This window comes from Mobula hypostoma, chromosome 11, assembly GCF_963921235.1.
Source record: "Mobula hypostoma chromosome 11, sMobHyp1.1, whole genome shotgun sequence".
In the NCBI taxonomy this organism is placed as follows: domain Eukaryota; kingdom Metazoa; phylum Chordata; class Chondrichthyes; order Myliobatiformes; family Myliobatidae; genus Mobula; species Mobula hypostoma.
The window spans coordinates 83,560,007-83,692,786 of NC_086107.1; the positions used below are offsets into that span (position 1 = coordinate 83,560,007).

Below are 132,780 nucleotides of genomic sequence, written 5' to 3' on the forward strand. Positions count from 1 at the left end.
CTACTGTGCTCAGTTCTGGTCACCTCACTACAGGAAGGATGTGGAAACCATAGAAAGAGGGCAGAGGAGATTTACAAGGATGTTGCCTGGATTGGGGAGAATGCCTTATGAGAATAGGTTGAGTGAACTCGGCCTTTTCTCCTTGGAGCGATGGAGGATGAGAGGTGACCTGAAAAAGGTGAACAAGATAATGAGAGGCATTGATTGTGTGGATAGTCAGAGGCTTTTTCCCAGGGCTGAAATGGCTAGCACGAGAGGGCACAGTTTTAAGGTGCTTGGAAGTAGGTACAGAGGAGATGTCAGGGGTAAGTTTTTTTACACAGAGAGTGGTGAGTGTGTGGAATGGACTACCGGCAGCAGTGGTGGAGGCAGATACAATAGGGTTTTTTAAGAGACTCCTGGACAGGTACATGGAGCTTAGAGAAATAGAGGGCTATGGGTAACCTTAGGTAATTTCTAAGGTTAGGACGTGTTCAGCAGAGCTCTGTGAGCCAAAGGGCCTGTATCGTACTGTAGGTTTTCTATGTTTCTACCACAACCTGTGTGGATTGGTATGAATAACTCCACCTCACTGACGATCAACACTGGCAGCTCAGGGGTGTGTGCTTAGCCCACTGCTCTACTCTCTGTACACCCATGACTGTGTGGCTAGGCACAGTTCAAATGCCATCTATAAATTTGCTGATGTTACAAACATTGTTGGCAGAATCTCAGATGGTGACGAGAGGGCGTACAGGAGTGAGATATACCAGCTAGTTGAGTGGTGTCGCAGCAACAACCTTGACCTCAACATCAGTGAGACCAAAAGATGATTGTGGACTTCAGGAAGGTAGGACGAGGGAACCAGTCCTCATAGAAGGATCAGAAGTGGAGAGAGTGAGCAATTTCTGAGTATCTAACCTTGACCCAACATATCGATGCAGTCATAGAGAAGGCAAGACAGTGGCTATATTTCATTAGGAGTTTGAGGACATTTGGTTTGTCACCAAAAGCATTCAAAAACTCTACAAATGTACCATGGAGAGCATCACTGTCTGGTATGGGGGGCTGGGCGGGGGGGCGGGGGGCTACTGCACAGGATTGAAAATAACTACAGAAAGTTGTAAAATTAGTCAGCTCCATCTTGGGTACTAGTCTCCCAAGTATCCAAGACACCTTCAGGGAGCAATGTCTCAGAAAGGCAGCGTCTATCATTAAAGATCCCCACCACCCAGGAAGTGCCCTCTTCTCACTGTTACCATCAAGAAGGAGGTGCAGAAGCCTGAAGACACACACTCAGTGATTCAGGAACAGTTTCTTCCCCTCTGCCATCTGGTTTCTGAATGGACATTGAACCCATGAACACTATCTCACTTTTATTGTTTCTGTTTTTACACTATTTTTAATTTAACAATTTAATATACATATATATTCACTGAAATTGATGTACTTATTTTTTCCCTATATTACCATGTATCATATTGTCCTGCTGCTGCAAAGTTAACAAATTTCATGACATATGCTGGTGATTTTAAACCTGATTCAGATGTCTGATGAGCACACAGTCCATTGAGGGCAGAGCAAGCGCCAACACACGTATTCCAGCACCAACCTGGCATGCCCACCATGTCTAGCTGAGCAATATCGACATTATTCCAGTGATAACAATGGCAAAACAAACCCCTTTCCTCTCCCCCTACCACACACCCACACGAGTCGACTTCAGGGCTTGGACGCCAGGACTCAGATCAGGGGCTGTGCTGTGGTGCTCCGTGTCTCCCTCCTGATCACAGGCACTGGGGGAGAGGCAGAGCCTCACCCATCATTTACTACCTCTCTCTCCGGGAAGAAGCAGAGGCGAAACACACTGGGCCATTGAGACAACGTAACCCTTGGACTTTTCCAGGAATCAGAAGGTGCTTATCTGAGGAGGGCTGGGTGTGAGGACAGGTCCCACCTCCCTCTCTGCCAGCACCATCCTGCTGAGAGCAATAAACGCAGGTACTTGTGGAGTCCCCGGTTGTTCAGATCTCTCCTGCCCAGTCTATCCGTGCTGACCCAGACGCAATACAGCAACACAGCGGTTAGTGCAATCAATTTACAGCACCGGCACTCGGGATTCGAATCCTGTTGCTGCCTGTGAGGGGTTTGTCTGCTCCTCTCCTCCTCTCACCATACGGCTTTCCTCCCCGTGCTCCATGTACGTCCCACATTCCAAAGCTGTACGCATCAGGGTTAGTGAGTTGTGGGCATGCCATGTTTGTGCCAGAAGTGTGCCGACACTTACAGACTGCCCCCCATCCTTGCAATGTGTTGCTTATTGATGCAAACGATGCAGTTAACTCTATGTTTTGATGTACACGTGACAAATAAAGCAAATCTAATCCGATCTCAGATTGTTCCATTTGCCCCTGTTTGACCGCACCTCTCTGAGACTTTCCGAGTGTCTTAATGCCTTTAAGATGTTGTTAATGTCACTGCCTCAACCACTCAACCACAAGAGTGGGAATAAAGGGGGTCTTTTCTGGTTGGTTAGTGGTATCCCATAGGGTCAGTGTTGGGTCTGCTGTTTCTCAGTCATCCAGATGATGAAATTGATGGCTTTGTGGCCAAGTTTGTGGACGATACAAAGATAGGTGGAGAGACAGATAGTGTTGAGGAAGCAAGGAGCATCATTAGTCACCAGCAGCCAATCCAAAAGGGCCTCCTGACAATCAGCCAATGCTCTATCCATGCCAGTATCTGCCCTGTAATACCATGGGCTCTTACCTTGTTTAGCAGCCTCATGTGTGGCACCTTGTCAAAGGCCTTCTGAAAATCCAAGTAACAACACCCACCAATTCTCCTTTGTCTATCCTGATTGTTAGTTCTTCAAAGAATTGCAACAAATCTGTCAGACAAGATTTTCCTTTGAGGAAGCCATGCTGACTTCGACCTATTTTATCATGTGCCTCCAAGTACCCCAAAACCACATCTTAAACAATCATCAATATCTTCCCAACCACTGAGGTTGGGCTAATAGGCCTATAATTCCCTTTCTTCTGCCTTCCTCCCTTCTTGAAGAGTGGAGTGACATTTGCAATTCTCCAGCCCTCTGGAACCATTCCAGAATCTAGTAATTCTTGAAAGATCATTATTAATGTTTCCACAGTCTCTTCAGCCACCTCTTTCAGAACCCTGGGGTTGAGTCTAGCTGGACCAGGTGACTTACCTACCTTCAGACCTTTCAGTTTCCCCAAACATCATCTCTGTAGTAATAGCAAACATACTCACTTCTGCCCCTTGACACTCTTGAAAATAATAGGGTTGTTGTCATGGGGGATCTCAACTTTCCTAATATAAAACAGGGACCTTATTAGTTCAAGAGGCTTAGATGGGACAGAATTTGTTCAGCGTATCCACAAAGGTTTCTTAAATCAATATGTGGCTGGTCCAACAAGAGGAGGGTCCATACTAGACCTGGTGTTGGGTAATGAGCCTGGCCATGTGACTGATATTTCAGTGGGTTAGAAGTTAGGGAACAGTGATCACAACTCCTTAACTTTCAGGACAGCTGTAGATATTTGAATATTTGCTTGGATGTAGAGGATGTGAGTGAGGTACTTACTGCGTACTTTGCTTCAGTATTTACTAAGGAAAAGGATAGGAAAGACCGGAGGACCAGTGCTGAGTGTATAAATACACTCAGAGCATTTAGAGGTCAAGGATGAGGAAGAGCTGAGCCTCCTAATGAGTATTAGTGGATAAATCCCCAGGGCCTGATGGGCTTTACCCCAGGCTATTGAAGGAAGCAAGAGATTGCTGGTTCCTTGACCAGTATCTTTGCGTCCTCCCTACCCACAGGCGAGGTCTCAGAGGACCAGAGAGTGGCTAATGTTGAATCTCTGTTTAAGAAGGGAACAAGGGAAATTCCTGGGAATGATAGAATGGTGAGTCTCACATCAGTTGTAGGGAAACTGCTGGAGAAAATTCTTAGGGATAGGATATACAAGTATTTGGAAACCTATGGCATAATTAGGGAGAGCAAGCATGGCTTTGTGCAGACAAGTCGTGTCTTACCAACTTGATTGAGTTTTTTGACAAGGTGACAAGAGGGACTGATGAGGGTAGGACAGTTTTCAACATGGATTTTAATAAGGCATTTGACAAAGTCCCTCCTGAGAAGCTCATACAGAAGATTAAGATGTATGGGATAAGTAGCAAATTGGCTGTTTGGATCCAGAACTGGCTTGACCATGGAAGACAGAGTGTCGTGGCTGAAGGAACTTATTCAAGCTGGTGGTCTGTAATTAGTGGTCTTCTGCCGGGTTCTGCACTGGGACCTCTGCTGTTTGTAATGTATATAAATGACCTGGATGAAAATATAGATGGGTGGGTTAGTAAATTTGTGGATGATACCGAGATTGGTAGAGTTGTGGATGGTGTAGGAGTCTGGCAAAGAAAAAAGTACAATATAGATCATTTGCAGAAATGGGCAGAGAGATGGCAGATGGAGTTTAACCTAGAAAAATGTGAGGTGCTTCACCTTGGTAGGGCAAATGCAAGGAGACAGTACACTGTAAAGGGCAAAGGGCGAGATCCTTAACAGAGTTGCTGAGCGGAGAGATGTTGGGATCCAAGTTCATAACTTCTTCAAAGTGGCTACAAGGATCGATAGGGAGGTTCAGAAAGCTTATGGAATGCTTGCTTTTATTAGTCAAGGCATTGAGTTCAAAAATCAGGAGGTATATTTGCAAGTTTATATAACTTTTCTTAGGCTACATCTGGAGTACTGCGTACAGTTCTGGCTGCCCCTCTATAGGAAGGAAGTTGAGTCTTTGGAGAAGGTGCAGAAGTGGTTCACCGGGATACTGTCTGGTTTAGAGGGCTCATGGTATCACGCAAGGCTGGATAAACTTGGGTTGTTTTCTCTGGAGCGCCAGAGGCTGAGGGGAGATCTGATAGAGGTTTATAAGATTATGAGAGGAGTAGATGGAATAGACAAGGAGTATCTGTTTCCCAGGGATGAAATGTCTAATACCAGAGAGCATGCATTGAAGGTGAGAGGGTAGGTTCAAAGGGGATGTGAGGGGTAAGTTTTTTACTCAAAGTGTGGTAGATGCCTGGAATGTGCTGCCTGGTATGGTGGTAGAGGCAAATGCATTTAAAATACATTTAGATAGGCACATGCATGTAAGGAAGATGGAGGGATATGGACATGTGTAGGTAGGAGAGATTAGTGTTTGGGTGTTTTTGATTTGCTTTTTTATCTGGTTCAGCACAAAATTGTTGGCTGAATGGCCTGATCTGTGCTGTACTGTTCTATGGCCTAAACATGGACCATACTCTCAGTGATGATGTTGCCCCTCAGGTTCAATGGCACCACCTCTTGAAGATGCCCTCAATGGTGGGGAGGGATGGAACTGGCTGAATCTACAACCTTCTGAAGTCTCTTCTAATTCTGTGCATTGCAGCCTCCATACCAGACAGTGGTGCAGCCATTCAGAAAACTGCCCACCATGCATCTGTGGAAATCCGCCAGAGTTTGGTAATGTACCAAACTTGCTGTAACCCCCAATGAAGTAGAGCCACTGGCATGTCTCCTTCTCGATTGCATCAACGTGTTGGGTGCAGGATGGATCTTCTGAGATGTTGACACCCAGGAACTTGAAGCTGCTCACCCTTTGCACCAGTGGCCCCTCAGTGAGGATTGGTGTGTATTCTCCTGACTTCCCCGTTCTGAAAGACTTGCCCACATTTGGCCTCTATTCCTCTAAACCTTTCCAATTGAAGTAATTGAAATAGCTTTGTAGAGGTTAGCGCAATGCTTTTACACTTTGGGGCGTTCCGGAGGTCGGGGTTCAATTCCAGTACCGTTATGTAGAAACACCAATGCCTAGAAGCAGAAAAAAAGCTACAGAAGGGGTGGACATGGCCCAGTCAATCACGGGCAAAGCTCTCCCCATCACTGAGCACATATACATGGAGCACTGCCACAAGAAAACAGCATCCATCGTCAGGGACCCCTACCATCCAGGCCAAGCTCTCTTCTTGCTAGTACCATCAGGCAGTAGGCACCAAAGCCTTAAGTCCCACACCAGCAGGTTTGGGCACAGTTATAATACAACTGTTAGGCTCCTGAGCCGGTGTGATTAACTACATTCACCTCAACTCTGAACTGATTCCATGATCTACAGACTCACTTTCAAGGAGTTTTTACAATTCGTTCTCAGTGTTATATTTTTATTTGCAAGGTTTGTCGTCTTTTGCACATTGGTTGTTTTTCAGTCTTTGAGTGTAGTTTTTGTTGTTTCCATTGTATTTCTTTGTTCTACTGTGAATGCCTACAAGAAAATTAATCTCAGGGTAGTATATGGTAACATATGTCATTGTCATCATGTGCCATGTCATATGACATGGGTGGGCATTGTCTTTGACCATGTTTATTCTTGGTAAATTTTCTACTAAAGTGGTTTGCCATTTCCTTCTTCTGGACAGTGTCTTTACAAGATGGGTGACCCCAGCCATTGCCAATATTCTTCAGAGATTGTCTGCCTGGCATCAGTGGTCACCTAACCAGAACTTGCGATATGCACCAACTGCTCATATGACCATCCACCACCTGCCCCATAGCTTCACATGACCGTGATCGGAGGGTTAAGCAGGTGCTACACCTTGACCAAGGGTGACCTGCAGCCTGGCAGAGGGAATGTGTGCCTTACACCTCCTATGGTAGAGATGTACTTCCACCCTGCCACCCGAACTTATATGTACTTTGATAATAAATATACTTTGAACTTTGAACTTAATGCTCCAACTTCTGTACTCAGTGCCCTGACTGATGAAGACTAGTGTGCCAAACAACTTCTTCACCACCCTGTCTATTTGTGTCTCTACTTTCAGGGAACAATTGCCATGTACCACTGGGTCCCCAACACTCCCAAAGATTCTAACATTTACTCAGCAAGGGAGAACTGTCATGCAAGTAGAGAGCTGGAAAAGAAGGAATCTAGTTGAAGATTGTGGATCTTGGGAGAAAGGGACAGAGGAGGGGAAACAAAGGGAGGTGTTGGGCAGGAGAGGAAAAGAGAAGAGGTGGGAGGGTAACTAGAATGAAGAATGGAAAAAGAGAGAAGCAAGGAAGGTGCAATATTTACCAGAAACTAGAGAAATTGATGTTAAGGTTGGACGAGCAACACCTCATATTTGGTCTGGGTAGCCTCCAAACTGAGTTTGGCCACATCACGGCAGTAGAAGAAGCTGTGGACAGAGATGTCGGAATGGGCATGGGAAGTCAGACTGAAATAGGTATCCACCAGGAGAGCCTTACTTCTGTGGCAGATGGAGTGAAGGTGCTTGACAAAGTGATTCTCTAAACTGTGTTGGAGTTCACCAGCACTATGTACAATAGATGACCCTGACAGACTAACTGGTGGAGAATTGCCTCACATGGAAGGTGTGTGAGGAAGGAAGTGTTGGGGTAGGTGTAGCACTTGTTATGGTTACAGGGTTAAGTGCTAGGAGGGATATCAGTGGTGAGGGACGAGTGGACAAGGGAGTGACATAGAGAGTGATCCTAGGGGAAAGCAGAGAGTGGGGAAGAAGGAAATGTGTGCTTGGTGGTGGAATCTCATTGGAGGAGGCAGAGTTTATGGAGAGCGATGGGCCCTTTTGTTTCTGCTACCTGCTGGGAGAAGATATTGAAGTGCAGAATACAGAACAGAACAGCACAGGGACAGGCCATTCGGCCCACAATGTTGTGCCAAACCACCTACGCCATGTCCATATCCCTCCAACTTCCTCACATCCATGTGCCTGTCCAGCTCTCTGAAAAGCCTCTAGTGTATTTGCCTCTGTCACCATACCAGGCAGAACATTCCAGGCATCCACCACTCTCTGAGTAAAAAGTTTACCTCCACACATCCCCCTTGCCCCCTTCTCACCTTCAATGCATGCCCTTTGGTATTAGACATTTCCACCCTGAGAAACAGATATTCCCCATCCACTCTATCTCTGCCTCTCATAATCTTGTAAACCTGAATCAGATCTCCCATCAGCCTCCGAAGCTCCAGAGAAAACAGCCCACGTTTACCCAGCCTCTCCTGATAGCACATGTCCTCTAAACCAAGTAGCGCCCTGGTACCTCTTCTGCACTCTTGTCGTGTGCTTTGTTAGACTCTGACTTTCAAAGCTTTACATACTTGTTCTTTTTCTTCTGACTAAATCCATCGCCTCTCTGGACATCCAAGGTTCTCTTACCTTTCCATCCCCGTCCTTCCTTCTGACGGGAACACACTGTAAATTTCCTGTAATCTGTGCAATTGATCTTTAAGCACCCTTACATGTCTGATGTGGACTTGCCAGAGGAGAAGTTTTCCCAATGAACTCTTCTTAGTTTCTGCCAAATGCTCTCGTAATTTGCCGTATTCCAATTTGAAACTCTTCCGCCAGGACCATATCTAACCTTATCGACAACTATCCTGAATGTTAAGGAGTTCTGGTCACTTCTCCTTAACTGCTCACCCACTGAAAGGTCGGTCGCCTGGTCAGGCTCGTTACCCAGCATCAGGTCCAATATAGCCTCTCCTCCCGTTGGATCGTCCGCATAGTGATTTAAGAAACCTTCTAGGATACACTTAACAAATTCTACCTCATCTTAACCCCTTTCACGAAGAAGGTGCCAATTTATACTTTGTATTAGGGAAGCTGAAATCCCCCATGACAACAACCCCAATCCCACACCCTCTTCCTTCCGGGAGTTTCACATTCCCCCTATCCCCAATCCCATATACTACTCCACCCAGGAGTTTCATATTCCCCCTATCGCTGAACCTACATCACTCCTCCTCCCGGGAGTTTCACACTGGGCGGAATGTGTGACGGAGTTGAGGCATCTCCTCCTCCTTCGAACTATCTTCCCGCCCTTCCCTCTTGCTTTTGCACTTGGGATCAGGACCGCGGAGATGCCCCGAACAGTGCGCCAGTGCATTGTCGAGGCGCTGGAGAACCTGGGCAAGTCGCAGCTGCGGCGCTTTAAGGAGGACTTGTCCGAGGCGCAATACAGGCCCGGCTTCAGTGCCATCCCCCGGGGCCGGCTGGAGGACGCCGATGCCCAGGACCTTGGGCGCCTCTTGGTCAGCACCTACCGGGATGATTACGCGGCCGAGTTGACGCTGGAGGTGCTGGAGGGGCTGCCGGAGCGGGAGGTGGCCGACTCGCTGCGTCGCAATCTGCCGGCCGGTGAGTATGCCCGGGACTGCGTGGATTTGTTTCAGGGGTCCTGCGCGCTCAGTTTGCTGAGGGCAAGGGCGCCCGTGAGCCGTGAGAGAGACTGTAATTGTGTGTGTAAATGTGGCTGAAATTGAGAGCCTTTGATCGTGTGAAACAGTGGGAGTGCTAAAGTTAGTGTCTGAATGTGTAAGAGAGTTGGTGTGGGAGAGAGAGAGCGAGTGAGAGTGTAAGTGGACGAGCGAGAGAGTGGGATTGTGAGAGAAAGCGTTAGAATGGGAGTGCAAATGTGAGACTGAGAATGAGCGTGGTAGTGCGTGTGAAAGTGTGAGAGAATGCGAGTGAGAATGGGAATGAGTGTAAAATATGAGGGGAAGTGTAAGATTGGAAGCGAGTGTGTATTTGAGTCTGGGCGTGTCGGTGTGGGTGTGGAAGTGAGTGGGCAGTGCGCTGTGTGCACCTGTTCGCGCTTCAGTCCGTAATATCCTAAATGTTTCCAGCGTCAGGACTCAAACAAGCCTTACTCTGTGTGTGTGTGTATGTGTGTGTGTGTGTGTGTGTGTGTGTGTGTGTGTGTGTGTGTGTGTGTGTGTGTGTGTGTGAGAGAGAGAGAGAGAGAGAGAGAGAGAGATGCGCACACACACTCCAGGGAGTGAAAACAGTGACTGGACGGCAGCGTCTGTGACCAGGGAGAGTCTGGGGTTCGGCAACGCCTCACGCCCGCACTAGAGGGGAGAGGATTTGCGTCCTGTCTTCACCAGAGCTGGTTACACCGCAACAGCGGGAGATGTGAAGAAGTCGGGTTGGGGAATTAGGGGAAAGCCCTCTGCGAGTGAGCCAGATATAGCGGCAACCCCTCCTTAACGCTGACCGCTCTTGTTCGCAGGCGGACAGGCCCCGAAAACTGGATCCAGCGGGAGTGCCGGTGAGTATGGAAGGGTCTCCTGGCGGGCGGAGTAGGGGAAGGAAAGAGAGGGGAGGAGGGAGGGAGAGAGAAGGAGTAGAATGAGAGAGGAGGAGTGAGAAGAGGAAGAGAGGGGAGAGAGGGGAAGGAGGGGGAGAAAAAGGTTGACTCCAGGTGGCTGATCCTCTCCAACAACCTCCTCGCCCCCCCCACCCCACACACAGTCCCCTCCCTCCAGGAGCCCACTTCTTCAGCCGACCCTTAGCCTCCGACCGGGCTTTTGTATTTTCAGCAAGACTCTGTGTGTGTGTGTGTGTGTGTGTGTGTGTGTGTGTGTGTGTGTGTGTTCTGTGTGTCATTCATATCCTGGACACTGTCTCTGTCCGTCGTCAGATTTCTGAATGGTCCATGAGCCCATGAACACGCCCTCGCTACTCCTCTTCAGTCCTATTTATTGTAATTTATAGTAATTTGGGATCTTGCAATGTACTGCCACTAAACCACAGATCTCACGGCGTATATCGGTGATAATAAAGCTGATTTTGATTTGTGTCGTAAGATCATTGAATAGTTGGATAAGATAGACTTTTCACCTCGCAGTGACCTTGCACCGTATGGTCTGCCTGAACTGTACCTGCGCTGTAGCTGTTTTTGCGTTCTGTTCTACCTCAGTGAACTGTGTAATGATTCGACCATATGAGCAGTAGGCAAGGCGAGCTTTTCAATGCATTTCGGTACAACGGGTACAATAAACCAATTCCAATATAGCCTATCAGGCCAGTCCTCAATCTCATACAGTGTAGGGAATAAAGTTCGAAAACTACACAGCCTCTCCTCGTCACTCAAGTCCAGGCAACACCCCAGTAAATATTTCTTGCACTCTTTCTAGTGTAATGGTATCTTTCTTATCATCTAGTGACCTAAGCTGAACCCAATACTCCAAATGCAGGTTCACATGCCCTCTTCTCCATCAGGGAGGAGCTACAGGAGTCTGAAGGCCCACGCAAGAGTCCGGAACATCTTTTCTTAATTATCAAAACTACAAAAGTTTACTGACACAACAATACACAAAATACAAATATCAAGTATTTACAAGACAGTGAATAAACTCAAATTAAATGATCGTTACTGTCTATAAAACAGTCAATTCCACCGCTCCCGGAAATCCCATACTGTACCCATGCTCCCTCTCCAAAGACAGCCGCGCACGAACGTATTCTCGAAAAGGGGCAGGCAGACGGGCCTGGCAGTCTCTGGGCCGGTGAATGGCCATCTTGGCCGGGCCCAGGGGCAAGCCCACCAGTAAATCCTCCGAGCGACCGGCCCCTTCCTTACGGGGTGACCCGCCCGTATATAGGGAGCGCGGGGTGAAGTGCGAGCGAAACCCGTGGAGGAGACGCCCCTTCAGAGGACTGCAACCCTCTCACCCTTCGCGTCAGATTTCTGGACTGTCCACAAACATGACCTCAATATTCCCTTTTGCATTATTTATTTATTGACCTTTTTTGTAATCATAGCAAATCTTATGTTTTGCACTGGGGTGCTGTCAAAAAACATCTGTTAGTGATAATAAACCTGACTGACTCATTCTGCTCGTCCTGTGGGGTTGCTGCGGGCTCTCCCTCTGTCTCAGGCTCACCGACCTCTGCGGGCTCTCCGTGTCCCCGTATCTCACCGATCTCCACGGGTTCTCCCTCTGTCTCAGGCTCACCGACCTCTGCGGGTTCTCCGTCCGTCCCCGTATCTCACCGATCTCCACGGCTTCTCCCTCTGTCTCAGGCTCACCGACCTCTGCGGGTTCTCCGTCCGTCCCCGTATCTCACCGATCTCCACGGCTTCTCCCTCTGTCTCAGGCTCACCGACCTCTGCGGGCTCTCCGTCCGTCCCCGTATCTCACCGATCTCCACGGGTTCTCCCTCTGTCTCAGGCTCACCGACCTCTGCGGGCTCTCCTTCTGTCCTTGTATCTCTGCGGCCTCTCCCTCTGTCTCAGTATCTTAGCCGACCTCTGCGGGCTCTCTTTCTGTCCCTGTATATTTCTCGACCTCTGCGGGCTCTCCGTCCGTCCCCGTATCTCACCGATCTCCACGGCTTCTCCCTCTGTCTCAGGCTCACCGACCTCTGCGGGTTCTCCGTCCGTCCCCGTATCTCACCGATCTCCACGGGTTCTCCCTCTGTCTCAGGCTCACCGACCTCTGCGGGCTCTCCGTCCGTCCCCGTATCTCACCGATCTCCACGGCTTCTCCCTCTGTCTCAGGCTCACCGACCTCTGCGGGCTCTCCGTCCGTCCCCGTATCTCACCGATCTCCACGGGTTCTCCCTCTGTCTCAGGCTCACCGACCTCTGCGGGCTCTCCGTCCGTCCCCGTATCTCACCGATCTCCACGGGTTCTCCCTCTGTCTCAGGCTCACCGACCTCTGCGGGCTCTCCGTCTGTCCCCGTATCTCACCGATCTCCACGGGTTCTCCCTCTGTCTCAGGCTCACCGACCTCTGCGGGCTCTCCGTCTGTCCCCGTATCTCACCGATCTCCACGGGTTCTCCCTCTGTCTCAGGCTCACCGACCTCTGCGGGCTCTCCTTCTGTCCTTGTATCTCTGCGGCCTCTCCCTCTGTCTCAGTATCTTAGCCGACCTCTGCGGGCTCTCTTTCTGTCCCTGTATATTTCTCGACCTCTGCGGGCTCTCCGTCCGTCCCCGTATCTCACCGATCTCCACGGCTTCTCCCTCTGTCTCAGGCTCACCGACCTCTGCGGGTTCTCCGTCCGTCCCCGTATCTCACCGATCTCCACGGGTTCTCCCTCTGTCTCAGGCTCACCGACCTCTGCGGGCTCTCCGTCCGTCCCCGTATCTCACCGATCTCCACGGCTTCTCCCTCTGTCTCAGGCTCACCGACCTCTGCGGGCTCTCCGTCCGTCCCCGTATCTCACCGATCTCCACGGGTTCTCCCTCTGTCTCAGGCTCACCGACCTCTGCGGGCTCTCCGTCCGTCCCCGTATCTCACCGATCTCCACGGGTTCTCCCTCTGTCTCAGGCTCACCGACCTCTGCGGGCTCTCCGTCTGTCCCCGTATCTCACCGATCTCCACGGGTTCTCCCTCTGTCTCAGGCTCACCGACCTCTGCGGGCTCTCCGTCTGTCCCCGTATCTCACCGATCTCCACGGGTTCTCCCTCTGTCTCAGGCTCACCGACCTCTGCGGGCTCTCCGTCTGTCCCTGTATCTCTGCGGCCTCTCCCTCTGTCTCAGTATCTTAGCCGACCTCTGCGGACCCTCCCTCTGTCCCTGTATATTTCTCGACCTCTGCGGGCTCTCCGTCCATCCCCGTATCTCACCGACCTCTGCAGCCTCTCCCTCTGCCTCAGTATCTTAGCCGACCTCTGCGGACCCTCCCTCTGTCCCTGTATCTCACCGACTTCTGCCCGAGTCAGTGAAATCCACTTCACTCACCGGGGGTATGTGGGGTAGTGGGGCGCCTTCTCTGATGGAGCCCAGGTACAAGGGACGGGGTTTGTAACCCCTCCCGCCGCTGGGTTCATGCCGACCTCTTCAATTTCCTTTGTTTCGACAGGGGGACGGGCCGCGGCAACCGGACCCTGCGGGAGTGGTGGTGAGTATGGCGGGGTTCACAGGTGGGAGGGTGGAAAGAAGGCGCCAGTGAAGGGAAGGCGAGAGACAAGGAGTATGGGGAGACAAGGGAAGAGATCTGGGAGGGGAGAAGGGGAGGGGGTAATAGGTGGAATAAGGGGCAACAGACGGGGAGGGGAAGGGGAAGAAGTGGAGGGGAGTTGGAGAAGGAGAGGAGGGGAAGTGTGGGGAGGGAATGATGGGGAGGGGAGGGGGTGGAGGGAGGAGGATTCCATTTTGTCCAGATCTCTCCAACAATCTCATCCCCTCCGATATTCATTCCCATCTACTGCCCCTTTCCTACTCCTGGCTCATTTCTCCTCCCTCCCCTCTCTCACCCCCACCCTTCTATCTCTTGCCTCTCCTTCGCTATCTCCTTTCTCCATAGGACTATAAGAAATAGTAACAGAATAAGGCCATTTGGCCCATCGAGTCTACTCCACCATTTCATCATGGCCGCCCCAATTCTCCTGCCTTCTCCCCGCAACCTTTCATGCCCCGACTACTCAAGGTCCCATCAACGCCCGGCTGACGTACACCTGGCGACCTGGCCTCCACAGCCGCTCGAGGCAACGAATTCCACGGATTCACCGCGCTCTGGCTAAAGAAATTCCTCCTCATCCCCGTTCTAAGCAGACGCCCCATTTCTGAGGCTGTGTCCTCTAGTCTTCTACTCCCTCGCCATAGGAAACGTCTCAGCTACCTCTGCAGGCTCTCCCCCTGCTCCTGCATCTGACAGATCTCTGCTTCTGTCAAGGCCTTTCAACATTCGATAGCTTTAGGTCACCCGTCATTCTTCCGAACTCCAGGCCCAGAGCCACCAAATGCTCCTTATAAATCTCGCAATCACTTTCGGGAACCTCCTTTGAAAGCTCTCCAAAATCCGCACATCCTTTATTAGATAAGTGAGGCCTCACCAGTGCTTTATACACCCTCATCGTTGCAACATTGTTTTCATATTCTAGTCCTCTCTAAATGAATGCTAACATTATATTTGCCTTCCTCACCACTGACTCAACCTGCAAATTAACCTTCAGGGACTCCCACTCGAGGACCCTCATTCATCCCTTCTCCCTCCTTCCCCTCCAACATCCCCTTCACACCTCTTCCACTCATTCCCCCTCTCCCTAGTAATCCCCATCTCTTCATTCTCTCCCCTCCTCTCTTTCACTCTCCTCCCTCCCTCATTCACTATCCCCCTCTCGGCCTGCAGGCAACCCTATCAAACGTCACTCCCTCATCCCACTCCCTCCCTCCTTCATCTTAGAGAGCATCCCATCGACTGTCACTCCCCTTTCCCTCACTCTGCCCTGCGCTACACACTCCTGCCTTCCTTCTCTCTGCTCCAGTTCCCACACTCCCACCCTCTCTCTCTTCCTTACTCACTCACTCACCCCTCGCCCTTCCTCCCTCCTCTCTCACTCTCCCTTCACCCGCCTTTTCTGCCCTGCTCTCCCTGACTCAGAGCGACACGCTTCTCTTCCCTGGCTCTCGCCCCGCAGGTGCCCACCCGGTGGATCGCTACTTCGCGCAGATTGTGCAGCAGTTTCACTCCACGGACATGGTGTTGGACGAGCTGCTGGGCAAAGGCGTTCTCACCGCTGAACACTACGACCGGCTCCGCGTCAAGGCCCCGCGGCAGGAGAAGAACCGGGAGCTACTGCTCTTCATCCGGGGGCAGGGGCTCGAAGCTAAGGAGCAGCTCTGGAGCGCCATGAGTGAGGCCGACCCGTACTTCGTCGGAAACGTGACCCGGCAGTGAGAACGTCCCGGGTTCCAGCAAGAGCGGATTCGGGGCTTAAATCCCACCCGACGTCCGCGGGAGATTCCCGTTCTACTACGTGATGCCTCTCGACAATAAAATAAGGAATTTATAGTCAGACGTCTGAGTTATTGAATGCAGTAACGGCTGTAATCGATTCGCACAACCCGACACACACTTCCTAGCCAAAGATCATAAAACTTGGGAGCAGGACTGGCCGTTCGGCCCATCTAGTCTGTCCCACCATTTCATCGTGGTTGATTTACTATCTCTCTCAAGCATATTCTCCTAACTTCTCCCTGTAACCTTTGACGTGCTGACTAATCAAGAATTTATCGATCTTTGCTTTAAATATACCCAATAATTTGGCCGCCTGTGTCTGTGGCAATGAATTCAACCGATTCACCACCTCTGGCTGAAGAAATTGCTCCTCATCGCCGTTCTAAATGGACGTCCCTCTATTCGGAGGCTGTGTCCTCTCCCACTCTATCTAGGCCTTTCAATATTCGGTAAGTTTCATTGATACCTACCTCCCTCGTCCTTCTAAACTACAGAGAGTACAGGCGCAGAGCTATCAAACGTTAACCTTTTCATTCCCGGAATCGTTCTTGTGAATCTTCTCGGACTCTTTCCAATGCCACTACTTACTTTCGTAGCTAAGGGGCCCAAAACAGCCCACAGTACTCCAACCAGAAACAAGACAAAATCTGCAGATGCTTGAAATCCGAGCAACACACACAGAATCCTGGAGGAGCTTTATACCTTCTGACAGAGTGCATGACCATACACTTCCAGGAAAAGGAGAGCGAGGAGTCGGGAATGGGGTAATGTGAAACTCTTGGGGGACGGATGGGAAAGTGGGAAACTCCCGGGGGCAGTGGGGAGTGTGCAGAGTCAGGGATGGGAGGATTGGGGACTGTGCGGCACTTCCTGGGCGGGCCGAACCGAGGGGACTTCCTCCTGCCTTTACATCTGTGCTCAGGACCGCGGCGATGCCCCGAACAGTGCGCCAGTGCATTGTCGAGGCGCTGGAGAACCTGGGCAAGTCGCAGCTGCGGCGCTTTAAGGAGGACTTGTCCGAGGCGCAATGCAGGCCCGGCTTCAGTGCCATCCCCCGGGGCCGGCTGGAGGACGCCGATGCCCTGGACCTCGGCCGCCTCCTGGTCGGCACCTACCGGGATGATTACGCGGCCGAGTTGACGCTGCAGGTGCTGGAGGCGCTGCCGGAGCGGTACGTGGCCGACTCGCTGCGCCGCTCGCTTTTCGTCCCGGACGGTGAGTTGTTCTTGGCAGCCCCGGCAAAGCAGCGCACCCTTGTGTGCCGTGCCTGCAGATCCGTGTTGCGAGAAGCGTGGAAAGTGTATCTGAAGGTTTGCAGCAAGAGGGGCTGGTGTGCAGGGTGTGGGATGCCTGTGCAGTTGGCGGGTGTGTGTGTGTGTGTGTGTGAGAGAGAGAGAGAGTGTGTGTGTGCGTGTATAGACTTGCAGACAGAGAGGGCTGGTATGCAAATTTAGGGCGAATGTACAAACTGTGTGTGAAGGCTTTCAGCGAGAGGCTGCTGGTGTGCAAGTGACGGAATCGACCCGTGAAAAGTGGGGGTGAAAATTCCAGGTGTGTGTTTGTGTGAACGCTTTCAGAGAACGATTGTTGTGCAAGACAGGGAGAGTGTTCAACAGTAGTGTGCAAAGGCTTGCAGAGACATGTCTGATCTGTGATTGGATCTGAGTGTGCGAGGTATTTGTGTGAAGGTTTACAGAGGCTGGCAGGCACGTCGTGGATGGGTGTGCAAAGTGCACACTTGTGGAGGGTTGCAGACAGCGTGGAGTCCAACGCATATGTTGTGTGGGCAAAGTGTGAAAGGCCATGTTAGTGTAACAGGTGAGGCTGAGTGTGCAAGATTACTGAGCATGTAACGGTGAGAATGCAAGGTGTAGACTAGTGAACAAGGGTATAGTGTACACAAAGGTAAGAGTGAGTGTGTATGCAAAAACAGGACGTGCAAATGTGGGAGGATTATAAGGGGTGTTTCTGTATATGGTGGGGTGCATGGTAAGGGTTGGTGTGCAAAATGAGGCCAAGTGTACAAGGCAAGTGAGATGTGTGTGCAACTGCACGGGCAGAGTCACTGTGCAACATGAGCCTGTGTGGGTGTGCAAAGGTGCGCAGAATCAGCTCAGAGCGCATGGATTGCAGAACAAGATGGCAATGCTGCCAAGGTGGTGGGTGACTTTGCAAAGTGAGTGTGATAGTGCAAAGCCTGTCCAGTGAGTGTACAAGGCAAAGGTGGTACTACACTGCAAGCCAGTCATGGAATGAATATGCAAAGATATCTTAAAGTGAGTTTGCAAAATAGTCACAGCAGTGGCAAGTGTAGACAGCAGGCAGAGAGGGTTTGATTGCTGTGAGTCTGCAAGCAGGTATGTGTGCATGGAAGTGCAAGTCAGGCAGAATTAAGCATGAACAATGAGTGGTTAGAAAGATTTAGCACACACCTTGTGGTGTGCTTGCAAGGAATGGTGTGCATCTGACAAAGATGATGTACACATGAGAGTGTGGAGAAAGAATGCATGTTGTGTGAGTGTGTGAATGAGAGTGTGACACAAAGTGGTGTGTGTCAGAAAGATTGTGAGTGGCAGAGAGATATTGTGTGCATGTAGGAGAGAGATTGTCTTTGTGAGAAAGAGATTGTGTGCATGGAAGAGAGAGGTTGTGTGTGCGGGAGAGAGAGATTGTGCGTGCGGGAGAGAGATTGTGCGTGTGGGAGGGAGAGATTGAGTTTGTGAGGAAGAGATAAGTATGTGTGGGAGAGAGATTGCGTGTGCGTGGGAGAGAGATTATGTGTGCGTGGGAGAGAGGTTGTGTGTGTGGGAGAGAGGTTGTGTATGCATGGGAGAGAGGTTGTGTGTGTGTGGGAGAGAGGTTGTGTGTGTGGGAGAGAGGTTGTGTGTGTGGGAGAGAGGTTGTGTGTGTGTGTGGGAGAGAGGTTGTGTGTGTGGGAGAGAGGTTGTGTGTGTGTGTGGGAGAGAGGTTGTGTGTGTGTGTGGGAGAGAGGTTGTGTGTGTGGGAGAGAGGTTGTGTGTGTGTGTGGGAGAGAGGTTGTGTGTGTGGGAGAGAGGTTGTGTGTGTGTGTGGGAGAGAGGTTGTGTGTGTGGGAGAGAGGTTGTGTGTGTGTGGGAGAGAGATTGTGTATGCGTGGGAGAGAGATTGTGTATGCATGGGAGACAGGTTGTGTGTGTGTGGGAGAGAGATTGTGTATGCATGGGAGAGAGGTTGTGTGTGTGTGGGAGAGAGGTTGTGCGTATGGGAGAGAGGTTGTGCGTGTGTGGGAGAGAGGTTGTGCGTATGGGAGAGAGGTTGTGTGTGTGTGGGAGAGAGATTGTGCGTATGGGAGAGAGGTTGTGTGTGTGTGGGAGAGAGGTTGTGCGTATGGGAGAGAGGTTGTGTGTGTGTGGGAGAGAGGTTGTGTGTGTGTGGGAGAGAGGTTGTGTGTGTGTGTGGGAGAGAGGTTGTGTGTGTGGGAGAGAGGTTGTGTATGAATGGGAGAGAGGTTGTGTGTGTGTGGGAGAGAGGTTGTGCGTATGGGAGAGAGGTTGTGTGTGTGTGAGAGAGAGGTTGTGTGTGTGGGAGAGAGGTTGTGTGTGTGTGGGAGAGAGGTTGTGTGTGTGGGAGAGAGGTTGTGTGTGTGTGGGAGAGAGGTTGTGTGTGTGGGAGAGAGGTTGTGTGTGTGTGGGAGAGAGGTTGTGTGTGTGGGAGAGAGGTTGTGTGTGTGTGTGGGAGAGAAGTGTGTGTGTGGGAGAGAGGTTGTGTGTGTGGGAGAGAGATTGTGTATGCGTGGGAGAGAGATTGTGTATGCATGGGAGACAGGTTGTGTGTGTGTGGGAGAGAGATTGTGTATGCATGGGAGAGAGGTTGTGCGTATGGGAGAGAGGTTGTGTGTGTGTGGGAGAGAGGTTGTGTATGCATGGGAGAGAGGTTGTGTGTGTGGGAGAGAGGTTGTGTGTGTGGGAGAGAGATTGTGTATGCATGGGAGAGAGGTTGTGTGTGTGTGAGAGAGGTTGTGTGTGTGTGGGAGAGAGGTTGTGTGTGTGGGAGAGAGGTTGTGTATGAATGGGAGAGAGGTTGTGTGTGTGTGGGAGAGAGGTTGTGTGTGTGGGAGAGAGGTTGTGTGTGTGTGAGAGAGAGGTTGTGTGTGTGGGAGAGAGGTTGTGTGTGTGTGGGAGAGAGGTTGTGTGTGTGGGAGAGAGGTTGTGTGTGTGTGGGAGAGAGGTTGTGTGTGTGGGAGAGAGGTTGTGTGTGTGTGTGGGAGAGAAGTGTGTGTGTGGGAGAGAGGTTGTGTGTGTGGGAGAGAGATTGTGTATGCGTGGGAGAGAGATTGTGTATGCATGGGAGACAGGTTGTGTGTGTGTGGGAGAGAGATTGTGTATGCATGGGAGAGAGGTTGTGCGTATGGGAGAGAGGTTGTGTGTGTGTGGGAGAGAGGTTGTGTATGCATGGGAGAGAGGTTGTGTGTGTGGGAGAGAGGTTGTGTGTGTGGGAGAGAGATTGTGTATGCATGGGAGAGAGGTTGTGTGTGTGGGAGAGAGGTTGTGTGTGTGTGGGAGAGAGGTTGTGTGTGTGGGAGAGAGGTTGTGTATGAATGGGAGAGAGGTTGTGTGTGTGTGGGAGAGAGGTTGTGTGTGTGGGAGAGAGGTTGTGTGTGTGTGAGAGAGAGGTTGTGTGTGTGGGAGAGAGGTTGTGTGTGTGTGGGAGAGAGTTTGTGTGTGTGGGAGAGAGGTTGTGTGTGTGTGGGAGAGAGGTTGTGTGTGTGGGAGAGAGGTTGTGTGTGTGTGGGAGAGAGGTTGTGTGTGTGGGAGAGAGGTTGTGTGTGTGTGGGAGAGAGGTTGTGTGTGTGGGAGAGAGGTTGTGTGTGTGTGTGGGAGAGAAGTGTGTGTGTGGGAGAGAGGTTGTGTGTGTGGGAGAGAGGTTGTGTGTGTGTGTGTGGGAGAGAGGTTGTGTGTGTGTGGGAGAGAGGTTGTGTGTGTTGGAGAGGTTGTGTGTGTGGGAGAGAGGTTGTGTGTGTGGGAGAGAGATTGTGTATGCGTGGGAGAGAGATTGTGTATGCATGGGAGACAGGTTGTGTGTGTGTGGGAGAGAGATTGTGTATGCATGGGAGAGAGGTTGTGTGTGTGTGGGAGAGAGATTGTGCGTATGGGAGAGAGGTTGTGTGTGTGTGGGAGAGAGGTTGTGCGTATGGGAGAGAGGTTGTGTGTGTGTGAGAGAGAGGTTGTGTGTGTGGGAGAGAGGTTGTGTGTGTGTGGGAGAGAGGTTGTGTGTGTGGGAGAGAGGTTGTGTGTGTGTGGGAGAGAGGTTGTGTGTGTGGGAGAGAGGTTGTGTGTGTGTGGGAGAGAGGTTGTGTGTGTGGGAGAGAGGTTGTGTGTGTGTGTGGGAGAGAAGTGTGTGTGTGGGAGAGAGGTTGTGTGTGTGGGAGAGAGATTGTGTATGCGTGGGAGAGAGATTGTGTATGCATGGGAGACAGGTTGTGTGTGTGTGGGAGAGAGATTGTGTATGCATGGGAGAGAGGTTGTGCGTATGGGAGAGAGGTTGTGTGTGTGTGGGAGAGAGGTTGTGTATGCATGGGAGAGAGGTTGTGTGTGTGTGGGAGAGAGGTTGTGTGTGTGGGAGAGAGATTGTGTATGCATGGGAGAGAGGTTGTGTGTGTGGGAGAGAGGTTGTGTGTGTGTGGGAGAGAGGTTGTGTGTGTGGGAGAGAGGTTGTGTATGAATGGGAGAGAGGTTGTGTGTGTGTGGGAGAGAGGTTGTGTGTGTGGGAGAGAGGTTGTGTGTGTGTGAGAGAGAGGTTGTGTGTGTGGGAGAGAGGTTGTGTGTGTGTGGGAGAGAGGTTGTGTGTGTGGGAGAGAGGTTGTGTGTGTGTGGGAGAGAGGTTGTGTGTGTGGGAGAGAGGTTGTGTGTGTGTGGGAGAGAGGTTGTGTGTGTGGGAGAGAGGTTGTGTGTGTGGGAGAGAAGTGTGTGTGTGGGAGAGAGGTTGTGTGTGTGGGAGAGAGATTGTGTATGCGTGGGAGAGAGATTGTGTATGCATGGGAGACAGGTTGTGTGTGTGTGGGAGAGAGATTGTGTATGCATGGGAGAGAGGTTGTGCGTATGGGAGAGAGGTTGTGTGTGTGTGGGAGAGAGGTTGTGTATGCATGGGAGAGAGGTTGTGTGTGTGGGAGAGAGGTTGTGTGTGTGGGAGAGAGATTGTGTATGCATGGGAGAGAGGTTGTGTGTGTGGGAGAGAGGTTGTGTGTGTGTGGGAGAGAGGTTGTGTGTGTGGGAGAGAGGTTGTGTATGAATGGGAGAGAGGTTGTGTGTGTGTGGGAGAGAGGTTGTGTGTGTGGGAGAGAGGTTGTGTGTGTGTGGGAGAGAGGTGTGTGTGGGAGAGAGGTTGTGTGTGTGTGTGGGAGAGAAGTGTGTGTGTGGGAGAGAGGTTGTGTGTGTGGGAGAGAGGTTGTGTGTGTGTGTGTGGGAGAGAGGTTGTGTGTGTGTGGGAGAGAGGTTGTGTGTGTGGGAGAGAGGTTGTGTGTGTGCGTGTGGGAGAGAGGTTGTGTGTGTGTGGGAGGGAGGTTGTGTGTGTTGGAGAGGTTGTGTGTGTGTGGGAGAGAAGTTGTGTGTGTGTGGGAGAGAGGTTGTGTGTGTGTGGGAGAGAAGTTGTGTGTGTGGGAGAGAGGTTGTGTGTGTGTGGGAGAGAGGTTGTGTGTGTGGGAGAGAGGTTGTGTGTGTGTGTGGGAGAGAAGTTGTGTGTGTGTGGGAGAGAGGTTGTGTGTGTGTGTGGGAGAGAGGTTGTGTGTGTGTGGGAGAGAGGTTGTGTGTGTGGGAGAGAGGTTGTGTGTGTGTGGGAGAGAGGTTGTGTGTGTGGGAGAGAGGTTGTGTGTGTGTGTGGGAGAGAGGTTGTGTGTGTGGGAGAGAGGTTGTGTGTGTGTGTGGGAGAGAGGTTGTGTGTGTGGGAGAGAGGTTGTGTGTGTGTGTGGGAGAGAGATTGTGTGTGTGGGAGAGAGGTTGTGTGTGTGTGTGGGAGAGAGGTTGTGTGTGTGGGAGAGAGGTTGTGTGTGTGTGTGGGAGAGAGGTTGTGTGTGTGGGAGAGAGGTTGTGTGTGTGTGTGGGAGAGAGGTTGTGTGTGTGTGGGAGAGAGGTTGTGTGTGTGGGAGAGAGATTGTGTGTGTGTGTGGGAGAGAGGTTGTGTGTGTGTGGGAGAGAGGTTTTGTATCTGTAAGAGAGAGGCTGTGTGCCTACAGGAACATATTGAACATACCCAAATGAAAAGCATGGATGGACCAGGATGTTTGAAGTCTGCCCAGGGCTGGATTTGTGGCATTCTAGTGACTCAGGTCTGCACAAGGAAACCAGGTATGACTTGTGGAGGGCCATCTCAAAAGCAAGGGAACAATTCTGAATGAGGTTGGAGGCGGAATCGGAATTGCTTCCTATAAAAGCTAACATCATGACTGGCAGTAATGCGTCACTACCAGATGAGCTCAATGCCGTTTACGTACATGTTGGAAGGGAGGATAAAACTACAGGTATGAGGATCCCTGCAAGACCTGGTGACCTTGTGATCTGTCTTGGAGGCCAATGTCAGGCTATCTTTCAAGAGGGTGAAAACCAACAGGCCCCGATGCTATAGCTGGTTGGTCCAACCAACTGGCAAGGGTGTTCAAAGACATTTTCAATCTCTCATTGCCACAGTCAGAACCCAACCTGCTTCAAAAGGACGACAATTACACCAGTGCCCAAGAATAGCAGGGTGAGCTGCCTTAATGACTATTGCCCATTAGCCTTCACATCTGTGGTGATGAAATGCTTTGAGAGCTTGGTTATGGTTAGGGTTAACTCCTGCCTCAGCAAGGACCCAGTCCCACTGCAATCTGCTATAGCAACAATAGGTCTATGGAGGATGTGATCTCATTGGCTCTTCACGTGACCATACATCACCTGGACAATATAAATATCTATGTCAGGATGCTGTTTATTGACTGTAGCTCAGCATTTAACACAATTACTCCTACAGTTCTTACTGAATAGCTCCACAACCTTGGCCTTCTATACCTCCCTCTACAACTGGATTCTTGCCTTCTTAACCAGAAGACCGTGGTCTGTGCTGTTTGGAAATAACATCTCCACCTCTCTGACATGTAACACTGGCGCATCTCAGGGATGTGTGCTTAGCCCACTGCTCTACTCTCTCTACGTCCATGACTGTTTGGCGAGGCACAGCTCAAATGCCATCTATAAATTTGCGGATGATACAACCATTTTTGGCAGAATTTCAGATGGTGATGACAGGGTGTCGAGGAGCAAGATATAACAGCTAGTTGAGTGGAGCCGCTGTAACAACCTTGCACTCACTATCAGTAAGACCAAAGAACTGAATGGGGACTTCAGAAAGAGTAAAACAAGGGAACACACACCAGTCCTCATCAAGAGGTCAAAAGTGGAAAGAGTGAGCAATTTCAAGTTCCATAGTGTCAGTATCTCTGGGGATCTAACCTGGATCCAACATATTGATGCAGCTACAATGAAGGCACGACAGCAGCTCTATTTCATAAGGACTTTGAGAAGATTTGGTATGTCACCAAAGACTCCTGAAAATTTCTACTGGTATACCATGGAGAGCATTCTAACTGGCTGCATCATTATCAGGTATGGCGGTGGTGGTGGAGGGGTGCTACTGCACAGGATCGAAATAACCTGCAGATAGTTGTAAGGTTGGTCAGCTTCTTCATGGGCACTAGCCTCTGCAGTATCCAGGACATCTTCAAGAAACAATGACTGAAAAAGGTGATGTCCACCATTAAGGACCTCCATTACCCAGGTCATGCTTTGTTCTCATTGCTACCATCAGGAAGGAGGTGCAGAAGCTTGAAGGAACACACTGAATGATTCAGGAACAGCTTCTTCCCCTCTGTCATGCAAATTCTGAATGGACATTGAAACCATGAACATGACCTCACTACGTTTTTATTTGTATTTTTGGACTACTTATATACACCCTTATCGTAATTCTCTGTTTTCTCTCTATTATGTATTGCAATGTGCTGCTGCCACAAAGACAACCAATTTCACATGTGACAATGATATTAAACCTGATTCTGAGAGATTGTGAGAGTGAGTGATTGTGTGTAAGAGAGAAAGATTGTGCGAGACAGCCAGTGGTCAGACTGTACCTGAAACATTGTGAGCATTTTTGGCCTGCTCTCTAAGAAAGGATATGCTGCATTGAAGAGGGTCCAAATGTTTTTTGTGAAAATTATCCCAGGAAAACATTAATGTATGCGTTAATGTATGAGGAGCAATGATGGCTGTGGGCCTGTCCTCGCTGGAGTTTAGAAAAATTAGGGTGGGATCTCAGTAAAACCTAACAAATATTGAAAGACCTAAATAGAGTGCATGTGTTTCAGATAGTGTGGGTGGGGTGGGGTGGTGAGAGCAGAGCCTCAGAATATAAAGATATCGCTTTAGAACAGAGATGAGGAGGAATTTCTTTAGTCAGAGGGCAGCAAATTGCCACAGATGGTTGTGGAGGCTAAGACATAAAGTAGAAACATAGAAAACATACAGCACAATACAAGCCCTTCGGCCCACAAAGCTGTGCCGAACATGTCCTTACCTTAGAACTAACTAGGCTTTACCCATAGCCCTCTATTTTTCTAAGCTCCATGTAGCCATCCAGGAGTCTCTTAAAAGACCCTATCGTTTCTGCTTCCACCACCGCCGCCAGCAGCCCATTCCATGCACTCACCGTTGTCTGTGTAAAAAATTTACCCCTGAAACCTGCTCTGTATCTACTTCTAAGCACCTTAAAACTATGCCCTCTTGTGCTAGCCATTTGAGCCCTGGGAAAAAGCCTCTGACTATCCACACAATCAATACCTCTTATCATCTTGTACACCTCTATCAGGTCACCTCTCATCCTCTGTCACTCCAAGGAGAAAAGGCCGAGTTCACTCAACCTATTCTGGATCATTGGGACCTCCTCTGGGGCAGGTGTGACCTGTACAAAAAGGATGGGTTGCACTTGAATCCGAGGGGGACCAATATGCTGGCAGGAAGGTTTGCTAAGGCTACTGGGGAGAGTTTAAACTAGAATTGCTGGGGGGCTGGGAACCAAACTGAAGTGACGGAGGAAAGGGAGTATGACTCACAAATAGAGAAAGTTTGGAGATAGTGCAAAAGAGAGGATAGGCAGGTGATAGAGAAAGGTTGCGCTCAGTCCGATGGTTTGAGATGTGTCTATTTTAATGCGAGGAGTATTATGAATAAAGCGGATGAGCTTAGAGCGTAGATCAGCACCTGGAGCTATGAAGCTGTGGCCACTACAGAGACTTGGATGGTGCAGGGGCAGGAATGGCTACTTCAAGTGCCAGGCTTTACATGTTTCAGAAAGGACAGGGAGGGAGGCAAAAGAGGTGGGGGCGTGGCACTATTGATCAGAGATAGTGTCACGGCTGCAGAAAAGGAGGAAGTCATGGAGGGGTTGTTTACTGAGTCAGTGTGGGTGGAAGTCAGATACAGGAAGGAGCAATAACTCTACTGGGTGTTTTTTATAGACCACCCAACAGTAACAGGGACATCGAGGAGCAGATAGGGAGACAGATTCGGGAAAGGAGTAATAATAACAGGGTTGTTGTGGTGGGAGATTTTAATTTCCCAAATATTGATTGGCATCTCCCGAGAGTGAGGGGTTTAGATGGGGTAGAGTTTGTTAGGTGTGTTCAGGAAGGTTTCTTGACACAATATGTAGATAAGCCTACAAGAGGAGAGGCTGTACTTGATCTGGTATTGGGAAATGAACCTGGTCAGGTGTCAGGTCTCTCAGTGGGAGAGCATTTTAGAGATAGTGATCACAATTCTATCTCCCTCACCATAGCACTGGAGAGGGATAGGAACAGACAAGTTAGGGAAATGTTTAAGTGGAATAAGGGGAAATATGAGGCTATCAGGCAGGAACTTGGAAGCATAAATTGGAAACAGATGTTCTCAGGGAAACACAAACACGAGGAATTCTGCAGATGCTGGAAATTCAAGCAACACACATCAAAGTTGCTGGTGAACACAGCAGGCCAGGCAGCATCTCTAGGAAGAGGTACAGTCGACGTTTCTGTAGTCCTGACGAAGGGTCTTGGCCCGGAACATTGACTGTACTGCTTCCTAGAGATGCTGCCTGGCCTGCTGCGTTCACCGGCAACTTTGATGTGTGTTGCTTCTCAGGGAAATGTACGGAAGAAATGTGGCAAATGTTCAGGGGATATTTGCGTGGGGTTCTGAGTAGGTATGTTCCAATGAGACATGGAAAGGATGGTAGGGTACAAGATCTGTGGTGTACAAAGGCTGTTGTAAATCTAGTCAAGAAGAAAAGAAGAGCTTACGAAAGGTTCAAAAAACTGGGTAATGATATGAATCTAGAAGATTATAAGGCTAGCAGGATGGAGCTTAAGAATGAAATCAGGAGAGCCAGAAGGGGTCATGAGAAGGCCTTGGCGGACAGGATTAAGGAAAACCCCAAGGCATTCTACAAGTACGTGAAGAGCAAGATGATACGACGTGAGAGAATAGGACCAATCAAGTGTGACAATGGAAAAGTGTGTATGGAACTGGAGGAAATAGTGGAGGTACTTAATGACTATTTTGCTTCAGTATTCACTATGGAAAAGGATCTTGGCGATTGTAGGGATGAACTACAGTGGACTGAAAAGCTTGAGAATGTAGATATTAAGAAAGAGGATGAGATGGAGCTTTTGGAAAGCATCAAGCTGGATAAGTCACTGGGACCAGACGGGATGTACCCCAGGCTACTGTGGGAAGTGAGGGAGGAGATTGCTGAGCCTTTGCATCATCAATGAGGACGGGAGAGGTTCCGGAGGATTAGAGGGTTACGGATGTTGTTCCCTTATTCAAGAAAGGGACTAGGGATAGCCCAGGAAATTATAGGTCAGAGAGTCTTACTTCAGTGGTTGGTAAGTTGCTGGAGAAGTTCCTGAGAGGCAGGATTTGTGAATATTTGGAGAGGCATAATATGATTAGGAATAGTCAGCATGGCTTTGTCAAAGGCAGGTCGTGTCTTACGAGCCTGAATGAATTTTTTGAGGATGTGACTAAGCACATTGACGAAGGTGGAGCCATAGATGTAGTGTATATGGATTTTAGCAAGGCATTTGATAAGGTACCCCATGCAATGCTTATTGAGAAAGTAAGGAGACATGGGATCTAAGGGGACAGAACTGGCTTGCCCACAGAAGGCAAAGAGTGGTTGTAGATGGGTTATATCCTGCGTTGAGGTTGGTGACCAGTGGTGTGCCTCAGGGATCTGTCTGGGACCCCTAATCTTTGTGATTTTTATAAATGACCCGGATGAGGAAGTGGAGGGATGGGTTAGTAAATTTGCTGATGACACAAAGGTTGGGGGTGTTATGGATAGTGTAGAAGGCTGTCAGAGGTTACAACTGTTACACTGGCGTTGGAAGCGAACCCAAGTGCAGGACACTGACACATAAGTAGCCTTAACAGAAGTGTGTTTATTGATAGTTACAAGGAAGTCCAGGGAGCGAGGATTAGGCCAAGGGGCGCCAGGGAGTGAGCAAAGCTGGACCGGGAATCGAACTTGGGTCACTACAGCAAGACCCTGGCATTTAGTGGCGAGACTTAGATGGAGCAGGGATGTGGACCAGGGGATGAGTGTGGCTGGGAAAGATCAGAGAGCAGAATGCCCTGCTCCTATTAACACGGGGGGAAATTAACACAGGCAACTGGCGCAGGAATGGAACTTAGAATATAGAACACTGAGCGGTCAAGAGACGGCGTAAACACAGGCAAACAGCGCGGGTGGACAGAGGAGGAGTAGGCAGACCAAACTCTTCTTGATCCCGGGCATTGGTGGAGCTGGACTTCTAACTGGAGACAGACAGCAGGCAACACTCCTCTGCCATGGAGCATTAACTGGAAAGGTAAATGGCTGGCAATCCTTATCTCGACACAGAATAGTGCAGACAAACAGCAGGCAAGTCGTATCTTGACTCGGAGTAGCACATGAAGTGGCAAACAGCCGGCAATCACTTAGCTGGACATGAAGAGACAGAATTCCCGAAGCAACTTAGCATCCACCATTCTCGGCGGCCCGGAACGTGCATTGCTGCACTGACTGAGGTGATGGTCCAGCCCTGAATAGTCATAGTCATAGTCATACTTTACTAATCCCGGGGGAACTTGGTTTTCGTTACAGTTGCTCCATAAATAATAAATAGTAATAGAACCATAAATAGTTAAATAGTAATATGTAAATTATGCCAGTAAATTATGAAATAAGTCCAGAACCAGCCTATTGGCTCAGGATGTCTGACCCTCCAAGGGAGGAGTTGTAAAGTTTGATGGCCACAGGCAGGAATGACTTCCTATGACGCTCTGTGCTGCATCTCAGTGGAATGAGTCTCTGGCTGAATGTACTCCTGTGCCCACCCAGTACATTATGTAGTGGATGGGAGACATTGACCAAGATGGCATGCAACTTAGTCAGCATCCTCTTTTCAGACACCACCATGAGAGAGTCCAGTTCCATCCCCACAACATCACTGGCCTTACGAATGAAGTAGATGTAAGATTGAGTTTTTATGCTGCCAGTTCAGATGAGAATCAGGTGCCTTAATCAAGGAGCCCAGTAGAACACGGGGACAAGGTAATTAAAAGAAAATGAGGAGTCAACGGACCAGACTGTGACAACAACGGGACAATGATAGGATGCAAAACTGGGCTGAGAAGTGGCAGATGGAGTTCAACCCAGATAAGTGTGAGGTGGTTCATTTTGGTAGGTCAAATATGATGGCAGAATACAGCATTAATAGTAAGACTCTTGGCAGTGTGAAGGATCAGAGGGATCTTGGGGTCTGAGTCCATAGGCCACTCATAGCTGCTACGCAGGTTGACTCTGTGGTTATGGAGGCATGTGGTGCATTGGCCTTCATCAATCGTGGGACTGAGTTTAGAAGCCGAGAGGTAATGATGCAGCTATATAGGACCCTGGTCAGACACCACTTGGAGTACTGTGCTCAATTTTGGTCGCTTCACTATAGGAAGGATGTGGAAACCACAGAAAGGGTGCAGAGGAGATTTACAAGGATGTTGCCTGGATTGGGGAACATGCCTTATGAGAATAGGTTGAGTGAACTCAGCCTTTTCTCCTTGGAGCCACGGAGGATGAGAGGTGACCTGATAGAGGTGTACAAGATAATGAGAGGCATTGATCATGTGGATAGTCAGAGGTTTTTTCCCAGGGCTGAAACGGCTAGCTTGAGAGGGCATAGTTTTAAGGTGCTTGGAAGTAGGTACAGAGGAGATGTCAGGGGTAAGTTTTTTTATGCAGAGAGTAGTGAGTGCATGGAATGGGCTGCCGACGGTGGTGGTGGAGGCAGAAATGATAGGGTCTTTTAAGAGACTCCTGGATGGCTACATGGAGTTTAGAAAAATAGAGGGCTATGGGTAAAGCCTAGGTAGTTTTAAGGTAGGGACATGTTCGGCACAGCTTTGTGGGCGAAAGGGCCTGTATTGTGCTGTATGTTTCCTCTTTCTGTGTATTCTCATAAGGCATGCTCCCCATTCCAGGCAACATCCTTGTAAATCTCCTCTGCACCCTTCAAAAGGTTCTTGATTAGTAAGGGCATCAAAGGTTATGGCAGGAAGACAAGGCGAATAGGGTTGAGAGGAATAATAAATTAACCATGATGGAATGGCCGAGCAGATTCCGTAAAACCATTAGACATAGGAGCAGAATTAGTCCATCTGGCCCATCAAGTCTGCTCTGCCATTCAGTCATGGCTGATCCTTTTTTTTATCTCCTCCTCAATGCCAGTTCCCGGCCTTCTCCCCGTAACCTTTGATGATTCATTGGGTTGAATGACCTAATTCTGCTCCTATGTCTTGTGGACAGATAGTGTGTGCGTAAGGGAATGATTCTGTGTGTGAGTATGTGGAGAGAGATTGCAGAAGATGCAAAAATTGGTGGTTTTGTGGGTGGGTTAGAAGAGAGCCAAAAGATATAATGGGACTGATTATTTGCAGATATGGCGGAGAAATGGCAGATGGAGTTTAATTCAGCAAGTGTGAGGTGTTGCAGTTTGGGAGTTCAAAGGACAGGACACAGTTCATGGCAGAGTACTTAACAGTGCTGATGTGCAGAGGGATCTTGGGGTCCAAGTCCACAGTTGTGTAAAAATGGCAATACAGTAAATAGGGTGGTAAAAAGGCATATGACACACTTGTCTTCATCATTCAGGCTTTGTGGGTAAGAATCAGGAAGCCAGGTTGAAACTTTATAAAACTTTGGCCCGGCTGCACTTGGGGGATTGTTTGTAGTTATAGATATAGTCACAGGAAGGATGTAGAGGCTTTAGAAAAAACAGAGAGGAGTTTAAACAGGATGCAGCCTAGTACAGGGATAATCGGTTAGAAGCAGGGTCAGATAAACGTGGGTTGTTTTTTTTCTGGAGTAGCAGAGAATGAGGTTTATAAAATGATCAGAGGCGGAGTCAGAGTCTTTCTCCCACTCCCGCACAGAAATCTCAAATACAGTACTAGACGGCAGAGGAGTAAAGTTTTAAGGAGATGCGTGGGACACACGGAGTGGCGGGTTCTTGGAATGGGTTGCCAGGGGTCGTGTTGGGGGCAGATACGATAGAGGAAGTCACGTGAACAGGCAGGGAATGGAGGAACGCGAATCATTGTTCCACAATGGTCAGCATAGCTATGGTGGGCCGAAAGGCCAGTTCCGGTTGTGCCTGTGTGCGTGAGGGAGAAAAGGAGAATGTTTGTGTGTCAGAGACTGAGACTGTAATCTCGGTTGTATGAAATTGTCTATGTGAGATATTGCGTCGCGGATATGAGAGAGGGGGATTTTGAGTGTGTGGAAGAAAAGAAAAACCGCGCGGAGGAGAGTGAGGGAGGGACAGAGAGATAGAACGTGCGGGGGGAGGGGTGAGAGAGCGGCAGAGAGATGATGTTTATATGGGTGCGCAGTCGTGTACACGCACAGTGCGTGTGCACTTGGGACGCATATGTAGGTCGCGGGTGTATGAGTGTCGTGCGATGGCAAACTACTGGGCTAATTTGCAGGGGTACAATGATTCTCACCCTGCAAAGGGAGGGTTGCAGGAGTGGGGGGGGGGAATGGGAGGTTTCAGAGGGATAACTTTTGTCGGGTAGGGAATGATTTTGCTAAAGGATTAGAATTTGATCTAAGGATAAATTCGTCAGTAGTTTATCCGGTTGTAGCTAGATTTATACGGATGGTGCTAAGGAACCTGAAACAGGAGTGACAGGGTTTAGGGTGGCTATACCAGCAAAAGAAATTGGAATCCGCAGAAGAACATCTAATAAGTTAGGGGTGTATACAGTCGAGATGCTGGCAGTGTTGGTTGCGTTGTGGAGATGGGTGGAGAAAGCTAGACAAGTCAAAGTGTTGATATGCTCAGATTCATCCTCAGTTCTAGTGAGTTTAAGGTCTTTTCACTCAAACAGTCGGCAAGATGTACTTTATGAAGTCCTTCAGTCAGTCACAAGAATTGCAAATCAGGGAGGTCAGGTAAAATTTCTATGGGTTCCAGCACATGTACGGGTGAACATATAGGGGTGTGAGAGGGTGGATGAGTTGGCAAAGAGGGCGTTAAAGAAAGAAAATGTAGAAATGCACGTTAGTATTAGTAAAGCAGAGGTTAAGTGTGTAATCTGGGGGAAAAAAATCAACCAAATGTGGCAAGAAAGATGGGACAGGGAGGGGAAAGGGAGGCATTTATATCAAAAGAGTGTTGCAGGTACTAGAGTAGGTAGTGGATTCAGAAGAGAGGAGATTGTGTGGACTAGGTTAATGCTGGGGCACTGTGCATTAAACAAAACATTGAAAATGATAGGGAAACACCAGACAGGATTGTGTGAGGAATGTCAGGAAGAGGAGTCAGTAGAACATGTAGATTTAAGTTGTAGGAAGTATGGGATACAGAGGAGGGAGGGAGGGAGGGAGGGAGAGAGAGAGAGAGAGACAGAGAGAGAGAGAGAGAGAGAGAGAGAGAGAGAGAGAGAGAGAGATGATGAAAATTAATCTAAGGGAACTGGGGGTGCAGGAATTCACATGAAAAGGATTGCTGGGCATGGGTGAGAAAGCACAAGAGGGTATTTTTAGCTTTCTTAAGGGGTACAGGGTTTTTTTATAGGATATGATGGATAAGCAGGAACAGGGTACTAGGATGGCCAAAGATGGGAGGATAAAGGGTATGTGTGTGTGTGATTGGGTGAAGGGATTTAGAATGTAAGTCTATTACACTCCGGAGCAGAAGGTGGCGGTAATGCACCATTAAACTGGTTGCCAACCGCCGTAAAACAAGACGGAGAAGAGGAGGAGTGGTGTGCGTGAGTGTGTAATGTGCGCGTGTGTGTGTGTGTGAGTGAGTGAGTGAGAAAGAAAGAGAGAGAGATGATTTATGTGCATCAGACGTTAGGATAACCTGTGGTGGGTGAAGAACAGAGTGGTGGTAGGTCCTGTGAGAGCCTGTTACTGGGCCTGGGGAGTTGGGAGTGACTGGGGGAGCCCAGGTATAGAAACCACGGTGTGTAGCCTCCCACCGCTGGGTTAACACTAACGCCTCTCATTTCCTATGTATTTGGCAGAGCGACAGGCAACAGGAAGCGGACCCCGCGGCAGTACTGGTGAGTAATTATGGAGGGGTGGGAGAAGGGATTTGGACAGTGGAGGAAGAGGATGAGGATGGCGGAGAGAGGGGTTGAGAGAGTCGGGGAAAGAGTGGGGGGAGGGAGGGAGGGTAGAGAGGGGGAAAGGAGGACGGAGCAGTTTCAAGGGAGAGTGTGGGGGAAAGGGAGAGGAGGGGGAGCAGTCTGAGAGAAGGGGGAGATCAGAGCGGTGGGAAGGGGAGAGCAGTCTCAGAGAGTGCCGAGGGGATCAGAGCGGTGGGAAGGGGAGAGCAGTCTCACAGAGAGAGTGGGAAGGGGACCAGAGCGGTGGGAAGGGGAGAGCAGTCTCACAGAGAGAGTGAGGAGGGGACCAGAGCGGTGGGTAGGGGGAGAGGAGGCACAGTCTCTCAGAGAGAGAGAGTGAGTGGGGAGGGGACCAGAGCGGTGGGAAGGGGAGAACAGTCTCACAGAGAGAGTGGGGGGATCAGAGCGGTGGGAAGGGGAGAGCAGTCTCACAGAGAGAGTGGGGGGATCAGAGCGGTGGGAAGGGGAGAGCAGTCTCACAGAGAGAGTGAGGAGGGGATCAGAGCGGTGGGAAGGGGGAGAGGAGGCACAGTCTCACAGAGAGAGTGGGGGGACCAGAGCGGTGGGAAGAGGAGAACAGTCTCACAGAGAGAGTCGGGGGATTAGAGTGGTGGGAAGGGGAGAGCAGTCTCAGAGAGAGTGCGGAGGGGATCAGAGCGGTGGGAAGGGGAGAGCAGTCTCACAGAGAGAGTGGGGGGATCAGAGCGGTGGGAAGGGGAGAGCAGTCTCACAGAGAGAGTGGGGGGATCAGAGCGGTGGGAAGGGGAGAACAGTCTCACAGAGAGTGCGGAGGGGATCAGAGCGGGGAAGGGGAGAGCAGTCTCACAGAGAGTGCGGAGGGGATCAGAGCGGGGAAGGGGAGAGCAGTCTCACAGAGAGTGCGGAGGGGATCAGAGCGGGGAAGGGGAGAGCAGTCTCACAGAGAGTGCGGAGGGGATCAGAGCGGGGAAGGGGAGAGCAGTCTCACAGAGAGTGCGGAGGGGATCAGAGCGGGGAAGGGGAGAATAGTCTCACAGGGACAGGTCCACGGTGCTTTCTAACCACAGTCACGTTGCTGGCCCTCCTCCTCCCCGTTCAGCCTTCCCCTCCCTAAGCTCACTCACTCTCCTACATCCTTCTCATCCAACCCTACTTCTCACCCTCGCCTCCCAATTTGCAGCATTACTCCTCTAACCCCTCATCACCCCTCCCTCACCTCTCTCCTTTCACTCCACTAGCCCCTCGTTCATCGACTCTCCCCTCTCTTCTCAGCACACCCCGTGGACCTCTACCACTACGAGATTGTGCAGCGTTTCCACTCGGCGGACAGCGTGCTAGACCGGCTGCTCAGCAGCGGAACGCTCACGGCCGAGCAGTACGATCTCGCCCGGGCACAGCCCACTCGGACGGAGAAAAACCGGGCGCTGCTCCGCATTGTGGGGGACAAGGGGAGGGAAGCGAAGGAACAGCTATGGCGGGACATGGAATCAGAGGACGCGATGTTCACCCAAAGTCTGACCGGGCAGTGACGCTCTGCCCCCGTGAATCTTCACCTCTCCGTGAGTCTCCAGGCGGGACTGTGAGGAACATGCTCACCTCTAGGACTCTGGGTCACGTCTCATCCCACACTAGCACCAACTGCTCCCGGAAGATTTTTTAAAAATCATATTTTTTTAAACCAATTAAAAACTTTTATACTTATTGCATGTATTATTTGACTAGTGTGTGCCCAATGCTCAGATGGGGGAAGAGACGACTATGTATCTGATACTTGGTTCCCCGGCCGGGGTGGGTGGGGGGGAGGGGGGTAGAGAGGACGGTGTGTCCGGCGCCGGGTCTCGGATGGGAAGGACGGTACGTCAGACTCTCCTAATGAAAACATCCACTCGGATCCGGCCTTTCAATTACTGGAGCTTTTAATGAGATCTTTCTCCTCCTGAACTCCAAGTACAAGCTCCTCGTCGGTTAACCTCTTCATTGCCGGCAGTTCGCCTAAACCTCCTTTGGACCCCCTCTCCAGCGACGGCACATACTTCCTTCGATCTGCGGCCCAGATCTCCTGATACTCCAAATGCGATGTGGACAATGCCCTGTGGCGCCCCACAGTGCATGCTGTGTCCGGAGAGAGGATGGGAAGAGGGAAGGGGTTAATGAGGACGGCGCGACCGATGCACTGGGACACAAAACCACTGAGTTCAAGTGTCAAAAAACTGGATGATGTTAGCGGAGAAACTGGCAAATAATAAACAGATGCAAATGCAAATTTATGCCTTATGTACATGGGATTTTTTTCGGTAATATACAGCAAAGTTAGAGAAGAGTGTCAAGTGCATAAGGTAGGTTCAACACCAATACATATCCCGATACAAACACAACGTACCTCTCCCGTTACCGAGAGAGATTTACACTTCAGAGCACCTTGGCGGGAGGGGAGCTGCCACCGTAATGTACCCCGCTGAGTGTCAGAACCTGTCAGCAGCCCGTCCTACATACCAACGGGGGGGGGGGGCGGTGTAGAGAGTTTAGGCGGGAGGGCCGAGACGGGTATATGAGTGTGAGGGAAATGAAGGGGAATGGGTGACAAGTGCACAAAAGGAGAGAGATGAGGGGGACTGAGAGGTGGAAATAGTCGATAGGGGTGCGGGAGGAGGGGAGAGGGCTCTACGGGGAGAGCGGTTTGCAAAAGACAGGGAGAAAGAGGGAGGAGAGAGATGGGGACAGGGCAGTGAGGGGAGCAGGAGAGGGGACTTCGGGCAGAGAGAGCCAGAAAGGAGACAAGGTGGGGGGGGGTACTGTGGGGAGAGAGCAGAGTGCAGACAAGGTGACAGAAAGGGAGGGGGTACTGTGGGGAGAGAGCAGAGTGGAGACAAGGTAAGAGAGAGAGGGGGTACTGTGGGGAGAGAGCAGAATGGAGACAAGGTAAGAGAGAGAGGGGGTACTGTGGGGAGAGACAGAGTGGAGACAAGGTAAGAGAGAGAGGGGGTACTGTGGGGAGAGAGCAGAATGGAGACAAGGTAAGAGAGAGAGGGGGTACTGTGGGGAGAGAGCAGAGTGGAGACAAGGTAAGAGAGAGAGGGGGTACTGTGGGGAGAGAGCAGAATGGAGACAAGGTAAGAGAGAGAGGGGGTACTGTGGGGAGAGAGCAGAGTGGAGACAAGGTAAGAGAGAGAGGGGGTACTGTGGGGAGAGAGCAGAGTGGAGACAAGGTGAGGGTGGCACTGTGGGGAGAGAGCAGAGTGGAGACAAGATGAGAGTGAGGGGGGGTACTGTGGGGAGAGAGCGGAGTGGAGACAAGGTAAGAGAGAGAGGGGGTACTGTGGGGAGAGAGCAGAGTGGAGACAAGGTGAGGGTGGCACTGTGGGGAGAGAGCAGAGTGGAGACAAGGTGAGGGTGGCACTGTGGGGAGAGAGCGGAGTGGAGACAAGATGAGAGTGAGGGGGGGTACTGTGGGGAGAGAGCGGAGTGGAGACAAGATGAGAGTGAGGGGGGGTACTGTGGGGAGAGAGCGGAGTGGAGACAAGATGAGAGTGAGGGGGGGTACTGTGGGGAGAGAGCGGAGTGGAGACAAGGTGACAAAAAGAAAGGGGGTGCTGTGGGGAGAGAGCAGAGTGGAGACAAGATGAGAGAGAGAGGGGTTACTGTAGGGAGAGAGAGGGGGTACTTTGGGGAGAGAGCGGAGTGGAGACAAGGTGAGGGAGAGAGAGGGGGTACTGTGGGGAGAGAGCAGAGGCCAGAGGGACAACTGGATGAATTGATGACAAGAGGCTCCTCCTCCTACACACCCCCCTCAGGTTCAACATCCCTCCCCCTGAAATCCAGCCCCAGCTGGCAGCTGGACCTTCGCCTCTTCCCCCTCCTCCTCTGGCCAGTGCCCCCTCTCGCCCTGCTCCTCCTCTTCTTCCTTGACCCGAGGGGAGACAGTAGCCCCCTCCTCCACCTCCTGGCACACCTGCTGTGGAACATCACTCTCTGCCTCCTCTCCCCCCTCTCCTCCTCTCTGCATCTCCCTCTCACCCTCCGTCCCGGCATGGGCCCGCTGGTGTCGGTGCAGGCCCGAGCGCCTGGTGAATTCCTTGCCGCAGAGGAGGCAGGGGAAGCGCCAGGGAGCCGCGGTGCTGGAGGGGGAAGAGGCAGAGGGCAGGGGGGCCGGCGTCCCATCTGAGGGTGGGGGAGGCGGGTGCTCCCGCTGGTGGCGGCGGAGAGCGGCCCGGCCTTCCAGCACAGCGGGGCAAATGGGGCAGGGCTCCTGGGCGTGGGAGCGCAGGTGTTTACGCAGGCCCGAAGAGACACCAAAAGCCTTGTCACAGCGGCCACAGCGGTAGGGCCTCTCACCAGTGTGGGTGCGCCGGTGCTTGGTGAGGCCAGCCCGCTCGGCGAAGGCTTTGCCGCAGTCAGGGCAGGCATGGGGCCGTAGGCCGCTGTGGGCCAGCCGGTGCCGCTTCAGGTCCCAGGAGGCTGCGAAGGCCTTGCCGCAGTCGGGACAGGGATGCGGCCGCTCGCCGGTGTGCACGCGGCGGTGCAAGGCCAGGTCGGCAGGCTGGCGGAAGCGCTTTGGGCAGCGGTCGCAGGCGTGGGGCCTCAGGCCGGCGTGGGCCCGCTGGTGACGCCGGAAGGAGGAGGGATCGGCAAAGAGGCGGCCACAGGCGGGGCAGAGAAAAGGCCTCTCGCCAGAGTGGGTGCGGCGATGGTTGCGCCAGGAGGAGCGCTGGGTGAAGGACTTACCGCAGTCGGCACAGCGGTGGGGTTTGTCGGCGGCGTGAATGCGTTGGTGACAGGTAAGCGAGGAGAGACGGCCGAAGGCCTTGCCGCAGGCGGCGCAGAGGAAGGGTCGCTCACCCGTATGCCGGCGCTGATGATTGCGCAGGTCCTTGAGCTCGGCGTAGCGCTGGCCACAGGCGGGGCAGACGTGGGGCCTCAGGCCAGCGTGTGCCCGCCGGTGCTTGCGGCACACTGACGGGTCAGCGAAGGCCTTGCCGCAATCAGGACAGGCGTAGGGCCGCTCTCCAGTGTGCAGGCGTTCGTGAACCCGCAGCTTGGCCGGGCTAGCGCAGGCTTTGCCACAGTGGGCGCAGAGGCAGGCCCGGCCGGGACCGGGGCCGTGGGCCTGGGCAGCATGGACCCGAAGGCAGACGGGCCGAGCAAAAGCCTTGCCACACTCGCCGCAGGGGAAGGGCTTCTCACCCGTGTGCGAACGACCGTGGGCCCGCAGCTCTGACGCAGTCCGGTACGCCTTGGGGCACAGCGGACAGGAAAAGCGACGGACTGTCCTGTCAGCACCAGCAACCATCCTGTTGTCCCCAGCAACAGACTCGCCACCCATCTCGTCACTCCTGGCAGCTGTTTCGTCACCCCCAGCGACTGGCTCATCACCGACGGCAGCCATCCCATCACCCCCGGTGACTAGCCGGTCGGCCCCTACCACCATCCTGGTGCCCATGGCGACCATCTTGCTACCCATTTCAGCCACTTCATCACCCCCGGCGAGGCAGGCGGCCACCCTGTCACCCATGGCCACCATCTTGTTGCCCATGGCCACCATCTTGAGGCCCATTGCAGCCATCTCCTCGCCCCCGGCAATTGCTGCCACATCCTCAGCCCCAGCATCGACAGTGACAATGGCAATCTTGTCACTCATGGCGAGAGTCTCATCACCCCCAGTGACTGTCCTGTTGCCCACAGTGATGATCTTGTCACTCACAGTGACCGTCCTGTTTTCCCTCGCCTGGCCCTCACTATTGGCCTCTGCTTGGGAGCTCAGTGCGGCCACCTTCCTGGGTCGGCCCCTGGAGGCTCGCTTTGCCACTGCTGGTCCTCTTTCCACACTGCGCTCGATTGCCGCTGGCTCGCCGTCTCCCCTGGCATTTTCCTCGGCCTCTGTCTTGGTGATTTCTGCAGCGATTCCCTCAGCTTTTGCCCTGATGCCGCGCTTGGCCACCACCCGACCTCCTCCCCGCAGCAGTGGCTTGGCGGGGGGTCCCGGGGGCCGGTGGGCGCTGCGTGTGTGCGAACGGAGGCGGGCCAGCGAGGAGGAGACCTCACCGCACTCGGGGCAGGCATAGGGGCCGCGCCTCCGGTTCCTCCTCCCGGGCTCCTGGCTTGCAGCAGCCTCCTGCCCATCCAAGGCCATGGCTTTGGCTGGTGGGGGGAGGGACAGGGGCGACGGGAAACCTGTAGGGGGTTGGAAAGAGAAAGGTCAGCTGGTCAGCAAAATAGGGCGGGGAGTGAGGATGGGGGAAGAACGGGAAGAGGGGAAGGGAGGATGTAGTGTGGGAGAAGCAGAGTGGAGAGTGGCAAGAAAGGTGGGAGGGAGAACATGGCAAGGTAGATAGATGGGGAACGGGAAGAGATTGAGGAGAGGGGAGGGTGATGGAAAGGGAGGTTATATGCGTAGGAGGAAAGTTGGAGGGGCAAACAGGGAGGAGGGATTGGGCAGGTGGGTTGAGGTGAATGGAGTAAGGGACAACGGAAGGGCCTGGGCTTTGTAGGGCACGGGGACAGGGCGGTGGGACATGAAGGGGTGTAGTGAATCAGGGTGGAGTGGCTAGGGAGACGGGGAGGAGGGAATGTGTCAGGGGAGGAGGAGACAGCCAGGGGGAGGGGAAGGGAAGAGAGAGGGAATGGGTAGACTAACAAAAACGTGAACAATCCACTTCTCTCGCGATATCCCCAGCATCACACAGTGACAATGTGTGCACGCACTCACACTCAGACACACCACAAGGCCCCAGAATCACTGCCTGACACCCATCACCAAACACTGACAGATGTACTATCCTGACTGGCTGCATCATGGTCCAGTACAGCAATCCCAACGTGCCGGAACGCTAGCTCAGCACACCACGGAAATCAGCCTACCCTCCATGGACTCTGCCCTATACTTCCCACTGCCTCTGTAAAGCAGCCATCGTAACTTGGGGCACTATACACCATGCCGCTGGCTGTAAGGAGTTTGCACATCCTCCCCACTACCACGTTGGTTTCCTCTCACTGTCCAAAGACGTAGGATAAACTGTCCTGTGATTAGGCTAGGATTAAATCAGGGGTTGCTGGGCAGCATGGCTCGAAGGACCAGAATGGCCTATTCCACGCTTCCTCAATAAGTAAATAATCAAAGACCCCACCCACCTTAGATACTGTCCCTTTCCCACTCTCCCTTTGGGCAGAATATACAATAGCCTGATAGCACATACATACCCTATGAAAAGTATACCCCCCCACCCCCGGAAGTTATCATGTTTTATTGTTTTATTAAGTGGACTTAATTTGGCATTTATGACACTAATCAACAAAAAAATACTCTTTCATGTCAAAGTGAAAACAAACCTCTACAAAGTGATCTAAATTAATTACAAATATAAAACACAAAATAATTGATTGTGTAAGAATTCATCCCCTGTAATATGATATACCAAATCATATCTGGTGAGGTCAATTGGTTTTAGAAGTCACATAATTAGTTAAATGGAGATCTGTGTTTGGAGACCTGTGGGCAGTCAAGGTGTTTCAATTGATTATTGTAAAAATGCACCTGTATCTGGAAGGCCCAGCTACTGATGAGTCAGTATTCTGGCAAAAACTACACCAAGACAAAAGAACACCCCAAGCAACTCCACTAAAAGGTTATTGAAAAGTACAAGTCAAGAGATGAATACAAAAAAAATTTCCAAGTCACTGCATATCCCTTGGAGTACAGGTAAGTCAATCACCAAGAAATGGAAAGAATATGGTACAGCTGTAAATCTGCCTAGAGCAAGCTGTCAAGTCAAATTTATTTATTTAAAAACAACCCACATTGACCAAAATGCTGTACAGATCACAGCAGAATAGCTAAAATTACAAATACGAGAAACACAGACATAACCAACAAGGCAAACAGCTTATAGGCACAAAAGAAACAACACAAGGGCCTAGGCACAAGCCAAAAATCAGCCACATCAGGAGGATTCAAACACTAGTGAATAAAAGTAAGATTTGAGCCTGGATTTAAAAGAGTCGATGGAGGGGGCAGATCTGATAGGGAGGGGAATGCTGTTCCACGGTCTAGGGGCAAAGATAGCAAAAGCGCGGTCACCCCTGAGCTTCAGTTTAAATTGCAGGACAGTCAGCCGACCAGAGGGACCTGGAAGTAGAATAAGGGGTTAGAAGGTCTGTGATATAAGGGGGAGCCAGCCCATTTAGGGCTTTAAAAACAAACAGGAGAATCTTAAAATCAATTCTAAACCGTACTGGCAGCCAGTGGAGGGAGGCCAGGATAGGAGTAATATGGTCCCCCTTCCGGGCACCTGTCAGGAGCCTGGCTGCGGCATTCTGGACCAGTTGCAGACGGGACAGGGATGACTGACTAATCCCAGTATACAGGGAGTTGGAGTAGTCCAAGCGGGAGGATATAAGGGTGTGGATGACTTTCTCGAGATCTTTGAAAGAGAGAAACTGCTTGATTTTGGCAATAATACGAAGCTGGAAAAAACTGGCTTTTAGTACTGCATTACCTTGCTTGTCAAACTTAAAGGTGGAATCAAATATCACACCAAGGGATTTACAAGGGTGGACAGGTTACCAAGACTGTTGGTAATCACTTTGATGGAGTCAGGGGAGCCAAATAGGACAACTTCAGACTTGTCTTCATTCAGCTGTAAAAAGTTTTGTGCCATACACTTTATGTCCTCAAGTCAGTTCATGAGGCTGACTAGATTTGACTAGTCGTTTGGTTTGAGGAGAAGATAAAGCTGTGTGTCATCAGCACAACAGTGGAAAGAAATGTAGTTTTGAATGATTTGGCTGAAGGGGAAGTATATAAAATATTATATATATATATATAGGGGAGGGGGAGGGCAGAGGAGAGGAGAGGAGAGGAAAAAAAGAACGGGACCTAGGATGGAAGCTTGTGGGACCCCCCAGGAGAGACGAGCTGGGGGAGAAGAAAATTTGCCGATGTTGACGGAGGAGCTTCTATTTTTGAGGTAGGATATAAATCAGTTCAAGGCAGTGCCATCAACACCAACCCCGTACTGGAGACAGTCTATTAAAATGGTGTGATCCACAGTATCGAATCCTGCGCTGAGGTCAAGAAGAATTAGGATGGCAGAGACCCCCAAAACTGAGTGAGCGTGCAAGAAAGGGACTAATGAGGGAGGCCAAGACAACTCTGGTGGAGTTACAAGCTTCAGTGGTTGAGAAGGGAGAGAATGCACATGCAACAACAGAAAGCACGTGGGAGACTCTGAAGTCAGATGGAAACCAAAACTAAGTATTTTGGCCATCAGACTAAACGCTATATTTGACATAAATGAAAATTTGGCACATCATCAAAAAGACCTCTTGTACAGTGAAACATGGTGGTGGCTACCGCAGGCCCCGGAAGGCTTGTGAGGGTAGAGGGTAAAATGAATGCAGCAAAATACAGGGAAATCCTGGAGGAAAACCCGATGCAGTCTGCAAGAGAACTGTGACTTGGGAGAAGATCTGTTTTCCAGCAAAACAATGACCTCAAGCATAAAGCCAAAACTACACAAGAAATAGCTTAAAAACAACAATGTCTTGGAGACGCCAAATCAGAGTCCAGATCTCAATCCAAATGAAATTTTGTGGCTAGACTTGAAAAGGCCTGTTCACTCACAATCCCCATGCAATCTGACAGAGCTGCAAAGCTTAAGCAGTTTTAGAAAGAAGAATGGGGGGAAAATTGGAGCATCCAGATGTGCAAAGCTGAGAAGCTTATCCATACAGACTCAAGGCTGTAATTGCTGTTAAAGGTAATCTACTAAATACTGACTTAAAGGGGGTGAATACTTATCCAAGTGTTTCAAATTTGTAATTAATTTAGACCACTTTGTAAGATCTGTTTTCACTTTGACACAAAAGTCGTTTTCTGTCGATCAATGTAAAAAAAAAAGCCAAATTAAATCCACTGTGATTCAATGTTGTAAAACAATAAAAGATGAACACTTCCAAGAGGGGTGAATACTTTTTGTTGGCACTGTAACTCCAGGCACAAGGACAGCCACTATTATCAGATTCTTGAACTGACGTTGCGTACAATAATATGGACTTTAGGCCTCAGAATCCAACTCGTTATAATCTTACATTTTTATCTTTTACATCCACTGTATGTACCTTTCGGTACCTTTTACATTCTGCATTGTTATTTTACCTTGTTCTACCTCAATACACTGTGTAATGCTTTGATCTGTATGACAATATGCAAGACAAGCTTTTCACTGTATCATGATACATGTGACAGAAGTAAACCAATACCACTGTCTGAGTCCAGGTCACTACACTGCAGGAAGCAGGCTCTTCGGCCCAACACAACTGTGCTGACCAGGAGATCCAAACTGGTACCATTTGCCTGTGAGAAGGAATTGGGTGTCATGACACTAGGAATGAAAGTGTTAACGTATGAGGAAGAATGAGGGGGAATCTTACTGAAACACACCGTATATTGACCTAGATAGAATTGACATGGAGAGGATGTTTCCTATAGCTCCAGTGGGAGAATCTAGGACCTGAGGGCACAGCTACAGAATAGAAGAACGTCCCTTTAGAACACCACAGATTGTGTACTGGGGGCAAGATTTGAAAAGAGGAGTGCTGCCTTTCGAGACATTCTGCAGGTCGCAGATCCTGGGTTAAATCAGCACATGGCAAAGGCCAATAAAAGTTAAGTTTAGTGGACCGGCCATTGTGTGAGTGGGCCAGTGTTAGAGCTTTGGCGAGGAGATGCAGAGGCTCTCGGTAGATTGTCCAGGTAGCTTAACTTCTTTCTCATTGCACAGTGAGAACATTCGGGATGCCAGGCAGGATAGTTCAACGCTCCTCTTATGCGATGTGTGAAGCCAGAGACCATTCACCGCAGCTTCTTACACACCATGTAAGGGTACTGAAGCTGGAGTTGCATGAACTTCAGATCATTCGGGAGGCTGTGGGCTTGATTAACAAATGCACACCTAAGAGATGCACAACCATGGGTGACCACCAGAAGGGGGGAAAGGGGGATTGGCAGTCAGTGCAGGGTAACCATTCCCTGTGCCATTCCGCTCAATAACAAGCATATCGCTTTGGATACTAATGGGGAGGTGACCTAGTAGAGGAAAGCCACAGTGGTCAAGTTCCTGGCACTGAGTCAGGGGATTCATTGATTAGGGGAGCAGAAAGGATGTTCTGTGGACAAGAACAAGATTCCTGGATGGTATGTTGTTTTCCAGGTGCCAGGGTCATCTCAGGTCAAGTCCACAGCATTCTTGAGCACCCAGAGGTCATGGTCTGGATCAGTACCAAAGACATGAGCAGGAAGGGTGACGAGGTTCTGCAGTGAGTTCAGGGGGTTAGATGCTAAGTTAAAGGACAGGACCTCCAGGGTTGTGATCTCAGAAATGTTACCTGTGCAACGTGCAAGTGAGGTCAGAAATGGGAAGATCATACAGTTTAACACGTGGCTAAGGAGATGGTGCAGGAGGGAGGGCTTCAGATTTTTGGATCATTGGGCTCTCTTCCAGGGAAGGGGGGGCCTGCACAGATGGGATGGCTTGCAAATGAGCTGGAGGGGGACTAATACCTTATCGGGAAGGTTTGCTTAGTGCTGCATGGGCAGGGAGGGTTAAACTAGAGTCGCAAGGGGATGGGAATCAGAGCGACAGGGCAAATAGTGAGATTGTGGGGAAAGATGTTAAGCCTACATACAAAGACAGGAGTGGATAGGTTGAGCACAGTGGGAATAATGTTCTGAGCTGTCTAGTTCAGTACAATGAGTATTATAGGAAAGGCAAACGAGCTTAGGGCATTGATTAGCACATGGAATTATGACATTATAGCCATTAGTAAGATTTGGTTGCCGGGGGGGGGGGGGGGCAGGACTGGCAGATCAACGTTCGAAGGTTCCATTGTTTTAGATTGAGTGGGAGGAATTAAAGGGGCAAAGGTGGCATTCCTCATCAGGTAGTCATTACTTGTCATGGTAGTGCTCAGGCAGGACAGACTGGAGAGCTCATCTAGTGTGGCTATATAGGTGGAACTGAGGAATAAGAAAGGTATGACCACGTTAATGGGATTATGTTATAGACCACCCAACAGTCTGTAGGATCTAGAGGAACAAATTTGGAGAGAGATCGCAGACTGTTGTAAGAAACAGAAGGTTGTGATAGTAGGTAATTTTAATTTTCCACATATTGTCTGGGACTCCCATACTATAAAAGGACTAGATGGGGAAGAGTTTGTCAAATGTATTCAGGAAAGTTTCCTTAATCAATATACAAGAGGTCCCAATGACAGAAAGTACAATACTGAATCTCCTAGTTGAAAACAAGACAGATCAAGACTGTGTGGGGGATCACTTTGGATCCGGTGATCATAATTCAATTCCATTAGTTCCAAGATAACTAAGGAAAAGGATAGGTCTGGTCCATGGGTTGAGATTCTAAATTGGAGAAAGGCTAATTTTAATAGTTTCAGAAAGAATCTGGCAAGTGTGGATTGGGATGGTTTGTCTTTTGGCAAAAGTATGCCTGATAAGTGGAACATCCTCAAAAGTGAAATTTTGAGAGTACAGAGTTTATATGTTCCTGTCAAAATAAAAGGCCAGGCTAACATGTTCAGGGAACCCTGGTTCCAGTGAGATATTAAAGCCCTGGTTAAGAAGGAAGAGGTGCATAGCAGGTACAGGCAGGTAGGAACAAATGAGGTGCTTGAGGAGTATAAGAAATGCAAGAAAACACCTGAGGGAAACACACAGTAAATGCTGGAGGAACTCAGTACGCCAGGCAGCAGCTATGGGAAAAAAGTACAATTGATATTTTGGGCCGAAACCCTTTAGCAGGACTCAGAGGGTGCTCCTAAGAGGGAAATCAGAAGGGCAAAAAGCAGACATGAGGTTTCTCTAGCAGACAAGATGAATGAAAATCCTAAGGGCTCCTACAGATATGTTAAAAGCAAAAGGATAGAAAAGGACAAAATTGGTGCTCTTGAAGATCAGCGTGGTCATCTACAGATTTAACCAAAAGAGATGGGGGAGATATTAAAAGTAATTTTTGCATCTGTATTTATTCAGTAGACGGACTCGAATTCTATAGAAGTGAGGCAAAAGAGCAGTGAAGTCATAGACAGTATACAGTTTGCGGAGGAGTAGGTGTTTGCTGTCCCCAGGGCCTGAGAAGGTGTTCCCTTGGACCTTTGGAAGGCTAATGCAGAGACAGCAGGGGCCCTAGCAGAGGTATTTAGAAAGTCCTTAGCCACAGGTGAGGTGACAGACGATTGGAGGATGGTTAATGTTGTTCTGTTGTTTAAGAAAGGCTCTAAGAATAAGCTGAGAAATTATAGGCCGCTGAGCCTGGAGGACATTCTAAAGGAAGATATACAGGATGTAAGTATTCAAATAGACAGAGACGTAGGTCAAGTCAAACCAATCTTATAGAGCTTTTTTGAGGAGGTTACCCTGAAAGTTGATGAAGGAAAGGCAATGGATATTGTCTATTGTATACGTGGACTTTAGCAAGGTCTTTAACAAGGTGCTGCATGGGAGCTTGGTCAAGAAGGTATAGTCACTTGTAAGTTATATTCAACATTAGCTTTGTGGGAGAAGCCAGAGATTGGTATTGGATGGTTGCCTCTCTAAATGGAGGCTGTGATTAGTGGTGTGCTGCATGGATTGATGCTGGGTCCACTGATGTTCGTCATCTACATCAAATATCTGATTCCAGGATTGGGGGTGCAGTGGACAGCAGGATCTGGACCAGCTGGAACACTGGCCTGAAAAATGGCAGATGAAATTTCATGCAGACAAGTTTGAGGTATTACACTTTGGGAGGACTTGAAATGTTTAAGGGAAGTTCTTTACTCAGAGGATGGTGAGAGTGTGAAAGGAGCTGCCAGTACAAATGGTGGATGCAATTCACTTTCAACATTTAAGGAAAGTTTGGATAAGTATATGGCTGGGAGGGTTATGAAAGGCTATGGTCCAGTGCAGGTCGATGGGACTAATGGATTAATGGTTTGCAAAGACTAGACGCACCAAAGGGCCTGTTTCTGTGCAGTGTTGTTTCTATGACAGTACAACTCACACTGAGATGAGGAGGAATTTCCTTAGTCAGAGGGTGCTGAATCTATGGAATTCATTGCCACTGACGGCTCTGGAGGCCAAGTTATTGGGTATATTTAAAGTGGAATGTGACAGGTTGATTAGTCAGGGCGTCAAAGGTTATGGGGAGACAGCAGGAAAAAGCAATTGAGAGTAAAAATAAATCAGGCAGAGGAGACTTGATGGCCTAATTCTGCTGCTATGCCTCTGTTTATTAGTTCAGCAGGTCATGGTGGGCCGAAGGGCATGTCCTGGTGCTGTACTGCAATGTCTTCACTTCCTTCTCAAAATCTGTAGAGATGCCAAAAGAAAAGCTGGAGTCCCAGAGTCCTGGACTAACCACATAATCCTCAAAGGTGTACTGTAACAGTTTACAGAGCAATGTTGGGCAGTATAGCTCCCCGATGAGCTTAATGCATTCTGTACTTCTCAGTGGGATGACACAGCCAAGTCATGTGCCTATCTACGAGTGTTTTAAATGTCCCTAATGTATCTGCCTCTGTCATCACCCTCGGTAGCCTGTTCCATGCAGTCACAGATCTAAATATAAAAAAACTACCTCTGACATCACCTATATTTTCCTCCAATCACTTTAAAATCATGCCCTCTTGTATTAGCCATTGCCACCCTGTAGAAAAAGCTACTGGCTATCCACTCTATCTATGCCTCCTATCAGCTTACACACTTCTATCAGGTTACCTCTCAGTCTCCTTCACTTAAAAGAGAAAAACCCTAGCTTGCTCAGTCAGCATTGCATATGGAAGATTAGTGTTCCGGAGAGTGAACCCATGGAAGAGGGGCAGTTGGTATACAAAGAGATGCAGAGTGTACTGAGACTGTCAGTAAGGATAGGCAGCCAGTGGGATGGGTTGAAGTGTGCGTTTGGAAATTTGAGGATACAGTGAAAAGGAAGGAGAGTGCTGGAGAGATTACAAAGTCTCCAGAATGGAAAATCCCACAAGTTTAGAAATGTATAAGAATTAAACTTTCGGTAACATGGGGGCAAAATTTTTAAAAAAAGTGATGAACACAGAACTGAAGATGTTATATTTGAATGCACACAGTATACAGAATAAAGTAGATTATCTTGTAGCGCAGTTAGAGTTCGGCAGGTACAACATTGTGGGCATTTCTGAGTCATGACTGAAAGGAGATCATACTCAGGAACTTAACATCCACATTTTTACTGAAAGGCAAGTAGTCGGGGGGGGAGAGGTGGGGCGCTCTGTTGGTAAAAAAAAAGTCATATCCTTAGAAAAGGAGATAGGATCAGAATCCTTGTGGTGAGTTAAAAAACTGCAAGGGTAAAAAGACCCTTATGGGAGTTATATATAGGCATCCCAACAGAAGCCATTGTGATAGTCATGGGGATTTCAATATGTGAGCAGATCGGGAAAATCAGGCTGGTGCTGGATCCCAAGAAGAAATTTGTAGAATGCCTACAACAGAGCAGCTTGTGGCTGAATCCACCAGGGGATCAGGTGCTGTGAACCAGATTTGATTAAGGAGCTTAAGGTAAAGAAACCTTCAGGAGACAGTGATAATAATATGATAGAAATCCCCCTGCAGCTTGAGAGAGAGAGAGGCTAAAATCAGATGTATCAGTACTATAGTGGAGCAAATGGAATTCGAGGCATGAGAGAGGAGCTGGTCAAAGTTGATTGGAAGGGGACACTATCAGAGATGACAGCAGAACAGCAATGGCTGGAGTTTCTGGGAACAATTCTGGGAAGTTGCAGGACAGATTCATCCCGAAGATGAACTAGTATTCAAAAGGGAGGATGAGGCAACCATAGCTGACAAAGGAGGTCAAAGACAGCATAAAAGTAAAAGATATATATGCCACAATGTTCACCAGAACAACATGCAGCCAGCAACAACATATAATATAGCAAAAATTAGTGGGAAGCTTTTAAAAACCAGTAGAAGGCAATGGAAAACACAATGAGAGAAAGGATTAAATATGAAGGCAAACTAACCAATAATATAAAAGAGGATACCACAATATTTTTCAGATTTATAAAGAGTAAAAGGGAGGCAAGAGTGGATATTGGACAGTTATGGTGGCAGGAGGATGTCTGGGAAATGCGGAGATGCGGGTGAAGGCAGAGGAGCCAGCAATCCCATCCTTTGAAGAAAGAGGACATCTCAGATATTCAAGCACGGTAAGATTCATCCTGAGAACAGATGCGGCAAAGAGGAAGAACTGAGAAAAAGGAGTAGCATTTTTACAAGTAACAGGGTGGGAAGAGGTACAGTCAGTTGGCTTATAAAAGACATCAGTAGACAGACTACAGAGAGATAGGGATAGGGGAGACAGGTGTCGGAGATGGACCAAGTAAATTCGAGGGCAGGGTGGATGTTAGAGGCAAAGTTGACGAAATTGATGAGCTCGGCACAGGTGCATGAAGCAGCACCAATGCAGTTGTCAATGTAGCGGATTGGGCAGCATTACCAGTCCATTAAGTATAGGAGTTGGGACATTATGTTACAGTTGTATAAACTGTTGGTGTGGCCACACTTGGAGAATTGCATAGTTTTACTCTAATAGGAAACACATGGCAAAACTGGAAAGAGGGCACACAAGATATAGGGGGATGTTGCCAGGTCTAGAGATCCTGAGTTATGGCCAGACTGGGTCTTTATACCTAAGAGCGTAGGAGGATGGGAGACAACCTTACCAAAATGTTTAAAGTTAGAAGAGGCACAGTTAAGGTGAATGGTAACAGTCTTCTCCTCAGAGTAGGGATTCCAAAACTCTAGTGCATGGATTTAGAGTGAAAGGGGAAAGATTTAGAAGGAGCCTGAGGGGCAAACTTTTCATGCGGAGGGTGTAAAGTATATATGAGGGGAAGTACTCAAGGCAGGTACAATAGGGTAATTTATGAAATACTTGGACGGGTGGGGCCTAGGACAATATGGGCTGAACACACAAAATTGGGACTGAGTGGTTAGCAGGGACTGGTTGGGCGGAAGGGCGTATACCCATGCTGTGTAGTTCTGTATCTCTGAAGAAACTGCAGGGAGTTGTGGACACAGATGTCCACCACCCCTCCCTCAACTCCATCTACAATTAAAATTGCCTTGGGAAAGCAGCCGGCGTGATCAAGGCCCTCTCCTACCTCTCGGGCAGAAGGTACAAAAGCAAGTACCACCAGGCTCAAGTTCAGCTTCTGCTCGGCTGTTATCAGACTCCTGAATGGATCCCTCAGATGTGATCTTCCAATCACCTCACTGTGGCCCCGGCACCTTATTTTTCAACCTGCAATTTCTTTGCAGCGGTAACACTAGATTTGAATTCTGTTTTGCTTCAGTCATCCAGCATGAAAACAGGCTCGTCGTCCCACCATCTATAATGACCACTTGTACGTGGCCAATGGTTCTTTGCATCAGCAGGTTCTGCAGGACCCTGGTCTCACATCAGTACAGTGTGATTATTCTGAATGAGGCTCTCAGCCCTGTGAGGTAACAACAACATTCTTGTAAAGTTTGTCTGTTTGGCTAATGCCATCCAAGTACTGGGTTGGAGATCTGTCTGTGTGGGTGGGAGGGAAAGGGGCTTGCTTTGTTGTTCTTGTCATTGCTGTTGTACTTAACTTGCTCTCTGGTCAAGTACTGGAATCAGCCTGTCCTGGGGTTGGGGGTCTGTCTGTCTGTGTGGGTGGCTGGGTGAGTCAGTGGGTGGGAAAGGGGCTTGCTTTGCTGCTGTTGTTGCTGGCTGCATGTTGTTCTGCTGAACATTGTGGCCATGCTATCTTGACACCAGAATCTGTGGTGACTCCTGTGGGCCACCCCAGCACATCTTTGGGTGTGTTGGTTGTTAATACGAACAATGCATTTCACTGGATGTTTCTGTACATTTGATAAATGAATGTCAATTTGAAATTGGCACTCATTCCAAGATGATGTCCATCATCACCCACACACTTTTCCTATCTCCACCAACCCCTCGTATCTGGTTCCATTAGCCACTGTCCTTACCAGACCCCAGAACCTGCACCTCATCTCTCAACCACTGACTCCTTCTGTCATTTTTTCCTTAATCCTTTCTCTCCTTCCTTCTTGGCTTCCACCTATCACCCACAACGTGTCTCAAACTCCACTCTCCCCCACTCGAGCTCCTTCCATTGGTCCACCACCCTTCACTCCAGCTAGGCCACTACCTCAGTATGGAGGGAGCTGCCTGGATGGCAGGCAGACAGAAGTTTTCCACAGTACAGAGGACAATGAAAAATCAGTGATGGTAGCTTCCTGTCCCAGAGTGGCACCCTACCCTGCCACTGAGCGCACACACACACACATCCCATTCTCGTCACAATTTCATGGAAATCCCCCTTATCAAACACTGACCCCCTCACCAACAAACTCACTCCACTTCCCTCTCACCCTCCACTGTCTCTCATTCATCTGTTCCCCATTCCTCCATTCTCCACATCTCACACTCCTCTCCTCATTTCCACCCCACACCCCTCAATCCCCCTCACCCCAAAATCACCTTTCTTTCATCTCCACTCCCTATTCCTTTCCCTTCTGCTCTCCCCTTCCTCATCAGGTCCCACCCCCTACAATCCCTCATTCAGTCCCACCCCCCCACAATCCCTTTCAGTCCCACCCCTACAATCCCTCATTCATTGCCTCCGCAACTTCGCTCACTGTATGCACCTGCCCACCTTCCTTCCCTCCCTCCCACTCACATCCACCCCACACCCTCCTTCATCACCTTTACTACTTCCACATGTCCATCACTCCCTCCTCTCTCCTCTCCCCCGCCTCTTTCCCCTTCTCCCCCCTCCCCAACCCCATCTCCCCCTCCCACCCCTCCTCTTCTTCCACCCACTCCTCTCCCACCCCTTCATACCTCCCACCCCACCCCCTCCCTTCCTCCCTCCACCTCCTCCCCTCACCCCTCCCCTAATTCCTTTCCCTTCCCCACCCCCTGCCCTTCGTACCCCTCCCCCTTCCTCCTACTTCCGCCTCCCCCACCGCTGCCCTCCCTCCCCCTACACTCTCTTCCACCTCATCCCCTATTTCCCTTCCTGCTCTCTCCTGACCACCCCATCCCTCCCCTTCCCGCTCCCCCTTTCCTCTCTTTCTCTCTACACCACCCCTCCCTACCCAACTCCTACGTCACCCCACTCCCTCATAACACTTTCCCTCCCTCCCTCCTTCCTTCCTTCCGCTTTCATTTCTCGAAACCCCCACCACCACCGTTCTCCTTCATCTCCTCCGTGCCCTCTTTATCCACTCCACCCCCTGCTTCCCTCTACTCCACTCCCTGCCTCCTCCCCCTCACTCACCGTTCTCTCCCTCCACCGCCTCCTTAGCCGCAAACCGGATGTTCCCGGCAATTCATCGCCGCAGCACGAAAGTTCCACGAAGCAACGTTCCGGGGAGGAGATCATCGGCACAAAGACACAGGGACCCAATCGATTTGGGACAGAACTCTGTATATTGGGGGGGTAAAATCCTGTGGATTGGGGGAAAAACACTGTAAATTGGGTTAAAAAACTGTGGACTGCGGTAAAGAATTTCAGTTGGGATAAAACTCTGTGGATTGCGGTTAAAACTGTGGATCGGGGTAAAATCCTGTGGGTAGGGGTAAACCCCTGTAGATTGCGGTAAAGCCCCGTGGATTTGGATAAAACTCTGTGGATTGGGGTAAAACTTAGGATTTGAGGTAAAAATCCAGTGGAATGTGTGTAAAACACTGTAGATTGGGGTAAAACGATGTAGATTTTGGGGGAGGTAAAACCCTATAGGGGAAACCGGGAAATCTGTGGATTAGCAGGAACCCTGTAGATCGAGGGAAACTAGGAAACCCTATAGATTGTCGGGGGGAGGGGGGAAGCACTGTAGATTGGTGGTAAAACCATGTAGGCTTGGGGGTAAAACCCTGTGGATTGGGGTAAAACACTTGATTTTAGGGATAAAACCCCGTGGATTGGGGTAAAACACTGTTGATTTTAGGGATAAAACCCTGTGTTTTAAAAGCCCCATGGATTGGGCGTAACTTCTTGTAGATTTTAGGTACAATCCTGAAGATTGATGTAAAATCCCGTGTATTGGGGTAGAATCCTGTGGATTGGTGATAAGTTTGTATTTAGGGGTAAAATCCTGTAGTTTTAGGATAAGACCTTGTAGTTTTGGGGTAAAACGCTGTAGAGTGGTGGTTAAAACCCTGTGGGTTGAGGGTAAAGCTCTGACAGTTGGAAGTAAACCTCTGTGTATTGGTGTAAATCCATGTAAATTGGGAGTAAATCTTCTACATTGGGGTAAAAACCTCTTTAGATGGGTAAACCTTGTGGATAGGTTGGGTAAAGCCTGTAGATTAAGGTAGAACCCAGTCAATTGGGAGAAACCAGGAAACCCCGTAGATTGTGGTGTATATGGATTTCACTCAGGCATTTGATAAGGTTCCCCATGCAAAGCTCATTCAGGAAGTAAGGAGGCATGGTATCCAAGGAGACCTTGATTTGTCGATCCAGTATTGGCTTGCTCACAGAAGGCAAAGAGTGGTTGTAGACGGGTTATATTCTGCATAGAGGTCGGTGACCAGTGGTGTGCCACAGGGATCTGTTCTGGGACCCCTCCTCTTTATGATTTTTATAAATGACCTGGATGAAGAACTAGAAGGATGGGTTAGTAAGTTTGCTGATGACACAAAGGTTGAGAGTTTTGTGGATAGTGTGGAGGGCTGTCAGAGGTTACAGTGGGACAGCAATAGGATGCAAAACTGGGCTGAGAAGAGGCAGATTGACTTCAACCCAGGTAAGTGTGAAGTAGTTCATTTTGGTAGGTCGAATTTGAAGACAGCATATAGTATTAATGGTAGGACTCTTGGCAGTGTGCAGGATCAGAGAGATCTTGGGGTCCATGTCAATAGGATATGCAAAGCTGCTGTGCAGGTTTACAGTGTTGTTAAGAAGGTGTTTGGTATGTTGGCCTTCATCAGCTGTGGGATTGAGTTCAAGAGCCATGAGGTAATGTTACGGCTATACAAGACCTTAGTTAGACCCCACTTGGAGTACTGTGTTCCGTTCTGGTCACCTCTCTACAGGAGGGATGTGGATACTATAGAGAGAGTGCAGAGGAGATTTACAAGGATGTTGCCTGGATTGGAGAGTGTACCTTATGAGAAAAGGTAGAGTTAATTTGGCCTTTTCTCCTTGGAGCAATAGAGGATGAGAGGTGACCTGATAGAAGTGTATAAGATGATGAGAGGCTTTGATTGTGTGAATAGCCAGAGGTTTTTTTCCCAGGGCTGAAATGGCTAACATGAGGGGGCACAGTTTTAAGGTGCTTGGAAGAAGGTACAGAGGGGATGTCAGGGTAAGTTTTTCACACAGAGAGTGGTGGGTGCATGGAATGCACTGCCAGTGACGGTGGTGGAAGCAGATACAATAGGGTCTTTTAAGAGCCTCTTAGATAGGTACATGGAATTTAGGAAAATAGAGGGCTATGTGGTAGGGAAATTCTAGGCAGTTTCTAGAGTAGGTTACATGGTCAAGACAACATTGTGGGCTGAAGGGCCTGTAACATGCTGTAGATTTCTATGTTCTATTGGGGGAAATCCCTGTAGATTGGTGGTACAACCCCGTGGTACCTGGAGTAAAACTTTGTCAACTAAAACAATCATTAGGAGGGAAAAGATGAAATATGAAAGCAAGCTAGCAAACAATATCAGTGGGTAGTAAAAACTTCTTCAAGTATGTAAAAAATAAAATAAAGATGATGTGGATACAGGACTGCTAGAAAATGAGTCTTCACTGTGGAAGACACTAGCAGTGTGCCAGTTGTTGAAGAGTGCCAGGGAAGAGAAGTGAGTGCAGTTACTATTACAAGGGAGAAGGTGCTCAAAAATCTGAAAGACCTAAGGGTACATAAGTCACCTGGACCAGATGAACTGCCCCCTAGGATTCTGAAAGAGGTAGTGGTAGAGATTGTGGAGGCATTGGTAATGATCTTTCAAAATTCATTGGACTCTGGCATGGTGCTAGAGGACTGGAAAATTGCAAATGTCATTCCACTCCTTAAGAACGGAGGAAGGCAATAGAAAGGAAATTGTAGACCAGTTAGCCTGCCCTCAGTGGTTGGGAAGATATTGGAGACAATTGTTAAGGATGAGGTGATGGAGTACTTGATGACACAGGACAAGGTAGAACAAAGTCAACATGGTTTCCTTCAGGGAAAATCCTGTCTATTGGAATCCTTTGAGGAGATTACAAGTAGGATAGATAAAGGGGATGCAGTGGATGTTGTATATTTGGACTTTCAAAAGGTCTTTGACAAGGTGCCACACATGAGGATGCTTACCAAGTTAAGAGCCCATAGTATTATAGGAAAGTTACTGGCATGGTTAGAGCATTGGCTGATTTGTAGGAGGCAGCGAGTGAGAATAAAAGGATCCTTTTGGCTGCCAGTGACTAGTGTTGTTCCGCAGGGATTGGTGTTGGGACCACTTCTTTTTATGCTGTATATTAATGATTTAGATGATGGAATAGATGGTTTTGTTGCCAAGTTTGCAGATGATACAAAAATTGATGGAGAGGCAGGTAGTGTTGAGGAAACAGGTAGGATGCAGAAGGACTTGGACAGATAGGAGAATGGGTAAGAAAGTGGCAAATGAAATATAATGTTGGAAAATACATGATCATTTGCTTTGGTAGTAGAAATAAATGTGCAGACTATTTTCTAAATGGACAGAAGATCCAAAGATCTGAGATGCAAAGGGACTTGGGAGTCCTCGTGCAGACCACCCTAAAGGTTAACTTGTAGGTAGAGTTGTTGGTGAAGAAGGCAAATGCAATGTTAGTATTCATTTTAAAAGGTCTAGAATACAAGAGCAGGGATGTGATGCTGAGGCTTTATAAGGCAATGGTGAGGCCTCACCTTGAGTATTGTGAACAGTTTTGGGCCCCTCATCTAAGAAAAGATGTGCTGGCATTGGAGAGGGTTCAGAGGAGGTTCACAAGGATGATTCTGTGAATGAAAGGGTTATATGAGGAACATTTGATGGCTCTGGGTCTGTACTTGCTGGAATTTAGTATGATTGGGGGGGGATCTCATTGAAACCTTTCACATGTTGAAAGGACTTGACAGAGTAGATGTGGAAAGGATGTTTCCCATGTGGGGGAGTCTAGGACAAGAGGGCACAGCCTCAGAATAGAGGGACATCCATTTAAACCAGCTGTGGAGAAATTTCTTTAGCCAGAGGGTAGTGAATTTGTGGAATTTATTACCACAGGCAGCAGTGGTGGCCTGGTCGTTGGGTGTATTTAAGGCAAAGCTTGATAGGTTCTTGATTGGACAGGTATCAAATGTTATGGGAAGAAAGCCGGGGAGTGGTGCTGAGGAGGGGAAAATAAGGATCAGCCACGATTAAATAGCAGAGCAGACACAATGGGCCAAATGGCCTAATTCTACTCCTATGTCTTAAGGTCTTTTTAGGGATATATAGGCATCCGTTAGTCTCGTGAGACCATGGGTTTGTGCGTTGGAAGGTTTCCAGGGCGCAGGCCTGGGCAAAGTTGTATGGAAGACCAACTGCAAGTCTCCCCTCTCCACGCGATCAATGTTGTCCAAGGGAAGGGCATTAGGACCCATACAGCTTGGCACCAGTATCGTCGCAAAGCAATGTGTGGTTAAGTGCCTTGCTCAAGGACACACACGCTGCCTCAGCCATGGCTCGAACTAGCGACCTTCAAATCATTAGACGAACGCTTTAACCACTTGGCCACGTGCCAGCACATTCCTTTTTAGCGATAAGCCCCTGTACGTTGGAGGGAACTCTGTGGAATAGGGGTAAAGACCTGTGGTTTAGGGGAAAGACCACGTGAATTGGTCAAAAACCCTGTAGATTGGGTGGTATCCCTGTAGGTTCAGAGTAAAACCATGTAGATTACGGGTAAATTCCTATAGATGGAGGGTAAAACCCTGTGGATTGGGGTAACACCCTGTAGTTTTGGTTAAACCTCTGTAGTTTTAGGGTAAAGCTCTGTGGATTGGCAGTAAACCTCAGTGGATTGGGGAAAATGATGGTAGATTGTGAGTAAAACCATGTAGATTAGATTAAAACCCTCTGATTTGGGCTAAAACGTAGATTGGGGTAAAGTCCTGTGGATTGGGGTAAGGTCCTATGGATTTGGGTTAAAACTGTAGTTTTGGGATAAAGATGTGGATTGGGGTAAACCCTGTAGATTGGCTATAAAGCCATGTAGATTGAGGTAAAGCCCTTGGATTTGGGGTGCAACACTGGATTGGGGTAATGCTCTGTGGATTGGGGTACAACACTATAGATTGGGGTAAATCACTATAGATTTGGGGTAAAACCTTTTGGATTGGGATAAAACCCTGTGGATTTGTGGGGCTGGAAATGGCACATTGTCTCCCAGGCAATCTTGACCCACTGCAATTTGCCTACTTCTGGAGCAGGTGAAATGCAGGCACCACCTCCCTGGCCCTACACTCATCTATGGAGCATCTGGATAGTAAAGACACCTATGTTAGACTACAAGCTTTGCTTCAATACTTTAATTCCAAACAAACTCCCTCTACAACTCCTGACCAGCAGACACAAAGATTGAGGACAAGCAGCAACACCTCCTCCATGATGACGACCACGCTTAGCGCTCTACTCTAACTCTGTCTACATGGTTGCAGATGACTCCAACCCCTCCCACAGAATGTCACTCCCTTCTCACCACACCTCTATCATATTAGCACAGTCCAGGCACCCTCCACTTTCTGTGCAAAAGCTTGCCTCTCATGGCTCCTTTGAACTTAACTCTCTCATCTTAAGTGCTTCCCTCAGATTCACTGATGTTCCCTGATACCTTGAACCTCTGGCTTTGGCAGTGTGTGCTACCCACCTGCTTCAATCATACCAGTGCCCAGGAAAAGTGTGGGGAGCTGCCTCAGTGACTAATGCCCAGTTGCACTTATCTCCACAGTGAGGAAGTGTTTTGGGAGGTTGGTGATGAAACTTATCAGCTACTGCCTGAGAGGCAACTTGGATCCTCTCCAATTTGCCAACTGGAGCAACAGATCCACGGCAGATGCCATCTCATTGGCTTTTCACGCAACTCTGCAACATCTGGACAGAAAAGATGCATACATCAGGATGCTTTTTATCGGTTACAGCTCAACATTTAATACCATGATCACCTCAAAACTAAACAAAAAACTCCAGGACCTTGGTCTTAATACCTCCTTGTGCAATTGGATCCTAGTTTTTCTCCCTTGTTTTCCCCGGTCAGTTCAGCTCCTCCATGATCTGCAGTAGCGCAGTTCACCACAAGTTTCTATGCGTAGCCCCCTGCTCTACTCGCTTTACACCTATGACTGTGTGGCTAAGCACAGCAGCAACACCATATTCAAATTTACTGATGACACCATTGTTGTGGGCTGCACCAAAGATGGTAATGACTCAGTTTTTAGGAGGAAGATTAAAAAATGTGGTGTCACAGCAACAGTCTCTCGCTCAATATCAGCAAGACCAAGGAACTGATTGTAGACTTCAGGAGGGGGAAACCAGAGGTTTATGAGCCTGTCCTCATTAGAGGTGGAGAGGATCAGTAACTAAATTCCTGGGTGTTACTATCTCAGAGGACCTGTCCTGGATCCATCATATAAATATATTTGCGATGAGAGCACGAGAGCACCTCTGCTTCCTCAGAACTCTGCAGAGGTTCGGCATGTCATCAAAAATCTTGGCAAATGTCTATACCTGTGTAGTGCAGGGTGTACTGACTGGCTGCATCATAGTTTGGTATGGAAACACCAATGCCTTTGAACAGAAAATCCTACAGAAGTTAGTGGATTCTGCCCAGTACATCACGGGGAAAACCCAACCATTGAGCACCTCTACTTGAAATGCTGTCATAGGAAAGCAACATCCATCATCAGAGATTCACACCATCCAGGCCGTGCTCTTTTATCACTGCTGCCATCAGGTAGAGGGTACATGAGCCTCAGGACTCACACTACCAGGTTCAAGAACAGTTACTACCCCTCAACCATCAGGCCCTTGAACAAAATGGGGTAACTACATTCACTTGCCCATCCACTGGGATGTTCCCATAACCAATGATCTCACTTTAAGGACACTTTATCTTGCTATTTCATGTTCTTGTTATTTATTACTATTTATTTATATTTGCATTTGCATAGTTTGTTGTTTTCTGCACTCTGGTTGATCTTTCATTGATCCCGTTTTAGTTACTATTTTGTAGATTTGCTGGGTATGCCCTCGGGAAGAAGAATCTCAGGGTTGTATGTGGTGACATAAATGGTCTCTGATAATAAAATTTACTTTGAAATTTAAACATTTCATTCCTGGGTAAAAGGTACTGGCTGTCTAATCTATCTGTACCTCTCATAATCTTATAAACCTCCATCATTTCCCCCCTTAGTGTCTGCCGTTCCAGAGAAACCAACCTACATATGTCCAATCTCTCCTTATAGCTCATGCCCTCTGTCCAGGTGGCATACCGGTGAACTTCTTCTACACCCTCTCCAAAACCCCCTCACCCTTCCTGTAATGGGTCGACCAGAACTAAATGCAGTTCTCCAGATGGGCCTGATCAGGGTTCTATAAAGCTGCAAGATAACTTCATGACTCTTGTACTCAATGTCCTGACAAATAGGGTAAGTGTTCTTTAATCTTCTCTACTACCCCATTACATTACAGCAGTACATGACGAATATTAACTACCTCAACATAAATTATGCAATAAAGTCAAGCATATTGACGTTTGTATATGTTGAGGGAAACATTGTCTGAGGTGGAATTATGGATTTTCAAGTTGGTTTAAGGCCTGTAGGCACTGGGAAAGAAGCAGTTATTGAAATCTGAAGTGTGGGTCTTCATCTCCTGCTGGTAGCATTGAAAAGAGTGCAGGGCCCAGTTGGTGGAGGTCCCTGATCATTGATGTTGCCTTCCTGGGATATCACCTTATATAGATGTTCCTGGAGGGTAGGGAGAGCTCTATCCCTTATGGAGCTGGCTGCAGAGTTCCACCACTTGCTGTACCCTCATGCATTCCTGTCGGTTGGAGTTCCCATATCATGCCGGGATGCAACTGGTCAGAATGCTCTCCACCGTCTGAGATGTAGAGCACTACAGCAGAGAAATAGGCCCTACAGCCCATAAAATCCATGCCAGCTTGATCTACCCAGACCGTATCCCTCCATACCCCTCCCGTCCATGTCCTGTCCAAGTTACAAGTGAACTGCATTCACCATCCACCACTCCCATCAGCAGGTCATTCCGCACTGGCGCCACTCGCTGCATGAAGAATTTCCTCCTCAGGTTCCCTTTAAATACTTCAACGTTCACCCTAAACCTTTGGCCTCGAGTTCTAGTCTCCGCCAACCTCAGAAGGAGAAGCCCTGCATGTACTTACTCTCCCTATTTATAATATTGTATACCTCATTAAGATCTCTCCTCATTCAAACTTTCCTTACAACTCAGGAACTCAAGTCTCAGCAACATATGTGTAAATTTTGTCTGCACTCTTCCGAGCTTATTGATATTGTTTCTGTAGGTAGGTGACCAGAAATGCACACAATACTCTGAATTGGGCCTCATCAATGTCTTATACGGTTTGAACATGACATCCCGTTTCCTGTACTCAACACTTTGATAAAGGCCTATGTGCCAAAAGACCCTTTTATGACACCATCCACAGAGGTGCCACTTTCAAGGTATGATGTGTCTCTATCCTAGATCACTTTGCGCTACCGCACTCCTCAGTGCTCTACCATTCACTGTGTAACTTCTACCATGGTGTGTCCTGTCAGTGTACATGTTTTGTCAGACACTGGACATGGTGCAGGCTGGGGCTTTCACTGAATGACCTCGGCTTGGTGTCCATCTATCTTAGCAGAGGGAGCAAGAGATGTGTTCAGGTAATAGGTCAAACTTAGAACATGAAGGGGTTGAACTGGGAGACTAAGAAGAGATGTTTAGATGGGGTGTGGGAGTTAGAAATGCTTGCATTAATTTTTCTTTTCGTATAGTGGATGAAGTTTAATCAATTGGAGTAGGGGTCCAAGTTCACAGCTCCCTGAGTGTGACTGTGCAGTTTAATAGGGCTGATTCAGAAGGCGTGTAGCATGCTTAGCCTCTTTGGCCAAGTAAGCAAGTTTAAGAGTTGAGAGATGACTTGCAGCTTCATATAGCTCTGGTCAGGTTGCCCCCGGAGTACTGCATTCAGTTCTGGCCATCCTGTTACAGGCGTGGGGGCTTTGGAACGGGTGCAGGATGCTGCCTGCTTTACGGGGGAGGGGGCATGAGCTATCAGGAGAGGTTGGACAAACCTGGGTTGTTTTCTCTGGATGGGAGGAGGCTGCGCGGAGATGCATGTTTGTAAGATTATGGGAGGAACAGATAGAGTAGGCAGGCAGTATCCCTTCCCCTACGGTTGAAATTTCTATTCCTAAAATTGGGATAGTTTTATCATGTGTGCTGAGCTGCAGTGAAATGGATGAGGTCAAATCATTTCACAGTGTATTGAGCTAAAACAATAACAATGCAGAATTAAGTGTAACAGCTGCAGAGAAAGAGCGGTACAGGTAAACGATAAGGCGCAAGATCATAACGTGGTAGATTGTGAGGTCGAATGTCCATTTTACAATCTAGGGGACATTCAAACAGCGGGGTAGAAGGTGGGACGTGTTTTTAGGCTCGATGGAAGGGGGAGGGGGGGAGGAGAGAGAAGGTCCGGGGTCGGCGAGGTCTTTGATTCTGCTGGCTGCTTTGCCGGGGCAGCAGGAAGTGCGGACGGGTTGGTTTCCGTGAATGTGCTGAGCCGTGTCCACAACTCTGTACGTGGTACGCATTTGAGATGGGAAATGGAAACCTCAGAGGAGATGTTTTACACCGATGGTGATGGGTGCCTGGAATGTGGAGGAGGGGGCAGATATGATAGAAGTGTTCAAGAGGCTCGTGGGCACCTGGATGTGCAGAGAATGCAGGGCAATGGACTGTGTAAGCAGAAAAGATTTGTTTAACTGTGTAGAGCGAGTGGGTACATTTGACTGGCAATTTAGTTTGGTACAACACGCTGGACCGTACTTGTAGATGTAGAGGGAGGTGTAGGGTTTCGTTGTCGTCAGGGGTAGTTCGGGGCTGAAGCCGGGATGTGATGCGGCGCAGGAGTCAGCTTTGAGTCAGCCGGATTTCACACCCGCTCTGAGTCAGAGCCCAAAGTCACCGGCTCAGCCAGGTTTCCGAGACCAAGGCCGGGGACAGATCTCACTCTTCACCGCTTCGAGTTTCCTGGGCGGGAACAACGTACGAGAGTGTGGGTACATCTGACCCCTGACTCTCGCCGGAACCTCGCCATAATGTGTATTTTTCACGTGAAGCCCTGTGCCTATGAGGCTGACGCAGGACTTCCATTACGCGTCATGTACATACATAACAGTTCACCTGAAAGTGAGCACAACTTTGAAACGTCCCCTCCATAGACGCTGCCTGACCTGCTGTGTTCATCCAGAATTTTGTTATTAGATTTCCAACAAATGCAGAACCTCGTGATCAGATCTAATCCCATTTATCTTCCCCTTATTCCTCCAAACATCTGCCCCCCCTCAGATTGTACCCCCACCCATACACAGGAGAGATTGACAGCGAGTGATTACCCCACTGTCCCCTCACGTTATGATGTGGGAAGGAACCGGGGGGAACCCCCCACGGTCACAGGGAGAGCGTCTGAACTACGCAGACACACACACACACACACACACACACACACACACACACACACACACACACACATAGACACACACATACAGACAGACACATACATACACTGACACACACACATAGACACACACTCACATACAGTCACACATACACACACACATAGACACACACATACACACATACACGGAAACACACACACACTCACAGACACACATAGACACACAATCACATACAGACACACACACTCACTCACAGACACACATAACTGATACACTCACAGACACAGACACACACACTCACATACAGATACACACACATACACTGACACACACACATAGACACACACTTACATACACACATACACCGAAACACACACACACTTACAGACACACATAGACACACAATCACATACAGACACACACACTCACTCACTCACAGACACACATAACTGATACACTCACAGACACAGACACACACTCACATACAGATACACACACATACACTGACACACACACTCACTCAGACACACATAGACACACACTCACATACAGATACACACACACTCACATACACAAATATATCGACACACACACCGACACACATAGACACACACTCACACACATATACACTGACACAGACACACACTAACAGACATACTCTCACATACAGACACACACACAGACACACACTCACATACACACACTCACATACACACATACACCGACACACATACACTCACATACAGACACACAAACATATACATTGACACACGTACACACACAGACAGACACACACACACTCACTCACAGACACACATACACCGATACACACACACACACCCACTCTCATAGACACACACTCACATACAGACACACACACACACACACACTCACATACACACACACACATACACACACACACACAGACACACACACACTCATAGATACACCTCACATAGAGACACACACACACACACACACACTCAGAGAGAGAGACACACACACACTCACAGACACACATAGACACACACTCACATACAGACACACATACACTCATACACAGACACACTAACATACAGACACACACTTACACATTCACATACACACATACACTGACACACACACACAGACACATAGAAACACACTCACATACAGACACACAGACACACTCACATACACACATACACTGACACACACATAGACACACTCACATACAGACACACACCAACACACTCACAGACACACACTCACAGACACACTCACATACACAGACACACATAGACACACACTCGCATACAGACACACACACATACACTGACACACACACACGCAAATAGACACACACACACTCACTCACTCACTCACAGACACACATAGACACACACTCACATACACACACACTCAGAGATACAGACACACACACATACACTGACACACACAGACAGACACACATACACTCACATACAGACCATAGAAAACCATAGAACCATAGAAACTGCAGCACAGAAACAGGCCCTTTGGCCCTTCTTGGCTGTGCCGAACCATTTTCTGCCTAGTCCCACTGACCTGCACACAGACCATATCCCTCCATACACCTCCCATCCATGTATCTGTCCAATGTATTTTTAAATGTTAAAAAAAACCCACATTTACCACCTCTTCTGGCAGCTCATTCCATACTCCCACCACTCTCTGTGTGAAGAAGCCCCCCCTAATGTTCCCTTTAAACTTTTCCCCCCTCACCCTTAACCCATGTCCTCTGGTTTTTTTCTCCCCTAGCCTCAGTGGAAAAAGCCTGCTTGCATTCACTCTATCTATACCCATCATAATTTTATATACCTCTATCAAATCTCCCCTCATTCTTCTACGCTCCAGGGAATAAAGTCCTAACCTATTCAACCTTTCTCTGTAACTGAGTTTCTCAAGTCCTGGCAACATCCTTGTAAACCTTCTCTGCACTCTTTCAACCTTATTTATATCCATCCTGTAATTTGGTGACCAAAACTGAACACAATACTCCAGATTCAGCCTCACCAATGCCTTATACAACCTCATCATAATATTCCAGCTCTTATACTCAATACTTCGATTAATAAAGGCCAATGTACCAAAAGCTCTCTTTACGACCCTATCTACCTGTGATAACACTTTTAGGGAATTTTGTATCTGTATTCCCAGATCCCTCTGTTCCACTGCATTCCTCAGTGCCTTACCATTAACCCTGTATGTTCTACGTTGGTTTGTCCTTCCAACGTGCAATACCTCACACTTGTCAGTATTAAACTCCATCTGCCATTTTTCAGCCCATTTTTCCAGCTGGTCCAAGTCCCTCTGCAGGCTCTGAAAACCTTCCTCACTGTCTACTACACCTCCAATCTTTGTATCATCAGCAAACTTGCTGATCCAATTTACCACATTATCATCTAGATCATTAATATAGATGACAAATAACAATGCACCCAGCACTGATCCCTGTGGCACACCACTAGTCACAGGCCTCCACTCAGAGAAACAATTCTCTACCACCACTCTCTGGCTTCTTCCATCGAGCCAATGTCTAATCCAATTTACCACCTCTCCATGTATACATAGTGACTGAATTTTCCTAACTAACCTCCCATGCGGGACCTTGTCAAAGGCCTTACTGAAGTCCATGTAGACAATATCCACTGCCTTCCCTTCATCCACTTTCCTGGTAACCTCCTAGACAAACTCCAACAGATTGGTCAAACATGACCTACCACGCACAAAGCCATGTTGACTCTCCCTAATAAGCCCCTGTCTATCCAAATGCTTGTAGATTCTGTCTCTTAGTACTCCCTCCAATAACTTACCTACTACTGACGTTAAACTCACCGGCCTATAATTTCCCGGATTACTTTTTGATCCTTTTTTAAATAACAGAACAACATGAGCCACTCTCCAATCCTCCGGCACTTCACCCGTAGACAGCGACACTTTAAATATTTCTGCCAGGGCCCCTGCAATTTCAACACTAGTCTCCTTCAAGGTCCGAGGGAACACCCTGTCAGGTCCCAGGGATTTATCCACTTTAATTTTCCTCAAGGCAGCAAGCACCTCCTCCTTTTCAATCTGTACAGTTTCCATGGTCTCACTACTTGATTCTCTCAATTCCATAGATTTCATGCCAGCTTCCTTAGTAAATACAGACGCAAAAAACCTATTTAAGATCTCCCCCATTTCCTTTGGTTCCGCACAAAGCCGACCACTCTGATCTTCATGAGGACCAATTTTATCCCTTACAATCCTTTTGCTCTTAATATACTTGTAAAAGCTCTTTGGATTATCCTTCACTTTGACTGCCAAGGCAACCTCATGTCTTCTTTTAGCCCTCCTGATTTCCTTCTTAAGTATTTTCTTGCACTTCTTATACTCCTCAAGCACCTGATTTACCCCCTGTTTCCTATACATTTCATACAACTCCCTCTTCTTTTTTATCAGAGTTGCAATATCCCTTGAGAACCAAGGTTCCTTATTCCTATTCAATTTGCCTTTAATCCTGACAGGAACATACAAACTCTGCACTCTCAAAATTTCCCCTTTGAAGGCTTCCCACCTACCAATCACATCTTTGCCAGAGAACAACCTGTCCCAATCCACGCTTTTTAGATCCTTTCTCATTTCTTCAAATTTGGCCTTCTTCCAGTTCAGAACCTCAACCCTAGGACCAGATCTATCCTTGTCCATGATCAAATTGAAACTAATGGTGTTATGATCACTGGAACCAAAGTGCTCCCCTACACAGACTTCGGTCACTTGCCCTAATTTGTTTCCTAACAGGAGATCCAATATTGCATCCCCTCTAGTTGGTCCCTCTATATATTGATTTAGAAAACTTTCCTGAACACATTTTACAAACTCTAAACCATCTAGACCCCTAACAGTATGGGAGTCCCAATCAATGTATGGAAAATTAAAATCCCCTACCACCACAACTTTATGTTTCCCGCAGTTGCCTGCTATCCCTCTGCAGACACACAAACATATACACTGACACACGTACACACACAGACAGACACACTCACTGACACACATACACCAACACACATACACACACACTCACAGACACACACTCACATACAGACACACACACACATACACTCACATACACATACACACACACATAGACACACACTCACATACACACACGCACTCACAGACACACATAGACACACACTCAGATAGAGACACACACACACTCACATAGAGAGAGAGAGACACACACACACTCACATACACAAACACACACTCACAGACACACATAGACACACACTCACATACAGACACACAAACATACACTCATACACAGACACACACTCACATACAGACACACACTCACACACACATTCACATACACACATACACTGACACACACACAGACACACATAGAAACACACTCACATACAGACACACACACACACAGACACACACTCACATACACACATACACCGACACACACATAGACACACACTCACAGACACACTTAGACACACACGCACACACTCACTCACTCACAGACACACACTCACATACAGACACACACAAACACACTCACATACACCAACACACTCACAGACACACATAGACACACACTCACATACAGACACACACACAGACACACATAGACAAACACACACACAGACACACACTCACACACACATTCACATACACACATACACTGACACACACACACAGACACACATAGACACACACTCACATACACCAACACACTCACAGACACACATAGACACACACTCACATACAGGCACACATACACTCACTAACAGACACACATACACTGACACACAAACACACGCACAGACACACATTCACATACTCTGACACACTCACAGACACACACACATACACTGACACACACACAGACAGACACACACACATACACTCACTCACAGACACACATACACCGACACACAAACACACTCACATACACAAACATGCACACACACATACACTCACATACACACACACACATTCACAGACACACATAGACACATACTCACATAGAGGCAAACACACACATACACTGACACACACACATAGATACACACTCACATACGCCGACACACATAGACACACACACACTCACTCACTCACTCACAGACACACATAGACACCAACTCACATATAGACACACACACATACTCACAAACACACTTAGACACACACGCACACACTCACTCACTCACAGACACACATAGACACACACTCACATACAGACACACACACTTACACTGACACACATACATAGATACACACTCACATGCAGACACACACATACACTGACAGACACACACACACACACACAGACAGACAGACACACACATACACCCACTCACAGACACACATACACCGACACACAAACACACTCGCAGACACACACTTACACTGACACACTCACAGGCACACGTAGACACACACTCGCAAATAGACACACAAACACATACATGCACTGACACACATACTCACAAACACACTTGGGTACACACGCACACACTTACTCACACACATTCACATACTCTGACACACTCACAGACACACATAGACACACACACATACACTGACACACACACAGACAGACACACACACATACACTCACTCACAGACACACATACACCGACACACAAACACACTCACAGACACACACTCACATACACAGACACGCACACACACATACACTCACATACACACACACACTCACAGACACACATAGGCACATACTCACATAGAGGCAAACACACACATACACTGACACACACACATAGATACACACTCACATACGCCGACACACATAGACACACACACACACTCACTCACTCACTCACAGACACACATAGACACCAACTCACATATAGACACACACAAACTCACAAACACACTTAGACACACACGCACACACTCACTCACTCACAGACACACATAGATACACACTCACATACAGACACACACACTTACACTGACACACATACATAGATACACACTCACATGCAGACACACACATACACTGACAGACACACACACACACACACAGACAGACAGACACACACATACACCCACTCACAGACACACATACACCGACACACAAACACACTCGCAGACACACACTTACACTGACACACTCACAGACACACGTAGACACACACTCGCAAATAGACACACAAACACATACATGCACTGACACACATACTCACAAACACACTTGGGTACACACGCACACACTTACTCACACACATTCACATACTCTGACACACTCACAGACACACATAGACACACACACATACACTGACACACACACAGACAGACACACACACATACACTCACTCACAGATACACATACACCGACACACAAACACACTCACAGACATACACTTACATACACTGACACACTCACAGACACACGTAGACACACACTTGCAAATAGACACACAAACACATACATGCACTGACACACATACTCACAAACACACTTGGGTACACACGCACACACTCACTCACTCACACACACGCACAGACACACATTCACATACTCTGACACACTCACAGACACACATAGACACACATACATACACTGACACACACAGAGACAGACACACACACATACACTCACTCACAGACACACATACACCGACACACACACTCGCAGACACACACTCACATACACAGACACGCACACACACATACACTCACATACACACACACTCACACACATAGACACACACTCACATACAGGCAAACACACACATACACTGACACACACACAGACAGACACACACACATACACTCACTCACAGACACACATACACCGACACACAAACACACTCACAGACACACACTCACATACACAAACATGCACACACACATACACTCACATACACACACACACTCACAGACACACATAGACACATACTCACATAGAGGCAAACACACACATACACTGACACACACACATAGATACACACTCACATACGCCGACACACATAGACACACACACACACACACTCACTCACTCACAGACACACATAGACACCAACTCACATATAGACGCACACACATACTCACAAACACACTTAGACACACACACACACTCACTCACTCACAGACACACATAGACACACACTCACATACAGACACACACACATACACTGACACACACACATACACACACATACACTCACTCACAGACACACATACACCGACACACACATACTCATAGACACACACTCACATACAGACACACACACACTTACACTGACACACACACATAGATACACACTCACATGCAGACACACACATACACTGACAGACACACAACACACATACACCCACTCACAGATACACATACACCGACACACAAACACACTCACAGACATACACTTACATACACTGACACACTCACAGACACACGTAGACACACACTTGCAAATAGACACACAAACACATACATGCACTGACACACATACTCACAAACACACTTGGGTACACACGCACACACTCACTCACACACACGCACAGACACACATTCACATACTCTAACACACTCACAGACACACATAGACACACACACATACACTGACACACACAGACAGACACACACATACACTCACTCACAGACACACATACACCGACACACACACTCGCAGACACACACTCACACTCGCAGACACGCACACACACATACACTCACATACACACACACTCACAGACGCACATAGACACACACTCACATACAGGCAAACACACACATACACTGACACACTCACATACAGGCAAACACACACATACACTGACACACACACATAGACACACACACACACACTCACTCACTCACTCACAGACACACATAGACACACACTCACATACAGACACACACATACACTGACACACACACGTACACACACAGACAGACACACACACATACACTCACTCACAGACACACATACTCATAAACCCACACTCACATACAGACACACACACACTTACACTGACACACACACATTGATACACACTCACATACAGACACACACACACATACACTGACACACACACACATACATGGATACACACTCACATACACACATACAATGACACACTCACAGACACACATACAATGACACACTCACAGACACACATAGACACACACTCATATACAGACACACACACATACACACACAGACACACACTCACATACACACATACACACATACAACGACACACTCACAGACACACATAGACACACACTCACATACACAGACACACTCACATACACACACACACTCACAGACACATACTCTCATACAGACACACACACACATAGACACACAGTCACATACAGACACACACATATGCACTCACGTACAGACACATACACACATATACACACACTCACATACACACACACATACACTCACACACACAGATACACTCACATACACCAACACACACACACACACACTCAGAGACACACATAGACACACACAATACACTCACATGCACCGACACACACACACACACTCACAGACACACACTCACATACACAGACACACAGACACACACACACACACACTCACAGAATACACACACATACACACACACTTACACATACACTCACACACACACAGACTCACACAGACACACACTCGCATACACAGACACGCACACACACTCACAACACAGACAGACACATGCACTCAGATATACACACGCACAGTCATATATAGATACACACTCACACATACACAGATACACACATTCACATACACAGACACACATACGCTCACACATACACACTGAGTTACACTGAATATGCACTATTTCTATTTTGTGTCTTACTTCATGTTGCCATTCGCACGAGGTGCGGGGATGGAAGGTGGTGATTTTCCTTGAATGGGTTCCATGGTGTTTCTTTGTATTGTGGCTGTCTGTGGGAAGCTGAATGTCCGGTTTGTTTCCTGTAAGCATACTTTGATAATAAATGTACTTTGAACCGCGGTTCCCGGAGCTATGAGGCAGCAACACTGCTAGTCTTGCTACTCTATCGATTCAAAAGCAAGACTCTCAGAGTGTAATCGACAGATGAAGGGTGGGGGATTTAAAACTGAGGTGTGTGGTGTCGCAACAAACTTGCTCTCACCGTCAGCAAGACCAACCAACTGACCATGGACGTGCCTGCCTCTCATTACTACCATCAGGACCATCGGGAACGTGCCTGCCCCTCATTACTACCATCAGGACCATCGGGAACGTGCCTGCCCCTCATTACTACCATCAGGACCATCGGGAACGTGCCTGCCTCTCATTACTACCATCAGGGGCAGCCTGAAGACACATACCGAACGTTTTATGATTATTGTGAATATGAGGACCCGCAGTCTCCTTTTATTGTCATTTAGTAATGCATGCATTGAGAAATGATAAAAATGTTTTCCACAATGATATCACGAGAACACATGGCAAACCAACTTAAAAACTAAAACCAACATAATTATAACATATAGTTACAACAGTGCAAAGCAATACTGTAATTTGATAAGAACAGACCACGGCACAGTAAAGGTCTCAGAGTCTCTCAAAATCCCATCATCTCATGCAGACGGTAAACCCATGTGTGCATGTGTGAGTGTATGTGTTTATATGTGTGTGTGTGTGTATATGTGTGAGTGTATGTGTGTCTGTGAGTGTGTGTGTGTCTGTGAGTGTATGTGTGTGTGTGTGTCTGTGAGTGTGTGTGTGTCGGTGTATGTGAGTGTATGTCTATGTGTGTGAGTGTGTGTGTCTGTGTATGTGTGTGTGGGTGTGTGCCTGTGTATGTGTGTGTCTGTGAGTGTGTGTGTCAGTGTATGTGAGTGTGTGTCTATGTGTCTGAGTGTGTGTGTGTGTGTCGGTGTATGTGAGGGTGTGTGTCTGTGTATGTGAGTGTGTGTCTATGTGTGTCTGTGAGTGTGTGTGTGTGTGGGTGTATGTGTCTGTCGGTGTATGTGAGTGTGTGTGTGTGTGGGTGTATGTGTCTGTCGGTGTATGTGAGTGTGTGTGTGTGTGTGTGTCAGTGAGTGTGTGTCGGTGTATGTGTCTGTGTATGTGAGTTTGTGTCTATGTGTGTGTGTGTCTGTATGTATGTGAGTGTGTGTCTATGTGTGTCTGTGAGTGTGTGTGTGTGTGTGTGTCTGTGAGTGAGTGAGTGTGTGTCGGTGTATGTGAGTGTATGTGTGTGTCTGCGTAGTCCAGACGCTCTCCCTGTGACCAGGAGGGTTTTCCCCTGTTTTAGGAACAGCTTCTTCCCCATGCACCATCAGATTTCTTAATGAACAGTGAATACTACCTTTTCATTCATCCTTTGTATTATTTATTGTTTTTTTTAATGTCTTGCACTATACTGCTGCATTTTCATAGCCTGGCCTGCTATGTTCCTCCAGCATTTTGTGTGTGTTGCTCTGGATTTCCAGCATCTGCAGAATCTCTGGTGTTTGTAAAAGAGGGGATGTTACGTTGCAATTGTACAAGACATGGCTGAGACCACTCTTAGAGTATTGTATTCAGTTTTGTCACCCTGCTATAAGATAGACTTATCAAACTGGAATGGATGCAGAAAGGATTTACAAGGATGTTGGCAGAACTTAGCACAATGCTATTAATGCTTGGGGCATCCCAAAGTTTTGAGTTCAATTCTGGTGCCATTCTATCAGGAGTCTCTATACGTGCTCCCTGTGGGATGCATGGGGTTTCTCCGATTTTCTTCCACAGTTCAAAGATGTACTGGGTAGGTTAATTGGTCATTGTAAGTTGCTTCTGTTTGGGGATATTCTGGAATTAGGGCATATAACAAATATTAACTTCAGCAACCAATCTTTAGACCTGAACATGGATTGTAGATTAAATTTAAAACGCAGCCCTGGACAATAGTGTCCTGAAGCTGTGGATGTGAGTTAATTGAAAACCAGACGATGCTGATTAGCATTCATTTGTGTATCTGGAGTGTGGGTGCAAAGAAGGAGTTGTGAAAACTATATGTAATTCAAAGGAAGCACTGCAGATACATTGTAACAATAGAATTGTCCTTTGATCTTTAGCATAAAAATGCCATGTAATATTGGTTCAAGCAGGCCTCTTCCTCCAGAGCCTGTCTCATTTTGTTGAATAAAAAACTACTTTTATACCTACCAGGTGCATCTCTCCAGTGACTTTGTTTACGTTTCAACAGTCATGTGATTAGGTTTTGTTCAATTGGGTATGTTGGAGTTGTATGGCTCATAGAGCTGGACAGGCTGACTCTGCTCTGTGTCATTAAAACTCAAGGACTGAGTTAGAAGGAGAGGCTGATCCTTTATTCCTTGGAGGAGATAGAGGAGAGAGCTTAGAGAGGCATATTAAAATATGAGGGGCGTAGATAGGGTGAATGCACACAGGCATTTTCTCCAGGGTTGGGGTATCAAGAACCAAATACACAGGTTTAAAGTGAGAGTGGGGAGATTAAATGGGGAGATTAAATAGGGACCTGAGGGGCAGCTTTTCACCCAGGGGGTCATCCAACCGTAGATTGAGCTGCCAGAACAAGTGGTTGAGCAGGTACATTAACAATGTTTAAAAGGCACTTGCAGAGGCACATGGACAGGAAAGATTTAGAGGGAAACGGGCCAGTGGGAGGAGATGAGATGAAAATTTTCAGTCAGCATTGACCAGTTGGGCTGAACGGCCTGTTTTCTTGCTGTTGAAATGACTGTCTCCTAAGCCAATAAGTTGAGGCCTTTGACGTTAATAGCATGCCTGTAACCACAGAGCACATATCACACACAGGTGGTGGCCAGCGGAAGTCACACACTAAAGGTTGCCACAGGAAACCCCGGAGGGAGGGGGATTGTGTGAAAGGACGGCACAGTTCTTCAACCTACAGTTGTCACCAGTGGATAAGCAGATCACTGTTGTGTCTGAGCCGAACTGTCGGACTGTATCTCAAAGGGGAGGTGAGTCGTTTGCTTTGTTCTTACCCTAGCCAGAACCCTCTGTCCCACAGAGAGGTGCAGTGGGAGAGATTGTCCTAGGAAGCTGGAGGAGGGAGGGAAAGAGGGAGCAAGGGATGGAGTGAGTAGGAGAAGGGAGGGAGGGGGGAGAGAGAGAAGAAACGAGAGAGAGTGAGGAAGAGAGAGAGAGAGAGAAAGAGCAGAATTACCAGGAAGCAATTAAATCTCTAGTCTGAAGTGGAGGTTTAACCTCAACGCACATCAGCTCTTCCGATCTTTGCTGGTCTCACAAACCACGCCAATTGTTCCATTCCAACTCCCATATCGCTTCTCTCAGCTCTCTTCCCCACCCTTTATCCCCAATTCCCCTCGCTCTCTTTCCCCCTTCTCTCCTTTCCCCATCTCGTTCCCTCCGTTTTGCTCTTTCAAACACACACACTCCTCTCCCCCTCCATCTTGCTGTCACCCTGTCCATCTCTACTCCCTCTCATTCTCTTTTCTTTCCCCATCTCTCACTCTCCCCTTCCCTCTCCTGAGTCTACTCTTCCCCAATCTCTCTCTCCCTTCACCCCCTATGCTATTCCTCCTCACCTCTCTTTCTCCCCCTCTCTCACACTTCTCACTCCCACCCTTTCTCGACCCCTCTCTCTCTAGCTCCCTTCCCTAACACTCCCTACATCTTTCTCCCCCCTCTCTTCCTCCCCAGCCCCCACCTTTCCAGCTCTTCCCCGTCTCTTACTCTCCCACCTCCTTTCCCTCCCTCTCTCTTCACCCCTTCTCGCTCTCCCTGCCTCGCTCTTCCCTTGTTCTCTCACTCCCCCATCACTTCCACCTCTTCTCTCTTCCCCCCCAGCAGGAATGTCACAGCTCTGTGGAAATTGTGGTGGTTCCTCTGTCGTCCACAGTTCGTGTCACAGTTAGAAACCAGGACTCCAAAATCACTCAGCCTTTGGTTCCTGACATTGAATGTGGTCACTGGTGAGACAGACAAAGAGATGGAGAGAGAGAGGGGGAGAGAGACAGGGAGGAGAGAGAGAGGGAGAGAGACAGTGAGAGAGAGAGAGAGAAAGAGAGAGATGGACACAGGAAGGAGAGAGAGACACACACACACAGGGAGGAAAGAGAGAGAGAGAGGGAGAGAGACAGTGAGAGAGAGAGAGAGACGGACACAGGGAGGAGAGAGAGACAGAGAGACAGTGAGAGATGGAGAGAGAGAGGGGGAGAGAGACAGGGAGGAGAGAGAGAGAGAGAGAGACAGACACAGGGAGGAGAGAGAGAGGGAGAGAGAGACAGAGAGAGAGAGGGAGATAACAGGTGGTGGAGAGAGTGGAATCGAAGAGGGAGCAGGGAGTGAGAGGAAGAAGGGTAAAGCAGTGCGGGAGAAGGAGGGAGAGAAGGGAAAGAAAGGGAGAACTGGCGAATTCTGTGAAGGTGAAGCGATAGCTGAGGTTTTGGGTTGATAACCTGCATCAGGGCCGCAAGTGTAGAGGGTGAGGCAGCCAATGCACAGAAGGACAGATGCAGGCTGGCTGGTGGAATTAGGTGAGACGGGAATGGTGGGCAACGTGGAGCTAGTTGGGGGAGGGCTGGGTTCTGGTGTTGATACAGGTTGATTGATGAAACTAGCTAAGTGAGAGATAATGCATAGTTGGAAGAGGGAGGAAAGAGGTGGAGATGGGAGAAGGGTGAAGAGCTCTGGATGGACTGATAGCTGGCAGATGGAATCAAATGTGAGAGAATAATGTGTGAGTAAGATGGGAGGCGTGCTGAACAAAGGGAGATTAAACCCAGAGGACCGTTAGGAGTTGGGAAAGAACATGGAGCATTACAGCATAGTACAGACCCTCTGGCCCATGATATTATGCCAAGCCTTCAACCTACTCCAAGATTAATCTAACCATTCTCTCTCACACAGCCCTCCACTTTCCTTTCATCCATATGCCTATCTAAGTGTCTCTTAAATGTCCCTAAAGTATCTTCCTTCTACCACCACCCCCGGCAGTACGTTACATGCACCCACCACTCCCTGTCTGAAACAATTTATCTCAGATGTAGCTCTATCTTTTTCTCCAATTGCCTTAAAAGTATGTTCTCTTGTAATAGTTATCAGCCATTAATCTCTGTCCACTCTATCAGTGCCTCTCATCATCTTATACATCTCTATCAAGTCACCTCTTATCTTCCTTCACTCCAAAGAGAAAAGCCCTGGCTCGCTCAACCTTTCCTCACAGGACATGCTCTCTAATCCAGGCAGCATTAAGGTAAATCTCCCCTGTACCCCGTCTAAAGTTTCCACATCCTTCCTATAAAGAGGTGACTAGAACTGAACATGATACTCAAAGTGTGGTCTAACCAAGGCTTTATAGAGCTGGGGCACTGAGAGGAACACAGGGCGTGTGGGTTATCTGAGACCAGGAACGTCACTGTTCATACCACTGAGTTGTAGATGACCCAAATGGATAAACGATGGCAGTGGAGAAGTGGAGGGCAGGGAGGATTCGATGCCAAAATTGGACACAGTTGGTGTGGAGATCTCAATGTTTCTCCCAATAACGGTGAGGCTTTCTTCCTGGATGTCCCTCTCACATTGCAGAGACATGCAGGTGGTTAATTTACTATTGTAAAGTGTTCTTTGGTGTAGAGCAGTGGCAATATTGAGAGGTATTTCTGACGGTTAATTTGTGGAGACAGAGGGAGCACAGGAGATTCTGCAGAAGCTGGAAGTCTTGTGTAACTCAACAGGCCGGGCAGCATCTATGGAGGGAAATAAGCCGTTGACGTTTTGGGTTGAGACTCTTCATCAGGGTTGACGGAATCCTGCGATTGCTCTGTTAGAAGCCAGAATTAACCAGACAGACTGAATGGCCTAGCACACAGAATCAGAACCGGGGTTAATATCACTGGCATATCTCATGAAATTTGTTAGCTTTGCGGTGGCAGTACAATGCAATACATGATAATATAGAAAAAACTGAATTACAGTAGCTATATATACATTATGTGTACATCAAATAGTTAAATTAAATAACTAGTTACTGGTTATAACTAATAAATAGTTAAATGCAAAAACAGAAATAAAAACATAGTTTCAATGAACAGTACAGTACAGGAACAGGCCTTTCATCTCGCATATTAAACTACTAGTTAATCCACTATAAACTAATCCATTCTGCCTACTCAGTGTCCATATCCCTCTATTCTCTGCACATTCATGTGTCTGTCTAAGAACTTTTTTTAAAATATAATTTTTATTGAATTTTCAAAATGAATACATGAAAAGATAGTACCTAACCTCCCCCCCCTTAACCCTCCCCCCCCCACCCCATGTATAGTCCTACCTAAAAAAGAAAAGAAGAAAAAAAAGAAGAACTGCCTGGGTATTGGAAGGTTTCCACATGCTCCATGGAATTCAAAATAAATTTGGTATACTTATTCGTTACTTTCCCCAAGGGACCAAGATCTTTATCGGAGCACTTAAATACGCCATCCTATCTTTTGTAAATAAGGGCGCCAAATATTCAAAACTGTTACATATTTATCTCTTAATTTATAAGTAATTTTTTCGAGTGGAATAGAACTAGCCATTTCATTATTCCAACGATTCATACTTAAACACGAATCAGATTTCCAAGTAACTGCTATAGTCTTCTTGGCTACTGCCAATGCAATTTTTATAAATTCTTTCTGATATTTATTCAATTTAAGTTTCGGCTTTATCCCTTCAATATCACCTAATAGAAAAATATACAGGGTTATGTGGAAGTTGAGTTCCAGTAATTTGTTCCAGTAAGACTCTTAAATTTATCCAAAAGGGTTGAATTTTAAAACAAGACCAAGTAGAATGTAAGAAAGTACCAATTTCTTGATTACACCGAAAGCATTTATCGGATAGGTTTGAATTTAATCTATTTATTTTTGTGGTGTAATATATAATTGGTGTAAAAAATTATATTGTACTAACCTAAGTCGAACATTTATTGTATTTGTCATACTGTCAAGACAAAGTCTTGACCAATTTGTTTCATCAATATTAATATTCAGATCTGTTTCCCATTTTTGTTTTGACTTATGGATTCCTCGTTTAATTGTCTGTTTTTGAATCAAATTATACATACAAGAAATAAATTTTTTAATTTTCCCTTTTTGAATTAAAGTTTCAATTTCATTAGGTTTTGGCAAAAACATCGTTTGACCCAGCTTACCTTTTAAGTAAGCCCTTAATTGAAGGTAACAAAAGAAAGTGTTATTTGATATTTTATATTTATCCTTTAGTTGTTCAAATGACATCAATATACCTCGTTCATAACAATCTCCTATACATTTAATCCCTTTTTGGTACCAATTATATAAAAGTTGATTGTCCATTGTAAAAGGAATAAGTCTGTTTTGGAACAAAGGTCTCCTTGCTAATAAAGATTTCTGTATTTCATTATCAACATTGATCTTATTCCATAGATCAATCAAATGTGTTAATATAGGAGATTCTTTCTTTTCCCGTATTCATTTAGATTCCCATTTATATATAAAATCTTCAGGTCTATTTTCTCCTATCTTGTCTAATTCTATTTTAATCCATGCTGGTTTTCGATCATCGAAAAAAGATGCAATAAATCTAAGTTGATTTGCTTTATAATAATTCTTAAAGTTTGGAAGTTGTAACCCTCCTAACTCAAATTTACATGTCAATTTTTCCAATGATATTCTTGACATTTTACCTTTCCAAAGAAATTTTCTCACACATTTATTTAACTCTTGAAAAAATTTCTGTGGCAATTGTATTGGTAATGTTTGAAACAAATACTGTAATCTAGGAAATATGTTCATTTTTACAACATTGACTCTACCTACTAATGTTATTGGTAGTATCATCCATTTGTCAAGATCTTCTTGAATTTTTTTCAATAGTGGTAAATAATTAAATTTATATAAATTCTTTACATCATTATCAAGTCTTATACCTAAATACTTTATACCATTTACCAGCCATCTAAATTGGGTTGCTAACCGACATTGACTATAGTCTCCTTTAGTAAGAGGTAAAATTTCACTTTTATCCCAAATTATTTTATAACCTGATACCATCCCGTATTCATCCAATCTAGAAGATAATTTATGTAACGAATGTTGTGGGTTTGTCTAAGAACTTCTTAAACAACTTCATCGTATTCACCTCCAATACCACCCTCTCCAAGTTTGTGGTCTATCAAAGCTTATGGGATGATCTGAACCAGCTGGGGAAACAGGCTGAAAAATGGCAGATGGAATTTATTGAAGACAAGGGACAAATCCAGGAGGGACTTACCCAGTATGCATTGAAACGTGCAGGGGAATAAAGTGAACTGGGAATACAGATCTATAATTCCTCGAAAAGGGCATCACGGTAGATAGGGTCATAAAAAGGCCATCATAAATCAGGACATTGAGCACAGATGCTATATTGTATAAGACTCTGTTGAGGCCAAATTTGGAGTATTGTGTGCAGTTTTGGCCACCTACCTACAGGAGAGATTTAGTAAGATTGCAAGTGTGCAGAGAAAATTTACAGGGATCAGTGCTGGGTACATTGTTATTTGTCATCTATATCAATGATCTGGATGATAATGTGGTAAATTGGATCAGCAAGTTTGCTGATGATACAAAGATTGGAGGTGTAGTAGACAGTGAGGAAGGTTTTCAGAGCCTGCAGAGGGACTTGGACCAGCTGGAAAAATGGGCTGAAAAATGGCAGATGGAGTTTAATACTGACAAGTGTGAGGTATTGCACGTTGGAAGGACAAACCAACGTAGAACATACAGGGTTAATGGTAAGGCACTGAGGAGTGCAGTGGAACAGAGGGATCTGGGAATACAGATGCAAAATTCCCTAAAAGTGGCATCACAGGTAGATAGGGTCGTAAAGAGAGCTTTTGGTACATTGGCCTTTATTAATCGAAGTATTGAGTATAAGAGCTGGAATGTTATGATGAGGTTGTATAAGGCATTGGTGAGGCTGAATCTGGAGTATTGCGTTCAGTTTTGGTCACCAAATTACAGGAAGGATATAAATAAGGTTGAAAGCGTGCAGAGAAGGTTTACAAGGATGTTGCCGGGACTTGAGAAACTCAGTTACAGAGAAAGGTTGAATAGGTTAGGACTTTATTCCCTGGAGCGTAGAAGAATGAGGGGAGATTTGATAGAGGTATATAAAATTATGATGGGTATAGATAGAGTGAATGCAAGCAGGCTTTTTCCACTGAGGCAAGGGGAGGAAAAAAAACAGAGGACATGGGTTAAGGGTGAGGGGGGAAAAGTTTAAAGGGAACATTGGGGGGGCTTCTTCACACAGAGAGTGGTGGGAGTATGGAATGAGCTGCCAGACGAGGTGGTAAATGCGGGTTCTTTTTTAACATTTAAGAATAAATTGGACAGATACATGGATGGGAGGTGTATGGAGGGATATGGTCCGTGTGCAGGTCAGTGGGACTAGGCAGAAAATGGTTCGGCACAGCCAAAAAGGGCCAAAGGGCCTGTTTCTGTGCTGTAGTTTCTATGGTTCTACGGTTCTATGATCTTGCTCGGATGTGAAGACCTGAGTCATAGGGAAAGGTTGAATAGAAACACGGAAACATAGAAAGTCTACAGCAGAATACAATGCTGTGCCAAACATGTACATACTTTACCAGTCAGCCTCTGCTTTATCCACGCAAGAATCTTTCCTGTAATATCATGGCCTCGTAGCTTGTTAAGCAGCCTAATGTGTGGCACTTGTCAAAGGTCTTCTGAAAATCCAAGCACACTACACGAACCAATTCTCCATTGTCTATCCTGCTTGTTATTTCTTCAAAGAATTCCAACAGTTTTGTCAGGCAAGATTTTCCCTTCAGGAAACCATGCTGACTGCAGCCTGTTTCATCATGTGCTTCCAAGTCCCCTGATGACCAATATCCACTCTCACTCTTTTGTTTCCCAAATTTTATTATATTTTTTGCTCAGCATAGCAAAACTTGCAATTTCCAGATACACTTACATTTATATTTCTTCCCCTCACAGATATCAGCTACCAGAACACTTCCATCAAAATATAGACATCACCACAACATCCTATACAAAAGTCCTTAATAATATAGCAGACAGGTTTACATCTATATACTGCAGAAAAGGTTGCCATGTTTTATGAAAACTATTTGTTTTTGAGTGTACCATACATGTCAAAAAGTCCAAAGGAATGTATTCCATGATTAATTTACACCAACCAAAAAGTCCAGGGGCCTTATCAGATATCCAACAAAGTAAAATGTTCTTCCTCGCATAAAAAGTCAGGATGTTAAAAAGTTTTTTCTGGTGTGCGTTAATAATACGACTGCTGGGTAAGCCTAAGAGAAGAGACACTGGGTCCAGTTCAAGCTCCATCTTCAGAATCTTTTCCATTTCACCCAAAATGTCACTCCAGTATTCCTGAAGTTTGGGACAAGTCCAAAAACAGTGGGTGAAAGTTCCAGTATTTACTTTACATTTAGAACACATTGGAGAAACTCCCGTCTTAAATTTCAATGGACGATCTGGAGTCAGATGGGCTCTATGCAGAATTTTGAGTTGCAATGTTTTAGTTCTATTACAAACTGAAATTTTCTTTGCATTATCACAGACATCTTCCCATGTTTCAGCTGTAATTTCTATTCCCAGCTCTTCCTCCCAGACCCTTCCCAGCTGCTCAGCCTCTCCACAAGAGCATTCCCTCAGGATGCTGTAAAAAGTACTAATAGACACTTCACCCTTAGAATGAAACATCCTCTTTTCTATGTCAGAACTATAGAAATCAGTTAACAATGTGTTTTTCTGTATATAATCTCTTATCTGAAAGAAACGAGAAAGATCCTTGTTAGGTTTGTTAAATTTCTGTACTATTTGACTAAAAGACATCATCGTTCCTTCATCAGACAAATCTCCTAGATGGAAAATACCCTTAGAAATCCAAAGTTTAAATCCAGAATCCATTATGCCAAGCTGAAAATCTGGACTGCCGATTCTTGGAGTGAAGGGTGATATTTTCACTACGTTGCCCTCAATTTGTCACACCGCCCTCCAAGCCCTGACTGTATTAATTGTTATTAAATTGCGACAATATTCCTTAACTAGTTTCATCTTATTGAGGAAAAACAAATTAATAAGAGGACATTTTGCTTGTGAAGCTTCAATGTCTAGCCAAATTGAGGAGGGGTCCCTGCAAACCCAGTCAACCACTTAAGATAAAAAGGAACTTAATTGATATTTTTTGATGTCTGGAAAATCCAGCCCCCCTAGACCAGTGGTCCCCAACCTTCAGGCCGCGAAGCATGCAGGGGTGCAGCGGTAGTTGGGACGCACCCAGCACATCTTTAAGAAAAAAGCTGAAATAAACAAGCTAATGAATTAGATGCCGCCCGGCACGTAAATGTCGGCCCAGATCAGAGGCAATTCCTCTAGCCTCTGATTTAGTAAAGTTTATTTTATAACCTGAAAAGGCGCTGAATGAATTGATACATTGTATAAGGCGTTGCACTGATATAGCAGGGTTTGATAAGAAAGTTAGAACATCATCCGCATACAATGTAATGGCTTTAGTCCTATGTCTGGAGCAGATATTTTGGGGTCTCACCGAATAGCCTCAGCCAATGGCTCGATCACTAGTGTGAAAAGTAGTGGTGATAAAGGGCAGCCCTGCCCACTGTCCCTCAGAATACTAAAATTATCCGACCTAATACCATTAGTGAGAATCACAGCCAAAGGGTCATTATAAAGAACCTTCACCCACTTAATAAAATTATTGCCCAAACCAAATTGTTCTAAAGTGAAAAAAAATACAGCCATTCGACACAATCAAAGGCCTTTTCTGCAACTAAGGAAACCACCAAGCCGTCCACTTCCTGTTGCTGACATGATTAAATCACCTTCAGTAATCTTCTGATATTGTTAAATGATCTACGGCCTTTTACAAAACCTGTTTGATCTTCTTTTATGATAAAAGGTAACACAGTTTCTAATTGCAGGGCTAAGGTTTTAGATAAGATTTTAAAGTCAACATGTAACAATGAAAGAGGCCCTGTAGGAGGCACAATCTTCGGCGCTCTTTCCTTTCTTAAGAATTAGGGAGATATTAGCTTCTCTCAACGATGGTGGGAGGAGACCACAATTAAATGCATGATTGAACATGTTTAGCATAGGCTCTGATAATAACCCTGAAAACTCTTTATAGAATTCACTGGTGAGTCCATTAGGACCAGGGGTCTTCCCACTTTGGAGCTGTCTCACAGCCTCCTGTATCTCATGTATAGATAATGGAGCTTTGAGGAAGGACTCTTGTTCAGAAGAAATGCCTAGGAGATCTAAATTCCTGAAAAAGGACTCCATCCTAGATTTTCCATCATTACATTGCTCAGATTGATACAAATTAGGATAAAAATTCTTTAACACAACATTAATCATTTTAGAATTACTAGTGAGGGCTTCTGTCCCATCCCTAATTGAAGCAATAGTCTGAGAGGCATTTTTCTTTCTAGCTAAATTAGCCAAATACCTACCTGGTTTTTCACCATGTTCAAACAATCATTGTTTAGCAAATATCAATTTTCTTTTGGCTGCTTGTGTAAGTAAAGAGTTTGGTGTACAACGTAGGGCTGTGATCTTCTGTAACTTGGCTGCAGAGGGCTTATTAATATAATCCTTTTCAGCTGCCGCAAGCCTTGCTTCCACTAGGAGCTGCTGTTCCACAGCTTGTCTCTTCTTACCAGCAGAGTGGGAGATAATTAATCACCTTGCATAGGCCTTAGCGGTTTCCCAGAGTATTGATGGACTGCTAGCTGATTTGGAATTAATAGATAGGAAAGTTTTGAATTTGGAAGTAGTCTATAAATTTATTATCTTTTAGAATAAAAGGATTCTGCCTCCAATGTCTAGATCGTGCTGAATTATCTTTGGGCTTAATACTTAACGTATTGGCGTCTGGTTAAGGCGTTCGTCTAGTGATTTGAAGGTCGCCAGTTCGAGCCTTAGCTGAGGCGGCGTGTGTGTCCTTGAGCAAAGCACTTTAACCACACATTGCTCTGTGACGACACTGGTGCCAAGCTGAATGGGTCCAAATGCCCTTCCCTAGCGGTCCCCAACCACCGGGCCGCAAAGCATGCGCTACCGGGCTGTGAGGAAACGATATGAGTCGGCTGCACTTTTCCTCATTCCCTGTCACGGCCACTGTTGAGCTTGAACACACGAGAGGTCATTAATCGCGCGTTATCCATGTCAGCGCGGGAAGGAGATCAACTCCTCGAGCTTGCAAATGACGGCGGGGCTGAAAAGTATATTTGACATAACATCTCTGCCGGCATTCCGGATCACAGTCAAGGCTAAATGTCCAGCAAAGCACTGAAAACGTTGCTTCCATTTCCAACATCATATCGCGGTCAAGCAGAGTTTTCTGCAATGAATGCAATGAAAACCAAATTGCGGAATAGACTGGACATAAGGAACTCCCTTCGAGTATCGCTGTCTCCCATCACCCTTCGATAGGGCCGTGTTGTTGCAGGAAAACAAGCCCAGGGTTCCCACTGATTCAGCGATATTGGCGTGTTGCAATAATTTTATATGTTCATACGGGCAAAACGTGCTGTGTGTTTAATATCCAAATGTTACTTAAAATGTTATGATGCTATTAACTTATAAAACCATATAACAATTACAGCACGGAAACAGGCGATCTCTGCCCTTCTAGTCCGCGCCGAACTCTTACTCGCACCTAGCCCCACCGACCTGCACTCAGTCCATAACCCTCCATTCCTTTCCTGTCCATATACCTGTCGAATTTTTCTTTAAATGATAATATCGAACCTGCCTCTACCACTTCTACTAGAAGTTCGTTCAACACTTACTTCAAGCTCCCCTGTCCTCCCCTGATAATTGACTTATCACTCTATTAATGCAAGGAAAATTAGCGCAGTGTGTTTAATATTAAATTCGTTAGGTAAACCCTTTTAGAAACGAAATTGAGTGTACTAGCCACTTATCACCTATATTCCGGTCATGATTAACACCCCCACCCCCAAACAGAATCGTCAAAAAACCATTTGTAGAGAGAAATCGGCAGGTACATGCACTCTCTTCTTGGGGTAAATCCAACGAATTTGACTACTACTCTTGTCCGTTGGCAACCCTACCCCCCTACCCCCCCACTGGCCGGGTCGGCTGGTCCGCAAGAACACTGTCAATATTAAACCGGCCCGCAGTGCAAAAAAGATTGGGGGCCCCTGCGTTAGGAATTTGAGAGGTTGAGCTGGAGGGCAGTAAACATTGAGAATACCATATTCCTCTCCATATATTGAAGCCTTAACAATCACAAATCTCCCATACTTATTCTTAATGCAATCTAATAACTTAAAAGGTAAGTTCTTCCTAATTAAAATGGCCACCCCCTACTCCTGGTATTAAAAGATGAAAAATAGACTTGATCAAATCCACTCTGTTGCAGTTTTAGATATTCTTTATTATTTAAATGTGTCTCCTGCAATAAGGCTACATCCACCCTTTCATTTTTCAGGTTTAGTAGGACTTTCTTTCTCTTGATTGGTGAATGACTCCCCTTAATGTTCCAAGTGCACAATATTACTGGTCATAACCCTTTATAACAATCATGTCTCATTAGCGGGACAGAAGCATGGTCGCATTCTTTATTCCAGGGACCAGCTGCTTGCGCTTATACCGGCCGGTTTAGCGAGCAGAGTAACGGACACCCCTGCTGAAATCTGGAGGAAAACACACAGAAGATGCAGAGGGGGATCACAAAGTCGAGGAAAGAGGACCGGGTCGAGACAACAGAGACTTATGGAGAAGAGGAGTTCGGTGGGTAATAAAATGGAAGAGTTCACGGCACTAGCCAGGCGTCAGAGGACATTTCGGGAGTGCAGTGTTATGTGTTTCACTGGAACGGGGCTGCACGAGGACATACCCGATTAAAACTTTCCATGGATGGCTTCCAGACCGTTCGGGCTGACCGGAAGTGCACTGAGAGCGGTAAGCATGAAGGAGTTGGGTGCTTACTGTTCTGGTTAACAACAGATGGTGCAATCCTGGTCAAATTACGATCGAGAAACGTGTTTGTAGACCGGATATTGAACTTTCTACTGTTGGACTTCGGCCATATTCCACCGAGATACAACACTGGGCGGCACGGGAGGCCGTTCCTGTCTGTGGCCATCGAACTTGCAGCTCCTCCCGTGGAGGGTCAGACACCCTGAGCCAATAGACTGGTCCTGGACTTATTTTCCATCTGGCATAGTTTGCATTTTGTTGTTTGATTGTTTGTGGTTTTTGTATTGCTATATTTATGCTCTATTCTTGGTTGGTGCAGCTGTAACGAAACCCAATGTCCCTCGGGATCAATAACGTATATCTATCTATCTATGTGATTCTGGAGGAGAAGAAACCCGACTTAAGATCAGCTGAGCAGCAATAAGTGAATAAAAAACCCACAAAAAAACAAAGCGCCAACAGCGCTGAACAAGAGGACTTACCCACACTTAAAGGGGGTATCTGAACCCCATATTCTGCCCCACTGCCAATATGGCATTTAACATAGTCAAAAATGAAAACAGGACATAATTTATCAATCCACTCATTTGTTACCGTCATGTTTCTTTCAGGCTGGAGCAGCACCGCTAATTTAAACAAATAATGAAACTGTATTAATCGAAACAAACACGTTACCCATCCTATAAGATATCTTGCCACCCAGTAATGAAAAGGTAAAATAGAGCGACCATCGAACATGTTATCATCCATAACCAGGTCTACACAATATACTATATACATTCTTTAGCCCAACATGTCCACAAAGGTTTTAGCTTTGCCAGGAGAATCAAATATCTTGGTGGTCCCGTTGTAGGTGATTTTCAGCGCCGCTGGGTACAGCATAAAGTACTGGATTCCAGATTCTCTAAGCCGCTTCTTTACCTGGTCGAATTCCTTGCGCTTCTGAATAACAGCTACCGAAAAATCTTGAAAAAACATAAGCCTGGATCACTCATATATTAAAGCCTGGGCATCAGTCCTGCGGTGCCTCGAAGCCTCCCTCACTCTTTGCTTATCACCGAAATTATGGAACCGCATGAGGACGGGTCGAGGGCGTTGGCCTGGGCCCGGTTTTGGCGCCAGCGTACGGTGAGCTCTTTCCACTTTAATGAGTCCAGCCTTGGTTTCCAAATCGAGGTAATGAGGCAGCCAGCCCTCACAAAACTTCACCAGTTGGCTGCCTTCTGTACCTTCAGGTAGACCTATGATTCGTATATTCTTTCTCCTACCTCTGTTCTCAAGATCATCGATATAGTCAGACAGGCTTTGAACTTGCTCTTCCAGCGCCCGGATGCGGCTTTGGGCCTGATCAGTTACAGTTTCTACCGCGGAGGCTCGGCCCTCTGCTTCGGTCGTTCTTGTATCAAGACTTTTAAGCTCCAGTGTGTGTTTTTGTAGTGTTAGAGAGAGTGGAGCCAGCCTCCTGTCCATCATTTTGGATATGTTCTCTGTAACTTCCTGAATTACTTGACGTGTCAGCATAGCTAGCAGTAGCTAGCTCCCCAGCCCCGAGCGAGCGCTCTGTGCAGCTCATCTTGGCCACCTTTTTGGTATCTTTCGATGGCATGGTGTTGAATCAGCTCAAAAAAAAATTCATCAATATTCATGTCATTAAATCTGACACTTGAGCATTAAAAAAAAGTTGAAACGAATAGGTTTATATGTGAAATTATCAGTGTTGCGGTGCTGAGCTCAGCAAAGCAGACTTTTCACTGCACCGCCATCTTGAAACTGCTCACGGTATTCTCTTTGTACTTTATGTATTTGAAGACACATGTGGTATTCTCTTTAAAGTTATTGGCTAGCTTACTTCTCAATTCCATTTTTACCTCATTAATGACTTTTTTGCTGCCTTCTGTTGATTTTTTAAAAGCTTCCCAATTCTCGAACTTCCCACTCTTGTTTGTTCCATTGGGTTAGAACTTTATTCCTTGGAGCACAGGAGATTGAGGGGAGATCTTACAGAGGTATACAAAATGACGAGGAGGAGAAATATACTGAATACAAGAGAGCTTTTTTTCCGAGGTTGGGTGAGACCGGATCTAGTGGTCATAGGTTAATGGTGAAAGGTGAAATTCTTAAAGGGAACCTGAGAGGAACTTCTTCACTCAGAGTGTGGTGCTAATGTGGAACGAGCTGCCTGTGGAAGTGGCAGAGGTGGGTCCCATTGCAATATTGAAGAGAAGTTTGGATAGTTACATAGACGAGAGGGGCTTAGAGGAGGTATGTTTCTGGCACAGGAAGACAGGACAGGTGAGCATTGACAGGATGAGGCAGAGGTCTATGTTCTAATTATCCAGAGATAGCTACAAATACAGAGACAGATACACAGAAGGAGACAGAGATCCAGAGAGAGGGACAGCAGGACAGAGAAACACTGAGTGACTGTGATAGATACAGTGGGATCAACAGGGAGGAGGGAGACACAGGTGGATAGAAAGAGAGGAAAAGGGGAGGAGAAGGCAGAGAGAGAAGATGGCAGAAAGCGAGAGGATTCGAGTACAGGAGCAGGGAGGTACTACTGCAGTTGTACAAGGCCTTGGTGAGACCACACCTGGAGTATTGTGTGCAGTTCTGGTCCCCTAGTCTGAGGAAAGACATCCTTGCCATAGAGGGAGTACAAAGAAGGTTCACCAGATTGATTCCTGGGATGGCAGGACTTTCATATGATGAAAGACTGGATCGACTAGGCTTATACTCGTTGGAATTTAGAAGATTGAGGGGGGATCTTATTGAAACATATAAAATCCTAAAGGGATTGGACAGGCTAGATGCAGGAAGATTGTTCCTGATGTTGGGGAAGTCCAGAATGAGGGGTCACAGTCTGAGGATAAAGGGGAAGCCTTTTAGGACCGAGATGAGGAAAAACTTCTTCACACAGAGAGTGGTGAATCTGTGGAATTCTCTGCCACAGGAAACAGTTGAGGCCAGTTCATTGGCTATATTTAAGAGGGAGTTAGATATGGCCCTTGTGGCTAAAGGGATCAGGGGGTATGGAGGGAAGGCTGGTACAGGGTTCTGAGTTGGATGATCAGTCGTGATCATACTGAATGGCGGTGCAGGCTCGAAGGGCCGAATGGCCTACTCCGGCACCTATTTTCTATGTTTCTATGAGAGGGGGAGAAAGAGAGGGATAGGTAGGGATAGTGAGGGAAGGAGTGGTGGAGAGGGGGAAGTGAGAGAAAATGGAGAGAGTGGGGTATGTGGGAGGAGAGAGATAAGGAGGGCAGGCAGGGAGAGAGAGAAGGTGGACAAAGACAGGGCAGAGCGCGAGAAAACAAATCAACAGTGGGAGCGCGGCAGGAAAAAATCCGCCCCCCCCAAATGAGAGAGGAATGAGTGGTTTAGGGTGTTTGTATAGGGTGTCTTGGAGTAGGTTACAGGCTGGGATCTAATCCAGGGGTTTGAAAGGTTTACATATAGAATAACAGATCACCGGGAGTGGGTTACAGGTTGTGATCTGATCCCGCGGTTCGGGAGGTTTATACGTAGAGTAACAGATCTCCAGGACGGTTTATGGGCGGGGATCTAATCCAGGGGTTCAGAATTTATATATAGAATAACAGATTCCTGGGAGTGGGTTACAGGCTGGGATCTAACCCAGGGGCTGGGTGGGGTTTATATATAGAATAACAGATCCCCACGGTGGGATTTAATCCAGGCTATCGGGATTGCTATAGATAATAATTGATCGCCACATACTCCCGGGCCCGGGCATCGGGCGCACCATCCTTTCCCCCTACCCCGGGGACCGGGTGTTGACCACACTGACCTCTCTCACCCACACCCCTCTCCGTCTGCCCTGCAGGTCTCTGTCAGACGTGCTAGCTCCGGTGGCGATGGGCTCCCCCCTCCTCCCACTGCTCCTCTTACTCCTCCTCGGGACCCCTCCGAGCGGGGCGATCTGCAACGTGGCCACTGCCAACGAGTGCCGGCAGAAGAAGCCGGTGCCAGGAATGGAGCTGCTGGGCGAGGGCTTCGACGTGGTTGGGCTGCGGAGCACGGGGGCCTGGGCGGTGGACACGAGGAGCTGGCAAAGCCGAGGCTCCTGCACCGTCTGCCGCAACTCGCTGATGAACGGCCAGGTCCAGCGGCTGCCCCGGGCCGTCGCCCACTGGCTTACCGACACGAACTGCAACTACCACCTCCGCTCCACCCTCTATGACTCGGCCGAGGATCTGTCGGCGTCGCAGTCGGCCGGGGTAGACTCCTCCTGGAGCGCAGGGCTGGACGTGAAGCCGCGGCCGGGTTCGGGAGTGCGGGTGACGGTGGCGGGGGAGCAGTCCGAGACGTCGTCCTTCGGCCGGAAACGGGAGGCCACCGACCGCTACAGTTTCTCCAGCCAAGAGATGGAGTGCAAATTGTACCGGGCCGTGCTGGGAGAGCGGCCCCCCTTGCATCCGCACTTCGTTCAACTGCTCCGCCGGCTGCCCCGGCGCTGGGACGGGCGGTGGGACAACGGGCACGGGGAGGGGAGCGGTCCCGGTTTCTTCTACCGCCGCTTCCTTCGCACCTTCGGCACGCACTACGTCCGCGCCGTCCGCCTCGGCGGCCTCTTCCGAGACATCACGGCCCTCCGCACCTGCCAGGTGGCGGCCGAGGGACAGACCACCGAGGAGGTGAGCTCAGTGGGGTGGGGGCGCCAAGCCGGACCCGGTCTCCGATCCGGGCGCTGAACCTCGGTCTCGTCATTGCTCTTTCCCACGGTGCTCTCGCGTCGTCCCAGTCTCTCCCTTCACCACACCTACCTCCTCACCGCTCCCTCCCATCTCTGTAACCTCACTCTCCCCTCCCACCCCATCTCCCCTCCCACCCCATCTCATCTGCCCTCCCATCTCATCTCCTCTCCCGTCTCCCCATCCCCTCCCACCCATCTCCCCATCCCCTCCCACCCATCTCCCCACCCCTTACCCTCCCACCATCTCCCCTCCCCACTCACCCCAGCTCCCCTCCCCTTCCCCACCCATCTCTCCAACCCCTCCCACCCATCTCCCCATCCCCTCCCACCCATCTCCCCACCCCTTACCCTCCCACCATCTCCCCTCCCCACTCACCCCAGCTCCCCTCCCCTTCCCCACCCATCTCTCCAACCCCTCCCACCCATCTCCCCAACCCCTCCCACCCCATCTCCCCTCCCCTCCCCTCCCATCCATCTCCCCTCCCCTCCCCTCCCCTCCCACCCCATCTGCCCCACCCTTCCCATCCCATCTCCCCAAGTTCCCTCTCCGCTCCCATCTCCCAAGATTCCCCTACCCTCCCACGAGCCCCATCTCTCCTCTCCCTCAAATTCCCGCTCTCTGACCCCTCAAACTCCCTCCCTCTGCCCCGAACCTCCCACACTACCACTGAACTTTCCTCTCTCTGCTCCTGAATCCCCTCCCTCTGCTCCCGAACCTCTCTCCCCCTGCCCCCGAAGACCCCTCTCTCTGACCCCAGAGCCTCCCTCTCTTTGATCTCAGAACCTCCCTCCCCTGCCCCGACCCTCCCTCCCTCTGCCCCCGACCCTCCCTCTCTCTGCCCCTGACCCTGCCTCTCCCTGATCCCTGACCCTCCCTCTCTCTGCCCCCCGAACTTCCCTCCCCTTGACCCCCGACCCTCCCTCTCTCTGCCCTCAAACCACTCTCTCTCTCTGCCCCTGACCCTCCCTCTCTCTGCCCCCGACCCTCCCTCTCTCTGCCCCCTGAACCACCGTCTCTCTGCCCTGACCCTCCTCTCTGCCCCGACCCGCCTCTCTGTCCCACGACCCTCTTCTCTGTCCCACGACCCTCCCTCTCTCTGCCCTCGAACCACTCTCTCTCTGCCCCCTGACCCTCCCTCTCCCTGCCCCCCGACCCTCCCTCTCTCTGTCCCCGACCCTCCCTCTCTCTGTCCCCGACCCTCCCTCTCTCTGCCCCTGACCCTCCCTCTCTCTGCCCCCAACCCTCTCTCTCCCTGACCCCCGAACCTCACTCTCTCTGCCCCCCGACCCTCCCTCTCTCTGCCCCGACCCTCCCTCTCTCAGCCCCCCGACCCTCCCTCTCTCTGCCCACGACCCTCCCTCTCTCTGCCCCTGACCCTCCCTCTCCCTGATCCCAGACCCTCCCTCTCTCTGCCCCCCCGAACTTCCCTCCCCTTGACCCCCGACCCTCCCTCTCTCTGCCCTCAAACCACTGTCTCTTTCTGCCCCTGACCCTCCCTCTCTCTGCCCCCGACCCTCCCTCTCTCTGCCCCTGACCCTCCCTCTCTCTGCCCCCTGACCCTCCCTCTCTCTGCCCCCGACCCTCCCTCTCTCTGCCCCTGACCCTCCCTCTCCCTGATCCCTTACCCTCCCTCTCTCTGACCCCCGAACTTGCCTCCCCTTGACCCCCGACCCTCCCTCTCTCTGCCCTCGAACCACTCTCTCTCTCTGCCCCTGACCCTCCCTCTCTCTGCCCCGACCCTCCCTCTCTCTGCTCCCCTGAACTTCCCTCCCCTTGACCGCCGACCCTCCCTCTCTCTCTGCCCTCGAACCACTCTCTCTCTCAGCCCCTGACCCTCCTTCTCTCTGCCCCCGTCCCTCCCTCCCCCTGACCCCCGATCCTCCCTCTCTCAGCTCCCCAACCCTCCCTCTCTCTGCCCCGAACCACCCTCTCTCTGTCCCCTGACCTTCCCTCTCGCTGCGCCCCGACCCTCCCTCTCCCTGCGCCCCGACCCTCCCTCTCTCTGCCCACGACCCTCCCTCTCTGCCCCACGACCCTCCCTTTCTCTGCCCCTGACCCTCCCTCTCTCTGCCCCCCACCCTCCCTCTCTCTGTCCCCGACCCTCCCTCTCTCTGCTCCCCCGAACTTCCCTCCCCTTGACCGCCGACCCTCCCTCTCTCTGCCGCCGACCCTCCCTCTCTCTGACACCTGAACCACCCTCTCCCTGCCCCGACCCTCCCTCTCTCTGCCCCATGACCCTCCCTCTCTCTGCCCCCTGACCCTCCTTCTTTCTGCCAACCCGAACCTCCCTCCCCCTGACCACCGACCCTCCCCTCTCTGCCGCCGACCCTCCCTCTCTCTGACACCTGAACCACCCTCTCTCTGCCCTCGAACCACTCTCTCTCTCTGCCCCCTGACCCTCCCTCTCTCTGCCCCGACCCTCCTTCTCCCTGACACCTGACGCTCCCTCTCTCTGACCCCCGACCCTCCCTCTCTTTGATCCCTGACCCTCCCTCTCCCTGACCCCTGAAGCACCCTCTTTCTGCCCCCTGACCCTCCCTCTCTCTGCCCCGACCCTCCTCTCTGCCCCACGACCCTCCTCTCTGCCCCACGACCCTCCCTTTCTCTGCACCTGACCTTCCTCTCTCTGCCGCCGACCCTCCCTCTCTCTGCCCCCCACCCTCCCTCTCTCTGCCCCCTGACCCTCTCTCTCCCTGACCCCCGAACCTCCCTCTCTCTGCCGCCGACCCTCCCTCTCTCTGCCCCCCCCGAACTTCCCTCCCCTTGACCCCCGACCCTCCCTCTCTCTGCCCTCGAACCACTCTCTCTCTCTGCCCCGACCCTCACTCTCTCTGCCCTCACCCTCCCTCTCTCTGCCCCCAACCTCTCTCTCCCTGACCCCCGAACCTCCCTCTCTCTGCCCCTGACCTTCCCTCTCTCTGCCACAACCCTCCTCTCTGCCCCACGACCCTCCCTTTCTCTGCCCCTGACCCTTCCTCTCTCTGCCGCCGACCCTCCCCCACTCTGCCCCCCACCCTCTCTCTCTCTGTCCCCGACCCTCCCTCTCTCTCTGCCCCCTGACCCTCCCTCTCTCTGCCCCCTGACCCTCCCTCTCTCTGCCCTCGAACCACTCTCTCTCTCTGCCCCGACCCTCACTCTCTCTGCCCTGACCCTCCCTCTCTCTGCCCCCAACCTCTCTCTCCCTGACCCCCGAACCTCCCTCTCTCTGCCCCTGACCTTCCCTCTCTCTGCCCCAACCCTCCTCTCTGCCCCACGACCCTCCCTTTCTCTGCCCCTGACCCTTCCTCTCTCTGCCGCCGACCCTCCCCCACTCTGCCCCCCACCCTCTCTCTCTCTGTCCCCGACCCTCCCTCTCTCTCTGCCCCCTGACCCTCCCTCTCTCTGCCCCCTGACCCTCCCTCTCTCTGTCCCCGACCCTCCCTCTCTCTGCCCCTGACCCTCCCTCTCTCTGCCCCCAACCCTCTCTCTCCATGACCCCCGAACCTCCCTCTCTCTGCCCCTGACCCTCCCTCTCTCTGCCCCGACCCTCCCTCTCTCAGCCCCCCGACCCTCCCTCTCTCTGTCCCACGACCCTCCCTCTCTCTGCCCACGACCCTCCCTCTCTCTGCCCCTGACCCTCCCTCTCCCTGATCCCAGACCCTCCCTCTCTCTGCCCCCCCGAACTTCCCTCCCCTTGACCCCCGACCCTCCCTCTCTCTGCCCTCAAACCACTGTCTCTTTCTGCCCCTGACCCTCCCTCTCTCTGCCCCCGACCCTCCCTCTCTCTGCCCCTGACCCTCCCTCTCTCTGCCCCCTGACCCTCCCTCTCTCTGCCCCCGACCCTCCCTCGCTCTGCCCCTGACCCTCCCTCTCCCTGATCCCTTACCCTCCCTCTCTCTGCCCCACGACCCTCCCTTTCTCTGCCCCTGACCCTTCCTCTCTCTGTCGCCGACCCTCCCTCTCTCTGCCCCCCACCCTCCCTCTCTCTGCCCCCTGACCCTCTCTCTCCCTGACCCCCGAACCTCCCTCTCTCTGACCCCTGAACCACCCTCTCTCTGCCCTCGAACCACTCTCTCTCTCTGCCCCTGACCCTCCCTCTCTCTGCCCCTGACCCTCCCTCTCTCTGCCCACGACCCTCCCTCTCTCTGCCCCCTGACCCTCCCTCTCTCTGCCCCGACCCTCCCTCTTTGCCAGCTAACCCTTTCTCTCCCTGACCCCCGAACCACTCTCTCTCTGCCCCCTGACCCTCCCTCTCTCTGCCCCCTGACCCTCCCTCTCTCTGTCCCCGACCCTCCCTCTCTCTGCCCCTGACCCTCCCTCTCTCTGCCCCCAACCCTCTCTCTCCCTGACCCCCGAACCTCCCTCTCTCTGCCCCCCACCCTCCCTCTCTCTGTCCACGACCCTCCCTCTCTCTGTCCCCCCGAACTTCCCTCCCCTTGACCCCCGACCCTCCCTCTCTCTGCCTCCGACCCTCCCTCTCTCTGCCCCCTGACCCTCCCTCTCTCTGCCCCTGAACCACCCTCTCTCTGCCCCCTGACCCTCCTTCTTTCTGCCCACCCGAACCTCCCTCCCCCTGACCACCGACCCTCCCCTCTTTGCCCCCCAACTCTCCCTCCCTCTGTCCCCGACCCTCCCTCTCTCTGCCCACTGACCCTCTCTGTCCCCGACCCTCTCTCTCCCTGACCCCCGAACCTCCTTCTCTCTGCCGCCGACCCCCCCCTCTCTGACCCCTGAACCACCCTTTCTCTGCCCCGACCCTCCGTCCCTCTGCCCCATGACCCTCCCTCTCTCTGCCCCTGACCCTCCCTCTCCCTGACCCCCAACCCTCCCTTTCTCTGCCCCTGAACCACACTCTCTCTGCCCCATGACCCCCTCTCTCTCTCTGCCCCCGAACCTCCCTCCCTCTGCCCCCAACCCTCTCTCTACCTGCCCCCCGAACCTCCTTCTCTCTGCCCCCCGACCCTCCCTCTCTCTGCCCCCCGACCCTCCCTCTCTCTGCCCCGACCCTCCCTCTCTCAGCCCCCCGACCCTCCCTCTCTCAGCCCCCCAACCTTCCCTCTCTCTGCCCCACGACCCTCCCTCTCTCTGCCCCTGACCCTCCCTCTCCCTGATCCCTGACCCTCCCTCTCTCTGTCCCCCCGAACTTCCCTCCCCTTGACCCCCGACCCTCCCTCTCTCTGCCCTCGAACCACTCTCTCTCTCTGCCCCTGACCCTCCCTCTCTCTGCCCCGACCCTCCCTCTCTCTGCCCCACGACCCTCCCTCTCTCTGCCCCACGACTCTCCCTCCGTCTGCCCCCGACCATCCCTCTCTCTGCCCCCAACCCTCCCTCTCTCTGCCCCGACCCTCCCTCTCTCAGCCCCCCGACCCTCCCTCTCTCTGCCCCCGACCCTCCCTCTCTCAGCCCCACGACTCTCCCTCTCTCTGCCCCTGACCCTCCCTCTCCCTGATCCCTGACCCTCCTTCTCTCTGCCCCCGCGAACTTCCCTCCCCTTGACCCCCGACCCTCCCTCTCTCTGCCCCGACCCTCCGCTCTGTCCCACGACCCTCCCTCTCTCTGCCCTCAAACCACTCTCTATCTCTGCCCCGACCCTCCCTCTCTCGGCCCACGACCCTCCCTCTCTCTGCCCCTGACCCTCCCTCTCTCGGCCCACGACCCTCCCTCTCTCTGCCCCTGACCCTCCCTCTCTCTGCCCCGACTCTCCTTCTCCCTGACCCCCGACCCTCCCTCTCTCTGCCCCCTGACCCTCCTTCTTTCTGCCCACCCGAACCTCCCTCCCCCTGACCACCGACCCTCCCCTCTCTGCCCCCCAACTCTCCCTCCCTCTGTCCCCGACCCTCCCTCTCTCTGCCCACTGACCCTCTCTGTCCCCGACCCTCTCTCTCCCTGACCCCCGAACCTCCCTATCTCTGCCGCCGACCCTCCCTCTCTCTGACCCCTGAACCACCCTTTCTCTGCCCCGTCCCTCTGCCCCATGACCCTCCCTCTCTCTGCCCCTGACCCTCCCTCTCCCTGACCCCCGACCCTCCCTTTCTCTGCCCCTGAACCACACTCTCTCTGCCCCATGACCCCCTCTCTCTCTCTCTGCCCCGAACCTCCCTCTCTCTGCCCCCAACCCTCCCTCTCTCTGCCCCCGAACCTCCCTCTCTCTGCCCCCCGACCTTCCCTCTCTCTGCCCCACGACCCTCCCTCTCTCTGCCCCTGACCCTCCCTCTCCCTGATCCCTGACCCTCCCTCTCTCTGCCCCCCCGAACTTCCCTCCCCTTGACCCCCGACCCTCCCTCTCTCTGCCCTCGAACCACTCTCTCTCTCTGCCCCTGACCCTCCCTCTCTCTGACCCGACCCTCCCTCTCTCTGCCCCCCGACCCTCCCTCTCTCTGCCCTCGAACCACTCCCTCTCTCTGCCCCGACCCTCCCTCTCTCTGCCCCTGACCCTCCCTCTCTCTGCCCCCTGACCCTCCCTCTCTCTGCCCCCTGACCCTCCCTCTCTCTGCCCCACGACCCTCCCTCTCTCTGCCTCACGACTCTCCCTCTGTCTGCCCCCGACCCTCCCTCTGTCTGCCCCCGACCCTCCCTCTCTCAGCCCCCCGACCCTCCCTCTCTCTGCCCCCGACCCTCCCTCTCTCAGCCCCACGACTCTCCCTCTCTCTGCCCCTGACTCTCCCTATCCCTGATCCCTGACCCTCCCTCTCTCTGCCCCCCGAACTTCCCTCCCCTTGACCCCCGACCCTCCCTCTCTCTGCCCCGACCCTCCGCTCTGTCCCACGACCCTCCCTCTCTCTGCCCTCAAACCACTCTCTATCTCTGCCCCGACCCTCCCTCTCTCTGCCCACGACCCTCCCTCTCTCTGCCCCTGACCCTCCCTCTCTCTGCCCCAACCCTCCTTCTCCCTGACCCCCGACCCTCCCTCTCTCCGCCCCCTGACCCTCTCTCTCCCTGACCCCCGAACCTCCTTCTCTCTGCCGCCGACCCTCCCTCTCTCTGACCCCTGACCCTCCCTCTCTCTGCCCTCGAACCACTCCCTCTCTCTGCCCCCTGACCCTCCCTCTCTCTGCCCCTGAACCACCCTCTCTCTTCCCCCTGACCCTCCTTCTTTCTGCCCACCCGAACCTCCCTCCCCTGACCACCGACCCTCCCCTCTCTGCCCCCCAACTCTCCCTCCCTCTGTCCCCGACCCTCCCACCCTCTTCCCACTGACCCTCTCTGTCCCCGACCCTCTCTCTCCCTGACCCCCGAACCTCCCTCTCTCTGCCCCACGACCCTCCATCTCTCTGCCTCACGACTCTCCCTCTGTCTGCCCCCGACCCTCCCTCTGTCTGCCCCCGACCCTCCCTCTCTCTGCCCCTGACCCTCCCTCTCTCAGCCCCCCGACCCTCCCTCTCTCAGACCCCGACCCTCCCTCTCTCTACCCCCCGACCCTCCCTCTCTCAGCCCCACGACTCTCCCTCTCTCTGCCCCTGACCCTCCCTATCCCTGATCCCTGACCCTCCCTCTCTCTGCCCCCCGAACTTCCCTCCCCTTGACCCCCGACCCTCCCTCTCTCTGCCCCGACCCTCCGCTCTGTCCCACGACCCTCCCTCTCTCTGCCCTCAAACCACTCTCTATCTCTGCCCCGACCCTCCCTCTCTCTGCCCACGACCCTCCCTCTCTCTGCCCCTGACCCTCCCTCTCTCTGCCCCAACCCTCCTTCTCCCTGACCCCCGACCCTCCCTCTCTCCGCCCCCTGACCCTCTCTCTCCCTGACCCCCGAACCTCCTTCTCTCTGCCGCCGACCCTCCCTCTCTCTGACCCCCGACCCTCCCTCTCTCTGCCCTCGAACCACTCCTTCTCTCTGCCCCCGACCCTCCCTCTCTCTGCCCCCTGACCCTCCCTCTCTCTGCCCCTGAACCACCCTCTCTCTTCCCCCTGACCCTCCTTCTTTCTGCCCACCCGAACCTCCCTCCCCTGACCACCGACCCTCCCCTCTCTGCCCCCCAACTCTCCCTCCCTCTGTCCCCGACCCTCCCTCCCTCTGCCCACTGACCCTCTCTGTCCCCGACCCTCTCTCTCCCTGACCCCCGAACCTCCCTCTCTCTGCCGCCGACCCTCCCTCTTTCTGACCCCTGAACCACCCTTTCTCTGCCCCGACCCTCCGTCCCTCTGCCCCATGACCCTCCCTCTCTCTGCCCCTGACCCTCCCTCTCCCCGACCCCCGACCCTCCCTTTCTCTGCCCCTGAACCACACTCTCTCTGCCCCATGACCCCCTCTCTCTCTCTGCCCCCGAACCTCCCTCCCTCTGCCCCCAACCCTCCCTCTCTCTGCCCCCCGAACCTCCCTCTCTCTGCCCCCCGACCCACCCTCTCTCTGCCCCCTGACCCTCCCTCTCTCTGCCCCGACCCTCCCTCTCTCAGCCCCCCGACCTTCCCTCTCTCTGCCCCACGACCTTCCCTCTGCCCCCCGACCTTCCCTCTCTCTGCTCCACGACCCTCCCTCTCTCTGCCCCTGACCCTCCCTCTCCCTGATCCCTGACCCTCCCTCTCTCTGTCCCCCCGAACTTCCCTCCCCTTGACCCCCGACCCTCCCTCTCTCTCTGCCCTCGAACCACTCTCTCTCTCTGCCCCTGACCCTCCCTCTCTCTGACCCGACCCTCCCTCTCTCTGCCCCCCGACCCTCCCTCTCTCTGCCCTCGAACCCTCCCTCTCTCTGCCCCACGACCTTCCCTCTGCCCCCCGACCTTCCCTCTCTCTGCTCCACGACCCTCCCTCTCTCTGCCCCTGACCCTCCCTCTCCCTGATCCCTGACCCTCCCTCTCTCTGTCCCCCCGAACTTCCCTCCCCTTGACCCCCGACCCTCCCTCTCTCTCTGCCCTCGAACCACTCTCTCTCTCTGCCCCTGACCCTCCCTCTCTCTGACCCGACCCTCCCTCTCTCTGCCCCCCGACCCTCCCTCTCTCTGCCCTCGAACCCTCCCTCTCTCTGCTCCCTCTCTCTGCTCCACGACCCTCCCTCTCTCTGCCCCTGACCCTCCCTCTCTCTGCCCCCTGACCCTCCTTTTCTCTGCCCCCAACCCTCCCTCTCTCTGCCCCACGACTCTCCCTCTGTCTGCCCCCGACCCACCATCTCTCTGCCCCTGACCCTCCCTCTCTCTGCCCCGACCCTCCCTCTCTCTGTCCCACGACCCTCCCTCTCTCTGCCCCTGACCCTCCCTGTCTCTGCCCCTGAACCACCCTCTCTCTTCCCCCTGACCCTCCTTCTTTCTGCCGACCCGAACCTCCCTCCCCTGACCACCGACCCTCCCCTCTCTGCCCCCCAACTCTCCCTCCCTCTGTCCCCGACCCTCCCTCTCTCTGCCCACTGACCCTCTCTGTCCCCGACCCTCTCTCTCCCTGACCCCCGAACCTCCCTCTCTCTGCCGCCGACCCTCCCTCTCTCTGACCCCTGAACCACCCTTTCTCTGCCCCGACCCTCCGTCCCTCTGCCCCATGACCCTCCCTCTCTCTGCCCCTGACCCTCCCTCTCCCCGACCCCCGACCCTCCCTTTCTCTGCCCCTGAACCACACTCTCTCTGCCCCATGACCCCCTCTCTCTCTCTGCCCCCGAACCTCCCTCCCTCTGCCCCCAACCTTCCCTCTCTCTGCCCCCCGACCCACCCTCTCTCTGCCCCCCGACCTTCCCGCTCTCTGCCCCCCGACCCTCCCTCTCTCAGCCCCCCGACCCTCCCTCTCTCAGCCCCCCGACCTTCCCTCTCTCTGCCCCCCGACCTTCCCTCTCTCTGCCCCACGACCCTCCCTCTCTCTGCCGCTGACCCTCCCTCTCCCTGATCCCTGACCCTCCCTCTCTCTGCCCTCGAACCACTCTCTCTCTCTGCCCCTGACCCTCCCTCTCTCTGACCCGACCCTCCCTCTCTCTGCCCCCCGACCCTCCCTCTCTCTGCCCTCGAACCACTCTCTCTCTCTGCCCCGACCCTCCCTCTCTCTGCCCCTGACCCTCCCTCTCTCTGCCCCCTGACCCTCCCTCTCTCTGCCCCCGACCCTCCCTCTCTCTGCCCCACGACCCTCCCTCTCTCTGCCCCACGACTCTCCCTCTGTCTGCCCCCGACCCACCCTCTCTCTGCACCCTGACCCTCCCTCTCTCTGCCCCGACCCTCCCTCTCTCTGCCCCACGACCCTCCCTCTCTCTGCCCCTGACCCTCCCTCTCCCTGATCCCTGACCCTCCCTCTCTCTGTCCCCCCGAACTTCCCTCCCCTTGACCACCGACCCTCCCTCTCTCTGCCCTCGAACCACTCTCTCTCTGTGCCCCTGACCCTCCCTCTCTCTGACCCGACCCTCCCTCTCTCTGCCCCCCGACCCTCCCTCTCTCTGCCTTCGAACCACTCTCTCTCTCTGCCCTGACCCTCCCTCTCTCTGCCCCTGACCCTCCCTCTCTCTGCCCCCTGACCCTCCCCTCCCTCTCTCTGCCCCCTGACCCTCCCTCTCTCTGCCCCACGACCCTCCCTCTCTCTGCCCCACGACTCTCCCTCTGTCTGCCCCCGACACACCCTCTCTCTGCCCCCTGACCCTCCCTCTCTCTGCCCCGACCCTCGCTCTCTCTGCCCCACGACCCTCCCTCTCTCTGCCCCTGACCCTCCCTCTCCCTGATTCCTGACCCTCCCTCTCTCTCCCCCCGAACTTCCCTCCCCTTGACCCCCGACCCTCCCTCTCTCTGCCCTCGAACCACTCTCTCTCTCTGCCCCTGACCCTCCCTCTCTCTGACCCGACCCTCCCTCTCTCTGCCCCCCGACCCTCCTTCTCTCTCTGCCCTCGATCCACACTCTCTCTCTGCCCCGACCCTCCCTCTCTCTGCCCCACGACCCTCCCTCTCTCTGCCCCCTGACCCTCCCTCTCTCTGCCCCCGACCCTCCCTCTCTCTGCCCCACGACTCTCCCTCTGTCTGCCCCCGACCCACCCTCTCTCTGCCCCCCGACCCTCCCTCTCTCTGCCCCGACCCTCCCTCTCTCTGCCCCACGACCCTCCCTCTCTCTGCCCCTGACCCTCCCTCTCCCTGATCCCTGACCCTTCCTCTCTCTGCCCCCCCAAACTTCCCTCCCCTTGACCCCCGACCCTCCCTCTCTCTGCCCCGACCCTCCGCTCTGTCCCACGACCCTCCCTCTCTCTGCCCTCAAACCACTCTCTATCTCTGCCCCGACCCTCCCTCTCTCTGCCCACGACCCTCCCTCTCTCTGCCCCTGACCCTCCCTCTCTCTGCCCCGACCCTCCTTCTCCCTGACCCCCGACCCTCCCTCTCTCCGCCCCCTGACCCTCTCTCTCCCTGACCCCCAAACCTCCTTCTCTCTGCCGCCGACCCTCCCTCTCTCTGACCCCCGACCCTCCCTCTCTCTGCCCTCGAACCACTCCCTCTCTCTGCCCCCCGACCTTCCCTCTCTCTGCCCCCTGACCCTCCCTCTTTCTGCCCCTGAACCACCCTCTCTCTTCCCCCTGACCCTACTTCTTTCTGCCCACCCGAACCTCCCTCCCCTGACCACCGACCCTCCCCTCTCTGCCCCCCAACTCTCCCTCCCTCTGTCCCTGACCCTCCCTCTCTCTGCCCACTGACCCTCTCTGTCCACGACCCTCTCTCTCCCTGACCACCGAACCTCCCTCTCTCTGCCGCCGACCCTCCCTCTCTCTGACCCCTGAACCACCCTTTCTCTGCCCCGACCCTCCGTCCCTCTGCCCATGACCCTCCCTCTCTCTGCCCCTGACCCTCCCTCTCCCTGACCCCCGACCCTTCCTTTCTCTGCCCCTGAACCACACTCTCTCTGCCCCATGACCCCCTCTCTCTCTCTGCCCCCGAACCTCCCTCCCTCTGCCCCCAAACCTCCCTCTCTCTGCCCCCCAAACCTCCCTCTCTCTGCCCCCTGACCCAACCTCTCTCTGCCCCCTGACCCTCCCTCTCTCTGCCCCGACCCTCCCTCTCTCAGCCCCCTGACCTTCCCTCTCTCTGCCCCACGACCCTCCCTCTCTCTGCCCCTGACCCTCCCTTCCCTGATCCCTGACCCTCCCTCTCTCTGCCCCCCCCACTTCCCTCCCCTTGACCCCCGACCCTCCCTCTCTCTGCCCTCGAACCACTCTCTCTCTCTGCCCCTGACCCTCCCTCTCTCTGCCCCTGACCCTCCCTCTCTCTGCCCCGGCCCTCCCTCTATCTGCCCCCCGACCCTCCCTCTCTCTGCCCTCGAACCACTCTCTCTCTCTGCCCCGACACTCCCTCTCTCTGCCCCTGACCCTCCCTCTCTCTGCCACCTGACCCTCCCTCTCTCTGCCCCCGACCCTCCCTCACTCTGCCCCACGACCCTCCCTCTCTCTGCCCCACGACGCTCCCTCTGTCTGCCCCCGACCCTCCCTCTCTCTGCCCCCTGACCCTCCCTCTCTCTGCCCCGACCCTCCCTCTCTCTGCCCCCCGACTCTCCCTCTGTCTGCCCCCCGACTCTCCCTCTCTCTGCCCCCCGACCCTCCCTCTCTCAGCCCCACGACCTTCCCTCTCTCTGCCCCTGACCCTCCCTCTCCCTGATCCCTGACCCTCCCTCTCTCTGCCCCCCGAACTTCCCTCCCCTTGACCCCCGACCCTCCCTCTCTCTGCCCCGACCCTCCGCTCTGTCCCACGACCCTCCCTCTCTCTGCCCTCGAACCACTCTCTATCTCTGCCCCTGACCCTCCCTCTCTCTGCCCCGACCCTCCCTCTCTCTGCCCCACGACCCTCCCTCTCTCTGCCCCACGACCCTCCCTCTCTCTGCCCCTGACCCTCCCTCTCTCTGCCCCCCCACTTCCCTCCCCTTGACCCCCGACCCTCCCTCTCTCTGCCCTCGAACCACTCTCTCTCTCTGCCCCTGACCCTCCCTCTCTCTGCCCCTGACCCTCCCTCTCTCTGCCCCGGCCCTCCCTCTATCTGCCCCCCGACCCTCCCTCTCTCTGCCCTCGAACCACTCTCTCTCTCTGCCCCGACACTCCCTCTCTCTGCCCCTGACCCTCCCTCTCTCTGCCACCTGACCCTCCCTCTCTCTGCCCCCGACCCTCCCTCACTCTGCCCCACGACCCTCCCTCTCTCTGCCATACGACGCTCCCTCTGTCTGCCCCCGACCCTCCCTCTCTCTGCCCCCTGACCCTCCCTCTCTCTGCCCCGACCCTCCCTCTCTCTGCCCCCCGACTCTCCCTCTCTCTGCCCCCCGACTCTCCCTCTCTCTGCCCCCCGACCCTCCCTCTCTCAGCCCCACGACCTTCCCTCTCTCTGCCCCTGACCCTCCCTCTCCCTGATCCCTGACCCTCCCTCTCTCTGCCCCCCGAACTTCCCTCCCCTTGACCCCCGACCCTCCCTCTCTCTGCCCCGACACTCCGCTCTGTCCCACGACCCTCCCTCTCTCTGCCCTCGAACCACTCTCTATCTCTGCCCCTGACCCTCCCTCTCTCTGCCCCGACCCTCCCTCTCTCTGCCCCACGACCCTCCCTCTCTCTGCCCCACGACCCTCCCTCTCTCTGCCCCTGACCCTCCCTCTCTCTGACCCCCGAACTTCCCTCCCCTTGACCCCTGACCCTCCCTCTCTCTGCCCTCGAACCACTCTCTCTCTCTCTGTCCCGACCTTCCGCTCTGTCCCACGACCCTCCCTCTCTCTGCCCTCGAACCACTCTCTCTCTCTGCCTCTGACTCTCCCTCTCTCTGCCCCCGACCCTCCCTCTCTCTGCCCCTGACCCTCCCTCTCTCTGCCCCCTGACCCTCCCTCTCTCTGCCCCTGACCCTCCCTCTCCCTGATCCCTTACCCTCCCTCTCTCTGACCCCCGAACTTCCCTCCCCTTGACCCCCGACCCTCCCTCTCTCTGCCCTCGAACCACTCTCTCTCTCTGCCCCTGACCCTCCCTCTCTCTGCCCCCTGAACCACCGTCTGTCTGCCCCGACCCACCTCTCTGTCCCTCGACCCTCCCTCTCTCTGCCCTCGAACCACTCTCTCTCTCTGCCCCTGACCCTCCCTCACTCTGCCCACGACCCTCCCTCTCTCTGCCCCCTGACCCTCTCTCTCTCTGCCCTCTGACCCTCTCTCTCTCTGCCCTGACCCTCCCTCTCTCCCCCCCGACCCTCCCTCTCTCAGCCCCCCGACCCGCCCTCTCTCTGTCCCCGAACCTCCCTCTCTCTGCCCCCGACCCTCCCTCTCTCTGCCCCGACCCTCCCTCTCTCTGCTCCCCCGAACTTCCCTCCCCTTGACCGCCGACCCTCCCTCTCTCTCTGCCCTTGAACCACTCTCACTCTCAGCCCCTGACCCTCCCTCTCTCTGCCCCCGTCCCTCCCTCCCCCTGACCCCCGATCCTCCATCTCTCAGCCCCCCAACCCTCCCTCTCTTTGCCCCCGAACCACCCTCTCTCTGTCCCCTGACCTTCCCTCTCCCTGCGCCCCGACCCTCCCTCTCCCTGCGCCCCGACCCTCCCTCTCTCTGCCCACGACCCTCCCTCTCTCTGCCCCTGACCATCCGTCACTCTGCCCCGACCCTCCTTCTCCCTGACACCTGACGCTTCCTCTCTCTGACCCCCGACCCTCCCTCTCTTTGACCCCTGACCCCTGAACCACCCTCTCTCTGCCCCCTGACCCTCCCTCTCTCTGCCCCGACCCTCCTCTCTGCCCCACGACCCTCCCTTTCTCTGCCCCTGACCCTCCCTCTCTCTGCCCCCCACCCTCCCTCTCTCTGTCCCCGACCCTCCCTCTCTCTGCCCCCTGACCCTCTCTCTCCCTGACCCCCGAACCTCCTTCTCTCTGCCGCAGACCCTCCCTCTCTCTGACACCTGAACCACCCTCTCTCTGCCCCGACCTTCCCTCTCTCTGCCCCATGACCCTCCCTCTCTCTGCCCCCCCGAACTTCCCTCCCCTTGACCCCCGACCCTCCCTCTCTCAGCCCCCCAACCCTCCCTCTCTCTGCCCCTGAACCTCCCTCTCTCTGTCCCCTGACCTTCCCTCTCTCTGCCCCAAACGTCCTTCTCCCTGACACCTGACGCTCCCTCTCTCTGACCCCCGACCCTCCCTCTCATTGATCCCTGACCCTCCCTCTCCCTGACCCCTGAACCACCCTCTTTCTGCCCCCTGACCCTCCCTCTCTCTGCCCCGACCCTCCCTTTCTCTGCCCCTGACCCTTCCTCTCTCTGCCGCCGACCCTCCCTCTCTCTGCCCCCACCCTCCCTCTCTCTGTCCCCAACCCTCCCTCTCTCTGCCCCTGACCCTCCCACTCTCTGCCCCAACCCTCCTCCCTGACACCTGACGCTCCCTCTCTCTGACCCCCTACCCTCCCTCTCTTTGACCCCTGACCCTCCCTCTCCCTGACCCCTGAACCACCCTCTCTCTGCTCCCTGACCCTCCCTCTCTCTGCCCCGACCCTCCTCTCTGCCCCACGACCCTCCCTTTCTCTGCCCCCGACCCTCCCTCTCTCTGCCCCCTGACCCTCTCTCTCCCTGACCCCCGAACCTCCTTCTCTCTGCCGCAGACCCTCCCTCTCTCTGACACCTGAACCACCCTCTCTCTGCCCCGACCCTCCCTCTCTCTGCCCCATGACCCTCCCTCTCTCTGCCCCCCCGAACTTCCCTCCCCTTGACCCCCGACCCTCCCTCTCTCAGCCCCCCAACCCTCCCTCTCCCTGCGCCCCGACCCTCCCTCTCTCAGCCCCCCAACCCTCCCTCTCTCTGTCCCTGAACCTCCCTCTCTCTGTCCCCTGACCTTCCCTCTCTCTGCCCCAACCCTCCTTCTCCCTGACACCTGACGCTCCCTCTCTCTGCCCCACGACCCTCCCTTTCTCTGCCTCTGACCCTTCCTCTCTCTGCCGCCGACCCTCCCTCTCTCTGCCCCCACCCTCCCTCTCTCTGTCCCCAACCCTCCCTCTCTCTGCCCACGACCCTCCCTCTCTCTGCCCCTGACCCTCCCTCTCTCTGCCCCAACCCTCCTTCTCCCTGACACCTGACGCTCCCTCTCTCTGACCCCCGACCCTCCCTCTCTTTGATCCCTGACCCTCCCTCTCCCTGACCCCTGAAGCACCCTCTTTCTGCCCCCTGACCCTCCCTCTCTCTGCCCCGACCCTCCTCTCTGCCCCACGACCCTCCCTTTCTCTGCCCCTGACCCTTCCTCTCTCTGCCACCGAACCTCCCTCTCTCTGCCCCCGACCCTCCCTCTCTCTGCCCCCGACCCTCCCTCTCTCAGCCCTCGAACCACTCTCTCTCTCTGCCCCGACCCTCCCTCTCTCTGCCCCCCGACCCTCCCTCTCTCAGCCCCACGACCCTCCTTCTCTCTGCCCCTGACCCTCCCTCTCCCTGATCCCTGACCCTCCCTCTCTCTGCCCCCCCGAACTTCCCTCCCCTTGACCCCCAACCCTCCCTCTCTCTGCCCCGACCCTCCGCTCTGTCCCACGACCCGCCCTCTCTCTGCCCTCGAACCACTCTCTATCTCTGCCCCTGACCCTCCCTCTCTCTGCCCCGACCCTCCCTCTCTCTGCCCCTGACCCTCCCTCTCTCTGCCCCACGACCCGCCCTCTCTCTGCCCCTGATCCTCCCTCTCCCTGATTCCTTACCCTCCCTCTCTCTGACCCCCGAACTTCCCTCCCCTTGACCCCCGACCCTCCCTCTCTCTGCCCTCGAACCACTCTCTCTCTCTGCCCCGAACGTCCGCTCTGTCCCACGACCGTCCCTCTCTCTGCCCTCGAACCACTCTCTCTCTCTGCCCCTGACCCTCCCTCTCTCTGCCCCTGACCCTCACTCTCTCTGCCCCGACCCTCCCTCTCTCTGCCTCGACCCTCCCTCTCTCTGCCCCCCCGACCCTCCCTCTCTCTGCCCCACAACCCTCCCTCTCTCTGCCCCACAACCCTCCCTCTCTCTGCCCCGACCCTCCCTCTCCCTGATCCCTTACCCTCCCTCTCTCTGACCCCGAACTTCCCTCCCCTTGACCTCGCCCCTCCCTCTCTCTGCCCTCGAACCACTCTCTCTCTCTGCCCCTGACCCTCCCTCTCTCTGCCCCCGACCCTCCCTCTCTATGCCCCCCGACCCTCCCTCTCTCTGCCCCACGACCCTCCCTCTCTCTGCCCCGACCCTCCCTCTCTCTGACCCCCGAACTTCCCTCCCCTTGACCCCCGACCCTCCCTCTCTCTGCCCTCGAACCACTCTCTCTCTCTCTGCCCCGACCCTCCGCTCTGTCCCATGACCCTCCCTCTCTCTGCCCTCGAACCACTCTCTCTCTCTGCCTCTGACCCTCCCTCTCTCTGCCCCCGACCCTCCCTCTCTCTGCCCCTGACCCTCCCTCTCTCTGACCCCTGAACTTCCCTCCCCTTGACCCCCGACCCTCCCTCTCTCTGCCCTCGAACCACTCTCTCTCTTTGCCCCTGACCCTCCCTCTCTCTGCCCCCTGAACCACCGTCTCTCTGCCCCGACCCTCCTCTCTGTCCCACAACCCTCCCTCTCTCTGCCCTCGAACGACTCTCTCTCTCTGCCCCTGACCCTCCCTCTCTCTGACCCCTGAACTTCCCTCCCCTTGACCCCCGACCCTCCCTCTCTCTGCCCTCGAACCACTCTCTCTCTTTGCCCCTGACCCTCCCTCTCTCTGCCCCCTGAACCACCGTCTCTCTGCCCCGACCCTCCTCTCTGTCCCACAACCCTCCCTCTCTGTGCCCTCGAACGACTCTCTCTCTCTGCCCCTGACCCTCCCTCTCTCTGCCCACGACCCTCCCTCTCTCTGCCCCCTGACCCTCCCTCTCTCTGCCCCGACCCTCCCTCTCTCTGCCCCCCGACCCTCCCTCTCTCTGTCCCCGAACCACCCTCTCTCTGCCCCCTGAACCACCCTCTCTCTGCCCCCTGACCCTCCCTCTCTCTGCCCTGACCCTCCCTCTCTCTGCTCCCCCGAACTTCCCTCCCCTTGACCGCCGACCCTCCCTCTCTCTCTGCCCTCGAACCACTCTCTCTCTCAGCCCCTGACCCTCCCTCCCTCCCTCCCCCTGACCCCCGATCCTCCCTCTCTCAGCCCCCCAACCCTCCCTCTCTCTGCCCCCGAACCACTCTCTCTCTGTCCCCTGACCTTCCCTCTCCCTGCGCCCCGACCCTCCCTCTCCCTGCGCCCCGACCCTCCCTCTCTCTGCCCACGACCCTCCCTCTCTCTGCCCCTGACCCTCCCTCACTCTGCCCCGACCCTCCTTCTCCCTGACACCTGACGCTCACTCTCTCTGACCCCCGACCCTCCCTCTCTTTGACCCCTGACCCTCCCTCTCCCTGACCCCTGAACCACCCTCTCTCTGCCCCCTGACCCTCCCTCTCTCTGCCCCGACCCACCTCTCTGCCCCTGCCCCTCTCTGACCCTCCCTCTCTCTGTCCCCGACCCTCCCTCTCTCTGCCCCCTGACCCTCTCTCTCCCTGACCCCCGAACCTCCTTCTCTCTGCCGCCGACCCTCCCTCTCTCTGACACCTGAACCACCCTCTCTCTGCCCCGACCCTCCCTCTCTCTGCCCCATGACCCTCCCTCTCTCTGCCCCCCGAATTTCCCTCCCCTTGACCCCCGACCCTCCCTCTCTCAGCCCCCCAACCCTCCCTCTCTCTGCCCCTGAACCTCCCTCTCTCTGTCCCCTGACCTTCCCTCTCTCTGCCCCAACCGTCCTTCTCCCTGACACCTGACGCTCCCTCTCTCTGACCCCCGACCCTCCCTCTCATTGATCCCTGACCCTCCCTCTCCCTGACCCCTGAACTACCCTCTTTCTGCCCCCTGACCCTCCCTCTCTCTGCCCCGACCCTCCCTTTCTCTGCCCCTGACCCTTCCTCTCTCTGCCGCCGACCCTCCCTCTCTCTGCCCCCACCCTCCCTCTCTCTGCCCCTGACCCTCCCTCTCTCTGCCCCAACCCTCCTTCTCCCTGACAACTGACGCTCCCTCTCTCTGACCCCCTACCCTCCCTCTCTTTGACCCCTGACCCTCCCTCTCCCTGACCCCTGAACCACCCTCTCTCTGCCCCCTGACCCTCCCTCTCTCTGCCCCGACCCTCCTCTCTGCCCCACGACCCTCCCTTTCTCTGCCCCCGACCCTCCCTCTCTCTGCCCCCTGACCCTCTCTCTCCCTGACCCCTGAACCTCCTTCTCTCTGCCGCAGACCCTCCCTCTCTCTGACACCTGAACCACCCTCTCTCTGCCCCGACCCTCCCTCTCTCTGCCCCATGACCCTCCCTCTCTCTGCCCCCCCGAACTTCCCTCCCCTTGACCCCCGACCCTCCCTCTCTCAGCCCCCCAACCCTCCCTCTCCCTGCGCCCCGACCCTCCCTCTCTCAGCCCCCCAACCCTCCCTCTCTCTGTCCCTGAACCTCCCTCTCTCTGTCCCCTGACCTTCCCTCTCTCTGCCCCAACCCTCCTTCTCCCTGACACCTGACGCTCCCTTTCTCCGACCCCCGACCCTCCCTCTCTTTGATCCCTGACCCTCCCTCTCCCTGACCCCTGAAGCACCCTCTTTCTGCCCCCTGACCCTCCCTCTCTCTGCCCCGACCCTCCTCTCTGCCCCACGACCCTCCCTTTCTCTGCCCCTGACCCTTCCTCTCTCTGCCGCCGACCCTCCCTCTCTCTGCCCCCACCCTCCCTCTCTCTGTCCCCGACCCTCCCTCTCTCTGCCCCCGACCCTCCCTCTCTCAGCCCTCGAAACACCCTCTCTCTCTGCCCCGACCCTCCCTCTCTCTGCCCCCCGACCCTCCCTCTCTCTGCCCCCCGACCCTCCCTCTCTCAGCCCCACGACCCTCCTTCTCTCTGCCCCTGACCCTCCCTCTCCCTGATCCCTGACCCTCCCTCTCTCTGCCCCCCCGAACTTCCCTCCCCTTGACCCCCAACCCTCCCTCTCTCTGCCCCGACCCTCCGCTCTGTCCCACGACCCGCCCTCTCTCTGCCCTCGAACCACTCTCTATCTCTGCCCCTGACCCTCCCTCTCTCTGCCCCCGACCCTCCCTCTCTCTGCCCCTGACCCTCCCTCTCTCTGCCCCACGACCCGCCCTCTCTCTGCCCCTGATCCTCCCTCTCCCTGATTCCTTACCCTCCCTCTCTCTGACCCCCGAACTTCCCTCCCCTTGACCCCCGACCCTCCCTCTCTCTGCCCTCGAACCACTCTCTCTCTCTGCCCCGAACGTCCGCTCTGTCCCACGACCGTCCCTCTCTCTGCCCTCGAACCACTCTCTCTCTCTGCCCCTGACCCTCCCTCTCTCTGCCCCCGACCCTCCCTCTCTCTGCCCCCGACCCTCCCTCTCTCTGTCCCCCGACCCTCCCTCTCTCTGCCCCCCGACCCTCCCTCTCTCTGCCCCACGACCCTCCCTCTCTCTGCCCCTGACCCTCCCTCTCTCTGACTCCTGAACTTCCCTCCCCTTGACCCCCGACCCTCCCTCTCTCTGCCCTCGAACCACTCTCTCTCTTTGCCCCTGACCCTCCCTCTCTCTGCCCCCTGAACCACTGTCTCTCTGCCCCGACCCTCCTCTCTGTCCCACAACCCTCCCTCTCTCTGCCCTCGAACGACTCTCTCTCTCTGCCCCTGACCCTCCCTCTCTCTGCCCACGACCCTCCCTCTCTCTGCCCCCTGACCCTCCCTCTCTCTGCCCCGACCCTCCCTCTCTGCCCCCGACCGTCCCTCTCTCAGCCCCCCGACCCTCCCTCTCTCTGTCCCCGAACCACCCTCTCTCTGCCCCCTGACCCTCCCTCTCTCTGCCCTGACCCTCCCTCTCTCTGCTCCCCCGAACTTCCCTCCCTTTGACCGCCGACCCTTCCTCTCTCTCTGCCCTCGAACCACTCTCTCTCTCAGCCCCTGACCCTCCCTCCCTCCCTCCCCCTGACCCCCGATCCTCCCTCTCTCAGCCCCCCAACCCTCCCTCTCTCTGCCCCCGAACCACCCTCTCTCTGTCCCCTGACCTTCCCTCTCCCTGCGCCCCGACCCTCCCTCTCCCTGCGCCCCGACCCTCCCTCTCTCTGCCCACGACCCTCCCTCTCTCTGCCCCTGACCCTCCCTCACTCTGCCCCGACCCTCCTTCTCCCTGACACCTGACGCTCCCTCTCTCTGACCCCCGACCCTCCCTCTCTTTGACCCCTGACCCTCCCTCTCCCTGACCCCTGAACCACCCTCTCTCTGCCCCCTGACCCTCCCTCTCTCTGCCCCGACCCACCTCTCTGCCCCTGACCCTCCCTCTCTCTGCCCCCCACCCTCCCTCTCTCTGCCCCCTGACCCTCTCTCTCCCTGACCCCCGAACCTCCTTCTCTCTGCCGCCGACCCTCCCTCTCTCTGACACCTGAACCACCCTCTCTCTGCCCCGACCCTCCCTCTCTCTGCCCCATGACCCTCCCTCTCTCTGCCCCCCGAATTTCCCTCCCCTTGACCCCCGACCCTCCCTCTCTCAGCCCCCCAACCCTCCCTCTCTCTGCCCCTGAACCTCCCTCTCTCTGTCCCCTGACCTTCCCTCTCTCTGCCCCAACCGTCCTTCTCCCTGACACCTGACGCTCCCTCTCTCTGACCCCCGACCCTCCCTCTCATTGATCCCTGACCCTCCCTCTGCCCCCCTGACCCTCCCTCTCCCAGATCCCAGACCCTCCCTCTCTCTGCTCCCCCGAACTTCCCTCCCCTTGACCCCCGACCCTCCCTTTCTCTGCCCTCGAACCACTCTCTCTCTCTGCCCCGACCCTCCCACTCTATGCCCCCCGACCCTCCCTCTCTCTGCCCCCGACCCTCCCTCTCTCAGCCCTCGAACCACTCTCTCTCTCTGCCCCGACCCTCCCTCTCTATGCCCCCCGACCCTCCCTCTCTCTGCCCCCCGACCCTCCCTCTCTCAGCCCCACGACCCTCCTTCTCTCTGCCCCTGACCCTCCCTCTCCCTGATCCCTGACCCTCCCTCTCTCTGCCCCCCCGAACTTCCCTCCCCTTGACCCCCAACCCTCCCTCTCTCTGCCCCGACCCTCCGCTCTGTCCCACGACCCGCCCTCTCTCTGCCCTCGAACCACTCTCTATCTCTGCCCCTGACCCTCCCTCTCTCTGCCCCTGATCCTCCCTCTCCCTGATTCCTTACCCTCCCTCTCTCTGACCCCCGAACTTCCCTCCCCTTGACCCCCGACCCTCCCTCTCTCTGCCCTCGAACCACTCTCTCTCTCTGCCCCCAAACCTCCCTCTCTCTGTCCCCTGACCTTCCCTCTCCCTGCGCCCTGACCCTCCCATTCTCTGCCCTCGAACCACTCTCTCTCTCTGCCCCGAACGTCCGCTCTGTCCCACGACCGTCCCTCTCTCTGCCCTCGAACCACTCTCTCTCTCTGCCCCTGACCCTCCCTCTCTCTGCCCCTGACCCTCCCTCTCTCTGCCCCTGACCCTCCCTCTCTCTGCCCCGACCCTCCCTCTGTCTGCCTCGACCCTCCCTCTCTCTGCCCCCCGACCCTCCCTCTCTCTGCCCCACAACCCTCCCTCTCTCTGCCCCACAACCCTCCCTCTCTCTGCCCCGACCCTCCCTCTCCCTGATCCCTTACCCTCCCTCTCTCTGACCCCGAACTTCCCTCCCCTTGACCTCGCCCCTCCCTCTCTCTGCCCTCGAACCACTCTCTCTCTCTGCCCCTGACCCTCCCTCTCTCTGCCCCCGACCCTCCCTCTCTCAGCCCTCGAACCACTCTCTCTCTCTGCCCCGACCCTCCCTCTCTATGCCCCCCGACCCTCCCTCTCTCTGCCCCACGACCCTCCCTCTCTCTGCCCCGACCCTCCCTCTCTCTGACCCCCGAACTTCCCTCCCCTTGACCCCCGACCCTCCCTCTCTCTGCCCTCGAACCACTCTCTCTCTCTCTGCCCCGACCCTCCGCTCTGTCCCACGACCCTCCCTCTCTCTGCCCGACCCTCCCTCTCTCAGCCCCCCGACCCTCCCTCTCTCTGCCCCACGACCCTCCCTCTCTCTGCCCCTGACCCTCCCTCTGCCCCTGACCCTCCCTCTCCCTGATCCCTGACCCTCCCTCTCTCTGCTCCCCCGAACTTCCCTCCCCTTGACCCCCGACCCTCCCTTTCTCTGCCCTCGCACCACTCTCTCTCTCTGCCCCTGACCCTCCCTCTCTCTGCCCCCGACCCTCCCTCCCTCTGCCCCATGACCCTCCCTCTCTCTGCCCCATGACCCTCCCTCTCTCTGCCCCACGACCCTCCCTCTCTCTGCCCCTGACCCTCCCTCTCCCTGATCCCTGACCCTCCCTCTCTCTGCCCCCCCGAACTTCGCTCCCCTTGACCCCCGACCCTCCCTCTCTCTGCCCCCGACCCTCCCTCTCTCTGCCCCCTGAACCACCGTCTTTCTGCCCCGACCCTCCTCTCTGTCCCACGACCCTCCCTCTCTCTGCCCCTGACCCTCCCTCTCCCTGATCCCTGACCCTTCCTCTCTCTGCCCCCCCGAACTTCCCTCCCCTTGACCCCCGAACCTCCCTCTCTCTGCCCCCTGAACCACCGTCTCTCTGCCCCGACCCTCCTCTCTGTCCCACGACCCTCCCTCTCTCTGCCCTCGAACCACTCTCTCTCTCTCTGCCCCTGACCCTCCCTCTCTCTGTCCCCGACCCTCCCTCTCTCTGCCCCATGACCCTCCCTCTCTCTGCCCCCTGACCCTCCCTCTTCCTGCCCCGACCCTCCCTCTCTGTGACCCCTGAACCACCCTCTCTCTGCCCCGACCCTCCCTCTCTCTGCCCCATGACCCTCCCTCTCTCTGCCCCTGACCCTCCGTCTCCCTGACCCCCGACCCTCCCTCTCTCTGCCCCTGAACCACACTCTCTCTGCCCCACGACCCCCTCTCTCTCTCTGCCCCAGAACCTCCCTCCCTCTGCCCCTGATCCCCGACCCTCCATCTTTCTGTCCCCGATCCTCCCTCTCTCTGCCTCCCGAACCTCTTTCCCCCTGACCCCCGACCCTCCCTCGCTCTGCCCCTGAACCACCCTCTCTCTGCCCCCTGACACTCCTTCTTTCTGCCCACCCGAACCTCCCTCCCTCTGACCCCCGACCCTCCCCTCTCTGCCCCTCAACTCTCCCTTCCTCTGTCCCCGACCCTCCCTCTCTCTGCCCCCTGACCCTCTCTGTCCTCGACCCTCTCTCTCCCTGACCCCTGAACCTCCTTCTCTCTGCCGCCGACCCTCCCTCTCTCTGACCCCTGAACCACCCTTTCTCTGCCCCGACCCTCCGAACGTCTGCCCCTGACCCTCCCTCTCTCTGCCCCCTGAACCACCGTCTCTCTGCCCCGACCCTCCTCTCTGTCCCACGACCCTCCCTCTCTCTGCCCTCGAACCACTCTCTCTCTCTCTGCCCCTGACCCTCCCTCTCTCTGCACCCCGAACCTCCCTCTCTCTGCCCCCCCGACCCTCCCTCTCTCTGCCCCCTGACCCTCCCTCTCTCTGCCCCGACCCTCCCTCTCTCAGCCCCCCGACCTTCCCTCTCTCTGCCCCCGACCCTCCCTCTCTCTGCCCCACGACCCTCCCTCTCTCTGCCCCCAACCCTCTCTCTCCCTGACCCCCGAACCTCCCTCTCTCTGCCCCGACCCTCCCTCTCTCTGCCCCCTGAACCACCGTCTCTCTGCCCCGACCCTCCTCTCTGCCCCGACCCTCCTCTCTGTCCCACGACCCTCCCGCTCTTTCCCACGACCCTCCCGCTCTTTCCCACGACCCTCCCTCTCTCTGCCCTCGAACCACTCTCTCTCTCTGCCCCTCGAACCACTCTCTCTCTCTGCCCCTGACCCTCCCTCTCTCTGCCCCCGACCCTCCCTCTCTCTGCCCCGACCCTCCCTCTCTCTGCTCCGACCCTCCCTCTCTCAGCCCCCTGACCCTCCCTCTCTCAGCCCCCCGACCCTCCCTCTCTCTTTCCCCGGCCCTCCCTCTCCCTGACCCCCGAACCTCCCTCTCTCTGCCCCTGACCCTCCGTCTCCCTGCGTCCCGACCCTCCGTCTCCCTGCGCCCCGACCCTCCCTCTCTCTGCCCACGACGCTCGCTCTCTCTGCCCCTGACCCTCCCTCTCTCTGACCCCCGAACCACCCTCTCTCTGCCCCGACCCTCCTTCTCCCTGACACCTGACGCTCCCTCTCTCTGACCCCCGACCCTGCCTCTCTCTGACCCCTGACCCTCCCTCTCCCTGACCCCTGAACCACCCTCTCTCTGCCCCCTGACCCTCCTTCTTTCTGCCCACCCGAACCTCCCTCCCCCTGACCCCTGACCCTCCCCTCTCTGCCCCCAACTCTCCCTTCCTCTGTCCCTGACCCTCCCTCTCTCTGCCCCCTGACCCTCTCTGTCCCCGACACTCTCTCTCCCTGACCCCTGAACCTCCCTCTCTCTGCCCCGACCCTCCTTCCCTCTGCCCCATGACCCTCCCTCTCTCTGCCCCTGACCCTTCCCTCTCTCTGCCCCCTGAACCACCGTCTCTCTGCCCCGACCCTCCTCTCTGTCCCACGACCCTCCCTCTCTCTGCCCCGACCCTCCTTCTCTCAGCCCCCCGACCTTCCCTCTCTCTGCCCCCCGACCCTCCCTCTCTCTGCCCTCGAACCACTCTCTGTCTCTGCCCCTGACACTCCCTCTCTCTGCCCCCGACCCTCCCTCTCTCTGCCCCCTGATCCTCCCTCTCTCTGCCCCAACCCTCCCTCTCTCAGCCCCCGGACCCTCCCTCTCTCAGACCCCCGACCCTCCCTCTCTCTGCCCCACGACCTTCCCTCTCTCTGCCCCCCGACCCTCCCTCTCTCTGCCCCCAACCCTCTTTCTCCCTGACCCCCGAACCTCCCTCTCTCTGCCCCTGACCCTCCCTCTCTCTGCCCCTGACCCTCCCTCTCTCTGCCCCTGAACCACCGTGTGTCTGCCCCGACCCTCCTCTCTGCCCCGACCCTCCTCTCTGTCCCACGACCCTCCCGCTCTGTCCCACGACCCTCCCTCTCTCTGCCCTCGAACCACTCTCTCTCTCTGCCCCTGACCCTCCCTCTCTCTGCCCCCTGACCCTCCCTCTCTCTGCCCCCTGACCCTCCCTCTGTCTGCCCCGACCCTCCCTCTCTCAGCCCCCCGACCCTCCCTCTCTCTGTCCCCGGCACTCCCTCTCCCTGACCCCCGAACCTCCCTCTCTCTGCCCCTGACCCTCCCTCTCCCTTCGCCCCGACCCTCCGTCTCCCTGCGCCCCGACCCTCCCTCTCTCTGCCCACGACCTTCGCTCTCTCTGCCCCTGACCCTCCCTCTCTCTGACCCCCGAACCACCCTCTCTCTGCCCCGACCCTCCTTCTCCCTGACACCTGACGCTCCCTCTCTCTGACCCCCGACCCTGCCTCTCTCTGACCCCCGACCCTCCCTCTCTCTGCCGCCGACCCTCCCTCTCTCTGCCCCCGACCCTCCCCTCTCTGCCCCCCACCCTCCCTCTCTCTGTCCCCGACCCTCCCTCTCTCTGCCCCATGACCCTCCCTCTCTCTACGCCCCCGAACCTCCCTCCCTCTGCCCCTGATCCCCGACCCTCCATCTTTCTGCCCCCGATCCTCCCTCTCTCTGCCTCCCGAACCTCCTTCCCCCTGACCCCCGACCCTCCCCTCTCTGCCCCCCAACTCTCCCTTCCTCTGTCCCTGACCCTCCCTCTCTCTGCCCCCTGACCCTCTTTGTCCCCGACCCTCTCTCTCCCTGACCCCGGAACCACCCTTTCTCTGCCCCCGGAACCACCCTTTCTCTGCCCCAACCCTCCCTCCCTCTGCCCCATGACCCTCCCTCTCTCTGCCCCTGACCCTCCCTCTCCCTGACCCCAGACCCTCCCTTTCTCTGCCCCTGAACCACACTCTCTCTGCCCCACGACCCCCTCTCTCTCTCTCTCTCTGCCCCCGAACCTCCCTCCCTCTGCCCCTGATCCCCGACCCTCCCTCTTTCTGCCCCCGACTCTCTATTTCTCTGCCTCCCGAACCTCCTTCCCCCTGACCCCCAACCCTCCCTCGCTTGGCCCCTGAACCACCCTCTCTCTGCCCCCTGACCCTCCTTCTCTCTGCCCCCTGACCCTCCCTCTCTCTGCCCCCCGACCCGTCCTCTCTCTGACCCCCGAACCACCCTCTCTCTGCCCCTACCCTCCTTCTCTCTGCCCCATGAACGTCCCTCTCTCTGCCCCTGACCCTCCCTCTCTCTGCCCCTGACCCTCCCTCTCCCTGACCCCTAACCCTCCCTCTCCCTGACCCCCGACCCTCCGTCTCTCTGCCCCACGACCCCCTCTCTCTCTCTGCCCCCCGAACCTCCCTCCCTCTGCCTCTGATCCCCGATCCTCCCTCTTTCTGCCCCCGACCCCCCCTCTCTCTGCCCCCGAACCTCCCTCCCCCTGACCCCCGACCTTCCCTCTCTCTGCCCCCAAACCACCCTCTCTCTGCCCCCTGACCCTCCTTCTCTCTGCTCACCTGAACCTCCCTCCCCCTGACCCCTGACCCTCCCTCCCTCTGCCCCCGAACCTCCCTCTCTCTGCCCCCTGACGCTCCCTCTCTCTGCCCCCTGACCCTCCCTCTCTCTGACCCCCGAACCACCCTCTCTCTGCCCTGAACTTCCCTCTCTCTGCCCCGAACTTCCCTCTCTCTGCCCATGACCCTCCCTCTCTCTGCTCCTGACCCTCCCTCTCCCTGATTCCCGACTCTCCCTCTCTCTGCCCCTGAACCACCCTCTCTCTGCCCCATGACCCCCTCTCTCTCTCTGCCCCCAAACCTCCCTCCCTCTGCCCCTGATCCCCGACCCTCCCTCTTTCTGCCCCCGACCCTCCCTCTCTCTGCCCCCGAACCACCCTCTCTCTGCCCCCTGACCCTCCCTATCTCTGCCCCTGATCCACCCTCTCTCTGCCCCCAACCCTCTGTCTGCCTCCCTAACCTCGCTCACTTTGTCCTCCCCCCCAGGTGAAGGACTGTCTGAGTATTGAGGCAGAGGCCCAGATCGGCAGCAAGTTCGATTCCAGCGCCAAGTACCGGCATTGCAAGGAGGCACAGAACAGGGCTGAGGGGCGCGCTTCCTTCCACCAGACGTACAAGGATCGCCTGACCGTGGTACAAGGGGGCCTCCTGCCACAGGGGGCCGACCTCTTCTTCGGGGGAGATGGAGATGAAGAAGGGAGCTCCGACCGCTTCAAAGCCTGGTTTGACTCACTGGCCTCCCACCCCGGCGTCACCCACCGCACCCTGGAGCCACTGCACCTTCTGCTGCCTCAGCGGGACCCCCGCCGGGCACTCCTCCGCCGTGCCATCAGCCACTATATTGTGGAACGGGCATCGGAGGGGCATGCTGCCAACTGCTCATCCAAGGGCTGCCCCAGGGGTGGCACCCGGCCCAGCTCCGTCCCAGGTTCCTGTTCCTGCCGCTGTTCTGCTGACCCCTGGGTGAACGGTCAGTGCTGCCCCAAGAAGAAGGGCTGGGGACGGCTGGAGGTGAAGGTGGTGCGCTGCCGGGACCTCTGGGGCGACTACGTGTCCGGGACGGACGCCTACGTGAAGGTTAGCTGCGGCCCGGGGCTAAAAGCCAGCACGGCTGTCATCGCCAATAACAACCACCCAGTCTGGGACGTTTGGCTGAACCTGGAAGAAGTGCAGCTGGGGCCAGACGTCCGCGTGCGGCTGGAGGTCTGGGACCAGGACGGGGGACTGGACCACGACGACCTTCTGGGAGCCTGCACGGTCCCGCTGGTGGCCGGGCCCAGCCGCGTCGACATCTGCTACCTGAACCACGGCAGCCTGAACTTCGAGCTGCGACTCACTTGCGGGCCTCACCTGGGCGGGGATGACTGCCGGGAGTACCAGCCGCAGCCGGGGAGCTGAGGAGCTGACAGCGGGGGCAAGTGTGGTGGATGGACCGGCCTGGGCCAGGGGCTGAGGAGAAAGCTACTCCAACCCTCATGGACATAGTTCGCTCTCCCGGTCAACCTGTGACCTCTGACCCTGGCCACAGCAATCACTCGCCTCCCCTTTCCCTGTATCACCCTCCTTACACACTCCCTCATTGCCTACTCTCCTTCCCAGTCCCCCTGCCTCCTACATTGCGGCTTTATTCTCCTTGCCCTTCCTCCTCACCATCCCTCCTACAACCTCCCCCTATTCACCTGTATCCTTCCCTCCTCATTTTTCCGTCCCCCATCCTCCCATCTCACTGACCCTCCCACAGTGCTCACTCCCCTGTCTTAAACTCTTTCCTCCCCTCCACTCCTGTCTCACCTCCTCCCCCTCTGTCATTCCCTCCTCCACTTCCTCTCCAACGGCATTCCCTCGTCACTCACTCCCTCATTTATTGTCCCTCCCTTCTCACCACCCCTCGCATGGAAATCCCTCCCCTCACTCCTCTATCGCTGCCCTCCCCACAGCACTCCCTTAGCCCCCCCGTCCCTTCTTTCCCACCCTCTTATCACTCTCCCCATCCTCTTTCCCCGTGCCTCCCTCCTCGCTGCCTCTCTCCCATCACTTTCTCCCTTCTTGCTGCCCCCCTCTTGTGACACTCCCTCCCCCTCACTTGCTCTCTAAAATTGTTCCCTGCTCACTCCCCTTCCCTCCTTGCTGCCCCTCCCAATCTGCTTTCCTCCTGCTTGGGTGAAGATCTGGTTAATTTATAAGCTGTTGCTGCGCTGTACAAATTGCCTGGACGTTGCAATGTTTTCCAACCAATGGACTTTGACTGAGTAAAATGATTGTCACGCTGAGAATCTGCCTGAGTTTTACTGGGTGTGCAAAGTCTGTGTCCTGGAGGCTTACTCCAGGGATCTTTCTCATGTTGCAGGAATCTGTCCCAGGGATTTATTGGTTTCAAAATTGTTTATTATTGTCACGTGCACCCAGATACAGTGAAAAGCTTGTCTTACCTACCATTCATACAGGTCAAATCATTACACATTGCATTGAGCTAGAATAAGGTAAAATAAAACAATGGAGAATAAAGTGTAAAATCTACCAAAAAGGTGCAGTGCAGGGTGCAAGCTAAATCGTAAAGTCAAGAGTCCAACTTGTCATCCAAGAGGATAGAAGCTTTTAGGCTTTTGTATCTTTTGGGATGTGGGAGGAGGGAGAAGAGAGAATGTCTGGGGTGGGTGTGGGGTTTGATTATTCTGGCTGCTTTACTGAGACAGTGGGAAGTGCAGACGGAGTCCATGGAGGGGAGGCTGGTTTCCATGATGTGCTGAGCTGTGTCCACAACACTCTGCGGTTTCCTGCGGTCACGGGCAGAGCCGTTGCCGTACCGAGCCGTGATGTATCTGGATAGGAAGCTTTCTGTGGTGCATCAATAAAAATGGATAAGAGCTGATGAGGACTTGTCGAAGTTCCTTAGCCTCCTGAAGAAGTAGATACATTGCTGAACTTTCTTGGCCATGTGGTTGGACAAGGGCAGATGGTGATGATGTTCACTCCGAGGAACTTGAAGCTCTCAACCCTCTTGACCTCAGCACCGTCAATGTAGACTGAAGCATGTGCTCCTCCCATAATTAAACCCCCCCCCCCGAAGTAAATGACCACCCCTTTTGTTGATATTCGGGGAAAGATTGACAACACATCACTAAGCTCTCTCTCCTTCCAGTACTCTGACTCATCGCTATTCGAGATACAACTCACTACGATGGTATCATCTGCAAACTTGTACATGGAGTTCGACTCTGCTCCCTGTACACTCACAAGTGTGTGGGAGTCGGGGCTGAGGGCGCAGCCTTGTAGAGCATCAGCATTTAGAATAATCGTGAAGGAGGTGTTGCTGTCTGACCTTACTGCTTGTGGTGCTTTAGGCAGAAAGTAAGGATCCAGATGCTGAGGGAGTCATTAACTCTCAGGGTCAAAAATTTGGTGATGTTTGTTTGGCATTATAGTACTCAAGGTGGATCCAAGGCAGAATCTAGGGACCTGAGGAATTATCCCAGGATCTCTCCCATGTCTTAGGAATCTGTCCTGTGTCCTGTCAATTTACCCTGAGGTCTGTCTGACCTTGTGGATTTATACAGGGGATTTGTCCCAAGTCCCGGGGAAATATTCCGAGGATTCGTCCAATGTCCCATGAATCTATCAAATGTCCTGTGGATTTATTCCAGGGACAGAGTCATAGAAAAATACAGCCCTTTGGCCCATCTAGTCCGTGCTGAACCATTTAATTTGCCTACTCCCATTGCCTTGCACTGGACCATAGCCCTCCATACCCCCACCATCCAAATACCTATCTGAAATTCTGTTAAATGTTGAAATCGAGCTTACATGCAGCACTTGCACTGGCAGCTCATTTCACACTCTCATGGCTCTTGGAGTGAAGCAGTTTCCCCTCATGTTCCCCTTATACTTTTCACCCATAACCCATGATCTCTGATTGTAGTCCCACCCAACCTCAATGGAAAAAGTCTGCTTGCATTTACCCTATCTATACCCCTCATAACTTTGTACACCTCTATCAAATCTCCTCTCAATCTTCTATGCTCCAAGGAATAAAGTCCTAACCTACTCAATCTTTCCATATAACTCAGGTCCTCCAGTCCCAGCAACATCCTTGCAAAATTTCTCCGTACTCTTTCAACCTTAATTTACATCTTTCCTGAAGGAAGGTGACCAAAACTGCTCACAATACTCCAAATTAGGATCATCAACATCTTATACAATTTCAACATAACACATATCTGTAGAATCTCTGCTACAGCAATGCCTTGCACTTCTTGTAGCCCTCCTGATTTCTTTTTTAAGTGTTCTCTAGCACTTCTTGTAGTCCAGAAGTACCACATTTCTTCTTACTTGTCTATATCTGCTATAAACCTTTTTTGTTTTTAACCAAGGTCTCAATATCTCTTGAAAAACAAGGTTCCCTAAATCTGTCATCTTTACCCTTTGGCCCACAGTGTTGTGCTGATCCAGCTAAAAAGAAAATCAAAAACACCCAAACCACTCATCCCTACTACCTACACCATGTGCATATCCCTCCATCTTCCTCACATCCATGTGCCTATGCAAATATCTCTTAAAAGCTTCCAGTGTAGGCTGTGCATTCCAGGTATCCATGACTCTCTGAGTAAAAACTTACACCTCACATTCCCTTTGAACCTACCCCTGTCCCACCTTCGATGCATGCCCTCTGGTATGAGACATTTCAGCCCTGGGAAACAGATACTCTCTGTCTACTCTATCAATGCCTCTCATAATCATATAAACCTCCACCTGATCCCAACAAACTGATGCATAAAGGAGATAAGGCAGCAGGTATATTTCATTAGGAGTTTAAGGAAATTAGGCTTGTCACCTAAAACACCAGAAAACTTCAACAGAGTACCATGGTGAGCATCCTGACTGGCTCTCTCTCTGTCCGGTATGGAAGGTGTACTGCACAGGATCGAAGTAAGTTGCAGAAAGTTGTAAAATTAGTCAGCTCCATCTTGGGTACCAGCTTCTGTGGTATCCAAGACATCTTCAAGGAGCAATGCCTCAGGAAGATGGCGCCATCATCAGGGATCTCCACCACCCAGGACATGTCATCTTCTCATTGTTACTGTCTGGAAGGAGGTACAAAAGCCTGAAGGCACACACTCAGCGATTCAGGAATAGCTTCTTCTACTCTGCTATTCGATTGCCTAAGAGACATCGAACCCGTGAACACTACCTCACTATCTTTTAAAAAATTTATTTCTGCTTTTGCACTACTTATTTAACTATTTTATTTACATATGCTGAAAATATACTTGAGTAATTCAGTTGTTTTTCTATATTTATCATGTATTGCATTGCACTGCTGCCAAAAGTTAACAAATTTCATGACATACAGTGCCTATAAAAAGTATTCACCTGACTTGGAAGTTTTCATGTTTTATTGTTTTACAACATTGAATCATATTGGACTCAATTTGGCTTTTTTTGACACTGATCAACAGAAAAAGACTATTTTGTGTCAAAGTGAAAACAGATCTCTAGAGATCCAAATAAATTACAAATGTAAAACACAAAATAATTGATTGGATAAGTATTCACCCCCTTTAATATGACACACCAAATCATCACTGGTGCAGCCAATTGGTTTTAGAAGTCACAATATTAGTTAAATGGAGATCACCTGTGTGCAGTCAAAGTGTTTAATTGATTGTAGTAAACATACACCTGTATCTGGAAGGTCTAACTGCTGGTGAGCCAGTATCCTGGCAAAAACTACACCATGAAGACAAAAGAACACTCCAAGCAACTCTGTGAAAAGGTTATTGAAAAGTGCAAGTCAGGAGAGGGATACAAGAACATTTCCAAATCATTGAATATCTCTTTGGAGTACAGTTAAGCCAATCATCAAGAAATGGAAAGAATATGGCACAGCTGTAAATCTGCCTAGAGCAGGCCGTCCTCAAAAACTGAGTGACAGTGTAAGAAGGGGACCAGTGTGGAGGCCACCAAGAGACCTATGACAACTCTGGAGGAGTTACAAGCTTCAGTAGCTGAGATGGGGGAGACTGCGTATACAACAAACCGTTGCCTGGGTGCTTCACCAGTTACAGTTTTATGGGAGAGTGACAAAGAGAAAGCCACTCTTGAAAAAACTCACATGAAATCTTGGCTAGAGTTTGCCAGAAGGCATGTGGGAGACTAGAGTCAGCTGGTTTTGTAGTCTAATGAAACCAAAATTGAGCTTTCTGGCCATCAGTCTAAACACACTATCTGTACCATGAAGCATGGTGGTGGCTGCATCATGCTGTGGGGATGCTTCACTGTAGCAGTCCCTGGAAGGCTTGTGAGGGTAGAGGGTAAAATGAATGCAGCAAAATACAGGGAAATCCTGGAGGAAAACCCAATGCAGTCTGCAAGAGAACTGTGACTTGGGAGAAGATATGTTTTCCAGCAAGACAATGACCCCCAAGCATAAAGCCAAAGTGACACAGGAATGGCTTTAAGACAACAAAGTTAATATCCTGGAGTGGCTAAGTCAGAGTTCAGACCTCAATCCAATGAGAATTTGTGGCTGGACTTGAAAAGAGCTGTTCACTCATGATCCCTATACAATCTGACAGAGCTTGAGCAGTTTTGTAAAGTAGAATGGGGGAAAACTGTAGTGTCCAGATGTGCAAAGCTGATAGAGACACAGACTTGAGGCTGTAGTTGCTGCCAAAGGTGCTTCTGCTAAATACTGATTTGAAAGGGGTGAGTAATTATGCAACCAATTATTTAGTGTTTAATGTAATATATTTAGGTCAATTTGTAGAAAGTTGTTTTCACTTTGACACAAAAGAGTTTTTATTCTGTTGTTCAGTGTCAAAAAAGCTAAACTAAATCAACTGTGATTCTTCTGGGGGGGGGGTGGGGATGAATACTTTTTATAGGCACTGTATGCTGGTGATATTAAACCTGATACTGATCCTGATCCTAATCGGATCTCCTCTCAGCCTCCGCTGCCCCAGAGAAAAAACAACCCAAGTTTGTCCAGCCTCTCGTGATAGCATATGCCCTCAAAACCAGGCGGCATCCTGATAAATCTCTTCTGTGCCATCTCCAAAGCCTGAATGTCCTTCCTTATAGTGGGCTGACCAGAACTGTAAGCATACTCCAGATGTGGCCTAACCAGAGTTTTATAAAATTGCAACATAACCTCCAGACCTTTGAACTTAATGCCTCAAATAATAAAAGGAAGCATTCCATAAGCCTTCTTAACCACCTTATCAACCTGTGTAGCCACTTTCAAGGAGCTATCAACCTGGATCCTATGATCTCTCTGCTCAGCGACACTGCTAAGGACCTTGTCCTTAACAGTGTACTGTCTCCCTGCATTTGTCCTACTGAGGTGCAACACATCACATTTATCTGGATTAAACTCCATCTGCCATTTCTCTGCCCATATCTGCAACTGACGTATATCGTGTTATATTCTTTGCCAGTCTTCTATCCACAACTCTACCAATCTTGGTATCATCCACAAATTTACTAACCCATCTTCACCCAGGTCTTTTATGTACATCACAAACAGCAGAGGTCTCAGCACAGATTCCTGCGAAACATGACTAATTACAGACCTCCAGCTCAAATAACTTCCTTCAGCCATGACCACAAGCCAGTTCTGGATCTAAACAGCTAATTTGCTGTAGACCCCATGCATCTTAATCTTCCAGACTAGTCTCCCATTAGGGATATTGTCAAATGCCTTACTAAAATCCATGAAGACATCATTCACTGCCCTACCCTAATCAATCTCGCTCGTCACCTTGTCAAAAAATCAATCGAGTTGGTAAGGCACAACCTGCCACACACAAAGCCATGCTGGCTCTCCCAGTGAACTCCTCTTAGCTCCTGCCTAATGCCATCGTAACTTGGCCTTCTCCACTTTCAGACTCTCCCGCAAGGACCATACCTATCCTTATTTATAGCCATCGTGAAAGTTAAGGAGTTGTGGTCACTGTTCCCTAACTGTTCACCCACTGCGAGGTTAGTCACCTGGCCAGGCTCATTACCCAACACTATGTCCAGTATGGCCCTCCTCTTGTTGGACATTCCACATGTTCCTGGAAACACCCAAAAGTTCTGCCCCGTTTAAACATCTTTCACTATGGAGGTCCCAGTTTAGATTAGGGAAGTTGAAATCCCCCATGTCAACAACCCTATTAATTTTACACATTATCCTTGCAAAGATAAGTACCAGGAGGGAGGCCATTGGGGAGGGATTAATGGACAAGGGAGTTGTGTAGAGAGCCACCCCTGCAGAGAGCAGAAAGTGTGGGGGCAGGAAGATGTGCTTAGTGGTGGGATCCTGTTGGAGTTGGCAGAAGTTATGAAGAATTATGTGCTGAAAGCAGAGGCTGGTGGGGTGGTAGGTGAGGACAAATGGATGGGCTGAGGGCAGACGTGTATGAAATGGAAGAGATGTGGGAGAGGGCAGCATTGATGGTGGAGGAAGGAAAGCTCCCTTTCTTTGAAGAAGGAAGACTTCTCATAGCTCTAGAATGAAAAGCCTCATCCTGAGAGCATATGCAGCGGAGACGGAGGAATTGAGAGAAGGGGGTGGCGTTTTTACAAGTAACAGGCTGGGAAGAGATATAGTCCAGGTAGCAGTGAGTATCCGTAGTCTTATAAAAGATATCAATAGATGAACTGTATCCGGAGATGGAGGCAGAGAGATTGAGAAAGGGGAGCGTGGTGTCGGAAATCGACCAAGTAACTTTGAGGACAGTTTGGACGTTGGAGGCAAAGTTGATAAAGTCTAAGAAATCAGCATGGGTGCAGGAAGCAGCACCAATGGAGTTGTCGATGTAGTATAGGAAACGTTAGGGAGTTTTACATTACGGAATTTTGTTCTTGACTACAGAACCTTCTTTTAGTTCCCCCTATCACCACAGCTCGCCTCTTCTCCCCTTCCCTTCTGAACCACAGAACCAGACAGTGCCAGACACCTGACAGCTGTGACTTCCTCTGCGAGGTCATTCTCCCCCCCCCCCAACAGTATCTAAAGTAGTTATTGAGGGGGATGGCCACAGGGGTACTCTGCACTTTCCCCTTCCAGACTGTCGCCCAGTTTCCTGTGTCCTGCACCTTGGGTGTAACTACCTCTCTGTATGTCCTATCTACCACCCCTTCAGCCGGCCGAATGATCCGGAGTTCATCCAGTTCCGGCTCCAACTCCTTAACGCTGCGTTCGAAACTGATTAGTTCCGTGACCCGATGATTTATCCTGGGTCTATCCCGTGTCTTGTGGATTTATACCGGGGATTTGCCTCGTGTTGCCGGGGTCTGTTCCGGGGATCTATTCCGCATCCCCGCCGTGTATAGGGGTTTGTGCCGTGTCCTGGGATGTATCCCGGGCACTTGTACCGAATCGTGGGAACCCGTTCCGTAGCCCGGGCCTGAGTCGCGCCAAGGGTTAACGCTGTGTACTTTCACTTTGGAACCCATGCGCAGTCTTCTGCTTCCTGCTGCTCCAGCTCTGAAGCGAACTCCGCCGAAAAAAAAGTTGTGGCCTCAGCTGGAGGCGGACGTTCTGGTACCGGACACGCACAGCCCGCTACCCTCCCCGAGATCTCCAACCGACTGACCGACAGGATGCGGGACCGCACCCGGGAACTGCGGCAGGTAAAGTGTTGGCCCGCAGCAGGATCAGCCCGGACCGTGTCCCGAGCGGGGGGAGGGAGGAAGGGAGTGAGCGGGCGGCCGGGCCCCGGCTCCACACTGTGTCCGGGGAGGGAAAGTGGGAGTGGAACCGACATCAAAAGGGGTCTGGGTCCATTTGTGTCCGTGTCTGCACTGTTTGTGTGTGAACGCGTGTGTACTCTGCGTGTGTTGGTGTTTGTGATAGTGTTTGAGTGTATTGTGAGTGACCCTTTGTATCTGACTGAGTACTCTGTGTGCCTGCACTGTTTGCGTGCGGGCTTGGATGGCGGCATATGTGTACTTGTGTGTGATAGTGTTAGCGTGTTTTGTCCTGTATGTGTGTGTTTGTTTGTGAACACCTGTTCATTTTGACTCTTCATGTTTGACTGCATGTGTGCATTTGTAAACACACGTGTGTGCTTTTGTGAACGTGTGTACATGCACTTGTGAGTGAAGGTGCTTGTGCATTTGTGAATATGTGTGTATTATGCTTGTGATTGTGTGTCTGTGCATTTCAAAAGTGTGTCAATGCACACATTTGTGAATGTGCATGTGAGTGCATTTGTGAACTTGTCTGTGTATTTGCTGGTGACCAGTAGTGTGTGAGCATTTGTTATCACGAGTACGTTCAGGCAGCTGTGAACACGTGCACCCTTGTGAGAGAACATGTGTGCGTGTCTGGACATGTGACTGTGTATATGTACATTTTGTGAATGTTAGCGGACACTTGAACATGAGTGTGTATGCTCGTTTGTGAGCGTTAGTGTGGAATTGGTTTACTATTATCACACGTGAAAACTTTGTCTCCGCATTCCTTAACTCCATTTTATCCTCCTTGGTTCAGTCCCTTTTCACCTATAATCACATGCCCTCAATCACTTTGACCACTACGTTCCCTGGCCCTGATCACCTTACACACTTCCATCCACTATGGGGAAGGCCTGTAACTTCTCTGCTTCTTTCTAGATAACACACCTTACCAGTTCTCCTCTGTCTCCAGCTGATGGAACTGGTCTACACCTTCAACAACTTCTCTTTTGGCTCCCCAAATCCAAAGGGTAGCCATGGGCCCCGGCTATGCCTGCCTTTTTGATGGCTGTGTGGAACAGCCCAGTTACATGCCTTCACTGGGAACACTCCCCGACACTTTCTGCAAGCAGTCCTTCCACTTCACCTGTCGGGGTTATCCAGTGCTCCGGTGCTGTCTGCTCTGCGTTGGTGAGACCCAACAAAGATGAGTGGACTGCTTCGTTGAGCACCTTCACTCCGTCCGCCAGAAAAGGGGGATTTCCTGATGGCCAGCTATTTTAATTCTACGCCCGTTCCCATTCCGACATGTCGGTCCATGGCATCTTCTACTGCCACAATGAGGCCACTCGCAGGTTGGAGGACCAATGGAGTAGCCTCCAACTTGATAGCATGAACATTGATTTCTGCACCTTCTGGAACTATCTCTCCCTCTTCACTCTCTTTTTTCCATTTCCCATTCTAGCACCCCCTTACCCCTTCTCCTCACCTACCTATCACCTCACTCTGATTCCTCTGCATCCTCCCTTTCTTCCATGATCCACTCTTCCACCTTTGAGGTTCCTCTTTATTCAGCCCTTAACCTTTTGCACTGATCACCTCCCAGCCTCTCACCCACCACTGACCTTCCCCCCCACCTGACTTCACCTATCCCCTTCAGCTTCTGCTTTATCCCCTTCCCCACCTTCTTATTCTGGCTTCTTCCCCCTTCCCATCCAGTCCTGCTGAAGGGTCTCGGCCGGAAACGTCGACTGTTCATTCCTCTCCACAGAGGCCGCCTGACCGGCGGAGACCCTGACAAAGGGTCTCGGCCTGAAACGTCGACTGCGCCTCTTCCTATAGATGCTGCTTGGCCTGCTGCGTTCACCAGCAACTTTGATGTGTGTTGCTTGAATTTCCAGCATCTGCAGAATTCCTGTTGTTTGCCTCCCTCATTTTGCCTGTCTCGCTCCCTCCACGGCTCCTGTGGTCACAGACAGAGCAGGTGTTACACTAAGCTGTGATGCACCCAGATTGGATGCTTTCTCCGGTGCATGGGAAACTTGTGTTGAGGGTCGGCAGGAAAGTGTCAGCCTGCTGAGGCCGTGAGGGGCTGGTGAGCTTCCTCGGCTGTGGTGCGAACGTAGCTGAACCAGGACAGATGGTGATGTTTAACTCAAGCTCTCAACCCTCTTGACCTCAGCACCCTTGATGTAGACAAAAGCATGTGCTCCGCCATCCCCTCCCTTTAAGAAGTCAATTAACCAACTCTTTTGCTGATATGGAGGGCAAGGTTGTTGCCATGGCAACAGGTCATTCCGCACTCTATTTCCTTCCTGTTCTCTACCTCATCGTTATTTGAAGTACAGCCCATGGCGATGGTGTCATCTGCAAACTCGTTGACGGAAGTTTAGAGCGGAATCTGGCCACACAATTACGGGTGTACAGGGAGGATGCAGCCTTGTGTCCCCAGTGTGTAGAGTGCTCGTGGGTGGAGCTGTTACTGCCTGTCCTTACTGACGACAACCTGTTGGTCAGAATGTCGAGGATCCAGCTACAGAGCGAAGTGTTGTTGCTCAGAGTCGGGACTCTGGCCATGTGTTTGCTTGGCATAATACAGAAAGTAGAGCTGTGGTTCATAAACACTAATCACACAGAGCAGAGGTCTCTTAACTGCCCACGTACTCCAGGGATGAGTGTAGGGCCAGGCTGATGGCCTCTGCCGTAGACCCGCTTGAGCAGGAGGGGGATTTCAGTGGGTTAAAGTTGTCCAGGAGACTGTGTGTGCGAGTGAGAATCCCGCACTGTGAGCGCGCGCGCGTGTGAGGCACCCGCACTCTATGCGCGTATTTGTATGTGAGAGAGAGGGGGAGAGATTCGTGTGTGTGTGTGTGTGTGAGAGAGAGGATTCCTGCACTCTGTATGTGTGTAAGAGGGATTCTTGTGTTGTGTGTGTGTGTGTGTCCGTGCGCGCGCTCGTGTGTGAGAAATAGGCATTTCCTGCAGTGTGTGTATGAGAGACGGGGTGAGGGTGGGAGAGAGAGTTTTCTGCATTATGTGTGTGTGTGAGAGAGAGAGTTTCTGTGCGCACGTGATTGTGTGTATTAGAGAGGGGGATTCCTGTACTGTGTATGTGAGAGAGAGAGACACACACACCTTACCACCATTCAGGGCCCCAGACAGACCCTCCAGGTGAGGCGACACTTCACCTGTGAGTCGGCTGGGGTGATATGCTGCATTAGGTGCTCTCGCTGTGGCCTTCTATATATTAGCAAGACCCGACGCAGACTGGGAGACCGCTCTGCTGAACACATACGCTCTGTCCGCCAGAGAAAGCAGGATCTCCCAGTGGCCACACATTTTAATTCCACATCCCATTCCCATTCTGACATGTCTATCCACGGCCTCCTCTACTGTCAAGATGAAGCCACACTCAGGTTGGAGGAACAACACCTTATATTCCGTCTGGGTAGCCTCCAACCTGATGGCATGAACATTGACTTCTCTAACTTCCGCTAATGCCCCACCTCCCCCTCGTACCCCATCTGTTATTTATTTATATACACACACATTCTTTCTCTCACTCTCCTTTTTCTCCCTCTGTCCCTCTCACTATACCCCTTGCTTCCCCCTCCCCTTGTCTTTCTCCCTGGACCTCCTGTCCCATGATCCTCTCATATCCCCTTTGCCAATCACCTGTCCAGCTCTTGGCTCCATCCCTCCCCCTCCTGTCTTCTCCTATCATTTTGGATCTCCCCCTCCCCCTTCCACTTTCAAATCTCTTACTAGCTCTTCTTTCAGTTAGTCCTGACAAAGGGTCTCGGCTGAAAAGTCGACTGTACCTCTTCCTAGAGATGCTGTCTGGCCTGCTGCGTTCACCAGCAGCTTTGATGTGTGTTGCTTGAATTTCCAGCATCTGCAGAATCCCTTGTGTGAGAGAGAGAGATTCCCGCATTCTGTGTGTGTGTGAGACAGAGCGAGAGAGGTGTTTCCTGCACAGTCTGTGTGTGTGCTAGTGTGTGAGAAAGAGAGAGGGGTTTCCTGCAGTGTGTGTATCAGAGATGGGGTGAGGGTGG

General features: G+C 51.8%; 4 protein-coding genes across 5 annotated transcripts in view; 3 read left to right on the plus strand and 1 right to left on the minus strand.

Moving 5' to 3' along the window:
• The first annotated feature begins 8,862 nt into the window (after positions 1-8,862).
• si:ch211-114l13.9 (uncharacterized protein LOC796649 homolog) lies at positions 8,863-35,017 on the plus strand. 2 transcript variants are annotated; one of them, XM_063062388.1, is made up of 6 exons: positions 8,863-9,198; positions 10,073-10,111; positions 13,655-13,693; positions 15,213-15,981; positions 33,148-33,186; positions 34,504-34,598. In XM_063062388.1, exons 1-4 carry the CDS (start codon positions 8,922-8,924, stop codon positions 15,470-15,472), a joined length of 615 nt encoding a protein of 204 aa, XP_062918458.1. In that variant the 5' UTR covers positions 8,863-8,921; the 3' UTR covers positions 15,473-15,981; positions 33,148-33,186; positions 34,504-34,598. The 2 variants fall into 2 exon arrangements, with proteins under 2 accessions (XP_062918458.1, XP_062918459.1); XM_063062389.1 differs by lacking the exons at positions 8,863-9,198; positions 10,073-10,111; positions 13,655-13,693; positions 15,213-15,981 and adding an exon at positions 16,003-16,747 and having other exon boundaries at positions 34,504-35,017.
• A 1,985-nt stretch (positions 35,018-37,002) lies between these two features.
• On the minus strand, positions 37,003-52,646 carry LOC134353880 (zinc finger protein 668-like). Its single transcript, XM_063062387.1, has 2 exons — positions 52,597-52,646; positions 37,003-39,399 (listed from the first exon to the last, which is right to left on the minus strand). The coding sequence occupies exon 2, from the start codon at positions 39,356-39,358 to the stop codon at positions 37,025-37,027; it is 2,334 nt and encodes a 777-aa protein (XP_062918457.1). The 5' UTR covers positions 39,359-39,399; positions 52,597-52,646; the 3' UTR covers positions 37,003-37,024.
• Positions 52,647-74,940: 22,294 nt separating this feature from the next.
• On the plus strand, positions 74,941-121,522 carry LOC134354335 (perforin-1-like). Its single transcript, XM_063063270.1, has 3 exons — positions 74,941-75,000; positions 90,878-91,688; positions 119,552-121,522. Exons 2-3 carry the CDS (start codon positions 90,909-90,911, stop codon positions 120,461-120,463), a joined length of 1,692 nt encoding a protein of 563 aa, XP_062919340.1. The 5' UTR covers positions 74,941-75,000; positions 90,878-90,908; the 3' UTR covers positions 120,464-121,522.
• A 6,945-nt stretch (positions 121,523-128,467) lies between these two features.
• Positions 128,468-132,780, plus strand: part of LOC134353883 (syntaxin-4-like) — an 88,062-nt gene continuing 83,749 nt past the window's right edge. The window contains exon 1 of the mRNA XM_063062390.1: positions 128,468-128,680. Coding sequence (XP_062918460.1) covers positions 128,651-128,680 — 30 coding nt within the window. The 5' untranslated portion in view covers positions 128,468-128,650. The remainder of the gene's footprint in view (positions 128,681-132,780) is intronic.

What these genes read in the sequence shown, in the direction of transcription:
- LOC134353880 (XM_063062387.1), bottom strand. Translation starts at nt 39,358, where the DNA reads ATGGCCTTGGATGGGCAGGAGGCTGCTGCAAGCCAGGAGCCCGGGAGG.
- si:ch211-114l13.9 (XM_063062388.1), top strand. Translation starts at nt 8,922, where the DNA reads ATGCCCCGAACAGTGCGCCAGTGCATTGTCGAGGCGCTGGAGAACCTG. An exon ending in TGGATCCAGCGGGAGTGCCG is followed by an intron (nt 10,112 to 13,654) that starts GTGAGTATGGAA and finishes TTGTTTCGACAG; the next exon opens with GGGGACGGGCCGCGGCAACC. An exon ending in CGGACCCTGCGGGAGTGGTG is followed by an intron (nt 13,694 to 15,212) that starts GTGAGTATGGCG and finishes CTCGCCCCGCAG; the next exon opens with GTGCCCACCCGGTGGATCGC.
- LOC134354335 (XM_063063270.1), top strand. Translation starts at nt 90,909, where the DNA reads ATGGGCTCCCCCCTCCTCCCACTGCTCCTCTTACTCCTCCTCGGGACC. An exon ending in AGGGACAGACCACCGAGGAG is followed by an intron (nt 91,689 to 119,551) that starts GTGAGCTCAGTG and finishes CCTCCCCCCCAG; the next exon opens with GTGAAGGACTGTCTGAGTAT.